This window comes from Prinia subflava, chromosome 4, assembly GCF_021018805.1.
Source record: "Prinia subflava isolate CZ2003 ecotype Zambia chromosome 4, Cam_Psub_1.2, whole genome shotgun sequence".
NCBI classification, from domain to species: domain Eukaryota; kingdom Metazoa; phylum Chordata; class Aves; order Passeriformes; family Cisticolidae; genus Prinia; species Prinia subflava.
Genome location: NC_086250.1, coordinates 4,721,079 through 4,853,744, shown reverse-complemented (window position 1 = coordinate 4,853,744; position 132,666 = coordinate 4,721,079). Strand labels below are relative to the sequence as shown.

The window sequence follows — 132,666 nt, the reverse complement described above, 5'->3', positions numbered from 1 at the left end:
TGTGATAAATATAATAATGGTGTGAAATAGCTACATTGATTCAATGTATTTGTGGACTGTCTTACCTGAATGATAACTGACAAGAACCAAGATACCATAAGAAAAACTTACTACTGACTCTCCAGTTATCAGGAAGTGTCAAAACAACAAAATGGAGCCTTGAGAAGAAATAAAATATATTGATTTAACTACAGGGTGGCGTGCAGACAAGTCAAAGGTTAAAACCAAGCAAAAGAATTCCCAGAACATGTGGAACCACAGGAACACTTGAATATGTATTTAACCAATGTAATGAGAATTATATAATGCAACTGTTTTAAGCTAACAGTGTGCTTTTGGCAGATTGCCAAGCACCCCATTGCCAAGCTGGATATTGTCCCTTTTATCTCATATTAAACTTTTAAAAATTTTAAAGAGTGAGCCTTGTTTCTCCCAATTAATTGGGAGTTAACTGCACATTGATAAAATACGCATTACAGAAACAGACATGAAAAAAGAAACCTGCTAGGAGGAAACAGCAGTCAGAGCTCACAACACATAAATATTCCTATTGGCAGCCCCATGTTCTGCTCCAGGATCAGCTCTGCAGTCTGAGCCATGGGTGGAGCTGGCACAGCGCAGCACCTGGCCTTGAGTGGGTGATGCCCGTGAGAGGAAAGCGAATATCTTTACAAACAATTCGATGGGTGAATTGCCTTTGACAATGGCTGTTGACACCTTTGAAATGGGTATTAATGCCTCTGCTGCAGCAGGTTTGTTGCAGAGCTCAGACAGCTCGGCTCCCGAAACGGACAAGGGTGTGCACAAGCCTGAAGTCCTGAAATTTGGGGTAAAATGCCAGGTTCAAGGGGGGATATGTGGTAGGGGGTTTGGGCAGGCTGTATCTTCCTAATAGCTCAGACAATGAGGAAAGGACGGGGACAACATGCAGCCGGGAGTTTAGGATAAACAGAGGCTGCACCCTCCGAAACCTTGCCCCAGTGCCCTCTCTTATTTGAATAAAGTTGCAGAACTCCTCTGTCTCCTTTTTGGACGTAAATCTCTGGCGTTTGTGGTTTTTTTCCTGACACCCTGAAGGAATATGTTCCCTGTTAAGCACTAAACCTGTATGATCGTCACCCACAATAAATTGGGCAGCCTTTAGGCTGCGAGAAACTTCTTAATCCATTTTTTCTGCTCCTCCAGTCCCCCCCATCCCCGCCCCTCTCCCATTCCTCCCAGTAGGCTAACATTCATCACTTTATTCTTGGCGCAGTGGCCACGTATTTCCATCGCTCAGGGTCTGGATACCCTCAGCAGATGAGCTGCAGAAGAGCCACAACCCATTTCTGCCGATGTGCCAGCCCCCAGCCATCCCGGGAAGGGACTGCCCTCATCCCGTTTCTGCCGCGGCGCAGCCGGGAGAGGCGGGGAGGCTAAAGAGACACCTCCGCACATCCCAGACCACCCCCTTTCCCCTTCTCAAGCCGAGCAGCCCTGAAGGACCGACCGCCGAGTCTTTCCCGGCCCCGGCCCGTGCCCGCAGCAGCGCCTCCGCAAGCGGCCCCGGGGCGGGGACCGCGTCCCGGCCGCTCCTCGCCGGCAGCGCCCCCGAGGGAGCCCCCGCCGTGCCGGGAGCCTCCCGAGCCCGGGGACGCGGCTGCCGGCCGGGGCTGCTGGAGCCGGGCCGTGTCCGGGTCAGCGCCGCTCGGTCCCGGCCAGGGCCGGGCTGAGCCGGGCTCTGTGGGGCTGCAATCTCACTGTGCCCACGGGGACAGCCCGGGGACAGCGCAGCAGCGCAGCCCCTGCGACAAAACCCCGGCCCGCCCGGCGCCCCGTGCCCGCTCCGGAGCGGCGATCCCGGGGATCCCTCCCGGTGCCCTATGCCCTCTCCCGAGTCCTGTATCCAGCGGATCCCTCCCGGTTTCCCGTGCTCTCTCCGGAGCCCTGTTTCCAGCGGATCCCTCCCGGTGCCCTCCGTTCTCTCCCGAGCGCTGTTTCCAGCGGATCCCTCCCGGTTCCCCGCGCTCTCTCCCGAGCCCTGTTTCCAGCGGATCCCTCCCGGTTCCCCGCGCTCTCTCCCGAGCCCTGTTTCCAGCGGATCCCTCCCGGTTCCCCGCGCTCTCTCCCGAGCGCTGTTTCCAGCGGATCCCTCCCGGTTCCCCGCACTCTCTCCCGAGCGCTGTTTCCAGCGGATCCCTCCCGGTTCCCCGCACTCTCTCCCGAGCGCTGTTTCCAGCGGATCCCTCCCGGTTCCCCGCGCTCTCTCCCGAGCGCTGTTTCCAGGGATCCCTCCCGGTTCCCCGCACTCTCTCCCGAGCGCTGTTTCCAGCGGATCCCTCCCGGTTCCCCGCGCTCTCTCCGGAGCCATGTTTCCAGCGGATCCCTCCCGGTTCCCCGCGCTCTCTCCCGAGCGCTGTTTCCAGCGGATCCCGCCTGCAGGCCGGGAGCGGTGCCTGGTGCTACGGCCCCCGCACGGGCTGGAATATCGAATAAGGTCCCCTGGCCGGAGCTAAGAGGGGAGAGCTGCGGATAATCTTACGGCTCTCCCGGAGCTGGGAACGCCGGGCGGTGCGGGGCCGGTCGGCGGTGCCGTCGAGTCGGGCGCCGGGCGCTGCCTTGGTCTCGTCGGTGGAAGGGTTCCCCGGCCCCGGGGTCTTTTGGGCTCTTATAGGTTTCTCCTACCTGAGAACATTTCTATAAATCATTTCTACTGTCAAACAAAAAGTTTTTCTCGTGAGAACTCGCAGCACTCCCAGATAAGGGCAAGGCCATGCAGTTGGTGTAATCGGTGTGCTGAGTGGGAGCTGGCAGCAGACTCCTCACACATTTCTCTGGACAGATTCACCCCGAGGCCCGGGGATGTGTGCGGGATGAAGCAGCCCAGGCTGGCCCTGCAGCACACACCTGAACCTGCCGAGCCGGGACAGCTGCTCTGTGCAGTGCTAACTCCCATATGTTCAGTGGCCTTCACCACTAGGCTGCTTGGAAATGCTTCTGTAATATTCCTATGCATTCTAGTGTCATTTCAGTGCATTCAAAAACAGAGTTCAGCTGCTTTTGATGTATTCTTCAACAGGATATCCAGAGATTAGTGCGTTTTCTTTATTTCTGCAATGATTACCACTAGGATTTCTTCTCTAGAAACATTTGTGTGCCAAGCGTTGTAATTTTGACGCATTGGACTTGAAAATAAATTAATGCTTAGTTAAATACCAGATAAATGAATGTTTTGTGCTGTCATAATATTTTTATTAGTTGAAACTACAGCAGTTAGCAAAAACATTTAGGAGCTTGCCAGTGAAAATATGTTGACTGGGTTCTGCTTTCATTTCTGTGAGTGTGAGTAAACATTATTACCATGGATCTGTGAGAAGTTTATTTTGCTGTGGCTCTCACTGGAACATTAATCTTTAAGCTTGCCTTTGTTAGGGGAAAGCAGAACAGATGTGAGCCTTTAAAGAGCACTTAATTCATGAACACTTTTCATGAGTGTTCATGTGTCTGAGATGACCTGTGATTCTGATGGTCTCTTTAGTTAATTCACAGTCAGAAAGGGCTTCAATTAAAATAAGAGAAATCAGTATTGTCCTATATTCACCTAAGCATGCCATATGAAGCCCTTATAATTGTTTTTTGTCAGGCACCTATATGTGAGTAGCTGGCTGGGAGAAACACCATGCAAATTCTCACACCGTTTTGCAGGCCTTTTTTCTTGGAAGCAGGCAATGTACTTATTTTTTAACCTCCTGGTGTGAAGGGGCTGCTAATCTGCATGAAGAATATTTTACTTTGTGAATAGTATGATTTATCCTGGGATTTGTGTATTTGCCAAATAAAATATTAATGTAACACCCTATGTGTGGCTTGTGTTAGTGCTTGCTTTTAAAAATGAAATCTGGATAGCTCCCCATTTCTTTAAGATTGTGTGGACAAAAGCAAACACCTAAGCAAACTCAGAATTTAGAAACAGGAAAAGAGACATATGAAAAGTATACCTGGGCCAGCTGACTGCTGAGGGAAGCCAATACAGTTTCCCCAGAAATGGGGAATCCCATGAGTAACATTTAAGGATTACCTGAGCCTTGTAGCCACTCTGTAACCCACCCATTGTGAATCAACCATGTGGAGACCAAAATAATAATTGGAATGGATATGTTCTTAGATATGCAGCAAGGCCTATTTGCTCAGGCTGTATCCAGCCAGGGAAAAGAGTACAGAGATTTTCAGTGTGCACAATGAGGGGGTACATAGCAAGAATGCAAATGTGTGCAATATAACACTAACCTAATTTTTTTTATTCTTGGTGTAATACCTTTTCATTCCTCTTCTCTAATTTGTGTGGTTAAAGCTTGCTGCTCATCTGGAACATCCTGAAACAGAGATGGCATCATTTATCATTGCCCTGGGAAGCATAGTGACAGTTTTATTCTGCTGCCTCATTTTCAGACCACACTTGTGTCACTTCCCATTAATTGTCACTGCCCGTGGCAGCCTGGATTAGTTCTGCCAGGGAAATTTGCAGTATTAGGGGTGGTGACACTGCTCCCTTTCCAGGACCCTCTTTCCTTGTCACCTGCACTGCCCCTGGAGGGATGATCATCAGTGAAGAGAAGCCTGGCTCCAGCTAGGTCAAGCACAGAGCCAGCTCAGCCTCTGGCTCACAACCAGCTTTGAGAAGTGAAAAGCTTTCAGGATAGAAAATTTATTTTTCCCCATACATCTTTATATTTATGTGTGTATTTTTCCCTCCCTCCCCTCCTTTTTAGCACTGTTGCAATGGTCAGCATCACTTCACCTACTCATTTCCTGCTGTCCTGAACAATTACAGACGCTGTCCCCAGAACAATACTTTCTCTGAACTACTAAAAAAGAGTCTAGATTTTCTAAAGTGATAGCAATAGGGTTATTTTGGCAGAGCAGGAGCATGTGAGGAGAGCAGTCTTGCTTGAAGAGGCCGCAGAAGCAGAGCTGCCCTCAGTGGGGGAACAAGCTGGAGCTGGGGTGACCCTTGTGCCTCTCCTGTGGGTCCTGGATGAGGGGCTTGTCAGCAGCCCCAGGCATGACATGTGGTGAGCCAGGAGCATCCAGGGAATGTCACCAGGAGCAGCCCCAGGCATGACATGTGGTGAGCCAGGAGCATCCAGGGAATGTCACCAGGAGCCCCTGCTCCAGGGAAGGCCACAGACCCACCAGGGACAGCTGATGCCCAGCCAGAGCTCCCACGGGGCTCCCAGGCAGACAGAGTTAGAGGTCCCAGGAGAGGGAGCATCAGGGAATTAAAACCTGTTAGTGCCTGACAGAAATGTCTCCACCTGCATGTTTTTGTACATCTCCAGTTTTTTTCACCTCTTATCCATGTTCTGGTGCTCTGGTCATCCTCATTAGTGGGAGATTGCCTGTGGGCTGCCTCCTGGGTTTGGGCAACAAGTTCCAGCTGGGGCAGTGCTGGGTGGGTTTTGATGCAGGGGCTGCTGACAAAACTTGTGAGGAGCCACCCTCCAAATGGTTTTGCTGCCTCTCCCAGCAAAGTTTCCACACACCATTGATGCAGGAGGGAACTGGTAGTTTAGCTATGGTCAGATGCCCCTTGTCCCTCTGCCTGTGAGCCAAGATTTTAATCATCTACACTCTGGAAGAAATAGCATGTAAGGTAAAATTGTAGATAATTCTAAAGCAGGTGCTTCAAACACCTTGTGTGTGCAGATCATTTTTGGGTATCCATTCTAGCCAAGCAATGTCCCTGTGTTGATGTGGCAGACAGCCCAGGATATCCACAAATTACATATATATATATATATAATGTTCACTGATGACTTTGTTATGTACATGTAATTCTCCCCAGGGTGACTTTCATCTAAGATAAAGATTTAACCTTTAATTTTTTTTTAGGTTTTGTGCTGTTTCCTGGCTTGCTGTGGTAGCCTTAGGTAAGGGAAAAAGCTTTTCTCCATGCAGAGTTTTAACTGTGCTTTAAGAGAATTGTCTAAACCAACCAGCTTTTGTGTCTCTCTTTCCAAGCCTGTATGTTGGCAGTGGTTCTGACACTAATGGTTTTTGATAGGTAAAACAAATAACATTTGGGCACATTTAGCTTAATAGTTCCCTCAATGTAGTCTTGTCACGGAGCTAAACTTGTTTGTTGATAAATGAAACTATCAGAACTGAGACAGAGGCTTCTTCTGTGAGCTGCTTTATTTTTCTGTCATTTCTTCAGGGGCTTATGATGAACAACTGTAGTGCTTATTACACATTAAGTTATTTCCTGCTTGTCTGTCACTGGTGCCTTGCCACTGAGAATTTCATTCAGTACATGATTTCCATGTAGTGTTTTAAAACTCTAAAATTTTGTTATTTTGCATGGCTTCTTACAGCAGCAGAGAATGTCATGCTCTCTGGTGGTGTTATCTGTGATGTGACATCATGGGATATACACAGATAATTCTATTATAGATACTTATAAAACTCTGTAGTATTTCCATAAGGAAAAAATTGCATTCTAAATCAAGGGATTTAGTAGCATCATGACTATAAACTAGATTTACTTTAAATACATTTGCTTAACCAATTTATTTTTCTCTCTTTTTTTTTTTTTTTTTTTTTTTTTTTCCTTGTGTCATTCATTTTTATGGTGTGCTTAGACCACTTTCAACTCAGGATCTCAAAATGCTTCACATGTTTCAGAGGTAAGCAAGTGATGGCAAAAAGTCATGCTATGATTTGTAGTTCTGGAAATGGACCTGGATCATCCTTGATCATTCCCAGTAAGGAATAGAACCATGACAAACTTTTCTTTTTCTGTGTGACTTTATTTTGACTGTTACAGAAGTGATTAGCCTACCCAAAGTTACTCTAACTGAGGACTTAATGAAATTATTGCAAAAGCTACTGGCTGTTTGCAGAGATCATAAGAATATTCTGTAGTGACTGTAGTTTTCTTGCAGGATCTTTGTAGGCCACACTCTTCTTTCCTTTTGATAAATTCATTTTTTGTCAAATTTATTCTCTCCTTTGTGGGGTCACCTCTTGCACTCCACAAAAACAAAATTATTTTCCTGGAATGTTGTCAAGTTTTGCAGGGTTTGATGGCTCTGCTTGTTTTCCCATCAAACATATCTGTTTGCCAACATGTATCTCTGGATAAATATAATGCTTGCACCTGAAAAAGCAGCACTGGCTGATGTGGAATTCAGAACAAACTGAGAAAAGGCTGCTAGGAAGGGGAAAGTGCTGCTATATTTCTAAGTGGATGCATAGAAGTATATTTTAAAATCCAAATCTTGAGTTATTTGTTGTTCTTACCTGGAAGTTGATCCTTCTCCTCAACCAGTTAAAATGCTACATAATGGAGAAATATAATGGAAAATGAGACTTCTGCATGTGCCATGTGCAACTCCAATCTCGTTCTTGCAGAATAGAATAGCCCCAGAAGTAATCCCTTGTGGAAAACAAATTGAGTAAGAGGTTTAATTACTGGTGTTTTTTAACACAGGGTTTACTCAGTAGGATGCTGATCAAGAGAGATTTGCAGCTAGAGATGAATTCAGGTATAACCATTCAGAACAATGGGCTTAGAAAAAGCTAATGGTTTAATTATCGTTAATTGGAAATACCTGGTGGCTTACTTACATGGGCTGTAAATCACTTATGGCGTCTTTGTCTTTAGCATACACATCCCATTAGAAAAATGGTGTACTCCCACACAGAAAGAAACAGACAAGAAAACCCTGCAACATTTTAAGGCTCTTATTTAAAAAAAATATATTTCCATGTCTGACAAATCATAATTCCAACAGCATAAGACAGGCTGAAAGGAAAATTGCACGTAGTAACTTCAGAAAAATATTTAGAATGTTAGAATAGTTTGGGTTAGAAGGGACCTTAGAGTTCATCTCATTCCAACCCCCTGCCATGGGCAGGGACACCTTTTTGCTAGACCAAACATCTCAGAGCCCTGTCCAACCTGGCCTTGGACACTTCCAGGGATGGGGCAGCCACAGCTTCTCTGGGCACCCTGTGCCAGGGCCTCACCCCTTCACAGAGAAGAGTTTCCTCCTTATATCTAATCTAAACCTACTCCTGTAGGAGTGCCTCAGCAATTCCCATGGGAATAACAGCAGAGGAACAGGGAGTGTAATTCTGACATGCTGAAGACTGAGTATTGTCTGTCTTTAGCCTCAGTCTGATGTTTCTCTGCCCTTTGTAGGAAACACATTTTGAGGTGTGGCATGTTGAGTTCTGCTTAGGCTGATCGGTAAATAGTATTGCAGTAGAAGAAAGAATGTTGCAAATTTAATGAATGTATCATAAACATCTGCAGTAATCAACAAAGTAGACAAATTTTCCTTTTCTGAGCAAATGTGGCCAGCATACATCTGCCCATCAAAACACTGCACGTAAAGAAAAGCAAAGGTCTTCTGGCCTCCTGCTTTCTGACTGCATAACTTTGCAATCTCTCTCTCCTCTTCCTCTCTCTCTCTCCTCTTCCTCTCTCTCTCTCCTCTTCCTCTCTCTCTCTCCTCTTCCTCTCTCTCTCTCCTCTTCCTCTCTCTCTCTCCTCTTCCTCTCTCTCTCTCCTCTTCCTCTCTCTCTCTCCTCTTCCTCTCTCTCTCTCCTCTTCCTCTCTCTCTCTCCTTTTCCTCTCTCTCTCTCTCTCTCCTTTTCCTCTCTCTCTCTCTCCTCTTCCTCTCTCTCTCCTCTTCCTCTCTCTCTCTCTCTCCTCTTCCTCTCTCTCTCTCTCTCTCCTCTTCCTCTCTCTCTCTCTCCTCTTCCTCTCTCTCTCCTCTTCCTCTCTCTCTCTCTCCTCTTCCTCTCTCTCTCTCTCCTCTTCCTCTCTCTCTCTCTCCTCTTCCTCTCTCTCTCTCTCCTCTTCCTCTCTCTCTCTCTCCTCTTCCTCTCTCTCTCTCTCCTCTTCCTCTCTCTCTCTCCTCTTCCTCTCTCTTCTTCCTCTCTTCTCTTCCTCCCTCATCATTTGCAGAGGGAGAAACTCTTCTGCAATGTTTTTTTCCACCAGTCCCTTTTGGTGATTCATTTTCACGCAGATGCCATTATTTACCTCTGCTGGTGCATCAGAGGTTGAACTTGCTCAAAGTTTTTGGAACACGGATTTTTTTTGCTGGTAACACGGTGCTGCCAGGATCACTTTCTCCTTTCTCATATAATTTCTCTGAAAAGGTCAACATGACCCTATCTTCTGGGCAGAATTCATACAATTATAAATATGTTCATGTAGTTTTAAAATCAAGATCTTGTTTGACAGAAAAATCATGACCTTAACAATCACCTGGTTGGGATCTGAAAATGGGGGCTTATGTAAGAATGAATAATATGGACATAAACTTTGAAAAATCCATATTTAGAAAACCTCTTTGAACTTATAGACAACTTTTGCATTTGTTTTTTATCATTTTTGGAAAGTATTCTTCAGTAAATACAGAATGCCTGTGAATTTACTGGTGGCAAAGTGAAGGACTCAGTCAGGAATGTAAGTCAGCACGATTCTTCTGGCTGCAGGCCACCTTAGTTTACAAAGTCAAGGAACAGAATTCTGCTTTTAAATGATCTGTGATTTTCTGTTCTTTTCAATACATGATTTTTTAAAAAAAAATATACATAGGTATTAAATAGCACATCTTTTGCAACCTGATTCTGAGAGTGCTTACCTTATTTAGGTATTACCCTTTGAAATTACCACAAAAAAGCAGTGAAAAACTGGAAACTGTCCCTTGGTCTTTTCACATCCACAAACAAGCCTTTCTCCTCAAAAGTATTCTGACAAATAAATATGCTATTTCATATACTCCTCTATTTCCTTTTGGACATTTGTTATGTTGACACAGCAAACAGTGTTCTTTTCAGTGTAGAGAATAATAAGAGATTTGTGTGGCTTAAAGGAAAAGCAAAACACTAGTTGACTTTGTTGGGCACCCTAAGGCCCTTGCTTAATAATCACATTTTTCAGAGGAAGAAGTATTCACATTTTATAAAAGTTTCATCACAGGTTAGATACAGGTCAATTTAGAAATGTGATTTACCACAACATATATTCACAGAAATATTTTTGAAATAGTTTGTGTTAGAAATTAAGCTGTATAGCCAGACAGCTGATACTATCTCTGAAGGTTTGAAAAGTACTATAAAACCTATATAAACCTAATGATTGTTTATTGTTGACTGTATGGATTGGAGGGTTACAATTCTGGGTGTATCTGTGGTGGAAAAAGGCTACTCAAAGCTAACTGAAGATCAAACATCATAATAAATAATAAATGATAACATCATTATAATAATACATTCAGTGATGAAAATTTCCTGACTCTCCTGCAGCCCACTTGGCTGCCTGAATCCTGCACCAAATTTCAGGGAGGAAAGAGTATGTGTGCCACTATATGACTACTCAGTTCCAGAATTTTGTTGTGACTAGCATTTTCTTGTCTTTTCCAGAAAATTCATTCAAGTAATGAACTATAGAAATAATTTTGGTAGTGTTCTCCACCCTTGCATGTCTATGAGTGTCAAAATGCACATGTGAGTATGGAAGAAGCTGTTTAAAGTCAGAGGTGTCAGCAAAAGCTGTCAAACACACGTTGCTTGAATGAAAGGTATTTTGTGTTTAAAAAAAGGCAAGTCCTGTAATTGATATGAAATGAAAATTACACTGCCAGGTATCATGTATCTCACCTGACATAAGAGTGGTTTGAGTGTTTGGCGTCAATTTTTGGTCTCAATAGCATTTGAGAAGATTTTTGAGTAGTCATTGTCTTCTCTCTTCTGCCATGTGACACAAAAGTTTGTTCAGGGTTGGAGCCATCGTGTGAGCAGCAAGGAAATTCCTGCTTGCTAATAAATTCTAAGCTGGCCTAAAAAATCCTCCTCAATATTTGTAAACCTCTCCCCTTTCTTCTCTTCTGGGGTAGAGAGGAGCCTGGAAGACTTCAGCGTGATGCTGAAGGATTGTGCCATTATTCCTAACTCCCCCTAAAAAGGCTGCAGTCTAGAAAGATAGAAAAGAAGATAAAAGAAGATAAAAAATAAGCAGTTACTCTGTGCACTTTGTCTCCTACCTGGCTAAAAAGGAAAAGATTGAATCATATGGAGAACAGATGCTGTTTCTTTATCTGAGCACTAGGTGTTGGGAGAAAACCCAGCAGATTTTATCACTTTGTAAATGCCTCAGTTTGAAAAAGAGAATTAAGCTCCCAAGGCAATGAATTTAACAGATTCCATCATGAACTAGGAGAGAGGCTGCACCCTTCTAGTTTTGTTTTTTTTCCTGGAAGTTAGTGTTGCTTGTTAAATTTCCAGAGCAAACCAAATGAGTCTCTGAAACAAACATACCCCCAAAAAGTATGGAGTGACTTGTATCAAGAATAATTGACTAAATTTTCACTGAAATGGCTTGGGTGATCAGATAAAAGTGAAGAAACTCTTTGACTTTTATAGAGAGCGAGAGGGAACCTCAGCCCATAGGGAAGGTGTTTCCTCTTTGGCAATGTGTGTGCCCTTAGGCTGGGGTTTCCTTTATTTGTGTTGAAAAAGCACAAAAGAAATGTACCTCAGGACTGTGACAATGGCATCTTGCTGCCCAACTTGTGGAGCTTTTGACTGATGCCTAGGGGAGATATTAATGTGGATATAATTCCTCAGGAGCTCTCTGTGCATTTTGTCTTTCACTGTGTGTGACCACCTCCTCTCAAGGGCAAACAAACTTGGCTGTCTTCCTGACTCACAGCTGCTTTAATTCCTAAGTTTTCTTTGAAAGAGAGATGAGCAGCTGGAACTCTGAGCTTGGACGTGGCTGCTCTGCTGGAGAGAGGGGGCCTGGGTGTGGGAGGAGTGAAGAACCCTCCGGGCAGTGTGGGGCTGCAGCTCTCACTCTGCCAGTCCTGAGCCATCTCTCAGGTGTGCCTGGAGCAAGGGTGAGTGTGGCTGGCCATAGCTTGCCAGGGAGGAACTGGTGATGTGGAGGCAGAAGGGAGGAAGGGGTCAGTTTTGATAATGGGGAGGTGATAAAGGCACTGAGTCCCTTCTGCTTGGCCATCAGAAGTGACTTTTCATGTTTCACAGGCTCAGAGCAGTCATTCCGTGTCCAGTTAAGGCTCAGCCTCGTTTGTGGAAATTGCTGCTGCTCTGTGCTTCACTAGAAAACTGCTATTTTTTTTCTTTCCTCTGGATTATACTTTACCTGTGTATGAACTCAGCTGTGTGATTGTATTCAAGTGTGCAGCCAGTGTGGCCACCTCTGTTTTCTTTTGGTTCCTTGGCAGCAGCAACCGATTGCTGCAGAATCCTGTTCCAGGTGGCAGCGATTTATGTATTTCTAGTCACATATGTGTGCTGAGCTGCAGACACAGCCAGGGTCTCTAGAGCCAGAGAGCAGGTTGAATCAGCAGATAGCTCTCTTACTTCTCTTACTTCTCTTACTTCTACTTACTTCTCTCTCTTACTGTCTCTCTCTTACTTCTCTCTCTTACTTCTCTCTCTCTTACTTCTCTCTCTCTTACTTCTCTCTCTCTTACTTCTCTCTCACTTACTTCTCTCTCACTTACTTCTCTCTCACTTACTTCTCTCTCACTTACTTCTCTCTCTCTTACTTCTCTCTCTCTTACTTCTCTCTCTCTTACTTCTCTCTCACTTACTTCTCTCTCACTTACTTCTCTCTCACTTACTTCTCTCTCACTTACTTCTCTCTCACTTACTTCTCTCTCACTTACTTCTCTCTCACTTACTTCTCTCTCACTTACTTCTCTCTCACTTACTTCTCTCTCACTTACTTCTCTCTCACTTACTTCTCTCTCACTTACTTCTCTCTCACTTACTTCTCTCTCACTTACTTCTCTCTCACTTACTTCTCTCTCACTTACTTCTCTCTCACTTCTCTCTCACTTACTTCTCTCTCACTTACTTCTCTCTCACTTACTTCTCTCTCACTTACTTCTCTCTCACTTCTCTCTCACTTCTCTCTCACTTCTCTCTCACTTCTCTCTCACTTACTTCTCTCTCACTTACTTCTCTCTCACTTACTTCTCTCTCACTTACTTCTCTCTCACTTACTTCTCTCTCACTTACTTCTCTCTCACTTACTTCTCTCTCACTTACTTCTCTCTCTTACTCCTCCTACTCCAATATTTGTTGCACATTGGGCATAGATGAGTGCAATGAGAGTGTTCTGTGGCTGCAGCAGCAGCCTTTAATGCACTGAAAAGTAAAAGCATTCTATAGAAAGTGGGGGAAAACAACAAAGGCTTAGAGTGTACAAGTGACTGACACAAGTAGATGCAACAAAAGAGAGAATGATAATGAGTGATATATCCTTAGACAATATATTTCTGCTTTATCTTATGCTTGGGCACTTGGGCTTTTTTGGGATTGGCTTTGCATTTAAACATTGCCTGATATGTGGTGTGTGTGACTTTGTTACTCAGTTTTGCTTTGGAAAGTCTGAAGGCTTATGCAGATTTCACAATCAAACTTGCTGTTTTGCAAAGAAGAATTCCACAGTACTCTGACAATCGAAGCTGGTAGTGATAGCAAAACATGCTGCCCAAAGAAAATGGCTTTATGAGCATATTCACACCACCATTGTCATTTTATTGTCAACATCCTTGCCTGCTTACAGCCACTGTGAAATAGCTAGCAGTGTTTATTTATGAGCAATGTTTAATAGGTTTGAGAGTGAAACACCAGGGAAAAGGATGAGGCAGGTGCACAATTTCTTTAGGTCTTGTCTCCAGCTTATCTTTTTCAGGTTGAAACAGCGGGCATTTTTCAAACAGATATTTCAGAGAGATTGTGAGGCACAGAGTGGCACCCAGCATATAAAACAAGTTCACAGTGGCAACTCATTTGATGGATATTTTGATTCTAGTGGTCAGATATTATGCAAACTTTGGGGGGGAAAAGAGATTTTATGGGATATGGAAGACACAAGAAAAGCTGATCCACAGAGATTTATGCTGGTTCTCTGGCTCTTTAACTCTGTAGAAATACAACCCAACAAACCCAAGAGTCTTACTTGGTGGGTGAATATGCATTGGATGCAGATATCTGGATTAAAAAAATGTTCAGATCAGCTTTCATTACAACTGCACTTCATGTTATTAGAATGTGATGGATGTATTTGTATGAGGAGGAAGCTCACAGCTATGTTTAGTTTTCTCCTCTCAGCAATTTATGACCTAAGCATTAGTCACCTACCCAATCTCCAGTCCCTTTCAGGATATATAAATAAATATAGTGTAGTACACAAGCAGTAAAATTTATGATTGTTGATTGATGCCACTCGTGTCTCGTTCTTGTGAAGCTGAACAGAGGGTAAAGAAAACAATTTCCTAAAACATGGACAATCCTAATTCTCTCTGTAAGTATGTAGCAGCAGTAGGCTAAATCCTGCAGCCTTTACTCAGACTTGTTACCTAATGTGATGGTTAAATGAAGAAAGTGAGATTTTCACCTCTAGAATGAAACCAGTTCCTGTGTAGAAAACCTGTCTGAAACATACAATCTTCTTTGAGTCCTGAGAGTCAGATAAAAGTGTTATTTTTTGTGCTGGTGAGTCTCTGAGATGTATTTTGATCTCAAAAATGCAAAAGTTATCTCTACCACATATGGACATCCCTTTACCTTAGCTGTTCTCTATTTTCACTGACATCTCTGGCATATTTTCCAGGCTGTTAATTAGGTGCCTCCTTAGTTGCATCATGCTATCTTCTCTTTTTTCCTGCTTTACCTGCAAGGCCAATGATCATAATATGAATAAATTATGCTTCTTACCTCACTCTTCCCCATCTCCCAAAGCAGGTAATAACATATGTGCTGATTTAAAACTCTTTTGATATTCTTAACTTTTTGGCACTAACCATAGAGAATTTTGACAAAAAAAGAACTTTTCAAAAAGATAAAAATAAATTTTAATATTAGTTCTGGCAGGACTATAATAAATAATAAAATGTTGGGTTAGCCAGCTGAGGCCCAGCAGAAACTGGGAACTTCAGTGTGTTTTCCCACAAGTGAAATGCAAGGAGGAAATTCTTATTTATCTGAAGCTGCAGAATTTTGTCCTGTGCTGTGTTTGCTCATGTGCATGCCCACAGATATATATTCACACAGTGTGAATGAGAGAGCTGAAGGCCAAGGCTGTTTTGCTGCTGCTGTGCTGCAGAGCTCTCCCAAATGTCAGGTGTGCTCTTGTGAGTGATGCAAATGATCTGAAATAAATCTGTCTTGGGGTTTTAAACTGACCCAGAAATTATTTCCTGGTTTACAAGTGTTTCTTATTCTAGCCAGGTTTTGCAGAAATAAACATTTCAAAAATGCTCTTGGGCACACAGTGGGATTTTTGGAGCTGTCCTGTGCAGGTCCAGAAGTTGGATTTCAGTGATCCTTGTGGGCCCCTCCAACTCAGGATACCCCATGATTCTGTGATATTCTGTCATCTGATGATGATATCCATGACTTGATAGTGATCTTAACATGATTGTTACTTTTCTGGAAAACCACATCAGAAATATGTGCCCTCTAGTTTGTTAAATGAATTATGAAATACTAACCTGAACATGTGGTAGAATGCTTTTGAAGTACGGATTTGTTAAGATTGAAAACTTTGATACAATCTGAAAGTCTCTGTCACTTTTGGCCATTTTTTTTTTTAAGCAACAAAAATGTATTCCCCCTTTTATTCAAAATTTTGGTTTTGACCTCAGTGTTGGGAAACATTTGTGCCATGTTGCCCTGTGTGGTCACTAGATGAATCCATGCTGTTTCTGCATTGCTGCTTGAGTTGTAGGTTCAAGTCAGGCTGTTTTTGTGACTGTGTGAAGCTCTGTGTGTGCAGATTTAGAAAACATTCTGTTATCTTTTCCCCAGCTGCTCTTCCTCTCTGTGCTGTTTTCAAGGCAATGTTTAGTTCACTGATTCTTTCCTCCCTTCAAGCTTTCCCAAAACAAGAAGGGGAGAGGAAAAAAAAGGGAGAAAAAGCCAGGCTGGAAATTATTGGTGCCTTAGAAAGGACAAGATTTACCTGTCATAGGACCACCAGTCCAAGCAGCACTTCCTAGGGGCAGCTGTGTGGAGGAAGGCACTTGAAGTTTTGGTTCTCTTTTGCTGCACTCTGCAGTGAGAGGGGGAATATTCCTCCTTTTTTTTCTGGAAAAGCTATTGGGAAGTTCCACAGCACAGTCCCCAGTCAGGGAGATCTGTGGGTGCATCTTTGCTGAGGATTCTGGGGTGCAAAATACTGATGAAATTAGGGAAGTGCCAGGAGAGGACAGGTGGGCCCCTGTGCCGAGGTCAGCATCACATAAGGAACAGAAAAGTCCAGTAAAATCACAATGTCTGCTGGACTGAGGCCTGAACTCATGGGTCCCCTTGTGGGGACACAGTGATGTCTTTTTTGCAGCATATTGTTCTGGAAAAAATCCTGTCTTAACTATATTCCTGAGTGCAGCTTCCTTTCAGGCACTAAGGCTGATCCAGCTGAAGGTGGCACACAGGGAGCAGTGGGTTAGGCTGGATTTTAAGATGAGGCTCTTCACCCAGAGGGTGTGGGGCACTGCCCAGGCTCCCCAGGGAAATGGTCACAGCCCCAAGGCTGCCAGAGCTCCAGGAGCATTTGGACAATGCTTTCAAGCACATGGTGGGGTTCTTGGAGCTGTCCTCTGCACAGCCAGGAGCAGGACTTGGATGATTCTTGTGGGTCCCTGCCAGCTCAGGATATTCTGTGATTCTTTGATGCTTTGATTCTATGATGCTTTGATGCTTAGTTGATAGAAATCATTCTGCAGAGTCATTCATTCGTCTCCAGTGCTAATTGTTCAATGTAAAAAAAAAGTGGAAAAAGTTAGGGTTTAAATTAAATTTTGCTCACAGCTGTGAGGGGTGCTTCACAGAGTTCTATTTGCTGAGATGTGGAATGAAGAGGAATAATGCCAGGATGAAGCAGAGGCTCATTCTGCAGTTGCTCAGCTCCAGATGACACAGTTTAGTAGCTCTGTGCTATGTTAGGGTGGCTCAGGGTGTTTGTGTTTACAGAACTGGTACTGAAGTGTCTAAACCACGTGTGGATTGTGACATTTAGGGACTTGCTGGGTTAACAGTTGATGGTCTCAGTCCTTTCCAGCCTAAATGTTTCTAATATCACTGAGTGGTCATTCTGAAAGCAGAAGCACTGCTTGGAGCCAGTGAGGTAAACTCTCCTCTGAAGGTGATTGAACATCTCCTGCTTTCTCAGGCTGCTTCAGATTTTTATTTTCTCTGAAATAAAGAATACTCTGCCCCACAATCTTAGCTCTTCCTCTCTCCTTCCTGTACCACAGCACAGCAGACAATTTAGGAATAAAAAAACAGCTGCCAGTTCCTTACTGATCATGGAAAACGAGTTTATGTATTTTGCAACCTTAATATTTTTTATCCCCTCCTCCAGTTTTAGGAACCCTTTCTTTCTTCCTTCTGTAAACTAAACAAATAAATTACAAAAAATCCTTTTCTCTGCTACATGGCTAGTTTGACATGGTAGTGAGTTTATTCAAGAATGATATTTAGTGATCTTATTCAAGAATGATATTTAAAAATGCCCCATATTCTGAGAGCTAAACAGCTCAGCTTCCTCAGTGCTGGACTGGCACAGGCTGCTTAAATTTTAATACAATTCCCCTAGTGGAAGCAAGTCCCACTTTGACTCTTTCCAAAGGGACTGCTTAATGAATAATCACTGATTCTGTTTGAAAAAAAAAGTGGTCTGCCTGTATTGAGAGTGTAAATAATAATAATAAGCACATTCTGGGTTTAATGCTATTTTAATCCTATTGAGTAGCACTTCATTTAAAATTGATTCCAACTTTTTAAATTCAGGTGTGTAATGATTTGTTTATTACAACTCCGATTATTTTGATGCATCCCAGTATATTAATCCCTTTTGAAAAGCAAAATAAAAAATGTCCCCAGCTGTTCTGCAGCAGATCTCAGGTCACCTGTGCTATAATTATTTATATTAAGGACATTGTAAAAGAGCCTATAAGAAACAGGTTCATTGTCTAATGCAGGAGCAAAAAGAGTCTTTTAAGGTGGAGAGAAAAAGTTGTTATAGTAGGGGCAGACCTAAGATTCTTAATTTGAATCATTACACCTATTTTGTATTTTTTAAAAGCATTTCTAGGAACAGTGACTTTATGGCATGATTGTTACTCAAGTCAGCCCTATTGTTAGGATTAAAGTGCATTTGAATTTGTTCCTTTTATCCAGATGTTTTAGCATTGAAGGAGACAATTTCTTGCACAATGAACAGCAATTTTAACTATTGTTTTATCATCTTTGTCTTGTTCTTTAGTGAGCTTCTGATGACATGACTTTTACCATTTGTGGCACGTATGATTCTGAGTTTGAGACTTTTTTGTTAACATTTTGATTTTAAAGTAGGTTTCAGTTAGAGAAATAATTCTTAACTGAATCTAATAAAGGATTAATAGTTTTCATAGCAATAGTAGCTGGAAACCAATTTGTCCAAAGTTATCAGGAAAACTAGAGAATCCAGATTTTTCTTCTTAAACTGAAGCTTACTTTAAATGGTGGATTTCAGGTCTGAGTTTGAGTCTGGTTCTGGAGCCTTACACAGCTCCACAAAAATATTTTGGTTTTCAGTGTGGGATTTTTTTCTGAGTGTGGAAAAACAGAGATAACAGCAGGATTGGAACAGAAGCTGTTATGTCCCATAGAAAGATTCTGTTTCATGTGACTTCCAGCATTATTCTGTGCAGAGCAAGGAGATGTGTCATTCCTGACCACAGCTTTTTGCAATGCAGAGCTGTCCCTTTTCTATGTGATAACAAACTTAGACAACAAAATCACTTAACCTTGTAACTCAGAACAAAAGGTCTACCATACCTGTCAAACTATATTTGTAAATGAGTTTGTTGACTCAAACCCAGCATAAATCTAGAGCCTGAAGATGGCAGCTACTGCAGGTATTCAGTAGTGAATTACAGGAAAAGGATTTTATTCAGGGTATCAATACCTTCCAAATAGTGAAAAGCCATTCAGTAAAATCCAGACTTATTAATAATTAATGCCATTGAAGGTAAATGGAAGCTTTGTCAGCCTAGTGTTTAAAACTCTAATCAAGAGGCTTATTTGAAAAATAGCTAGTTTATTAGAAATTGAAACTATTGATTCCAAATTTACTAATCAGTAAAATTCATTTTATGTTTCGTGGATATTGTGTGCTTTCTTAGTTTTAGCCCGAGATTTTACAAGTGAAATCAATTTCTTTCCTCAACTCTATTCATCATGAGAAAATATAAATCCTGTCTTTTATGAAGCTGTCATAGTTCCTAAGAAATATTAGACCCTAGGGCCCACTGCTCCATTTAAAACATTCTTCATGTTCCTACAGTTTTTTCTTTTAACAATCCTTTTGCTTGTTTGATGACTTCTACTCTTCCCCTCCTCATTTGGTGAAATTCAATATTATGTCCTTATTCTGTTTTTTAAAAACACAACTTAATAGAGAATACTAAAAAGCAGAGGTTTAGTATTTTTATTTTTAAAGGGAATACAGCCACATTTATCACATTGTCTGTGAGGAAAATTTTTAATTTCCCTCTTTTGTATTATTTGTTTGCTTGCATATTCTCTGAAAGATGTGACAATCCAGATGAATTGAAATAGAACCCAAGCTATGCATGGCTCAATTCTCAAATAATATTTACATCCCTGAAGAATCTGAGAAATATATACTGGGATTTAAAAAAATGCACAGAGACACTTATTTTTTACTTACACATTCTGAAAATTCTGATTATACTCTTTGCAGAGCTGATGAAGTAATGCTTAAATGCTTATTACTAATTAATTACTTATTAAATAATTGTTTTTCCTTTTTAGTCTTTTTTTTTCCTGGTTCATTGGCTCAGGATTGTGCTTGTATCCAGGCTTACTATGGCTAAATCCTTCTTCTCTGAGAGGCCCCAGTGCAGCAAGAGCAGGAGGAAGGGGAGCAGAGCTGTGTCTTCAAGGGAATATGGGAGGGGGAAAAGTCTCACTGAAGGAAGTTTCTCAAGATGCTCTGGTTGATGAATTAACTAACCTAACTCAGAATAAAAGCTGATCTGGAGTCTGAGGTGGTGGTGGTTCTTTCACCAAATTTTTTCTCTTTGATTCTAGTTTGAGCATTTCATACCAAATGCCAATGAGATTCTTGTCACCTAACCCTAGTTATCTTAAAAAACTAGTTATCTTAAAGCTAAGTGCTCATTTTCAGCTAATTGTCTAGACACTATCATCAACGAAGAAATAGAGGCACTTCAGGAGTGATTAATCCCATCCTAAAATAGGTGTCTAAGCTGGGATGAATTGGAAGTAGCTGTCTTCCTCCACCAACAGGAGAGCACTGACAACTGGTTAGACAAGGATTCTTCTCTTTTTTCTCTTCATTAGGGCACAACTTTTGCCAGCATTCTGATATTTGTTGTTCTTTAATTAAGGTGATTTCTTTCTCTTACCAAACTGTGACTATAAACACATACACATGGTGGGTTATCTTTTTCATCCTTTTAATAACAATAATAATGATTAAAAAAACCTTGTTGCAATTACTTTTCCATTTATTATCGCGATGGATTTTTACAGATTTGACAAGCAGGTTTCTGGAGCTCTTAATGGAGTTGAAAGGGGAGCCTGTGCATGTCACTGTCCATGCACAGTGGAGTGATGAACATAAATCACACACCCACACACACGCACAGGGAAAACAAGGCACTGCTAAGACTGTACAAGTAATAAACCACCGAGGGGTTGTCGACACATTAAAAATCAAACTCCTGGTGCCAGCAGCCATCCCAACACCCTAAGGCTGTGCGTGGCTTGGGGGTTCTCTGCTCAGCAGCCCCTCTGTGTCCCTCTTTCCGTAGGTGTTGGAGCCCACGTTGGTGGGTGGGTAGACGGCGCCCATGCTGCCGCTGGAGCGCACCAGGAAGTCGGCCAAGCGCTGCGTCACGCACGTGGCCGTGTTGCATTTCCTCTTCTCCAGCTGGTGGCTGCCAAGGTGGGACAAAGGGAGCCAGGGTTAAGCCAAACGATGAGCAATGATGCCCCTTCTCACAGTCATCTGAGCCCCTGCTAACGTGGGAGTTCTTTTAATGCGTGCACAAATACAGGAGCGTTAGAATCTTCCCACCGCCTACTTTGTGCCTGAAAAAAATTCCTTGTGCTGGGTGCTATTATCAGTGTTAATGAGGGGGGTTATTCAAATGCAGAGACCTGAACAGTCATATGTCGTTTTTATTGATATCCTGCACAGCAGTTTATGACACCTAAAAAAGCTGTAATGATAGTATAGGTAAGACACTAAGTGAAAACAATGACTAAATGTTTAACTTTCAGCAGAACTTCTAAATCTATTTAGAGCTCTTGCTGATATCATGAGGATTACTAACAGGATGATGATCACTAACACGTATTTAGTTCTTGTGTTCCCACAGAATCACATCCTGCTCTCACTGAAGTGAGTGGTAATATTCCAGTCCACACCAAGTGGGTTAATCCCCCAGACTCTTTCTCCCATCTGCACCACAAACCATGAGAGGTGCCAGATTCAGCAGCACTTAGGATGGTCTTTAGCTCTGTCTCTCTACCAGTTAGCTCTGACTAAACACAGGTTTCCTCTACTGAAAAGCTGCCACATCTTTTTTTTAAACACCACCAACTTGAAATTTCGTTGTGGTGAGAGAGGATCCTTTGCTGAATGATACTTTAAAGAGTGTCCAAGGAAGAATCCATATCTAAAAAAACCCCATTTTATGATCTGAACCAACAGACCATTTACAGAACTCCATGTAAAACTTACGTAGCATGAGGAGGTTTTTGTAAATCACAATTAAATATTTAGCTTGAGAGAGCTTGGGTTTTAAAATTGGTTTCTTAGACTGCTGTGTTGTTCCTTCAGACAGAAATACTTGCTTGCTGAGATTGCCTACTGAGTTATTTCTTATTTTCTTGGACTTCTTCATGCTGATATAGCACGAGTTAGACACCAGTTTGTGGCTAAAATTTACTGTGAAGAGCAAAATTAGCCCAGTTTCAAGCTCTCAGCAGTTACCAATATTTTCCTTTGCTTACTGATTATTAAATCCATCATCTAAAACATCATATAACCTTTTGAAATCATTTGTATTGATCTAGGAATCGAAGTGGAATAGCAGCTGTGAAAGAAATGTCTGTATTTTACTGGCTCCTCATTAATGTCTGTATTTTAATATCTGTGTTTTAATGGTTCCTCACTGGTAGATATGCAGCAATATTTAAGCAATTAATATTTTAAATGTGTAATTGCATTGAAAGAAAATTGTTGGCTAGGGCTTTATATAACCTCTCATTGACTTTGATGGGTATTTCTGCTGGTTTTAATCCAGTCCTTAACACAGGAGGTTCAGACAGCAACTGGTTCTCACAGAGATCCTGCTTTGTTTGTGGAGACATGGTTCTAGGAGCCAGAAAAGCAGACAGGGCACACCACACTCAGAAAGGTGATGCCCTGTGTTAGAATATTAGTTATTTTTGGGGGGTTGTATTTTTTTTTTAAGTGATAGCTGTAAAAAGGTGGGAACTTTGTTATAAAAATACTTTGAAAGGTACAAAAATTGTCATATAATAGCATTTTTAAAATAGATATTCAAAGAGAGAGGAACGGGCAACTATATATATGTATTTACTGAATTAATCTGTAACAGAATTGACATTGAAAGAAATTCACTCAAAAGCCTGACAAAATTAGGTGAGCTTGAAGGTCTCTTCCAACACTGATCATTCTGTGAAAAATAGAACAGTTCAGTGCTGCTTATCTTTTAGTACAAATTGCAAAAAAAATCTTGAAGTGTTTTTCACTCGTTAAAATGTTGCCTGAAATTGAATTTATGAATTTATAAATGAGAATGTATTTCAGACAAGTGAAATTCTATCAGAACCAATTTCTTCTTTTCCTTCTTCTTGTGATTAAATTAATATTTAATTCTGTGTTTTAAAAGTTTGCTTAATTACTGAAAGCATTTATACTATAAAATAATTCCATTTAGCAGAGCAGTAGTATTATTAAGGAACGGTTTTCTGGTTTTTTCCCCTTCAGGCTTGGAAACCTGACAAGTTTTTTAAAAAGGAAGGCACGTGCAAAATACCCCTTTCTTCTCAAGGTAATGTAGAATTTGCAGCCTTTGTAATTTATGAAAATGTTGTAATTGTAAAATGATTAAATGATTTGCAACTTTGTCCCTGGATTTCACTTTCTACCCTGAATGCTTTGATCTTTATGTTACACAAAAGCTGATCTTTATGCTTACAAGAAAGCTGTTTAGTAGGAGGATATTTTAATCTATTTTTTGAGAAAAACCAGCAGAAGTGAAGTCTCTCAAGTGGCAGGATATCACTGGAGCAAAGTTTGCTTTGTGATTCAGTCTGCTATGGCTGGAAGGAACAAGGAGAATCGATACCTTTTTGTCTTTGCTGCTGGTTGTTCTGGCATTTCCTCACTGAGTCCTGAAAGTGTGCTCTGTGACATTACAGGCAACATCCATCCTTGTCTCTTGGAGGGGCCATCAGATAGATCATCAGCCACAGACAATAATCTTTGAACAACAATAAAATAGAGAGCTTGAATAACTCTATTTTTGTATTATTTGAGACATGAAAGCAAAAGCAACTCATGCAATAATCTGAGCACCTTTTTACCCTAAAAAGAAAGAAACATGATCATTTGTTACTCACCTCTCAATAGGTGTAGCTTCCAAACAGCTCAGAGTGACAGAAAGTGCAATGAAGAAAACTGACAGCTTTAGGTTGCACATCTTTCCTTCCAAACTTTCTGAAAAGAACAATGATTCAAAACTGAAGGCTAACCCAAAGGCTCTTCAGCATATCCCATCACTGATGCCCATTCTGTCCTAAATCCAGAGCAGCTGGTCTTTTCCACAGGCTAGAGTGAGAAAAATGATCCCCTCAAGTTCAGTGACACAATTCAGTTTCAGAAATAGAGCTCTCAGCAGTAAATGCTCATTTTCCATCCAGGAGTTTCAATCCTACCCCTTATCTCTGGTTTGCCTTTCCTGACACATCCCAGTCTCAAATTCTGGTCCCTAGTGCAGTTTGCTTTAAAGTTGTCTCAGCCTTTTCCTGAAAAATGCTCTTGATTAATAATAGGGGATATTGTGCTTTTCTGAAGCACATCTGTTGCACTGCAGGCAAAGTAAGAAAAAAGGGAAATATTTACCTTTTTGTGGTCACAGCTCTCACTGGAGAAGCCAGCAGCCCTCTTGGTTAGCAAGAAGCGTGCACGCAACAATCCCACCCTTGCATCCAGCTCCGGAGTATCCTTTTCCCTCTTCCTTTCTGGCAAGCACTACGGCTCTTATATATCCTTGACACCTTTCTCAGCTCTGACATCAGGCAGCAGAGCAGAGATTGTTGTTAATTCCAATCTCCCCAGACAGAAAGTGCCCCGGAGAGGAGCAGAGGGAGGTGGGTCATGGTTGCTCTAGCACATGGGTAAATATTCACCCTGAGCCGTGAAGGGGCTGCAGCAGCACCCTGCACATCAGAAATGCAGCCTCAATTTTTGCAGCTCTGATCAGCTGCTGAGGTAATATTCCCCGTGGGTGTTTTCGGGGGCTAAATAAGGTAACAAAAGTTCCAAGGAAAGCCAGGGCAGGTGAAACACCAGGCCACTGGTAATTGAAATACAAGAAAACACATCTCGGTAAAGATGGAAAAGTTAAGGTTGTGGAGGTTTGCTGTGGAATATAAATCAGAAAGAAAAGGTGTCTGAAGGGATGAAAGCTGTATGACGAATAAGAAAAGAGTGGAAGTTATTCAAATTGACAGATAGAGTTCTCATTCAGGGTGGCACGGTAGAAATCATGTACATTTTTCAGTCAAGTCTAAACGTGAATGAAAATTCTGTCACTGTCGTATTTTACTAACACAGGTGGATTTGTCATGTGTGAAAATGGAGTCAATTAATACATTTCAGAAGGCAAAGACTAGGATTAAAAATCCAGGAAGTGTCAGAATAAAACTACCTGTGCAAATTTATTTCTCTAGTATGCATTGAGTATGGTTTAGGGAAAAATATACAGCTTTTAATAGACTAAATCCAGTGAAATACCAAACTGCAGATTTCCAAGGATACAGATTAGAACCATTTACCTCTGATTTCAGTGGAAATTGGGCAAATAATCTTTTTCCCCTCCTTGTCTCCTTAGTTTCTGCAAGGTACCCCACTTCCTTTGGAAAGCAGGTCTTTTAATTATTTATAAAGGTCAAGGTTCTGGCACAAAAGCAGAGCACAAGTTCCCTGTGATAAGAAGTTACCATGTGCATCTTTTCTATGCCCAAGAGCAGGAGTTAGCTCAGAACTGCCCCAGTGCCAAGTCTTAAGTGGAAACCCCCTTCTTTGTTGATTTGGTCTGTAGTACCAGATTCCCATTGCAATGGCTCGAGTTCCAGCGTTGGCTCCCTTCAGGCATCCCTGCTACTCGAGGTGAATACAGAAGGGATATTTAGCTGGGATAGTGGCTTCTTAACTTGATTACAACTGCCTGCAAATGAGACTCTAGAAAGTGACAACGTGTTTTGTTGATTGTTGTAGATGCTACTCTGGGGTTTTTTTGTGTGTGTTGTGGTTATTTTTTTTTTTTTTTTTTAAAGGGGTGCTACTGCTGGATATTTTTCTCTCTGTTTTTAATATGATCATGTATTTCTTTTCACCAGGTTCCTGTTATTCCCTCTCTGGATGGACAGTCCCAGTGCAAGAGAAGTAAGTACAGAATTTTATCTTCACCATGACAGTAAGTTCTGTGCAACATCTGAAACAACTTTATCTCTCCAAAGACTCACTGTAGGATTTGACTGTGATGAAATAACATTCTGGTGTTACTTTCATTGTGGCAATTTTACTCCTCTGAAATGAGGGCATGATTAAACCCATTTTACAGAGATAGTATTGTGCTGAAAAATAATTATACAGATACTTTGGCTGGGGATTGAAATCAGCCAATCTTCACTGCTTGGATATTGAACTTGAAAATGCCTTGGGGTGCTTTTTCCTGGGTGGAAAGAGATCCCTGTGCCACTGACACTCAGCAGTGGGCTTTATGCTTAGCCCATGTGAGAGATATTGTTTCAAATCCTGAAAAGCAATGGATAGATCAGTTTGTGCTTAAGATTTTAAAAGACTGAACTTAATACTCAGAATCTCTTCTGTTTTAAGGCATCTGAGTGAGTGATTTTCTGTATCAAACTTGAATCAAGCTATGGGTTGAGAGAAATAAAATGAAATACCAATTTTCAAAGAAATATCGATCCCAAATTCTAATTGCAGATGTCCTGCAAGTAGACTGGGGGGGAGCCACGAATGCTTTGAGAGAAGAAGAGAAAGGTTTCTTCTTGTGTGCATTGTAGAAATGAAATCAGGCTCATGATGTCCCAGGAGCACTGCCAGCCTCCCGGGCTGCACAGCATCTTGGCAGGGTCAGAAAGAAGTCTATCCAGCAATTAGTCACATGTAAAGTTAACAAAATTGAGGTTTTGCAGCTCCTGTTGCAAGCTCTCTTAAGCAGGAGTAGTGTTTTCCTACACAAACAGGAATGGAATATTAAATTGTGGAATCTCTTTGACAGCAGAATAATTCGTAACTCAAATTTCAAGATGCTGGCATGAAATACTTTGCAGCTCGTGCCCTTCAGTGGTGGTTGGAACACTATTTTTACCACTGACAAAGTTTCTTAACCTTGATCTTGGAGAAAACCCTTTATTCCTGTGCATGACAACTGTTATCAGGTGAAGGAAAAAGAAAAGCAAATGTTCTCATTAAAGAAATCTGTGATCAATTCTATCCTGAGTAGTTACATGGTAGTTTTAGATATTTATACTGGTGTTTAAGTCTTCATGCAAAGATTTGGCTAAAGAATTGTGCCTATAAGAGGGTCAGGTGACACCAGAGCTGAGGTTTAAAAACAATCCAGAATGTTTTCCCAATTGCTGGATTCCTTCTGGAAGCTGCCCACACCACGTGTGGAACTGGAAAATGCTGGCCATGCTCTGCACTGGCAGCAGAGGAGCAGGAACCAGCCTTGTCCCCAGGGTCTGCTGCCTTCATGGCCTGGGGAGTGGCTTTTGTATCACAAATGTGGGATGAATAGAGACCATCCTAGTGCCTGTTCAAAGTCTAAACCAGCTGAGACGACCTGTGCCTGTTTCTCCTCTTTCCCTGCAAAAGCAGCCTGGGGTGACTTGCTCAGGTGCAGATGTTTGCACTGTGGGTGTCTAAATGCAAATTAACTTAATTCCATGGAGTGCTTCAACTCTCTCACGTGCTCAGTGCCTGAGAGTAAAGGCTGTCTCCTCTCTTCCTCACATTTACCTTTTTCTTAGGCTATTCTTGGCGCCTTCTGGGCAGCAGGTTCCCCTTCTAATGGCTACTTTTCAACATCTGAGTTCTACATTTGCTTAATGACGTTAATAAGACTCATTAGGACTCTTGGAAATGGATGTGTCTCTCCCATTTGTGAGTGTCAGGGCCACATTACCTGGTGCAGGCACTTCCCCAGCTGCTGTGCAGCTGGCTGAGGCAGATGTCTCCAGAAAATTACGCTGTTGCTCAGTTACCAGCAACTAGAAGTGTGTGAATAACTCGTGGATTAGTTGGCCTGTTGTGTCAGAACGGAAAAAAGGGAAGGTTTAGTCATTAACTTGCACTGGGCTTATTTCAGTTTTTTGAATAAACCAGCAATCAGGAGAGCAGCAGCATTTACATTCATCAATGTAAACATTCCCAGTAATGACAGAATGGTGCATGTGTCACAGCTTGTAGCTGCTACCTGAGTTGAGCATGTTTAATTCAACTGTTTTGTGTTTAATGAGACTGTTTTGTGTTTAATGCAATTCTTCTGTGTTTGTAGCAATTTTAGCAGCCCTTTGTTCCTTTTAAATTAAGCTGCAAACCAAAAGTAAAACACAAAAATGAGATTTCATTGATAGTATCAGCACATCTGAAAAAGTCCAAGTACCCTATGTGGCCAAATCTGAAATTAGAAGAGTAACTCAGGTTTTCTGCTGTCATTTCATATGTCCTAAAATATTCTAGATTGACATTGATGAACCTAGCTATCAGGACTCTATTGCAGCAACTAAAAACTATGTGGAACATCAGAGGGAGCATAAAATCAGTCTAGACAATGATTAGGAACCTTGATTGTTCCCTAAATTTTTACATTTGGATGGCAAAGTCTGAAAATTTTGGCTATAATGCTTTCTTCCCAGTGTTTCTTGCTTGGTGCTGTGTTGTTACCACAATATTTGGACTTTCTGGTGTGTGTGGAGTTGTAATTTTCTACTGTTAGCACTTAAGCTCTGTGTAATTGCTTTGCTCAAACAGTGTTTTATCAAAGCTGCTTTTGCTAACACAGCTTTCTTTGTTGCCCCTTTTGCATGTGGGCCATTTCAGTGCTGATAAAAATATAAAAAGCTGTTCCTGTTGATCCCAAAACTGATGTTATACCTGAGGAAGAAATATGTAAGAAGCAGCTGAGAGGTAAGAGGTGGAACGTTAATAATTTCCCCCAGCAGTGGAAAAAAAGATGATTCAGAAATAAACTGTATCCATCCATGGGATTGATGAGCAAATGAAAAGAAGTAATTTGGGTAGGCAACAGTATTTTAAACCAAGTTTTATGATGTACTTGGTTACTCAGCTCAGCCACTGACAGAACAATGATGTAGCCTGACAGGACTGTGGCTAATGATTGCTCTGAGAATGAGCTCAGCAGTTTGAGCTGAATCAGTGCCTATAGCTGGGAATCCCTCAAGAAGGAGAAATAAACTCCATTTTTTGATCAAAAGAGCCAAAACTGAGAGCCCAGTGGTTGGTGAGTTGTAGTTCCTACTCCCATTCTTACTTACAGTTTATAGAGTTTTAATTGCATCCAACAATTTACCTTTGAATACGACAGAAGGTTTAACTTTTTGATTTTCTTTTCCCCTGTCTCTCCTGCAACCTGTTTCCAGAAGTTAAAAGCAAAAGCAGGACTCCCTTTTGCTTACCAAGGGCTCTAAACAGTCCTAATGTAAATATGAATATGGAATAGAAATACTGTTCTTTCTTCCTGGTAAATTAAGTCATCCATTGCTTCCTGCTATGCTAAATCTCTTCATTCACTTTCTGTAGCAATTAATGACAGAATGAAGTCTCCCTAAATGCTCCTGCTGGGGAAAAAAGAGAGGAATTAAGCATGTATGGGAGGGCTGTTCTGATTTAGTGAGTGTGACTGTGAGAACTCTCCACCCTTTTTTCCCCACCCCAGCATCTTATATAAAGAGCACAGACACCTGTGGAAGATGCAGTGAACCACCCTGTCACCTCTTGGATACACTGCTGATTTTCAATTCTACACAGATTCCTGTCAGCCCTTCATAGCTGATGCAGTGCATAAGTTTTAACTAAGTTTTCTCTTAAACTATCCCATTTTTTAAAAAATCAGATTTTTTTTTCCCTCTGCGAACTGCTGCAATAGAATGACAATCTGGCTTTGTCTTGAAACACTCTGAGTCTTTTAGATGATGCTGTCTTGACAGCTCTGCTATTAATAGTGGCATTTTCCCTGCTGTTTAAAAAGGAGGCTTGTGCTGCACTGAGAATCAGTCATGTTCTTAATAATTTTTCACTGAGGGTAGACGCAGTCTGTGAGCTTACGTAGGAGAATTTACGTTGACAATACCATGAAACATTAACTAACTTTATTTGTGGTGTGTCATCACACGTAGCTGCAAAACAACTTCTTCAAAAAGAAGTGCACTGGGGCTGAATTTACAGTATGCTTGATAAATTGTATGTGTGAGTGCAAGACCTGACCTTTTCACTCTAGCTGGAGATGAGAAAACACTTTGATAAGCACAAGGAACATGAATAAGTACATGAAGCTCTCTTTCTACTACAAGAAGTCATTAAAAATTCATTAGAAGTTCAGCATGTGCATCTTGACGACATTTAGGGGATTTTTGGTCTGTTTTGGTAGTGTCCTTTACACCAAATATTGCTGTTTGCTTCCATTTAGCAGCAAATCCACTTTTGGCTGAGCTCGTCCTTGATAACAGAATTCAGGAACAGAGTGAAAAAGTCAGTACTTAAATGTGAACTCTCACTAATAATTTAGGAGCTATAAGTGGCATGGCTAGTCCAAAAAATGTGGTGTTTTTTACAATAAATAGTTATTGAGCCAAACACCCTGTGGAAAACTGAAAGCAGGGCATTATTGCAAGGGGGGAAAATGAGGTTCTGGAACCTTTCAGTCATTAACATATTGAAATAATTTCATATTAACATATATTGTGCCAGTGAATGATAAAATTTCAATGGGAAAAAGTTGAAAAGTCACCTTGTGAAAGTATTTGATTCAGAAAAGAGCCTTGTGCAGAGCAGCAGAGAGGCACAGGCTTCAGGACAAGTATCTTCAAAATCTGTAGGTGTTGAATACCTACTGTATATTTAGAATGGGTATCTTGAATTCTGCTTTTCATTTTGGAGTATTTTCTGTTGCATAAATAACTGTCTGCATTGGTAGTCTATTTTATTATTATTATTTTTCTTGGTTCTTGCAGGGTTCCTATGCATTTCCACATTTCTGGCTAGTGACCATGATTCTAGTGACTGTGGGCTTGATTTTGTTAGTTTTCACAGAGCTCCCATGGGCTGCAAAGGGCTCTTTTCATTTTTGAGAGCTCACATTCCCACATGTCTATTGGAATTGTGTTCATGCTTAGTGGTATTGTGTTTAAAAATCAGCAATGTTGACAATGTCATATATAATTTCATGTTAACAGAACATTTCATACCACTTCATGTAAACGAGGTGGTAGTTTTAATCTATTTGATCTGCTTAATCTATTTTTTTGGATGTTTTTGTAAGCAGGCATAATCTTCATGGTGTTATGGATCACCACAGCCCACTGCTTTAAGTCATATGTTATCCTGCTGCCCTTTATAACACTCATAACAATTTGTAGAAGTTAAAAAAGAACCATAGCAGTTGTCACCATAGAGGTGAGGTATTTTTTATTAGAAACTCTTTAAAGCTACACTGTTATTTGAAGTCAATACTTTATTTTTCACTGCCAAAAGAGGATATATACTTCATGCAATTTCAGCCTTTCTGAGGGAGAGTACCTATTTCAAGGGATCCTATGAAAATTTCCCATGTTTTAAAAATGAGATGTTTGTAGCATGCTCACAGGTGAATGCCTAGCTGTGTGCCCAAATTCCCAATTCCCAAAACATCCTGGATTTTCCACTCAGATATTTCAGGCCTTTTAGGACTGAGCTGAGTAAAGAAAATGCCAGGAGTATCACCTCTGACTATGTAGCCTGATGATATCTCTGCACACAAAGCATATTATCACACACCAAAAACCTTGTGGACTTGATGGATAGCGAAAGTGAGACGCTATCAGGTTACATAAACCACTGATTGATGAATCACAGGTAATGTCATTTTTTCAGAGGAAAAGGCTCCAGAGAGACTTTGAAGCTTTGAACTGCCAGTCAACCTGCAGTACATTTGTTCCTTTAACTTTTCTCAAAGTATGTTCCTGAGACAATTTGCCTCGTTAGTGGAAAGCTGACGACCTGATCACACAACAAATCCCTTTGCACTTTAATTAGGAAGTACTGCCCAAAAGTATTTAATTAGCTTTTCAGCATTCTAAAGAGCTGTTTTGGCAATTGAGACATTTATGTTTTCTAACATTTGAAAACAGAAGTTTGTACAACAGAGTGTCTTCCAGACCTGCAGCAAATTTTATGGAGAATAAAGAATTTTATGTCTTCATAAATTTCATAAATTCTATCAAGGCTAGAAGACATGAATATGCTTTGCCAAAACAAAAGCAAAGCCCCCAAATCCACACAAGCGCAAATCAATGTGCTAAACTGCATTCTTGAGGTAGAAACTGTTATGGCAGTATCACTGCTTTAAATAAATAACTAGTTACGAAACCAGGAATAACGTTTTGCCCCTATTATCTCCAAGGTATAAGTCTGAATGCTTTCTGGAAAAGTCTGTTTATTATTTTTGTGTTACACAGGAAAAAATTGAGGCAATTGTGAGTTGAAAGGGGTGAGTAGAGTCTCTAGCAGAGTTGAGGACAGAAGATGGATCTGAATTTTTATTTACTCTGTAGCTGACATGAACTCTGTTGAGGTGAAAGGAAATCTTACTGGATGGTCAAAGTAAATCTGAATTCAGGCTCAAAATGGGCAGAAAGTTTTGTGCCTGTGTTTCTGCACATACAGGGGTAAACATCACCCTACTTTTTTATTAAGTGCAGATGGATGCTTTTCTACCTGGTTTGAGTAGATCAAGGTCTCACCTCTGAGTCTCTTCACTGGTAACTACAATGAGACCTTGTGGCTCCTCTTGATTACCTTAGTTTGGTATAAACACTGCTTATATGAATGCATTTTTGATTAATGGATAGTCAGTTAAATTATTATATCTTTATTTATTTTGCATCCTTCTTCTTCTTCTTTTGAAAATGTAGGTTCCCAAAATATCTTGAGCAGGGTTGGTTTTTTTCGTGTTTTTTTTTTTTTTTTTTTCATTTATGCAGATGCTGGAACCCCTACAAGCAGGTGAAAGGAGTGAAAATGTTGTGAAAGTGTCTTTGTTGTGGGGTTTCTATGGTCATTTCTGAAGACTTGAAGGTGTACCTGCTGATTTTCAGATGTGATGTCTAATGGACTTAATTAAAGTCAAATTATTTCTTCCTGTCATGTGAACTAGAACCATTTATGCTTGGTCAGATTACTTCTGATTTTGTAACATCAGTAATCAGTAACATAACCTCCTTCCCTCTTCCCTTCTGACCCTGTGTCACCCTTTCCTAGAACTCCACCCAGCCTGTAAATTTACACATTTACCTGCACCCCTAAAGTTCCTTTCTCTTTTTTGGGTGCTCTCTGAATGTCTTCAGTGGACAGGAGTGTCAGCACTTCATGCTCAAAGATCTGGCACAGATTTTTTTAACAGGGAAGAGAAAGAGATGGGCTTAATTTTCCTTCTAGGAACTCAGTCCACGTCTGTCACATCTGATCATGTTAAAATGCACAGCAGAAACAATTTGGCAGGAACACAAGTTTGGCCCCATACTTGGTTAATTTTCAACAATATAGATTTAAACTCAAAGTTCAAGTGTGCCATATCAGTGGTTTCTTCCAGAAACCTTCTCAAAACTGTAAGTACCTGATTGTTTTGCCCTGAGAATATTTTCCGTTGTCTCAGTCTAACATTAGTGTAATTGCATTTGAGTAACAGTTTGAACTGTTCCTACTAAAAAAAGACTTCAAAAAGCTTTTTGCAACCAGAAAAATAAATTAGTTAATCCTTACACCATAATTGCTTTCTGAATCGTTATGTTTTGTGATTTTTAACCCTGTAAACAAAATAAAGATGTGGCAGTTTATCTGTATGACTAAGCTGAGCTAAATGGAAGATGAATTTTACACTGAAAGCAGCACGTCCTCTTGGGACTTGGGCAAGGCAACTTGCAAAACACTGCAAGCTTTAAATCTAGATATTTGGGTGCTTTTTTTTTTCCTTTTTATTATTTAACTAGGGTGAAATGTGATTTAAATCTATAAAGTGTGTTGCTGGGTTTGTGTGGGAGAAATGGCTCCAAAGGGATGTCTCAGTGCTCGCCTGCCTGCTGCTGCCAGTGTTGGTCCACACAGGAAGGCTCTGCTTTGGTTTTAAGCCAAAAGCTTGGTTTTAAGCCAAAAGCTTGGTTTTAAGCCCTGCTCAGGCCAGGTTCCATGGGATGCTGTGTGTCCCACAGCTGCTTTGAGCTGCCCACCCTGGGAGGAATCTTTGTGCCCTCTGCAAAGGGGGCGTCCTCTGATGGCTCCTCTGGATTTCTGGCTAAATCCCGTGGGGATTTATTCAGACAGTGGGGATGACTGGAAGAGGCACTTGTGGCACATAAATCTGCCACCAACTCAGTGCAGAAGTGGAGGGAGGAATTTTACTGCCCTCTTCCCTGAAATTCCAGTGAACATTGCAGATTTATGAGTGGGATTCAGGTGTTTACATGACAGCTGGTAGATCAGTAACAACCTGAGGGCAAAATTTTGCATCACTATTTTAATATAACTGTATTTTAATATAACTGTATTTTAATATAGCTATATTTTGGCCTGTTTAATGAGCTAAAGAGATTTGCAGATGAGTCTGAAGAGCCCAAGAGTGTAAACAAGGTACACAAGAGGAATGTACAATGGAGAGCAATAGATGGGAGAAGGGAGTGGGAGCACATTTATGTCATCTTTAGGCACAGAAATGGTAATTTAAATTCTAATCTGGACTTAAAGTGTGGTGTGACTGTACCTGAGCTGAGTGAGTTATGCACCTGTGTCTTTCTGGTAATTTAGGCTGTTATTCTATGTTGGCTTCTGTAATATTTGATGAAGTGTGACCAAAAAATACAAAGCTGGAGAAAGTAATTTCAGAAATAGAGCTGGAAATAATAATTCTGTCTATTTTGTTATTCAATTAATAATCTTAATAATCTTCCCAGTAAAAAATCAATTGAAATGCTTTTTTTTTCTGGATCATAATTTATGCTCTGAGGGAAGGAATGAATAATTAAAGGCCAACAATGCTGGTTTGTCTCCTGTAATTGCATGAGGAGCGGTGTGATGTGTCTGATTCCCCAGGTCAAATGGTAACAGGTTGCTGTCTGGTGTCTTGTAGCACCAGAAGAGAAAACCTGCAATTAGCCAGATGATGTTCCCTGGGTGTGATAGTGAAATGCAGGGACTGCTGCAGTAAAGAAAATAATCCCTTTGCCAGCTCCTAGAAAAGGACAGAAATAGGGCACTGCTGTTATGTTTTGGTATTGCTGGTGGGCTTCAGACAAAAGCACTATTTAGATAAGGCATAAACAATTCCCTGGGATATAAATTTTATTTCAAATTTCAAAAAAAAAGCTGTATGAACACAGTTTAGTCCTGTGGTTGAACACAGCTTGTGGAAGTATCTGTGAGAAAAGCAGAAATAAAAACTCTGTGTCTATCATAGCTAATTGTCTGAGTGCTGAGCACCTACAATTAATTATAGTGTTTCCAGGAATGCTGTAATAATGCATTATGCTTATAAAAACTGGAAGGGAGAAGGCAACTATAGAAGGAGTTAATGCCTGTGAATTTGCTAGGAATCAAGTTAGTTAGGAAACACATTTGAGAGGATTAACATTGTTGTAGAAATTAATGTTTGAAGAGATTGACCAGGAGGGTGCTGAGTTGAAGAATTTGAAATGCAATTGAGTCCTATTGGTGGGCTTGTCAAGCTTGTTCCCCAGCCCTGCATCCATGAAGGGGAAAACACAGAACAGAGCAGAGGTGCTGCAGGAAAGTGAATCCAAGACAAAAAAAGAGGAAATTACCCTCTGTCCATCCTGCCTATCAGGTAGGGCTCTTACTTGCCCTGGTTTTCTTCAGCTTGCTCCATCAGGCCTCAGGGAAGTGAATTCATAACTTTATTTAGTGGAGCCTTTGGAGGAGTCCTGAGAATGAGACCTGTTTAATTCATTGTGCAAACCCTCAGATGTGTTGGGGCTTTTACAGGTACGCGTATCCAAGACCCTGGAATTGGCTCCTTCTTTGAACACATTTTTGGATTATGTGTAAAATGTTAAAAAAGTAGGCAGCTTAGCACTATGAGAGCTATAATCATCAAGCTGAGATGGAGATAAGGAAAAAAAGCAGATAAATAAAGAGGAATACTTCTGAAAATTTTGGGAGGGGAGGGAGAACAGCGTCTGTTTTGTGTCCATTTTGAACTTGAGTTAGTCTGGTGGTTTTGATTTTATTTTGTTTTCCTCCAATTTTAATGCCAAGAGATTCATGTCTCTATTCTAATCAAGTTACTTCATTTAGGATAAAATCCATCGGCTTGTAGGTATGCTGCAATCCAGTTTGCAGTTATCTAAGAAAAACGCTAAAATATCAAATCTCTTAGAGGGAATATAATATTTTTGCAAACATGGGACCAAAACTTTTGTTCTTTTCTATCATCTTTTTTCAACACTGTGATGGGATGGCTGACAGACTCAGAAACAGACATCAGTGAAAATTAAAAAAGGCAACATGAAGGAGCCTGAGAAGCCACGTGCAGAGGACAAATTCTGCTGCATTTCCAAGCTGAAGGTACAGCAATATTTTAGTGATTTTGAAGGAACACCCAACTGTAATTACTTGCATTTAGAGTGTTTTGGTTGAAGTTACAGCTTAGACTAAATGAATGGATAAGCTGTTCTTTTTTACCCTTAAAGCCCTAACCAAGGTCAAAAAAGTTTGTAAACAGCTGAGCTGGTTTTTGGTCTCCCTGAACTTTACACTCTGTTTTGTGTTGGAGGTACTCATTGATTGCTGCTTTCAAGCTCCACCACTGACTTTGTGTGATCCTCCCAGTCTCTCATGTTTACCTTTTCCTCTTAAGCTGTAAAATGAGCTTTACTGACTGAGATGTGGCAGGAAAAATTGGCTGTTGAAAAAAATCTTGAATAATAATTCAAGTTGTCAAGAAATGCTAGAAAATCTTATGCAATAGCCTTTTAAAAATAGTAATAAAAACCCCAAATACATTTCTTTTGCTTTTTACTTTTGCAGCAGATGCATTTAAAAATAATATTGATTTCATTTCATAAATGCTGTTTATAAAGAAGCCTGAAGTTAAAAGGATTTGAATACTACTGCACTCATTAATTTTAACTTTTTAACTGTCAGTTGTTACTAATTGTCTTGTAAAAAGGACCTGTTATTTACTCCTTTTGGTTGAAATTACTTGCTCTGGCCTCATGACCTCTGCTGAGATGGGAGAGCAGATCCTGGATCGAGTAATTTAGCCGAAGGGAAGGATTTTAGCTCTGCAAGCACTTTGTTATTCAGATGAACAGAGGGAGGGAAGGCCCTGCAGGTGGCAACCTTGCAGCAGGCACACGGCTGCCTTGGCTGGGGAAATGGGACTTGGGGTTTCTCAAGACAGTCTTGGTCAATTAGAGAAGGTGAAGAACAAAGTTAGTGGGTTTTTTTGTTTGTTTGCTTGGTTTGTTGGTTTTTTTGTGTTGTTTTTTTTTTTTTTTAATTTTTTTAGAGATGTCATAACTCTAGAAAAGAACAGATGATGAGATTTACACACATCAGTGGAACAGAACTGCTCACTTTTTTAACTGGTAGCACACCTTCACTGGAGGAAATAACCACGGAATATTCAAAATATGTAATTTTGAATTGTTTGTGCATTCTTATCTTCCCTTCCTAGGTATTTCTGCTGGCACTGTCACTTGCATTCCTTGGGAAAACCATGTCTGGTGCTTACATGAACAGCATGTACACACAGATAGAGAAACAATTCAATATCCCAGCTTCTTTAGTGGGCATCATTAATGGGAGCTTTGAAATTGGTAATCTCTCATTTTAATATTTCTAATTCTTTGAAAGTGTAATATGTGGTCTGAGCATGTATTAGAGACTCTCCTCTGCTCTCAGTTACTGTATGGGACAATAGTGGCCAACTCTGTCATTCTTTTGAGCTGTTTTTAACCATTTCATGTCTTGGAAATGAATTGCACCACTTGAATGGGCATATTCAAGTTTTAAAACTGGTTCAGCTAATTTCTGCACTAGCATAAGATATGACAGAGCAACTAACAAAAAAGAACTAGTTTATGAGATGTGTATTGAATCTTTCTGAAGAAAAAAACACCCAACTATATAAACTTTGTTTGAATTTAAGGTCATATTTAGCATTTTGCAGTTCCTTTAATTAAACCTGGTTGGAGTGTGAATCTTTACCTAAACTCAATAATATTTTAAGGTTTCATACCTGTACAACTGTACCTGCAGAGAAAGTTTCCAGTTCTACTTTAGTGCCCCTTACCTTGCCTGTCAGTAAGTTTTATTGTCCAGTGATAAATTTAAATGTACATCTTTAAGTGTCATTCAAGCACTGGTTCAATACAGCCTGTGTGGAAATTATACAGAAAAAAGGCATTATTTCCTTTCAGAGCATGATGCTCGTCACTCAGAGACAGGATTTTGTTCTTCTGACAAAAAAGATCACAAAATTAGTAGGTGTGCAATTACTAAATTGCTATTTTTATAGGGCCTGATTCATAACATGAAGCTTGATTCTTTTCTTAGTTGCATAGCAATAAATGGAGAAATTCAACTGATTCTAAGTGAAAGTGGAGGAGAGGAAAATGAAGCTTATTAGTACATGTTTGTTTTTAAATGGTACTAGGTATAAAAACCTCTATTTTTTATTCTTAAACAATTACTGAAATTAATACTAAATTATTATTCCTTTTTTTAATGACTGTCCTCTTGTGTTTATTATTTTCACTACAGAAACAGTATGATAGACACTTCTGTATTTCCCTACACACTACAAAATAAAGAATCCTAGGGAAATAACTTCCTAAAAAGCTATTATTCTGCAATCCCTGGGCCTGATCTCTGTGGGAAATTTCCTCTCTATGAAGGTGCACTCAAAAATTTCTCACTGTGATCTCTTTTCCATTCTGCCTTTTATTCTTTTGTTCTTTTCATGTGATGTAACTCTTCCAAAAAAAGATTGGAAGGGAATTACTGCACCAAGTAGGCAGTTCCCTGTCTAGTGACACTTTTTACATGACCAGAAAAGAAACAGAAGCTGAGCTTACGAGATATACTCAAATCTGTGTTGCAGTTTCAAAGATGATGGGATGCCTTGGTGTGTAAGTTGTGAACCAGGTTCTCTTTGCAGGTAACCTGCTGCTGATAGCATTTGTGAGTTACTTCGGAGCAAAGCTTCACAGACCCAGAATAATTGCTTTGGGCTGCACAATTCTGTCATTTGGATGTCTTTTGATATCACTCCCTCATTTTCTGTTTGGAAGGTGAGTGTTTTGCTTAACTCACAGCAGCTTCTGTGATCCTGATTTGCATTAATCCTCACATCCTTCCACTGGGTGTGCTGCTCATGGGGAGGACATTGCTGAGCATGGATTCAACATGATCATTGCAGAGCAGTTTCTTTGGTTTTGCTGCTGAGATGGCTTCAAAAGTCATTCATCACCTCCTGAGGAGAGTCACCCCTCCGGTGGGCACCTTCCCTTGCCTGTGCCTTCATCCTTTTGCTCCCCCAGTAGCAGTGGGCTGTGATGCTGTCACTTTACACTGCCAGTGATTCTCAAAGATCTCTTGGTCTGGAACCTGGATGAGAGATCCCACCTGTGTTGCCAAGGCCTGTACTGACCATAATCTTTCTTCAACTCCTTTAAAATGATCTTTTTCTTGGCTTAAAAAAGTAATAATGTAGGCTTGTGTAGGTTTTAATCAGCAAGGTATTTTTTGATCCTTCAATCTTTATGTGTCCAGTGTGGAATGGCTCTGACAGCCTTGGCAGCACTCTCTGTTCATTTAACTTTTGCCATAGATTCCCTTCTTCTCCAGTACAGACAAATGAGATGGTTCTCATGAATATCTTCTTGCCCTGTACCTGCTTTCCTTTGATTCCAACAGGTATCATATTGAAAGCAGCATTTCACAACGGGAAAATTTTTCAGTGATGCCTCTGTGCCTTGTTAATCAAAACTTGTCCTCTTTGCCTGCAGAGGAACCATCAGCAGGTAGGACTTTTGCCGTGTCTCTGAATATTTTTTTCTGTGTCTAAAATGTCTAAATAAATAGGTTTTTATTTTTATTAGCAATCATTTCAGGGTTCTGCTTTTGATCAGTACTTTTAGAAAGAAAAGTACCTCTAGAAACTAGAGGTCAGGAAATTTCCTGGCCTTTGTGTTTCTTTGGTCTGTGACTCCTGAGCTTAAACATTTCTTTCATGCAGTTTTCACATTATCCAAGCAATTCAATTAACATCCCTGACAGTCCACTTTGGGCTAGCATAACACCAGGTTGTTCCCACAAATGTTCCTCTTTTTAACTTGAAATCCTATGATACCACGAGGAGGTGGGAAGAATATTTCAGCAACGGGTAAGAGGCATAAGGATGTTTTTTCATTGTACAATGTAGAAAATAAAAAGAGAAAGGAGAGGAAATAAAAAGAATGAGAAATAGAGCTAGAAGCAAAATATAGATCTCAGAAAAAATAGTTTAAACTAGGCCAAAACTTATCTGTGAGACTGAAACATGTATGTGCACCAGCAATGTGCATGTAAAGGAACTACTGGGAAGTCCAAGAGGAAACCATTTAATGATCACACACAAAATTCTCATGCTGAGGGTGAGATTAATCTCCTGGGTCTTTAGCTACCTCCAAGGGGAGCATTCAGTCTGAACCACCCTCAGACTCCCTGGATAGCCGGGCAGAGGAGACCATAGAGCTCTTGCAGAAGGGGACCCTTGCTGTGAGGGACAAGAGGACAGACAGTGGGGATGCCAGCACCATAAAATCACCCCAGGACAGACATTCATGCACTGCAGGGTGGATCAGATTCTCTCTTGGGTGTGCCTTCTGACTGCTGGATTGGTGGATGGTAAAATTTAGGTGACCTGAGCCCCACAGTCTGCTGTTAAACTTTGTGATGGGGTTCCATGGGGGTGTGCTAAAGCTGAATCACACTTCTGGAACACTGCCTGCACACAGTGGCATCAAACCACAGCATTGTGCTGTGGTTTTCTGTGCCTCCATTGGATGGATGCAGCTTCCAAGCTTTCCAAGACTGAATGTCAGCTAAGATATTAATTTTTTGCATCTTCGCCAGAAGAATTTGTGAAATGTGTGCACCTAACAGCACTTGGAGTTAACCTTTCACTTGAAGATTTCAGATGGTCTATTTTCCCATCTTATAAATGCAAAAATAAAGGCACAGAAAGGTAAATAATTTTCATTGAAATGATGTATAGCCACTCAATATGCACATTAGAACCCACAGATCTTTAAGCCTTCAATACTTGGGTAAGGTGATTGTTTCCCTGTTAGTCTATGGACAAGCAAGACAGTGATATTTATATATATGAGTCCATATATGTGTGAAGCGAAAACTGGACCGAATTTGACCACATCTTCACCTGTGTTTGCTGACAGCAATCTGACATAGAAACAGGAGATCCAGGTTTCATCTGTGGTCAGTAATGTTTTCACTCAGAAAGGCAGCAGTTGTAGCTAACAAAGCTGTTTTTTATTTGTTAATGAATTCCCACTGAGAAATCTCAGCATGACAACGTGGGACACAGGATCTGAATCCACAGGAATCTGAAGTGGACTATGGGATGAAGAAATCTCAGTTCAAGGAGAGAAAAGGAGTAAAAAAAGGATTGTGACCAGTTATTTACCTTTTTTTTTTTAATAGGACAGGCTTACCCACCAAAGCTTAAGCTATTGCTCAGCTCTTTGTCTCTAGATTCTCATTAATAGTTGGGACTAAAAAAATTCATTCTGACTTTTTATTTTATCCACAGAATGTGAGAAAGAGCCTGGGTCCTTGCTGTGGGTATTTGTGATGGTTGGGAACATCGTGCGAGGAATGGGGGAAACCCCCATCATGCCTCTAGGCATTTCCTACCTGGAGGATTTTGCCAAAGCAGAGAATTCACCTTTCTACCTGGGTAAATCTGCCCTGTTGTGGTAACTCCCCTCCTCCAAACACACACAGACATAAACAAAACCAAAGAATTATTATGATGCCCTTCAGTCCAATCAAGGAACACAGACAACAGTAATTATTGCCTTATCAAAAGAATAATATTGTAGAATTTGTGATTTAACCAGAGAGAAACTTGCTGGAATGAGGCATTTTTAGGTGCCAATGCTTTTCCAGTAGAGCTGGCCTAACCATATGTAACAATTCCAAGAAGACAATTATGTCTGGGTTCTAATTTATAATGTTTTCTCTTTTTTTTTACTCTAGCATGTCTACATACAGCAACTGTAGTCGGCCCCTTCCTTGGTTTATTGTTGGCTTCATTCTGTGCAGAGCTCTTTGTTGACATTGGATCAGTAGGTGCAGGTAATGGGTGAACATATAAAACCTTATTTTTAAGTCTATAGTTGGTGTATTTTTCAGAACTAAAAGATGTTTCCTTGCCAATATTCCTTAATCCTACCTGAGTTTGTTGGTGTTTCTTTCAGAATGGAAGACATGCATATAATATTCAATTCATATATACACAAATCAATCTGCTTATAAATTATTTGATGAAGTAATCTGGCTTATCAGAGGAAAGGACTAGAATTAATTTAATACAAGCCACTGAAATTTGCCAGAAAATCAGCAGTTTTAGAAAAGAAGACCATGAATATTCTCCTTCATGAGCCTCATTTTAAAAATAATTAAAATGCATGTGAGAGATGACTAGGAAAGCACAAAATGACAGCAAGGGATGTTTCTGGAGTGATCCAGGATGCCTGTTTTTGTGGTTTTTTACAGATGAGGTGACTATCACAGCCACTGATGCCCGCTGGGTTGGAGCATGGTGGCTGGGCATTTTGATTTGTGCACTGCTCAATCTTCTTGTGGGAATTCCATTCTGGTTTTTGCCCAAGTCACTTGTGAAGGAGGGTGAAACCCATGAACCTGAGGAGGCAGGTGAAAAAAGTGTGGCACCATTGCAAGAAAATGATAAAAATGAAACCAAGCAGACCATGTATGAAATTGCTAAAGGCAAGTTTTATTTTATTTCTTTCTTACTTTACTCCTAGGGTGAGAACTCTGTGTAATTAAAGATGGGTCCAAGATATGCAATGCCTGCTGGGTTTTGATGTCTCTGTAGGTCAAAGAATATGTGCAGGAATTTAGAATGGCTCCTTGCAGAGGAAGAAAGCTGATTTCGTGTATCTAGGGTTTGGATTCCTTCCTATTCCCCTCCTGCATTTCAGGTGTAGGTGGATATTTTCTTGCCATGAGAGGGTTAAAGCAATGAAATCTGGTTAGGAATATTACAACTCAGATATTGGTTGCCTGTACCCCACATTCACTGTGCAGAAAAGCAGAAACCCAGCATAAACCTTGTGCATTTCTTGAGTCCAACTGAGAGCCCTAAAAGGGAATTGACAGATGCTTAAGTGCTTAAGTGTCTCATAAACATTTAATTACTGTGGAACAAAGATGTATTTGACTCACATTATTTGTGTTATCACTGGCAGCTGTCACATCCGTGGTTTTTCAAATCTATGTATCTGCAGGAGGTCATTTTTTTCCTTCTTTCCCTGAGTATCCTGAATGCAGAACCTTTTAATTTCAGGATAGTTGTGGTTGCAAGGGACTTCTGGAGGTCCCCTGGTCTAACCCCTGTTCAACCACTTGCAGCTTATTGACCAGGACATATTCAGACAACTTTTTAAACTCAAAACTTGATGTTTTTATAGTTAAAAATAACATAAAATAAAATTAATTCAAAACCAATAAAATTGCCTTAAGAAGCTCTGATTAAAAATGTCACTGCATCTGTAAATGCTAACCCTGGGCTAAGCAAAACACAGGACATATTCAGACAACTTTTTAATCACCAGGGACCTCAACTTGAAACTTGAAAAGTTTTTATAGTTAAAAATAACCTAAAACAAAATTAATTCAATAACAATAAAATTACCTTAAGAAGCTCTAATCAATAATGTCACTGCATCTGTAAATAATGCAGCCCATTTGTAGTGTTTCTAATACTTGACTAATTTTTGAAGGATTTTCATACAGATATTTTAATAAGGTACTTGCTTACCTCTGAAAGATAAACACCCACCCTAAGTGGTGCCCACCTTCAGTCATTATTTTGTAGATGCCAATATTTATCTGCAGAGTTTCTTGACAATAGCTCAGCACATTGATTAACAGAGAACATTGGACAAAGGGGAATTGTGGGGCTCTTTTTTTATGGTTCAAATCCTGACTTAATGGGCATTGCCCAGAGAAAAGACCTGTGTAAATTAATTTCTCAGATGCTTATTTGGCTGGAAACTTGGCTGATACAGATTTTGAGAGGATGGTGGGAATAACTGTGGTCACAGCTCTCTTCAGGCCTCTTCTGCTCCAAAATCATCTTTCAGGTCTCTGGGGGCACTCTAAATGCACTCTAAATGTCCATTTGCATTTGCATTTGCAGCCAGGTATGAGATAAATAGATAATAGATAAATAGAACATTTGTATGCCAGGTGCAGGACAGAGGTTCTGATGAATGCTCTGGGGGCAGGAGATGAGAGAAAAGGGAGGGAAGACACAGCAGTAGTTGCTGCTGCTGTGATTTATTATTTTTTTATAAGTGACAGCTGCACTGGGGTGCGTGTGTGAGAGAGAATCTTCGGGTAGGGGAGAAATGTTAGAGTACCCTGGGCTAAGCAAAGCACGAGATTTAGCCTGATCCAGTTCAGGACCATTTCTGTTCCCCCCTTTCCCGCACAGAAATGCTGTTTTCATAAAACATCCCACTAACTCATGGCATTATTTCCTTCCAGATTTCATCCCCTTCCTCAAGGCTCTGTTTCACAACCCCGTGTACATGTTATTTATATGCATAACTGTGTTACAGTTCAGTGCCTTTGATGGCATGATATCCTTCATGCCCAAATATCTGGAGCAACAGTTTGGAAAATCTGCCTCAGATGCCATCTTTTTAATTGGTATGTTTGCATTTTGCTTTGCTCTGTTCTATCAATTAGTGATGTGTCTATTCAAATTATCTCTATTTTTACATATATACCTATGTTTATGTGTATTTACATATACATACTAAGGTTAAATGCTTCTACAGGTGAGGGATATCACATTACAAAGCCTTTCCAAATGTTAATACATTTTCTGCTAAACATCTAAATTTTTTGTGCAGAATTTTATAATCTAATTCCCATCCTTTGAATCGGCTCAGAAAATTCAGCTGACGTGAACCTAAGCCATGTGATGTTTGTGTAAAACCACTTCCAACATGTCTTTCAGTCAGAATTTGCTTCTTTCAAGTATCAATCAGCAAAGAAGTGTGAGAGCACATTCAGTAATCTCATCTCAAAACTGAAAGTCGCTTCCTCCTTTCTGTCATGCTCAGAGTGCATTAAGATGTGTCATAATTAAGATGTGCACCAGCTTATCTTTCTGTTGAGTTTCTCAGTCAGTTGGAGAGGCTGGATTGAAACCATATAATTTTTTTTCCCTTTTTTTTTTTTTTTTGAGTTGGACCTAGAGAGCAACTCTAGATTGTGGTTTTCCAATTAATAATTTCAGTCCTACCCTGTAGCTCACTCCCCAGGCAGTTCTCACCTGCTGTTGACTTTGGCAGAGGTTTTGGGTGTGAAAGGAAATCAGCAGAGACCCATTTCTGATTGTAGTTAAATTATTCAGTCACAGGCACTCTGAGTCTTTGCCAAACCTTTCCTTACAGCAGCTGTAGTAGCTCCCTCTCTAGCTGCCTTATAGTAGAGTAGCTTTGATGGTCTCCTTTATTTTAACATGGAAGTTTCACTTGTTTAAATAGGTATTTACAACTTACCAGTTCTATGCGTTGGGTATTTTTCTGGCGGCTTGTTCATGAAGAAATTCAAGATAAATATCTATCAGGCTGCGAACATAGCATTTTGGGTATCTTTACTGGAATACCTTCTCTACTTTGCTGCCTATTGGACTGTCTGTGATACCTCACCAGTTGCTGGTCTAACAGTTTCCTATCAAGGGTACGTTCTTTGGGACTCGAGAGGACTTCAGTCTTAAGACACCAGGATGATTTTTCTTGTCAAGGATCACCCAGGAGCTCCATTTCAGTTCCCTATTCTAAATTCTCAAGGTTTTTTGCTTGCATTAGACAGTAGGTCTGTTATCCCTGTTTCAAGCAACAACAAAAAAAAAAAAAGAAAAATATATAAGTAATAAAGTATAAAAGATAAGTATTATAAAAGATATCCATGCCAAGACTCATGCAATTGTATGTCCACATTAACTCTTTTACTAGTACAATTAGTAAAGTCATGTAAATGCAGGTGAAAATAAAAATTGTTGGTCAAATTAGGCATACATGAGTGCAATTTCAGAATACAAGAGAGAAAAAACCCCTTTCTTGATCTTACACTGGTTTACTTGAATTTGATTACTATCAAGTTATCAGAGGCTATTTTATCTGTGTTTTCTTGATTTGAAACCTGCCATTGATCATTAGGAATCATAGAATGGTTTGGGTTGGAAGGGATCTTAAAGAACCTTTATTTCCAACCTCCCTGCCATGGGCAGGGGCACCTTGCACTAGACCAGGCTGTGTTGTGTGTCTGTAAAATGGACATGGAGGTGTAGATGCAACACTTAAAGAATCAAGAACATACATGCCACAGATAGGAAAAATGCTGTAGGGTATGCATACATATAATTTTAAGGTAATAATAAATGATAATTTATAATTTTAATGTAATACAGTACAATTTAGTGTCCTATAGAAAGATAGAAAGGCATGACTTCAGGGTAGGTGTAGGACTGGGTCCTGATTCAACACTTGAGCTAGAATAGAAACTTAAGCATTGCAAAGGGTTACTGTGGGTATCTCATTATTGAAATATTTATTCATCTTCTAAATGTGTTTCAGAATAGAGCAAGTTTCCTATGCAGAAAATACTCTACTGGCTGGCTGCAACATGGATTGTGACTGCCCACTTAAAACATGGGACCCTGTTTGTGGGACCAATGGAATCACTTATGTGTCACCTTGTCTTGCTGGGTGTAAATCCTCAAGAGGAACTGGAAGAAGTGTGGTAAAGCATTAATTTTATTGTTCTGTAACTATGAAATGCAGTAGGTGGCAAATACTTATACCAATATAGGCAAGGAGTATCCATGCATGTACATTTAATTCAATATATGAAGTGAAAGAGTTGAACAAATTCATTGAGCAGCCCCAGAAATTCCAAGCTGCATGTGAAAATTATTTTAAGTTTAAATTAAAATGAAAAAGAATCCTTCTCTACTAAGAACTAAAGGAGTCTCAAATGCTTAACATTATCCTGAAGGCATTGCCAGTTGGAAACCTGAATGCCCAAGAACATTTCAGCCAAAATGAAAGTCTATAGCATGGACTTAATAATCTCTTTTACCCTGTAGATTTAAGCAAGTAACCAGCTATTATAGAACTTTTATCCCCAAATACAAGGGGATGGCTGGACCTGTGCCTGGCAGAGTGGGAGAGAGGCCACAGGCACTGCTGCTCTTGAGTAACAGGAGACAACAAGATGAGTGCCAACAGTGTGGGTTTGACACTCAGTGTGTGAGTCTGGACAATCTGTGTGATTAAAATACTCTTTTGACAGGTATTTGAAAACTGCACCTGTGTTGCAGCCTCAGGGTTTTCATCTCAAAACATCTCTGCAACTCTGGGCCAGTGTGATGGACATGAAAACTGCGACAAGATGCTCCATTATTTTTTAATATTGTCATTAGTCTGTAGCTTCATTTTTTCCTTAGCAGCCATGCCTGGATACATGGTCTTAATAAGGTACAGCAAAATTTCCTTGTCTTAAGAAATCTATTGTATTTTTTTATTCTGAGGTTTTAGTAATGTTGATTAAGGCACAAACACCCTGCACTTTGTATTGGCCAAGGTACAAGCAGATGATACCTTGCCAGTAGCTTTTCCTTTTGTGATTTGACAAGCAACTTTTCTGCAAACATCACCTAATGAGCATAATGAACTCTTTCAACCAGTGCTCTTATTAGAATGGTTTGGGCTTAATGTGATGAAGAACTTGATTTAAAAAAAAAAAAGGGTTTAAATATCTCTTATTAATGTCACCTCTGTGAATAAGTGTACCATGCAATTATCTACAGGTCTCTAAAGCCTGAAGAGAAGTCATTTGGAGTGGGTATCCATGGGCTGGCTTCAAGAGTATTTGGTAAGAAAATATCTAACACACTTCAGAAGAACAGTCAGGGCTGACCTAGAGTTAGAGAAGGATCACATCAGGGCTGTGGGCATGGCACAGGACTCATTGCTTCTGTGGAGTGCCCTTGGAAAGGAAGAATTTAGGATTTTTTTACAGCTCTCAGCAGCATGGCAAAGTAGAACTGCTTGCAGTTTGCATTTTTTTTATACTGGGTAATAGGCTTGGTTTAACCCCAGTCAAGATCTAACTACTATGCATCCACTTACTCTCCTCCCACATGGAATAGGGAGAAGAGCTGGAAAAAAAGCTAGAATACACAGGTTAAGCATAGTTTAGTAATGGAAATAAAGTAAAATGTAATAATAATATTAGGAAAAATAGAGAGGGGAATAAAACAAAAGAAAGAAAAGTGACACAGAACAAAATTGTTCGAGATCTGTTGACCAATACTCATCCCATCCCCGAGCAGCAGTCGATCCCTCCCTGCCACTTCTCTCCACTCTGTACAGAGCACAACATCCCAGGTTATGGAATTTCCCTTTGGCAGTTTGGGTCAGCTGTCCTGGCCATGCCCCCCCTGGATTCCTGTGCAGCTCCTCACTAACAGAGCACGAGACACATCAAGGAAAACTCCTTGATGTCAGCACTGAAACATAGGTGTGTTATTAACATTATTCTCATGTTAAATCCAAAACACAGCACTGCACCAGCTGCTAAGAGGAAAATTAACTGTATTCCAGCAGCAACCAGGACATGGGACTGACTGCATGTGCTGCTCATTGGAAAGCCATTGGGCATTTCTTCACTCTTGCTTATTGTTTATATTTATTGAAGGCAGCACTGCCTCTCATTGATGAGAGAAAATGTTGAGTTCTGAGTAGGAAACAGAGTCCTGTAGCCTGTGGATATTGTTTTACAGGCAGCAGGGAAGAAAATCTTTGGTTGAGGGTAGCTGGATAAGGAAGAAGAGGGTGCAGAAGATACAGAGAAGGAGGCTTGTGCTGCAAGGGGACAGTTCAGATGGGCAGGTGACAAACAGCATAGGCTCTGGGGTGTACCTGATAAACACAAGAAAATTGCTGTTCACAAAAATGTTGCTACTATTCTTTTCAGCTGGAATTCCATCTCCCATTTATTTTGGAGCTTTGATAGATACCACTTGCCTGAAGTGGGGTACTATGACTTGTGGTGGAGAAGGAGCATGTAGGATGTATGATATTGTCACATACAGGTATATTTTCTACTTTATTTTAATTTCTCCTTCTTACTCTACTGTTGCATGCATAGAGATGTGATTTTTATCCACTTCATGTCTTCTTATAGACAAACTGCTCCAGTGTTAGAGATGTGACAAAATTTCTTTGGCATTGTCTTTATTTGTCAAGTGCAACCACTGACACAGACATTGGAAAAATCTTTGAACAGAAGTGTTCTGGTGCCATAATGTTCACTAACCTTTCATGAGAACAAGCCTTAAAAACACTGAATTATGATGAAAATACTGAAAAGCTGTTAGCTCACGTGGGAAGAGGGTTTAGTGGGTGACTGCAATATCTTTGAACAAAAAATGGTTGAAGCAGAACTCGAATTTAAAAAGAAAAGAATTTTATAGGGAAGATACAGTTACTGAAGGTGGAAACTGGCCCAGAATACTGCATGTCAGGTTTTTGTAGCCCTTCAAGGATGGTTATAGGGTTTTTAAAGAAAAATCTTGCTGAACTTGTGGCCTCATACTAATTCCTTGTAATGCTCTGTTGAGTTTGATTTGGAAGAATATTCTTATGAATACTTAGAAACTTTAACCAGGTAGTCTGAGCCCTTCCAGGACTCTCTCTTTTCCCTGTGGATAAAGCCATAAGTGTACCAGGTGCCTGACTTCACTGCCTAAATCATTTGCCTGAAATTGGGAGATGTCAAAGGCCATTTTGCTGACTCACATATTCTCTGTTCTCACATTCTCATCCTCTGTGAGATCCAAAAGCATCAGGGCATGAGTTTTAGAGTAGCTGTCCAATCTTCACAAAACAATGTTTGCTGAACAGTTTTGCCCTTTTTTTACAAATGCATGTATTTAATGAAACTCCTTATTTATTTCAGGTGGCTCTATCTTGGCCTGCCAGCAGTGTTACGTGGAGTTTCCTATATCCCAAGTACACTAGTTCTCCTCATTTTAAAGAAGAAAGTGAAATCTGAAAAGCCAATCTTAACAAATGCCCCAATAGAAATGCAGGATAAAGAGCAAGAAGCAGTGAAATAGCATTTCACAGAAGGACATGCTGGGAAAAAAACATTGCAGTGTAAATATTGGATATATCCTTGTGAAAAGTTTTGTACTTAACTAATGAACACTTGGACAGAGATGAATAGAATTACACATAGTTGCAGCCTACTTACATTATAAAAGTATCAGTTTGTAAATACAAGGCATGGGAAAAATATGTTTGGTGCAACAGAACAAGGACTAGAAACAAGAAAACTTATGAAATGCCAGGTTTGAGTTGTCTGAGCAAAGGGCTATGAAGCAGAAACATTTGTGTTCAGTGCTGTTTCACTGAAAATAGAGAGAAATTTGCATTTGACTCCAAGTGATGCTGGATTTCATTGTGGAATTCTCACAGAGTTTCTGTCTCTCTCTCATTGACTGTAGACAGCATTTGTGGCTTCTTTGGGCCCCAGTTTTTCATAAATTTATTTAATGATCTTATTAGTCCTTTCAGGCAGGGATTGTTATTCTGCACAGTATAGGTGGTCAATACATTGGAAACCTGGTTTATGACATGGTCTGGGTGTTGTGGTAATAATAATAAATTTAAAAATGACATTTTTAAAAAATGCTGTGTTATGGTGATGTTTTAAGATTTGCATGGATCATTGACAAGGAAAGGTCATCAGGATTCATTACTTCAGTTACCTGCTGCCCTGGGATGTTTTAAATATGTAAAGAAAAAACCTCCTAAATGTCTCAGGTGAAAAAAAGAAAAAAGAAAACCCTGTAGCTATAAGTCATACAAGGTGTCTGTGCTTTAATGCATCCATGTTTAGTATTTTTTTGGCACTGCCTCATGTTTGGCCCCAGTGCAGAAGATCCTTGGGCATTTTGTCTGCCAGTGTCCATGCAATAACTTCTTAAGGGTTTTTTTTTTTTTTATATTCCAGGTCCTGGTTATTATTCCCTACTGCATAAGGCATGGAGGGAGTTTGTGGAACTACCACAAACCAATGCTCCAACACCTGCAAATATTTTCCAAGTATTTCCTACTTATTTATTCTGTAGAGCACAGACCTGCTCCCATTTAAACCACCTGGGACCTTCTGCAGCCACCAGAAAGTGGGAAGGGTATTTTGCCACATTAGTTCAGTCACAATCTGATTTCTTCAAGGTGTCTTATTGGCATCATAGGTGTGTGTGCCTGGAATTGCTTCCTGCCTCTGTGGAATCGGTGAGGAAAGATCCATTTCTTCCCACAGAGCAGGAAATCAGCTACGGAATTTTAACTTTATTCAAATACAGGTGATTCTTAAAACAAATTCTTTTGGAAAGATCTGTCGTAGGCTCTGTCTCCATTTGTATTGGGTGATAGAGCTGATCAGGTATAACATGAGGAAGGGGAATGGAAGAAAAGCAAACATGATGGAGCCAGGAATAGAGAATGCAGCTCCCCATAACACCACAGATATCCCAGAAGCTTTGTGGACGTTTGAAGCTGATTTTGAGCATCGCTCTTGCTAGCACAGGGCATTCACTGAAAGCCATCATTCTTCTTTGTAGTTATATTCCTCCAAAGCTGGAGTTAAAAATCCTTTGCAGACATTTAGTCACAGCTTGGTGCCAAGGTAACCTGGGAAACATGAAGTTACAGAGCACCAGAATTTCACAGCTGTAGGAAACAAAAGGGCTTTGTTAAAATAGGCAAATCTGTGCCAGTTAAATGGAGCACTGCCAAAGGGTCAGACCTAGTTAACTCTCACTGTGTTTTGAAGTGGAAGGAAGCAGATAGGAATGTTTCCAAGTTTTAAAATTAGCATTTCAGCAGGACTGTTTCCAAGTCTTAAATTTAGCATTTCAGGAGATGCATTAAGGTTGTGTTTAATTGCTCCAGTTCCTCTATCTGACAATGTTGTGGTGGAAGAGGCCACGTTCCCCAGGGGCTCTTCATAAATGTAATTAATGATATTATTAATATCATTAATTAAATTATATTCGTCCATCCAGGAAGGCAGAGCAGGATGGGTGATGCCTCCTTGGAGAAGTTTCTGGGCTGTGGTGGGAACATCTCTTCTCCAGAGCAAAACCAGGACACAGAGAGTGTGGGGTGTGCCAGGGTGATCCTCATAAATCCTGTATGATATGCCATGCCTGGTGCCACAGACACTCCTAGGACTGGGCTGGAGGGTTAGAAAATTGCTCTTAAAGCCAGTCCTTCAAATGTAAAGCTGAGCTTTGGACTGGATTCCTTCAAGTTGTACCACGCTGACCTCAATTCAGCAAACCATTTAAACCTGTGCTGAAAAGTGAGTGGTCTCATTGATGTTTATTGCTTAAATAGGTGACACTGGGCATTTCAAGAGTGAACCCCAAACTGACACTGTTGTGATTCCCATTTGACCAGAGGTGGGCTACAAAAAGCCCTAAGAGGGCTTTCATTGTGCTTGAATGTTTGATTTAGTCCTGGTCTGATGTTCCAAGCCCCAAGATCTGTGCCAGCACTGTGGGTAGCACAAGCCACAAATGGGAATCATGGCAGCAGAAGTAACAGCAGTGTAAAGTTTATAAAGAGTAGCATACAAATGTCTGAGCTGATAAAGCCCAATATTAAATTACAGAAATGGGTGGTGGGTTTATTTTCTGAGTGCCTGAGAGCCCAGCAGATGGCTTTGACAGTACAATCAACCACTTGTCTCTCTCACTGAAGATTCAACCCCGTAAAGAGTTCCCAAGAGCTGAATTTTGATCCTTAAGCCTGCCAAGGGGAAGGCTGGGTGTTGGTGCTTGGATGTGGATTCTATCAAACACTGAGAAACAAACATTTCAAGTTTTTCAGGCAATGTGATTATTTGGAGGTATTTTGAAGGCAATGATACATGAACTGTGCACACAAGTGTTTATCTGGCATTTTGGACATGTATTTATCTAGCATTTTGTACTCAAGGTCCTTTATAATGATCTTTGATGTTCCATTGGGTTTTTTTGACTGTGATCAGCTGTTGAGCTGTTATTTTCAAAGGAATAACAAATCTTCAGTCTCACTGAAAAATGTCAACACTTTGCAAAATGCACATCTCTCTGCATGAGTAGGCTGTGTGGGTTTGTGGGGGTTTTTTTGTTTGTTTTCACTATTTTCTCTGTATTTTAATTTCATCAGCTGCTTAATTGCCAAGTCTCTATTGTTTTACAGTCTTACTTGTATCCTAAAAAATTCTGTGTCTGGTACATAAACTTAATTGTCATCCTGCTGCTTCCAAGTTTTAAGAGTTTAAACCTATTCTTGATGCACATTATAAATATTTCTGATGATGCATATTGCCCAAGCTATGATTTTGTTTTTTTCTTGAGAGAAAATTACTCATTTGGGAGGACAATATGTTACCTTACAAGCTGATTTTAATTAGTGGACAGAAGGGAGGTGTGATGACCAAAGCTTCTTCCTAACACTATAATTTGGTTGAGGTCATGGTTGATTGTGATATGATACTGGCTTGGTGTTTGTGATACCAACATATTTTATTGACATGTGTAGCCTCTGAACACGTGAGCACATCACAATTTTGGGTAAATATTACTGGCAGCTTAAGTTTACTTTTTTTTTCTGTAATTTCATCTGTGGTCTACATTGGGCTGCTTTTGTAACCTTTCTATCTCAAGTGGAGATTTAGCAGCTAACTTCTCCCTTCACATTTTTTTCATCCAAGCAAACCATGGTACCAGAAGCTAATTCAACCTGTAGCTGTGGAGTGGAACACCCTGAGAATCCCAGGGATGGGATTTGGCATGCAAAGAAGCCAAATCACTTTTTGGTTTATGTAAGTCTGGTCATGTGATAAAAACTGGATATATCCAGCAGCAACTTCTTGGCAACTGCTGCCTTTTTTTTTTTTTCCTACACAGAATTGTTGTTAGTCTTTTCCTTTCTTAACAAGGCATGAAGTGTTCCCAGTTACGATGCTTGTGATTTTGAACTTTCTTTGTTTAGGACTTTCTCTGAGAATGTAGAAAATTACTTGGTAATTGCCCCTCTCTTGCTTTGTGCAGGGAATCAAGGGCATACATTCCTTAAATCACAGCAGACTAAAATCACAGGACAAAACACAGGGGAAGGTGGATTCTCAGGTGTTGCAATGCCTGACTTCCCTTCTAGAAGAGACCATTCTGTAGCTCCAGGCCAGAAGTGTGACATGTGCCTATAAATTTCCAGGAGAGGTGCTCAGGGTGCTCTCGTGTGTGACCATGGGTGGCAGCTTGCTGGATCTTGCAGCCTGGGCAGAGCAAGAGGATGGCCCTTACCTGGAGGGCAGAAAGCCCCATTACAGGTGGGAAATCCTGGTTTAAAATAAGCAGTTCATTACAGAGGTTTTGCATTTTAAAAGGCCTTGACCCCCCTGTGTTGGTGGAAAAGCTGCCTGGCTTTGTGAGGTTATCATTTAAATGGTTCCAAAACCAGCTTTGAGAAAACAAACTTCTCATTTGAGGTTAATGAGACACAGAGTGGGCCAGTTCATGCTGTACCTTTGCTGTTACTATTGTTTCAAGGCAGCTGCACGCTGGCTGGTACACCATGGCTTTTCCTTCTTCTCAAGAAAACTTTCTGATAAAAAGGCACAGTCATATGTAAAACAAGCTTAAGTTTCTACAGAAATTTTCAGAGTTTAAAAAAATTCCCAAGAGGGCATAAGACTTGTGGGGTTCTTTTTGTTATTCTTTTTGTTTGATTTTTTTGTTTTGTTTTGCTTTTGGTGGTGGTGATGTATTTTTTTACCTCCCATTTTAACTCTGAATGTTCTTCCTGGTGAGTCTGTGTAATAAGATTATACATTTGCAATGTTGCTGCTGCTACTTTGTGAATTCTGCTATTCTGCTTCCATGACCAGGATCTTGCAGGAATATTCCTTTCAGATATGTGTGTGTATATATATATATACATATACATTTATATATATATATATACATTTATATATATACACACACAGACAACTTATTTCAGACATAGACAACTTTTTTATGCTCTCCATCAATTTTCCAGCATTTCAATTTGGCAGATGGAGTCTACTAAAGGACTTCCCTTATCCTTTGGATTCCTTTTCTATAGAAGCCTGGCATCTGAAATCCCCTCCTGGGTGCTAGAGAAGTTATTTCTAAGTTTAAATATAGGAAAGACAAAGCTATTCATTGTTTCCAGGTTGGTCTGGTAATTTATTTTGTTATGTTTTAGGCCAGAAAGGCTTGAGCAGCAGGGGCTGGATTCAGATGTATGCTGTCCTCACAGAGACCTTAAATCCAGTATAGGATTTTCTTGTGTGAATTAGACAAGCCTATGAAGAGAAGAGCTGATATTTCTCCAGATCTTATTTCTGTATGGACATCATGAACTTGGTATTATCCACTCACAGAGTCAGACAGTTTTCTTGTTAAAAAAAAAGAATTACAACTTCAGTAAACGCCTGGGGACATGAAGAGTGGAAGGTGTGGGAGGGCTGTTTTCCTCCAGTACTGCAGGTTGATAAATCTCACAGAAATCCACATCACACAAACCCTCCTGGTTCTGAGGGTGAGCCACTGCAATCATCCAGTGTAGGTGGTGTGATTGGTACCTCCCCCCCTCACTTTTCTGATATGTGAATTTTTCACAGTGTTTGTACCACCAAGCTGAGAGGAGCCAATACAGGGCTGCAGTTCAGTCTGCCAGGTGCAGAAATCACTGACTGGGAATCACTGTGAAATTCAAAGGCCTGAGTGCCCTAAATGACAGCTGAGCTGTCAGTGCTCATCTGCACGTTTTTATCACAAGCTCACAATAATAGTTTTGAATAAAGAGACAGGGGAAGAGAGAGTACCAAGATTGAGGTTAGCCTGAATCTGCCTTTAGTGCAAAAGAAGTTAACAGGTAGGAGAAGAGGTACCAAGAGGATCAAGAGCTTGTGTTTGCATGGAAAGGGATCTGGAAAACTCCCTGAATGCACAGTGAAGAAAAACTGCTCCCCCAGAGTTTTGGGCTGGCAGGAAATTCTCTGAAATAAAAGATGTTGCCTGTGGTCCCTGGGAAGGGAGGGCAATAAGCAGAGGGTGCTGTGGCTGACATCCCTGGCACTGACACTGCAGCAGGAGAAAAAACTTCTGGTGCATCTGCCTCGGGTATAAAAATTGCACTGCAAGCTGAAATTGGGAGCTCCAGGACTGTCAAAGGGGATTTAAACTCCTGTCCCTTTATAAAGTGCTCTTGCTGGAGAATGCAGGCAGGGATGGTAATGAACAGATGGGAATAATTCAGTGTCCCAGGCCTCTAATTCTAGTCCTGGCCGAGTTGGTTTAACACTTTTGACTTTATAAATTGAGTACAGTAAATAAATGACAGACCTTACCATCAGTAAAAGGTTACTTCTTGGCGCATATTTATTGACGTTTGCCAAGTCAAATGTTAAAATATAGGTGGCATGACTTCTGTTACTTCTCTGGAGATTGTTTTATACTTTGTAAATGTCTGCTCTCTTGGAACCTTTCCCAGTGTGTCAGGCACCCTGTTGTGTTCATTTTTAAATTTTTAACACAGAGTTTCTCATTCGATTTAACATTAATTTTTTTCCCTTTGATATTTTTACATTCTTCAGGTATTTAGTGGTGTCAATCTCCCTGAAGTAAGGCTGTACCTTTCCCATGTGTATATGTACATCATGATTTATCTCAAGAATGCATGAAATCTGTGCCACACTTAAAATCCTATTGCTCTGAGAACTGCTTCTTGGTGGCATTTTGTTCTGCTTCCTTGAAAAGTGCCTTACTGTATATTGCTTTAACATGTTGGTGCTGTGTGAATTTTTTACCTTCGAGAATTTTTCAATAATTTGGGACATTAACAAAACAAAAAGCAAAGAACTGGATTTTTTGCAAATTGAGTTGTCCTTGGTCCTGTGTAGCTGTGTCAGAAATTTGTCTCAGGGATTCCTGCTTTTGCTTTACAGAACTTCTGTAACAAAGAAATGTGGATGAAAAGAACCATGCTGCTTCCTGGAGTGGAACACCAAAACAGTGATTAGAGCTGTGTCAATGATACCTCTGACTTTTCTTCCAGATCATAGAGGGTGATACGTTTACATTCCTCAGCAGAAGAAAGAAATTCTCATGGGATGTTTGCCTAAGTTTGTGCTGCACAACCACGTTAATGATAGTTCACAATATGTTTGCTTTAGATAGCTCTCATGTAAAAACCCAGCTTGCTCAAAACCAGTTACTGAAACTAATGCTTAAAAAATTCTTAATGCATAGTTTTATCAAAAACCAAAACTGTACTCTTTTTTTTTTTTTTTTTTTTTTTTTTTTAGCAGCCTTTTTTGGAACTGCAAAGGGAAGTACTGATCTGAAGATAATTTAGGAAGTGTTTTCCTTGAAGCTTCCCACATCCATCTCTTTTTAAATGAAAGCACAAAGTTTTAAGTTTTCTTTAATGACTGTTGAAACACCGTTTAGTAGAAAAACAGCTCTAGGTTGCATAAGAAATAATAATCTTGCATACAAAAGTACTTTAAGATTTTTTCATATTTCAAAAAAAAGTGAAGGTAAGTTTATAATATCCAAATGTACAAACAAATTGATATTGGGATGTTCCTTTTATGTTTCCCACCTAGGACATAATGAAAACTTTTTGAGAATTATTTAATAAGGTGTTATTATTGTACTTTTGAATAGAAGAGCTGGCTAGCACTTAAACATCTACCATTTCATAAGCCATAGCTGTTTAGGCCCATCATAATGCTCACAAGAGTTCTTCCTGTGACTTTAGTCAAATTTATTTCCTTTGGGTTGTCTTCCACTATAGACTTGTTTACTTTCTTTTGATACAAACCTTCTGTGGCAAAAAAAGGGCTGTGATTTTTAGAAGTTAAATTTCCCCATCAGTTCATTAGGTTTGTGCTTAATTCAGCCTGCACATAAGGCACTTGCAAAAGGTGATTTCCAATGGCATGCACTGAAGTGGGCATCCCTTTTCCAAAGGTTGTCAGAGGCAGTTAAACCTTTTCTTTTCAGCTTTGAAAGCATCCCCACTTTGGGATGTTCAAATCTTGTGATGTTTTGTTTGTAAGATTAGGGTGCATCTAAACAATAATTCCTTTATTCAGGTTAAAGCATTGTTCCACCATGTGCTAGAGATTCAGGTGGGAAGTCTTGCATTAATTCTGACAAAAAAATTTCAGATATCCTTTTCTTTTTCAGAAGCCTAATTAATTCAAGCACAAATTATATCTAAATGCAAAGACACAGTATGATAAGAAGTATTATGTGTTGGAATAAATTTTAATGTCTATTTCTCCAAGGTTAAATAGCATTGTTTCCATATAAGCATATAATACCTGTCTTACAGTTTGAAAAGATCATAACACTTCTCATCTACTGCTATTATTATTTGAGGTTTTTACACAAGAGTGCTCTATAGGGTCCCATCCTTGGGGAGGAAATTCCCTTACTGCAGAGTTAGATGGCATCAATTTTGCATGATGCCCGTGAAGATTAAATTAAGTTTTACAGCAGAAAATTCTCATGGAAGAGCACTTTGAAATTATTTTTGCCATTTGTATCTTTGTCTTTTGTGAGTTTTCTGTGGGATTTAAAGAGGCTGGAGTTAATAAAATAAGATCAAATGATTGCTTGGCTTAGCAACCCCAAATCCTCTGTGCACTTTTCCAGAGGTGAAAAATTGGTGTCAAGAAACAGACTGAACAACTTATGTACAAATCTAAGAACTCTTTTCATATTGAAGCAGAGGATTAAGTGGTTCTTATCTCCTCCTTTTGCACGTGCTGTCCTTCAGAGTTTCAGCAGGAGTCGGGTACAATCTGTCAGAATTCACGCTCCTCCTCCCTCTGCCACAGAGGAAACTCCTGATGTGACTTGCAGACTGAGCTGCCTGGGCCATGCCCCTGCAGCCCCCTCAGCCCATCCCGGGGCTGCCAGCCTGGCCCTTGGGGCTGTGCTGCTCCAGGCTGGGGCTGTGTTTGGCAGGAAAGCTCAACCAGTGCAGCTGAGCGTCACTAAAGCGGTGACAAGCGCGTCCCCCTCGCGCGGAGCTTTCTCCACCGATGAACTCCATCCTCTCTCCAGAGTGGGAGCTGCATCTGCTTCACCTCAGCGTGGCAGGAGGCCAGGGCTGAAGGTTCTGCAGTTTCTGAAGTGACTGGCACAGAGAATAACCTCTTGGAGGAAGGGGATGGCTGAGCTCTCCCCGGGTGTCCTTGCATGTCCCCAGAGCATCCTGCAGCCTTTTCGCTGCGGTTCGTCGCACACGGGTGCTGCTGTGCAGCCAGGCAGGCACATCCCACCAGGGACACCACGTCCTGCTTTGGGAATGAGGAAAGTGGTGCTGCACAGCCAGGCTTGGGAGGAGGCAGCTCCTGGGGCTGTTTGCAGGGGGCTCTTGCACCCACCTGGGCACTGCCAGCCCTGCTCACACAGGAGCAGCAACAACAAATGCAATGTACAACAAATGTCACTTCCTCGTGGCTGACCTGCTCTCCTGTTTTTGAGTTTCTGTGCTACCATGGGCCTTGCAGAACAGGTTCCCAGTGCAGCAAGTTGTCAGGCTGGTGGCTGACACAACAGCCCACGGTGTGGCTTGTGGGGAGGCTCTGGTGTGTGCTCTGTGCCAGTGGATCTGGCAGATGTGCCTGTCCTCTCCAGGACTGCCCTTCCATTGCAGAGCCCTTCTCCTCACCTGCCAGCAGCTGCTGTATCACAGCTGACTTGGCATGATGGCAAACGCTGTCACAGGCACTGTTGCTCAGGTTGGAAAAGCTGCAGAAGACTGGTTTTTATGGGAGTGCTGAAGTCTTTTACAGTGGGATTCATCTGACTTTTTTTTTTTGTCAAAACCTTGGCTGTCTAGCCTTCCACAGCTGGAGTTCATTCCATTTCCTACCTAAAGTAAGTATCTAGAATAGATCAAAGAACACATGTCTTGGGAAATGCTTCTTTTTCCTCCTCTGACTATAAGGCAAACCTGATTGAGTGGCTCATCTGGACGTGCCTGCCCTGGATCCATGTGGTGCTGCCTTGTGAGTGGATATTTCCATCTGTATTCAAGGATCACCAGAAGTGTCATGTCCTCTGTAGATAAACTTCTGTGTATTTAACTTTAAAATACATTTCTTGTGGGTGTCTCATCTTGGGAACAGGGTTTAAGAGCCTGCTCTCCTGACAGACAATGGGCTTGCTGGGGCCTTTCCAACAGACTTAACTTTTTCCACCTCATTGCAGACTGTCAGCAAGAATAAATAGGGAACCCATTGCTAATATTCATAATTTTTTTTCCTGCTAACTTTGCAATTTTGTAACAGTTAAAAGCAGTCCAAATACAGGTTTCAGGATGTGTAAATTTGACATTGCCAGATGATGCAAAATCTGCTTCATTCTAATGACATTCTGGTTAATTAATCTAAGCTTTTAAAAGATTTTTAAAAATTCAAGTAATTAAGGCATTAAGAACTAGGTCAAGATAACTGTTCTTCACCTGAGTAAAAGTATGCAAATGAGAATAAATTTATCTGAAGAATAGATTTGATGGATTTCCCATATTCTGAACTCTTTTAAGGGAAAGTGAGTTTCAACATTGTTCCCTTGCTTTAAAACTAAATTAATTAAACAAGAGCTCAGCATTTAAATAACAATGCAGGAACATTGCATTAAAATGATCATAGAAAATAACGCTTTGTTCTGTTGCAAATATTCTTATGAAATGATAGAAATAGGCTGTGTTTTGATTTGTTCACTGAGAGCAAATATAGGGCATATAGTCTATGGTTAAACAGAATATAGTGTATGCTGGTAAAACAGAAAAACTGAAACTTTAAATTAAGACCCATAACTAATCAATAAATATATAATGATCACAGTAAAATGTGTAAAATTCTATCAAGCAAAATCCAATAACAAGTGAAAACGTGGCAGATAAAATGATTGCTAACCTGCAAGTTTCAGGTGAGAATGAGAGCTTGCATATTTATGTACTTAGCAAGTTTATGATTTCTTTTAGCTTTCATAATGTTTTTTTAGTTCTGACTAAATGTTATCATTCCATATATTTAATTAATTTAGTCTTTTAGCAAACCCCTTAATGCATTTTTATACAAAAGAAGATAATCAAGGCTTTCCATGCATTGGGGCTGTGACACAGAGGGCTCGTACCAAAACTGGCAGCTCTCCATGAGCCACTCATGCCCTTTCAGGAGCTCGGGCATCCCTTGGTATCTCTGCTGAGCCTCCTCCAAGGCACCAAAAAGTGAAAGCTGGACCTACAGCAGGAGGCTGTAGGTGCTTGGAAAAGCTGAGCCTGCACTCTCAGGGCTCTTGTTCCTGAGCTGAGCCCACTCCATGGTGGTTGGGTGGATGGTAGGGAGTCCTAGATGTGCTTAATGCAGCTCCAATGTTTAGACATTGGGGGGAAAAAAAAAGGAGAGGAAAAAAAAAAAAAAAGAAAAAAAAAGAGGGGGAAAAAAAAAAAAAAGAAAAGAAAGAGTGAAGGAAACAAGTTGTTCCACCCAGGAGAGGCTGGCACCACTGGCAGGTAGGCTGCCAAAGCAGTGACAGCAGCACGGACCTGCCTTCCTCTGCACGGCTTTTGTATCGGCGGTTGTGGGAAAGTTTTGCAATCACCATAAGAAGGAAATCCAAGGTTTAAAAAAACATGTGGTGAGGTGCTCCACTTTTTGGAGCAGGCAGTGCTTTGGCTGTGACGTTGCACTGGCTCCAAGCCTGGGAGCCCTTGGGCACGGGAAGGAAACAGCCTGACACTGCTGTGACACAAAGTAAGTGCTCTCTCTGCCTCTCGCTGTCTCTCCACACCCTCCCTCCCTGCTTCTTGCCATTTGTTAATTGGTTTGTTTAGTTGTGAGCTGCCAGTGCAGCCTCTCTGCACATCCCATTTTCACTAAACTTGAAAGACTTTGTGTAAAGCACAAAGTTCAGTTCTGCAAATTTAATTTTTTTTTTTTTCAAAGGATGAGCACTGTCGGGAGCAGGGTATTTTATCCCTCCATAGAAAAACTCTCCATTATTCCTAATTAATAAATCTTTTTTTTCTTTTTTTCTTGCTTCATTTAATTTTCAATACCACTGTTGTCAATGATTCACTGGTTTGCCAAAGTTCAGATTCTCATAGAGTGGTTATGGAAAATGTGATTGCTTGATTAGGTATAAGAGAAATATTTCTACAGTGTAACATTTTCTGTGAGTTTCAGGCAGACTATTAGTCTGGCGCCATAAATAAAATTCTATATTTAAAATTAAATATATTGAAGAGAAAACCATGACACTGATTTAGATACTGTTTATTTAACAGAGTCAGATGTTTCACAAAGTTAATAATCAGCAAAATACAAATCAGTAAAGAATGTATTTTCTTTAGAGAACTCTGTCTTCCAGTTCCTCTCCTGTAAAGATTGGGGTAAATCTGACTCACTATATCTTAATTACCTATAGATTACTTTTAATTTGTTTTTAGGAGCTGCTGAAGATGGTCTAAGGAAGGTTAGATCCCTTTACAAATTTCATATATGCCTTAGTCTGAAATATACATTTTCTTTTCATAGTCCCTCCTACTGGAGTAGGATTTGGAACTAAAATCTACCAAATTCAAGTTAGAGTGCTTATGAGGCTTTATATCTCTTTATGAGACATTAGTGCCTGTTTTTAGTGCCTGTTTTCAGTCATGAGGAGTAACCTTTAGGGGATTGTTGGGTTTCTAAGGGTGTTGTCCTTTCTGACAGAGGTGGGCATTTCTCAGGGAATCCAGGTAATCCTGGGCCCAGAGTCTTGGGGAGAAAATGTTACAGGCCAATTTCTTGGCACATATTCCTCTATACTCCTTTAATTTATGTGCAAATGTATATTGGAGCTAACTAGTACATTTTGGTACCAGTTTTCTAACAGACAAATTTGGCAATAGTATTTTTTTTTTTTTTACTTATTATCTTGGTATCAGCTGCTTTCCTCTGATCAGCCTAATATATACCAGCCAACATATTTAAGATGACTCCTTAAATCACCTTTTAAACTAAAATGTTTATCAATCTTGTTAAAATATCTACATTTATCATCTGTCCTGCAGGGAGCTTGTGAAGGCTTGGGAACTTACAGATAGTCACTATTTGTTTCTTTCAATCAGTGCTCTCTTTCCCCTTTTCCCCATCTTTACCTACCATACTGCTTATGGTATTTTCTATATTTCTCCCTATTTTCTCCTCTGTCATCATTTGTGGTCTGATTCTACAAACATTTATCCAATAAATAATGTTACTTATTCAAATGCTGACAGAATGGTAGTGTTCACTGAGAAAATCCTCAGAAATACAATAGCAGAATCTTACTGGACCACCCCAAAGGTCCATTTATTCTGCAACAGTAATCAAAAATGGATATCTCAGAAAGAATTGGCTCAAGTGGAATGAAGATGTTTTTCTGACAAAGTGTCCTAACCTCCAGCTGCCTGGGGACTTTCCTTTTCCACAAAGATTTCTAAAAATCTTCATTGAGTTACCATCTATCTTTTCCATCTATCCAAGAAAGTCCTGGAGCCCTTTAGAAATCAAGATGTCAAAAATCAGGTGCAGTAGTCCTTAATTAGTTACAGCAGTTTGAATATTCTTTAATGTCCTTCCTGAGAAAGGATGTCAATGTGCAGATATCTCCAGCAGTGTCTCACCACTGAGTATGTCTGAAAAACATTGGAACATGCAATTCTTATGCCAAAAATTGTCAAAGACAGCAATATTTTTCAAACAGGAAGACCTGCATATCAGACCTGGAGAAGGAAAACCATGGACAGACCAATCACTACGGGCCAGCTCAAAGAAAAATCACTGTTCCAGGACAGTGATGGCAGTGCAGTTCCTGCCAAGACTGTGTGCCACAATTGTTCAAAGCTAAAGGTAGGGAAGAGCCCTCCCCACACATTTTCTCTGGAACACTGAATTGCCATTTGAAGTCCTATCAAAACTCAGTTAGTTTTGTATGGCACTGTTTGATATTATATGCATTGGGAAAAATGATTTGGGCTGCATCCACAGGGGGATGGAAGGGATTTGGGAGCAGGGGAGGGAGGGGGTTCTGCCTTTCTGCCCTGCTCTGCTGAGACTCCACCTGCAGAGCTGCCTCCAGCCCTGGGATCCCAGCACAGGAAGGACAGGGAGCTGCTGGAGCCAGTCCAGAGCAGGGACACCAAGGGGATCAGAGGGATGGAGCAGCTCTGCTGGGAAGAATGGCTGAAGGAATTGGGACTGGAGAAGAGAAGGCTCAGGGGTGACCTCATTGTGGCCTCCAAGTACCTGAAGGAGCCAACAAGAAAGAGGAAGAGAGAATATTGACAAGGGCCTGGAGTGACAGGACAAGGGGGAATGGCTTCAAACTGACAGAGAGTAGGTTTAGTTGGATATTAGGAAGAAATTCTTTGTTATGAGGGTGGTGAGGCCCTGGCATGGGTTGTCCAGAGGAGCTGTGGCTGCCCCATCCCTGGAAGTGTCCAAGCTCAGCTTGGATGGGGCTCTGAGCTACCATTGCTGTAGTGGAAGGTGTCCCTGCCCATGGCAGGGGAAGGGACAAGATGATCTTTTTGGTCTCTTCCAACCCAAACCATTCTGATTCTATGGTTGTAATTCCAAGCACACAGAAGTCAATAAATGTGCCCAGAAGTTAAAAAAATGGGGTCATATTTTACTAACAATTCCTTTAGAGATGTGCTATAGTCACTGTGGTAGTTGCAGATATAGCTTTTTATTAGTGGTTTTTAGAACAGGAGGAGAAGTATTAAGATTTACTGTGATATAAATACCAGAAATTATGCTTCAAGTTTTTCCTAAGGAAAGAAACAGCTGAACCAATATGTACTAGAAAGTCAGAAGGTGCATACCATCAATGTCAACTTTCTTTTTCTTTGAAGTAGCAGAGTTTTTGGAGGCCACCCTGAAAAAGAAAATAAATTTTTTTTAAGGATAACAATAGGAAGATTCTCCTCACAGGGAATTACAATATGATTTTTGTGTTTCCTGAGTGAGTTGCTGAGGCATCCAGCCGTAGAGCAAAAATTGTTACTTTGCAAACTCAATTATCTTCTCTTTTCAGATATTTCTTGGAGCTCTAGCTTTTTCCTTTTTTGCCAAAGGATTTTCTGGGAGCTACATGAAGAGCATGTCCAGTCAAATCGAAAGGAGATTTGAAATCTCATCATCCATTGTTGGCATTATCGATGGCAGCTTTGAGATAGGTACATGTCCTTCCTTTGAAAGTGGCTAAGTGCTTCTTGGCACGCTTTGACTGCCAAAATAAATCTATATTTTTTGTGCTGGCTCTCTGTCCTGTTGATGCAGGCAACTTAATGGTGATGGTGTTGGTGAGCTACCTCGGACCAAGAGTTCATCGGCCAAAAATAATTGGTGTTGGGTGTCTCATCATGTCCGTGGGAGCTTTTTTGTCAGGGATGCCTCAGTTCCTCATGGGACGGTAAATATGGAGAGTTTTCACATTATGCACCAATTGATCATATGAAGTGTTTTTTAAAGCATGCACCTGAGCCAAAAGTTTGAGGTGGTAGTTTCTTCCAGCTGTTCCAACAGGAAAATGGGTGGATTTTTTAATATTGACTTTCTGGTTTCCTCTCTGAAAGTTTACCTCTAGCTACAAGTAAGCAGGAGAGAAACCTCAGACTTCTACAAAAGTTACATAACTAAGGATAAAGTGGGTTGAATTTTTCACTTGAGATGGACACACACACACACACACACACATATTTAAACTGTGTTCCCTTTTTTATATTTAACTGAACTTTAATTATTACTTGATGGAAAAGGTTTCTTTCTCCATGGTGGCTACTCATGACAAGCTCTTTAAAATGCTGAATTTTAATCTAAACTTGGGGAGAATTAAATATCTAAATACCCTACTCACAATTAAGCTATCACACATAATTGTCAGACACAGGTCATACCTTTCCAATCCTTTGGCATCCTTGCATCTGCCATAAAGGTAGAGAAAGGAGTGCCATCATGGAAAAACATCAGCCCTGTTGTATGTAGACAGATGTGGATGAACTCTTCCCCTGTCCTGCAGTGTAAAGAACGATCTCTGGAGGCAGATTTGTTGCTCTTTAGCTCAGGAAAATACTGGGGCTAGAATCATCAGAGCATTTGAAAATGGTATGAAGGTACCTATTTTTTTTTAAGCCAAGCACTGGAAATGGGCCTCCCCTCCACTTTGTGTGTGTGAAGCAGGAATGAACACATGTGAACACAAGGCTCAGACACCCTTCCTGCAGAGGCCTTCATGTGTCAGTTGTATTTCACACAGTTGTTTTCCAGTTACAATTATGAGAGGATAACTGTTAGTGTGGACAACTCCTCCACGAGTGTGTCAGCTTGCTCCCCAGCGAAGTCTGAGAGCTCTCCAGTCACAGATGCTACAGAAACACCCAGCACAGTGATAAATGCTGGTAAGACAAAGCCCTGGTGCTGCATTCCCTTCTTCTGCTTGTCCTCTTTTTTTAAGAGAAAGCAGTAAAACCCCTGCTAGAAACCATGATATTTATAAACCCACCCTAAAACGATTATTAAACCCCATATTTTATGTTATTTTACTGTTGCTGTAAAGCAATATCAGAATTGTTCACATAAATATAAATGTTTATGGCCTGCAGGATGTGAGAAAACAACAAATTCCTATCTGTGGCTCTTTGTGTTGGTGGGGAACCTTCTACGTGGAATTGGGGAAGCACCAATTATGCCACTGGGAGTTTCATATATTGATGACTTCTCTAAAGAAGAAAACTCAGCATTTTACATAGGTAATGTACAAATGAGCAATTTTTATGCTAGACATTTTGTGCTTCAATTTTCTACAATCAAGCAAGTACTCAACAAAAAAAATTATCTTGATAGTTTTGAGTTGTACAGAGACCAAAACACCCCAAACAGTGCAAAAGAGGTCTCATATCTATTTTCTAGGGATAACTCCAGGATGGTCTTTTTGCTTTCCCCAAGGACCTTCTGTGATGAAGAGAAGCATAATCAAATACTTGTTTCCCCAAAGTACAAAATCATATCTGGCATATCATCTTCAGTGAACCAAATTTTTCCTAATCACTATTTCACATATAAGGGAATGATCCTTAATGTGAGGATCTGTAATGTAGTCACAATTAATTACAGTAATGTGAACTTGTTTCAGGAGCTCTTACCTGACTTTTTGAATTTCACATGCAGCACGCTTCTACTTGAAAGCTTTTTAGTCTCTGCTGAAGGAAAAAACAACTTGCCAGGGTGTTGTAAAAAATCCTTTCTAATTGGGGTTTTGATCTTGTTTTGATGGCACATAACCTATTGCCCAAGACAGAGAGACTTACACCCAAGCTAATTAATTGGTTGGCAAACTAATTTAATAGCATGGGGTGTTTGTGTGGCTGAGGGAGTTCAAGAACTGTGGCCTGAAGTCAGTTTGGTGAAAATGAGCTGGTCAGAAAGATGGGAAGACAGTTTCAGGAAGAGCTCAGTATGTAATGTTACAGGGTAAGGCCATAGCCAATGTCCTTACTTGGGAATGAGGAAATCTATAGGTTGAATAAAATAGAAATATTGTGGAGTTAGCTGTCAAAAACAAGTATTCAACTCAGCAGCTATCCAAAATATTTGTAATCACCTCTGAGCTTCTGATTAAAGGTTTGGTTTTTTTTTTTTTAAGTTTAGCTGATTTTTTTTTCCTGTCAGAATCTAATCTAGGAGAGATTGAGACAGGTTGGGGACTACAGGGGAAGTAAGATCAAAAATATAAAGTAAACACAGAGAATAGCATGGATTCAGCCAGAATGAAAATTGATTCATGCAAAAGAAATAAAGTATTTAGTTTACAGCTTATTAAAATGTTACATTTTTACATTCAGAATAGCCATTTTCAGTCACTTATTCCAGTTTGGTGGACTGAACCACTTTGCAAAAAAAGTGAAAGTTGAAACAGTCTTTTCCTTAGAACAGAAATTTCTTGTCTTGGCTAACTTTAATTATTTTCTGTATCTTATCTGATCTACACCAGAGCTATGGTTAGGGCAGCTTTCACCTTCCCTTCCCCATTCCCTTCCCCATTCCCTTCCCCATTCCCTTCCCCCTTCCCTTCCCCCTTCCCTTCCCCCTTCCCTTCCCCCTTCCCCTTCCCCCTTCCCTTCCCCCTTCCCCTTCCCCCTTCCCCTTCCCCCTTCCCTTCCTTTCCCCCTTCCCTTCCTTTCCCCCTTCCCTTCCTTTCCCCCTTCCCTTCCTTTCCCCCTTCCCTTCCCTTCCCCATTCCCTTCCCCTCCAGAGAGGAAGGCTCTCCTGCCCATGCAGTGTTTCTTTGCTCAGTCTCCCCTCTCTCCCAGGCCTGGTGAGATCCTCGGGGATGTTTGGGCCCACGCTGGGTTTCCTGCTTGGCTCCTTCTGTGCCAGTCTCTGGGTTGACATCGGCGTCGTGGACATCGGTGAGGGGCCCTGGGGTGGCACCAGACGGTGCCGCGGTGTCGCGGTCTGCTCTGGCGGTGACGGTGCCATGGCCTTCCTGGCCAGGAGTGTCTTTAAAAGGACACCCCGTGTGACAGGGGCACAGGCATTGGGTGACAGCTCTTTTGTGAGGCTGCCCCAGCTGCAGAGCCACGCTCGCCCCCTCGGGTGACGCAGGAACAAAGCAGCGAGACGGGGTCTTCTCTTCTTCAAAAATCTCCTTTATTCCAGGAGACCCAAAGGGGAAGAACCAGAGAACTCAGGGGAGCAGGGATGGTGTAAAAACATCCATGGGGTGGGGTGTTACAGCTTGGCCAATGAGGAAAGGGATTGGGAAAGGACCAATCAGAGAGAGGATCCACAAAGAACCAATCAAAATCCAGGAACTGGGGAATTAACCAATAGCAAGCAGCTAATTAACATAACGTCGCAAAGGCTCATGGTTTTGACGCATTTGGGTCGCCATGGGCTTAGAGAAGTCTCTTGAGGAGACTTCCCAGGGGGGGATCAAACATCCTGAATCAGCCTAAAGGCTGCACGCTTTCCATGGGAGAGTGATGTCCTTTGTGGATGGTGTAAGGGCCACCACATCTCTGGGTAGGAATCTCCATGCCAAAAGCACCTTCCCAGTTCACTGCCCCAAAAAAGAGTTCTCTGGAGAGCTTTTCCTGCTCAGAAGCTGCTCAAAAATTGACATTTTAATGTGTTGTAGTGTGGTTGGAATAGCCCTTGAAAAAGACCCCAGCCCCCACTGCATCTCTTTTTATGCTTGCACACACACTTTGTTAGGCCCTTGCTGTGCAGCTGAGAACAAATGATTCAATAAAAGGCCATCCATGCTGAGGGAACAGTGAAAGGCTCATGGACGCTTTGAGCACTTAGCAAAAAGTACGTTCTCTTAAAAAGGATGCAGCAGAGATTGCATCAAAGCTCATTTTATTGTTCAAATCACTTAAAAATCTCTAATCCCAGGGAAAATTTGAGGAAGTTTGGGGAAAACTATAGAGTTTGGGGATGGAGAAGGAGGGGAGTCTGGGAAATTGAGAAAGGGAAGGGTTTTTTTGGGGGTAAAGGATCCTTTTGCTCATTCTTCCAGAGACTATTGGAGGATTCTGGCAAGGAAATCCCACCATGGGCCTAAATGGACACATGTATTTTTGACTGCATGGGGCTGATTCAATTCCAGGAGTGGGTGATTCACAACTTACCCAGAGGAGTGGGGCTGCCCCATCCCTGGAAGTGTCCAAGCCAGGTTGGATGGGGCTCTGAGCAGCCTGGGACAGTGGAAGGTGTCCCTGCCCATGGCAGGGGGGTTGGAGTGGGGTGATCCTAAAGGTCCCTTCCAACATAAACTATTCTATGATTCTATGATTTGCAACAAGCTGCATTTCAATTCTTCATAGAGAACATGGATCACCTCTCCTCTGTTTTTTAATGATATATGTGAGGATATACAGAAATGTATAATAATCTTTAATTATTGTTTTAACCTATTTTCCTGTCTTTCTGTATTTTATAGATGCCATCAGCATAAGTCCTAAGGACACCCGTTGGGTTGGTGCCTGGTGGCTTGGATTGCTTATCTGTGGAGCAGTCAACTTCATTGCTTCATTGCCTTTCTGGTTTTTGCCCTATTCCTTACCAAAAGAAGGAGACAATGAAAATCTGAAGATTAGTCACTTGCCTGTTCAAGGAGGTCACTGTAAAATAGAACCCCCAGCTCAGCCACAGTTAAAGTTCTCAGAGGCAGTAAAAGGTGAAAGATTATTGCCCAAATATTTGCATATGAATTCTGTCTCATGGATTCACTGTGAGCTGAGCATGGACTCGCACAACCTTCAGCAAAATGCACATTTCTGCAGTGCAAATTATAGACAAAATTGTCTTTATATTTGACAAAAAAAAATGTGCCATTATAATTAAATGCTAAGGGCGAGTTTCAGTCCTCTCCTGATGCCAGACAGCCAGAAAAAAATCTTGTGCTGTTTCTCTGAGCACCAGAGATGCTCAGTTTATAGTTGTGAGATGATGTATTACAGCTACAATCCTATGATTGTGAAAAGAGAGTGGGGAAAACATCTCATCCCTCAATAATGACCAATCCATGGAGGGCAGGCTGCTGTGTCACTGAGGCAAATGTTTGGGAAGGAACCTGGAGCTCATTATGACTCATTGGATGTTGGAGGGACTCCATGGATTTGTAACTCCTGTGTATGAACTCAGGGATGCTGAATGAATCTCATGCAGGCAATACCAGATCCACCCAGCCATTGCTTTCCTTTTGATACTTTTATTATTACACCCAAGGTTTTATTTGTGTATATGTTCACAGCTACAGCAGATGTGTTTTGTAACTCTCACCTTTTAGGTAGCTGTGCCAAGGGCCAGACTGCAGTCTAAATGCAGGTTCATTTTATTTTAAGGGATTTTAATATTCTAATCAAAGGTCCCAGAAATTATTCCAGCCTTTTTGGGGGCTTCTGTTCTCTAAACATCACCCTCATGTGACGTTCTCGTGTGGTTGGTGAGGGCTCCTGCTTTAGGAACCAAATTTTACACTTGGTACAGGGTCTTAACGCTCTGTACAGACATTGAGAAGTGTGTTGTGAGCCTGAGCACCCCCAGAGAGGAGCCCTGTGCCACACTCAAGGTCATCCAGGATCCCTGATCCCCAGCTCAGCACCCACTGTGCTGTTTGGCCCTGCTCCTCCTGTAGGGCACATGTTGGCAACGAGGAGAACTCTCACTTGAGCAAGCTTGTGTTGTGTTAGGCACGGAATTACAGCCTGCAACCCAGCCAGTAATTAAATCAAAGCTGATTTTACTCTCTAAAGGATGCCAAAACAACTCTTCTCTGTGTTTAGCAGGATGTACAGCATGTACCTCTCCATTGCAGATTTCTTGCCAGCACTCAGGAAGCTGTTTGGAAATCCAATTTTTGTGGTGTTCATCTTCCTCACTATTCTGCAGTACAATTCCCTAGTTGGGATAATAACCTATGAGACAAAGTTTATGGAGCAGCAATTTAATGTATCAGTGGCCAAAGCCATCTTTCTAATTGGTAGGTATATGAATTCTTTTCAAATTCCAGCCTCAAAAAGGAAGCTTTTATTAGTTATTTTGCCTTCTGTTTTAGCAGGAGCTTATGTGAACTTTTTTTTGTTGAAAAGAAAGCATGTAGTAGCATGTAATTTTCTTACTGTATTTTGAAAATGGAGGTTAATTTTAGTGTTAATTTTCCTTCTGCTCCTAATTCAGTGAGCTAGAGGATTATTAAAAGTGGAAAAGATTTTTTCATGGTGAGATTTGGGTTATGTGTCTGTTTTCATGACTAAAAACCACACATCAGCTGCAACTAAGTAAAAACTAACAGGAAAAAATTAAAATGTTTAATGAAATGTATGATTTTTTTCTTTTCAGAGTAATATATTGGTATAAATGTTCTTTCATTTTGATTATAAATCTAAATTTTATAAGCAACAAGAAACCAAATTATAAAAGTTTGAGTCACTTCATTAATTTCAAACTCTTTTTCTATCTACCAGTTCCTTCAAAAATAAGCACTTTCTGGTGTTCTACAAAAAAAGAATGCTGAAATTATATTAATTTTACAGTGATTGATATGGTCTCATAATCTGGAAGGAAAACCAGGCTATGTGAGGTCATTGCAGAGCTGATATTGCATTACTTTAATCTGGAGACATGAGGCCTTAGTCAGCTACAAGTGTGGGAAGAACTTTCTTTTTCCTGTCTTTTTTTTCTGAATGCTGAGAAAATTTTACACAAATTACCAAGAGAAGCCACCACCCATAAAACCAGAGAAAGGCAAACCCCTCCCAATAACACCTTGTAAATCCTCTCTGTTCTGCAATATATGTAAGAGCTGGTGTTTGTGAAATACTGAACAGATTAAATCTAATTGCAAATCATCTCATTATCCACTCTCAGATCAAAATGGAATCCAGTGCAGAGCCAGATGCAATTTCCTTTTATATTCTGTTTTGGGGACTTTTTTGTATCTTTCATAAAATTTTATGTTTTATTTTGTATGAAGTGCATATGAGCTAAGACATTATAATTCATTCCAGTTTCTAACAAGCACCTGTATAGGTTTTAATATATCTACATACAAACAATAATATAGTAAAAATGCAGCGAATATTGAGCAATTGAGCTTTCTAAAGTCATAATATGATTTGAAAAACAAAGTGGGGATGTGAAATTACTAGAAGGTAATATAAATCTTAGAACCTCAAAGAATCAGCCCAAAATAGCTATCTGATATTTTGAAAAGACTAGAACCGGATATTTATTCTGAAAGAGCAATCAGCATTTTTTTCTTCATCCTCCATTTGCAGGTGTGGTACTTTTACCCGTCACCATCCTGGGGATGTTCCTGGGAGGCTTCCTGATCAAGAAATTCAAGCTCCACATCACTGAAATGGCCAAGTTTGCCTGCCTCACCTTCACGGGGGCGTATTTGCTGAACCTGCTGTACTTCACGTGCAGCTGCGAGGTGCTGCAGGTGGCCGGGCTGACAGCGCCCTACTCTGGGTCTGTACCTGAGCTCTGGGGTGCTGGAATCACCTGTCTGTTAGAAATGAGACACTTGATATATTAATCAGCAATTTAATTTAATAATTAATTAATTAGCATGGCAGCGCGCTGGGTACAGTGGAAGGATTTTCCCTTCCGACTGCACACCCATTGCTGGAGTTGCTGGGATTTTATTTGCTATATTAATACATATTCATAAGCTTTCTCAGCTGTTTCCATTTCTAGTTTTAACGTCACAATTCAATACTTAACAGTCATAAATTCATAGTTTGCCCTGTATAATTCTATAGGCTATTGTGATCTATTTCAATATTTCAATATTCCAGGATGTACATCCAGTATATGTTTTTCCAGATGGTGGGGTCCAGCTTCCAGATGTGGGGGATCCCATTTCTATTTTCCAGGTCGATAAATATTCGATAATGATTTTAGTTTTCCTCTTCAGGAGCCACAAATCAGTGAGCTGAAGTCTTGTTTTCGTGTCCAGGATGTTTTCCCACCTTCTGTGAAAGGCTTGAGCCCCCTTCTTATTTCCTTCTTTTGTCTAAAAGCTTTTTTACAATCTAAAACTACAGTTAAAAATTCTTTAATACAAAGCAAGCTTCTAAAGTTTTAATTAAAAGACACTTATTACAGAATAGCTTGAGACTTATAATAGGTAATTTCAAGCAAAAGATTTATTCAAAAACTTCCTTCCATGCTTTCCTCAGTTGTTTATTAGAACTCATCTTTATAACTGTCCCATGGCCATGTTCTACAACTACAATTACACAGATTTTCTTCATTTCCCTGACACGAAACATAACTTTGTATTTCACATGTCCCAGCTGCTTCTTTGGGAGTGATGCATGGAAGAAAATCCTAGGTTTTGAGACAGAATTGTCAGTCTGAAGTCATGCCTAAAGCTGGGGAAAGGAAAAATATATACTAATTTTATTTTCCGAACTTTGTTTAAACTGGACATTCCTTTTTTCCTAAATACTCTATTTCTTTTTCCTAAATTCTCAGTTACTGACAATATACTTGTATATCTTGGCAAATTGCTAAAAAGATGGCATTTATTACAGGCAAATTAAATTTCTACGTTCTCTTTCAAAGCCTTAATTTAAAGCCAGCCTTTTTCTGTTTATGTAGGGAGTAGGATCTAAAAGAAGTGTTGGAAATGTCTTCCCCATTGGCACTCCAGAAGGGACCATCACTAGATCAGCAGTTTTGAGCCCACAGGGGGCATTGCCAGCCCCCTGTGGTTCCTGGAGTTGCCTCTGACCCATTTCTCATTTCTCTGGAGGGTGGAAAGTGGTCCTGGACTGGGTGCTGCAGACAGAGGCTCCCCATCCCTCACCAGGGCCATGGGTCCTGCTTCCTTGAGAGCCCTTTCCAGACTCTAGCAGTCTGCCACAATCGTCTGCTGTGTAAATTTAGCTTGCTCTGGTCCAAGTTTCAAGGGATTTTAAAGGATTAAACTGAATCCAGCAGGACTTGCTGCATTTTTAGACAGAAATTCAGCCCTGTGTTTTTTGAAACCGAGCTGATGCTCAGGGAAATGTTTAAGTTATCTTGGCAAACCTGATGTCCAGTTTAACTTTGAGCTTATTTTTTGTCATGAAAATATTCCAGGGGTTTGTGCAGTGGAGATACCCTGGCTGAGTACAACATCTGATACCTCAGAGTGAATTAAAAATAAGCATAAACAGCAAGAGAACATACATTGAAAGAGCATTTACAGCTTCTTCAGGAGAACTGAGTCTGGAGAATTTAGCTTGTTTTAGGGTTGTTCCTGGTTAAGTGACTCATTTAGTGTTTTACCTATTTAACAATTTATATTTTGAAGATAAGCAGCAGTCTAATGAGGGCTAAATCTCTCAGTTATCTTCCCTTTTAAGAGATTTGGGGGCAATGTAGCCCACTTAATGTGTGCTTTTGGCTGAGGGAAGGAAGAGGGCGGAAGAAAAGGCATTTTTTTTTTTAACATTTTTACCTTTGTGATTGACTTGACCTGTGCTCAGAGTGCCCTGAAACAGTGACCTGGATCCAGTGACAAAAATGTCAAGTTTTTGATCATCTTGCTGTTTTGGTTTTATGTGGTTTTACATCCCTACCTCTCTCACCTGGATGTGGTATGGAATCCTACTGCTGAGGAAAAATATGGGCTTCTCTTGGGCCAAGTCTCTGTGATAAGAGACTCTAGGTATGGTTTTCTTTTTCTTGGGGTGAGCTTTCAAATGCAAAAGTAAGACCAGATATTCCCACCCAGCCTTTTCATTTCCATTCCTTTTCAGTGACAATCCATAGAAATGCTAACACTTGATGAAAAATCCCAAGAGAACTTTGTTTTAGCTGAAATCACCTTAATGTCCATATGACAACTTCACAGTGCATTGGGTGGTAGCAGATATCTGTCCATTTTAATTACTGCACTTTCTCCATGTTTTTCCTGCCTACTCCCTAATATTTTTTTAAATTATTATAAAATTCCACTAAATAATTCCTTAATTCCTTTCTGTTGTTCTCCAGAATGAAGCCCCTTTCCTCCAGCAAGCACATCTACGTGGCCAGCTGCAATGCTGAGTGCAGCTGCAAGGTGGACCAGTGGGACCCTGTCTGTGGGGAAAATGGGATCACGTACATGACAGCCTGCTTTGCAGGGTGTAAATCATCCTCTGGCACAGGAAGGAATATGGTAAATATCCAGGCAGTAGATGACTCTGCAATAAGGCCAGGAGCAATGGTTTTAAGTTAAAAGAGGGTAGCTTTAGACTAGATATAGGGAATATCTATGTAGGGATATTTTTATCAGCAGCAAAGCCATTTCCTCAATTTCAAATAATCCTACCTGAGCACAGCTATTAAAAATACTGTGTTTGCAGAAGAGTGTGCAAATGCTTGTGTCTCCTGGCAGAAGCAGAATTGTCTTCATTGACAATACTGAAAAAAACAAGCAGAATTACCAGGCTTGTATTTATAACATCCCATCGATATTGTCTGGCTTCACTTCAGGAAAATTTGCCTTCAAACCCAAGTCTCCTGCTAACTTCAAAGCCCACTACCAATCCAGCCCCAGATGCTGTTTAAGCATATAATTATATCTGCATGATTGCATATTTGCAATCTTTTCTTGTTGTTGTTACTCACCTTCATGGGATATCTGAGCAGAATGGCTGGGTAGCAGTTCACATCTGATTTTGTTAGCTTTGACCCATTTTAAACACACACAGAGCACCTTCTGTTCTAGCAGAGGTATGGCTGAAACCAGAATTGCTTTGTGTCTCTGGAGCAGCCCAGAGAGGTTGGAGCATATCAATGACCTGGCCATCAGTTTGCAGAGTTGATTACAGAGTTCTTTTCAGCATCAACAACAGCCTGGCTGGTATGGGAGGGAAAAATCTAGCTGCTGAAATGTTTGGGGTTTTTTTTGGTTTTTTTTTTTTTTTGCTGCTGAATTATGAATCAATAAATTCTTCTTCTCATCTTATCTTTTCAGGTGTTTCACAATTGCAGCTGTGTGGAAGGACAAGGACTGGGGCTTGGCAATGCCTCTGCAGTTTTGGGACAATGCCAAAGAGAAAGCTGCACCAAAGCCTTTCCCTATTTTTTAGCATTACAGACTGCATGTGCCTTTATTTTAGCCTTAGGAGGCACTCCTACATACATGATTATGTTTAGGTGAAATACTTTACCTTACCTTGACTGTAAAGCTTGGGGAAAGAGAAACAGAAAATGATATCTGCTATTTTATTCCTGCTGTGAGTTATGGCACGTGGGTCAAATTGTGCCCCTGAGGATTTGCCTGTACTCTGAAATCCAGCTCTTTTCAGGGACAGAGCAAAATATCTGTCCAGAAATTTAATTCTAATTTAATGCTGAGTAGGTACTTTGGTGATGAAAGGGGGGACATTATGCTGATCCTGAATGCTGGCTTTCAATTCTAGTGATAGGGATGTTTTTACCAGAGCACTGGACTTGAAATAAGATGAAATACCAAGCCATAGCCAATGCTGTTCACATTATTCAGAGAAAAACAGGTACCTTTGTTAAGCCTTGTGGCCTCACAATGTCTCCTGTGTTGGGAGAAGTCTGATAGTCCCATATTTTTGGTCAGCTGAGAGGAACAGAATTATAGTGGGAATATTTTTTAAAAATTTTCATTCCTTCAGTTGGAAAGCAGCACCACCATTTTACATTCAGAAGAAAAGACAATGTTCTGTGCGTGCCATGTGGAAGTGTCCATATTTTCCTGCTGATGTGTGTGAATCACAATCACAGTGGTCAGTGCATGTGACTAAATAATTTGGCTAAGCTGCTGATTTCCTGCAGCATTTCTAAGCATAGTGCACACCTGGGTTAGGGACAGGGCTCACTTTGCTGGCCAGCTTTCAGAATATATGTATAATGAGAAGCCTTTGATGTTGATGCTGAAGAGACAACATCCTGGTGTATAAACTCCAGGCTGGGCTTCCTCCTGCCCCTGTGCCAGCTCAATCCTCCCCTCTGGCTTTTGTCAATCCTTCCAGCTCACCTGATGGACACAGGCTGCTTTCCACTGGTAGGAATGAGGTGTTTTCATAGCCAGGTCACTCACATTCACTGCCTCTCTGTAAAATGCTAAAGGCAGGGGTGGGTTCAATCTAACAAGGACTTCACAGCCTTGTTCTCCCTGGTCATCACTGCACAGTGCAGCCCCTCAAACAGCCAGGCATCTGCTTGGAGCTTAATTTATGGGCATGAACTGCCTTGTTTTGGTCGGTTCACTTTAATGTCCCTGTGCATTGTCTCCCAAAAGCATTTACAACCTGTTTTCCTTTGGTTCAAGAGGAGTTTCTGTAGATTCTTCCATTTATTGCAATGAGTATTCTTCTGCAGAAGGAGACTCTACATGTGAACTTTATCTTTGCTTTTGTTTTCCTTCCAGATCTGTTTCACCAGACCTGAAATCCTTCGCTGTTGGGATAGAAACTTTGGGTGGTAGAGTACTAGGTAAGATTTGATTTCTTTGTGGTTTTCAAGTGGGTAGCCAAAGAAGCCAAAAGAGGTAGACCAAAGTTACCATTACAATGCCCCTGCTCCAGAGAAAACAAAAGTTTTCCAAAATCTTTCTTTGTAAGGAGACTATATTTCAAAAGGTTTGGAGGAGCTTGCTACCTGTTTCCTGGTATGTATTTACATATTATGATTATCTCTTAATATTTTTCCTCTACACTGAAAATAAATTAGGCAAAGGAAGGAAATTTCATTTTATTTTTGAGTTTCTTTTATTTTTTAAATTGTGGACAACTGCCTGAGCTTGATCAGTCTGCATATCTTGAACAGCCATCCTCCCTTTTGCTGACCATTATTCACTTAAAGCTCACATGTACTTTGCCTATTATTTTGTTTCTTGAGTTTATCTGCATTAAACAATTATTTAAGTATTCAGACACATAGTCTGCCCTGCCCCAAGCAAACCTTGCCTCATCTTCCCTTGTTTGCTGATTTTGATATCTCTGCCTTGCAGACAAGCCCAAGCAGTCATTTGGATCTGTCTCCAAATATCCATATTTTAGCTGGACACTGCAGAGAATCAGTCTTCTACTTCTATAGGACAGTTAACTTCACAAAATTGCACACTTTTCCTCAAACAGCTTACTGATGATATTAAAATATTATTATCTGTCTAAAAGAAATTCTTTCAGTGCTACATAAATAGTACATCTATTACCCAGTTTCTGTGGAGGAAGTGCTTAATTTCATCCCTTTGCATTTCACTAAACACCCTTTAATGGCAAACTGTTGTGTAAGACCTCAATAGACACATCAATATACATAAATATTAATGTCATATAATGGCATGTAATTCCACACCAGGGATTGCAAAAAAAATGTTGGTTATATTATTTCTTTAAACAACAGAAGTTAAACTTCTAATAAAAATACCATTAAAGGGAATTGCTAACATTTCCCTTGCTGGATATTATTAAGATATAGTTGTCCATCGTTTTAACTCCCTTTAAGTACTTGCATAAATATTTTCACAAATCTTGTCCTCTCAAAGCTGGAACTGGATGTTTAATCCCATTCCATTCAGGCATAATTTAAAACCTGGAGATTCACTTCCTCATTTCTTTACATGACACTAAATGATGAGATCTCCATGTCTGAGACCATGAAATGAGAATTTTCTTTGCAGGAGGACTCCCAGCCCCTATTTATTTTGGTGCCTTGATAGACGAGACGTGCTTGAAATGGGGGACAAAAAGCTGTGGGGGGTCTGGATCCTGCCGAGTGTACGACACCAAAGAGTTCAGGTAATCCTCATTAGGGTTTGGGAATTGGGGCAGCAAGGACCAAGGGGGACTTTCCTCATGCCACCTGTCCATAGACTGATTGGGGTCTAAGAGCACCACAGCTCCTTGCTTTGGCTGGACCTTAATAGATAAACAAGTAAAATAATTTTTATTCAATCTGACATCTAAAATTGCAGGGCACTGCCTTAAATCATGAGTTCTTTTGTTGTAGCCTGCACTGAATAATTGAATGAGTGCACTGAGTAACTCTGTGACACTTGGGCTTCGTGGGATGCTGAAAAATTGTGGAGTACGTGGAGCTCTGCAGATTCTCTCCCTCATCCCTCATTTATTTGCTTCCCATCGTATGAGACATCTCACAAAATCCACTTGGACTTTGTAGGACACAAATGACTGGAGAACTGTGGCCAGGAGCACTGAGTGTGCCAGTGAGGAGCTGGGGAAGGACAGGGACAATAGGCAAAAAGCCCCAGCTGGTGCAGAGCCTCTTTTGTCAGCCCTAACACAGAGTCTGCTGAGTGGCAGCACTCTCCAGACATTCCTGCTGTAAGTCTAAGACCTGATCAGAGCCTGTCTGGGGCTAAATATCATGAGGTCATTTGCTTTCTGCCTTTTATTTCTTATTTTAAAACGTGAAGCAATACCTGGCTGAGAACAGATGGTTTCATCAAACTGCTCTTTATATCTTACTCGTTTCCATACGGAATTGGAAAGTTTTGTTAATATAAATGCATTTCCCCCCCCTTTTTTTTTTCCCCAGGAATGTCTATCTTGGCCTCATTGCAGGACTACGGGCAGGATGCTGTCTCTTGTACATAGTGCTCTCTGTTTTAATTATGAAACGCTTCAAACCAGATGGAAAAGAGAAGACAGATATTAAAAATGCAGAAAGATCAGCCAGCAAAGAACCAGATGCTGTCAACAAAAGAGACATTCTTCCTGGTTCAAGAACCTCAGAGGAGAGTGAGGAAACTTATATGTAAAAAAGAAACAAGGTCTTTTGTAACTTTGCTTATGCTTCAGTTTTTCTGAGCCCAAAAGGAGTCTAATTACTGGCTTCAACCACTGGTTTACATTTTGGGAGTTCAAAAAGTATCTTTGAACATTGGCTTTTTGTTTGCTTTACCCTATCTTCCTCCTTTTCTCATCTGAAACAACAATAAGTGGAAAAGGTATTCAAAATTTTGGGGAACTGTCCCTTCCTCTTGCTCTCAGCCCCTTTCTAGATCAAAAGTAGGACAAGCCAAAATTTTGCAAGTGTCATAAATTTGATTATGATTGAAAGATCAAGAGGAAGAGATCCACAATACATTTGACATTTTTTCACTGAGTTCATTTCAAGTCCTCTTGCTCTGTGTTTAGTCCTACAGCTCCACATGGCCAATCAGTTTCACTTGGGCTTCTCTGATGGCCTTTGCTGTGGGGTTTGTGACCTGAGCTCGTTTTTCCAGGCTTGGTCCCATGTGCCATGGCCAGGTGAGACCCCTGGGGCTGTCAGTGAGCACCCTCAGAACCCAAACTGCACTACAGCTCTGGGGTTTGGCTTGAAAGTGTTGAACAGTCAAAGTGGAAAGCAAATTAAGACAGCGGTGTATTATTTTGCAGCATTTTTCAGTAGTAGGTCTGAGAAATATTACTCTGAACTGATGCAATAAAGTGATAGGTGTTTAAGCTGCTTTGATTTTTTTTTTTTTTTAATTTTTTTTGTGTGTGTTTGTGTGGATGGAAGGGAGGGCATTTTTATCCTAAGGACCACTGTATTTGTACCACAGATATATATAAATTTCCTTCCTTGTTTAAGTAGGCGAAGTTTTTCCTTTAGTAAACCTTGAAATACAGGACTGAATACTTGAAAATCCACAGCTTTTTACAGGCAATCTTGTCCAGAGAAAAGCTTTATTAAAGGAAGCTTGCAACAGTTATTAAAAGGGGAAAGAAATCTCTAAAATATTATTAGTGTGATTTTTTGTTGACAGCTCTCAGGATGTACCTTTGCAATAGTACAAAACTTACTTATCAAGATCACTGTAGATTTTGTCTCCATTACCACAGGCATTTTGCTTTACTTTGCTTTATTTTCTCTTCTCCTTGCAGTTCTGTACAGAAACCTAAAACTAGGAAACAAAGTTTCTTTCCTAATTTTAAATTGCCTTAGGAAACAAAGTTTCTTTCCTAATTTTAAATTGCCTTAGGATATGGAATAGTGATAATAGACACAAAGAAAATCTATCACACTTTATCTGAGAAAGTAGATCAGATGGCTAAAGAGAGGGATTAAATGATTAAATGATTTTCTGACCTTTCTTCCAGCATCTGCCCCATGTATGTGCAAGAACAGGGATGGGAGTTGGTGTGGTACTCACTGAAAGGAAGTTCCTCATATCCTGGCTTTTGGGGGTGGAGTTATTTGCATTTTATTGCTTAAAGACCATGACCAGCACATTTAGACCCTGTTTTTTACATTCAGAGCTCTGATTATGAACTTCCAGCAGGTATGGGCAAGGTGTGTCTATTATAAGAGATTAAATGAAGGGCACTCTGGTAGAAGATATAAATAGTGCATCTAGGTCTGGAAATTCTTAAAGAAAAATCCAAGTTCCAGAAGCCTCAGGAACTGTACACAATCATGGTGTGTTGTTCTCCTTCTGTAAGCAGCATTTTAACATTGAATAAATGCCTTGGCAGTTCTAGAAACACTCCTGATCTGTGCCAGACATAGAGTCAGTCAGGTGACTCATACTAACACAATTTCCCTTTTACTTCTGTTGTTTGGGTGTTTATTTCTGTGCTCTGGTTTTTGGGTTTTTTTTATATTATAGAGTTTTTTTGATGGAAGCATCTTGATTTTCCCAGGAGGTAACATTTTATCAAAGGTGCGTTGATAATTGATGTCAGACTGGAAATGAGATTCTGGTCAGATCTGATGATTCATGCCCAGATATTTACCCCAGATGAAACTTGGTAAAGCAAGGTTTTTCAAACAAATAAGAATTAACATCATTCTTCATAACAGCCCTCAATGGATAATAGCACAAGCCCTGCCACAGGTAGTGTTAAATGAGCCTCTCACCTATTCTGACAACTCTGTCTCCTTTCTCTGTGTTCCCAACATGTTACTGGTTTTTGAGTGCAAATTTTCTTTTGCTGTGAAGAGAACGTAGAAGTTTCTTCAAGGGAACAGCTTGTACTTCAACAACCAAGTAGTACAGAATGTGCAAAAAACTAAACAGTTGGTCAACCAAGTGGCATTCTCCAAAATCTTTTTATCTCCTTGCTTCTCACAACAGAGAAGAAGTGAAGACATTCTCCCTCCTGATTCCTCCTGCTCCAAAGGTAAGGCTTCAGCAGCCTGAGAGGCAGAGGGGGCCCTGGGACTCTGGTTTGACTGCAAAATCACATTACTGACCCCAGGATCAAAACTGGTACCTTTGTCCTGTGTGAGAGCTGTGACATCTCTGAGCTCCATCGCTGGGAAAATCCTCCAGGAATGAAGAAAAACCTGTTGTCTTCCAAGTTCATAAGAGAAATTGTTAACCAAAAAAGCCATTTTGGAGTCAAACTTGCAACTCTACCAGGCCAGGCGTGCTTTCAACTACTGACTGCAAACCATTTGGTTTAGGGATCATTACAGAGAGAGCTTGATGGGCCATAAATCACTGTAAGTTCACTAAAATCGATGGAGAAATGAAAAAGGCAGTGAGTTTTCATCAGACTGCAGGAGATTTAAGGGCATGAGCCTTGTGTTTACCCAACTCTTCCTTGAGGATATCAAAAAGCTCTTTAGTGGCATTTTCAAAGTTTTTCTGTCAGAATAACCACACAAGACAGAAGACAGCTCAGTTACCTGGCATTTCTTTGCTTTTAGATATACAACTGAGCAGACATAATGACCTATGACTACCTGGTTTTATGATGTTTTCTGGTTGTTTAGCAAAGAAACAGAAAGAAATCCAGCATCTCTAAACCCTCAGTTTTCTGTATGCATTAGGATCATGTACCCTACAAAAACCAAGCCCTCCTATGGCTTTTGTGTTCCCATTATCAACAACTCCTGTCTATCCTGGCACAAAAACAAGTTAGGAATGAAGAATAGTTGTTGCAGAATAAACAGAAAATACCTCAGGCTGTCAACTTAAATTTAAAGCATTCAAAATATTTTTATAACGTAAGAGAGAGGTAACATTAGATTTAGTCTGCCAGTTTTCATTGTGGAGTACAGTCATTTTGCCTTCCTCAAGTTTGAAATATGGTCAAAGTTTTTTCTAGCTGAAACTGTTAATATAGATCTGAATCACATTTGTTTTTTACTCCAGTGTTACTTTCTATTTAATTCATGTGTTTATTCTGAACTACATAAACATAATTAAATCACAGCTCAAGTTGGGGATTGTTTTCCAACAGGACTAAGTGCTGTGTTTTAGTTAGGTGTTCTAAACATGCTGTATGTAATGTGATTGCCACTTTTAGTGAAGAGTGAATTAAGTCTTGAGTGATTAAGAATATCAGAAAGCAACAGCTCATCAGATTCCTGTAGATGAGTTTAATGAACTTAAACGAGGGGCAATGAAGTAATTGTTACAAGAGAAATACAGGTTGTGACAAAACATTTTGATGGAATCCTTGAGATTTGGTCAGAAAAAAAAAATACATTTTGCAGGGAAAAAAAACCCTGGGAAGTATTACTAAAAATCTTATAACACATCTGCATCTTAAACCAGAGACATTCTGAGTCACTGATTGTCAAACCTAAATAATTCATCTCCTCAGCTGTGTTGCAATATAATTAATTTATATAAAATGCAATATTTTCTTCTCTAAAGTCACCAGGTAGGAAATCATCAAAAGAGTTCCATGTTTCTCAGAAGGAGATATTGCAGCATAAATGAACGAGTGCTCTTGTTATCTGCAAAAACCATAAATGACTTAATCTCCTTTGAATGCATATTTATTTTAATAACATCTTATCAATGGAACACTGATGTTACATATTATTACCTCTAAAATTAGCATTACATTAGGTCACATAATCACAGATTTTGTGCTGAGTCCTGGCTCAACTGATGAGATCAAAGAGACCTGAAATACAACTTCCGTGCTAGTAACAGGTTATAGTAATAATAATTATTAATATTATTGTTGTAGTTATTAAATCTGAAATATCTGAGAGGTCCTGCCAGGTTTTCTGTATTGATTGCTTCAACTTTTTTTATTAAGGTGCAGGTGCACACGTCAGAAAACCATCTCCTAAACATAACAGATAGATTTCTATATAGAATTTTATTCTTCACAGCCAGTAGAAGGTATGAATCACACGAGATTACAATGGCCATATATAATATTGTATCAGTTGGAGAATGGCTCATCAGGATACCTGGTTTGCAGGGTGGAACACTGAGCACATGAATGAAATTGCAAATGAGAAGAATTTGCTTTAGGAGACTCTGAAAATGTTTCCCATCAATGCTTGTAAGTATGGATCTGCATCTTAAAAAGATGATAATGAGTTTAGAGGAAGAATTTCATTTTTGGGTGTCCTATTTTGGGTAATTTGGGTAACAATTTTGAGTTTAAAATCATTAGTTCTCAGAAGTCTGAAAAAATCCAGTACCAGGCTCACTGAACAAAGCATCTATTAAAAAAATAAAAAATCAGGACACCTCAAAAACATTTAAACTTTTTTTTACAGCTTTTTTATAAGTGTCATTTCAGAGCAAGCACACAAACAAGTTCAACCCTTCTGAAGATAATGAATGTTTGCCAATCCCCAATTGTTCCAATCTCGTATTTGCTTTATATGAGATTTGCAAATACCTGACCTTCTTTTGATTGGAAAAATGGCTAGATCATAAAGTTATGAATCAATATACAAAACAAGAGGAAATTTACTTTGCAGTCAAAGGTGTGATCAGAGCTGAGCGAGCTGAAACTGCTGAATCTGGCTGACACCTGTTCAAGTGATGAAAAAGGCACCTGCCACAGATCCTGGGAAGGTGTTTGGACAGAAAGACAAAACCCTGTGCTGGAAACTGAAAGGCAAAGGCATATTCAGAACTGTTATCGCCAGGCAAAAATTACCCTTCAGTCAAGAAATGAAGGGGTGGGAACTTCAGATAAAATAATGTTTCCAAAATACTTATAAGCTATATACAATATAATTTTTCAGACATGCAAAGCTCACTCAGAATGAGGGAACATTTTGGTAACTGGTTATAAATAATATAACATCCCAATTTTTGAAGCTGTATTTCTTTAGAGTAGGAAATATATCCTAAAACACTTCCTTTTCTTGTATGTTTACTGTCATCTAACTCATACAAATGGAAGCTTTCAAAGCCCTTACACGGTCATGTTTCATTACTGAATGTGAGTTAAACATTTTGGAACCTGCATCCATTGGGATGCCATTATAAAGTAAACCTGAAATACAAATTTTTAATTAGGAGTTTGACTTACAAATCTAGTTTATAAATGCTCTAGAAAATGTTGTTTTATCTAACTTGCATTTCTTGACTGAAGAAATAAGACTGTAACAGAGTAAGGAGGTGAATGCAAACATCCCAAATTCCAAGGTAATCTGTTCAACTTCAGTGTGTCAAAAAATGCCTGCCTTGAGGGTAACAGATCCTCCAAGCAAAGTTTTGGAAGATAAAGAACACTTCTCATGTCAGATCATTCAAATGTTTATGTGTAATATATAATTGTTATTCCCAGTTTTCCTCTCTTCTCTGACTTCACAGTGTTGATGGAGACTGACCTAAGAGCTGAAGATAGAAATGGAAATACCATGATTTCCCCTTTTTACTGTAGATCCCAGAGGACACCTTCTGAGAGAAAAACTGAAGAGCAGAAAGGAACAAAAATAGTTCATGCTGATCACTGAGCTGTCACTGCAAGAGGGTAAGTTGCAGCAACGTAGAAAGAAGTGATTACAAGCAGGGCAGTAATTCCTTAACAGGATTTTTCTCTTTCAATCTGGGCAGTGCAGGAACCCACTCCAGCATCAGCACAAACAATCCTAGCCCTGCATGCAGTCCCTACCCAGAGGTCCCCTTTTTTTGAATCAACTGGGCTGGATTATTTGCAGATTTTCATTGTTAATACCAAATATTGGTTGGACCGGTTTATTCTTGTTACTGTAATCAATTCTGTTCCTTGTATTTCCAGTCCTTTTCTTTGCTCTCTTAATTGGGCTTTCAAAACGACATCTAAGGGCTGATGTCTTGTAGAGACTGCCCACGTGCTCTCTGCACTGGGTTTTGATAACTGTTTTCAGCATTTCATCTGTTTTCAGAGGCAGAATAATTTAGGTAATACATCGATTTGACACATTTTTATTTTGATTTTGGCCCATCCATACTTCCTTAAGTACGTGCTGCCACGTGAGTTTTGTTTTCTGCAGTTCTACATTTATTGAAATGCCCAGTCCTCCTGAGCTTTTTAAGGATCAATGGGACCATATTTGTTCAGTAAATTGCCTGCTGTCCATGTCAATATTGACATTTTTTTTGCCAGTTCGAACTGACTGAAAAGTGCATCCCTTCTCCATTAGTGTCATCAATATAGAGATAATCACAACTAACCCAAAGATGGGTCTTCCAGACCTACTAATTATTGGATGACCTTAAGAAGTAGCTGTTGAATTTCCTATATCCCTGGAGGATTTGTCAAACAGGGCTGGAATAAGGGCATTTGTCAGACCTGGATGGCAAAAGCATTTCTTACTCTCCATAGTGCTTCTTTTTAACTAACTCAATACATTCCTGAAGTCAAGGAAAACAACAAACAACTTTAAATCCTGTGTATTAAAATGAGGATTAAAAAAAGACTAGTGGGCTGAAATTAATGATGATTCAAAAATGAGTCAGCTATTGAATTCTCCTTCAAAATCTGTTTTCAAGAAGGGGAGAAAAAAAAAAGAATAGTATGAATAACTGGAAACTAAGGAGCTTTTGCAAGTAAATACTTGCAGCTACTTAGTGTAAGTAAGGAATTCCAGAAAACATGCACAAGTAGGAGCATTAAGAAAACCAACTAGTGCTATTACTGCAGACATCTTGTAAAAATAATTGATAACTGCTAGGATTTCAGGTGAATGCAGCAAACAATTTGACATTTTGAAAGATCTGACTGCATATAAGGCACTTATCCTTGGAGTCAGTTGAACACAACATCCATCCCTGGTCATGGTGTGACCCTGATCCCACAGGGCACTCAGGGTGGGCTTGCACAGAGCTCTGGGCTGTCCCTTATGTTTTCAGATTTCACACTGATGCATTCAGTGGATGTTATCTTTTAAATTCCAAGAGTTTTGTTAGAAAGGAAAATGCATGTGTTGGTTTGAAACCAAAGTCAGTTCTGTCATTCTGCTGCACTGGATATAATGCTTGACAGATGGGCATTTTGCCAAAAAAAATCCATTTGATAAATTCTGAAATTTAAAAAAAAAGAATAGTGATAAAATTTAACACTGATTTAGATGACAACTCATGAGTTCACCTGCCAGTTTGGACAAAGTCAAATTATTGAAAATATCCACCTGGTGGATTTGTATCATTAGAGGCCTTGTCACTGAAAAAAACTGACAGATTCTTTTGTCTTTTTGTCATATGTCTGTGATGTATTTTATTGCCTGTAGATTCTTCTCCAGAATAAACCTATGGCAACATCCATGGGGTGGTATGCACCACATTAGAAAAAAAAAAAATGAGCCTTTCTCATGTTTTGCATTGGTTCAGACATAAAGCTCATGGCACTGCACACAGACTTGGAAAACCACTTTTTTTTTTCTTTTTTCTTTTTTTTTAATGTGTTCCAGCTTTGTCTTGAAGAGGAGATACTCAGAAAAAGGGAAGCACCTTAAGCAAAGCATGCTTAGCTAAAAATTATTTTTGTATTGATTTTTTGGACATCGAGTACTTCTCAAAAATTGGGAAAGATTCTGTACAGTTATTTTCCTGAGCACTAATAGAAAAGACAAAAACAATTCCCTTGCCTGCTTTAGGCACAGAAAGTAGCAAGGTAGGAAAAGACTTTCCTTTTTTTTCTATGTTTTTCTCTTGCCCATTGTGCAAGCACTGAACAATGTAAATTTATTTTGCAGTTTACAGCGTGTCACCTTTGGTGTGTTTCTTCTAGGGGTGGTGATTCCACCACTTCTCTGGCAGCCTGTTCCAAGCATTTCTGTCAAGAAAATATTCCTGAAGTCCAAGCTGAACCTCCCCTGGCATGGTTTGAGGCCGTTTCCCCTTGTCCTCTTGTTATTTACCTGGGAGAAGAGCCTGACCCCTCCTGTCAAGGAACTGTAGAGAGCCACAGGGTTCCCCTGAGCCTCATTTTCTCCAGGCTAAAGAAAAATAAAGAACTCCTCTAATTTTGATGGATGGAGAATATCTCCCTTCAGCAAATATGACTTCATTTGGGAAAAAAAAATCCCATTTTTCTCCCTTCAGCTGCTGCAGTCACTGCTAAGTGACTCATGACAGACAACACACCTAAGAACAATTCCTCATTTTGCTCAACATATGTAGTTTTGGTTACTAGGCATGTCTAGTAACTATATCCCACTGAGCCTTGAGCATCTATTTTAAAGTATCAACTGTGAAGTGGTTCTCAAGTGCTCACCTTTTTATTTTAAGTAATAACAAGTTGTCAAGCTCCAAGAGACACGAGTACAGCGAAAGCAAACCAACAAATACACAAAGGCAGCTTTGAGGAGATGAGCTAAAATATACTAGCCGGGGGAATTTTAAGGTGTGTTTTTCCTGGTGACGATGAATTTCTCTCGGAATAACCAAAACTGAGCGTGAATAACACATCGATATTTGCGATGGTCACTGGGAGAAACGCTGTCATTTGAGTGCCCTCTGCAGGACACTGCGTGGCGTCTCAACACCAGTATTCCTTGTGTTTCAGCATCTCTTAAGTAAGAGGGAAAAAAGGAGAGTATTTTTAATTAAAATTCCACCACTCAAGGACTTTAAAATAAGCCAAACCCACTGCATTTATGGAAAAATGTGTGTAATTTTAAGCAGGTGTAAAAAACCCGAACCCCTTGTCTTTATGAAAACGTGTAGCTTTACGCAGGCATAACTTCTTTCAGCTGAGGTAAGACAAAATGCTTCCTGGAGAAATACTGCTATTGCAAATTTTCGAAGTGAAAAACAGGTGCAGTGACGCAATTAGGTGAGGTGTTTGGCTTAAATGCTTTGGATTACTGTGAATTTTGATTGCATTTGATGGAATCAGAAAGCTCGTCCTAGCCTTGAGCTCATTGTCTCTCCTGTGTCAGTCTCCTGCATGGATCTACATACAGGATCACTGTATGCACTTTTTGTGGGCCTTTGGCATGTGGATGTTCTGCCAGCATCTTTGATCCCACTTAAAAAAAAGCAGACTGGCTCTGTCAGAACTGCCAAGGAGGTTTTTTTTTCATCTGTTGAGAATTTGGTTCCATTTGTGTAACTCGTTCTGTTACTGGTAATCAGGTACACATAAGGCACTCTCATACTGGTTTGTTAGTGTTTATTGCTGTTGTTTGCAGTTTTGCTATTAGCTATGCTCTCTGTACAGTGTTATTATTTATCATTTAATTACTCACAGCATTTTGAATGGTGTTTCTAAAGGAAGCTGACCTGATTCACATGCCACTGGTCTAAGTTGCTTTCTAAATAGAGGATTCGTTCTCTGCATCAGAAGAACCTGGCAAACGTTCCTTGATCTTGCAGTTTTCTTCTTTATTTTCAGCAGCATCTTCTTGTCCATTCTCTAGAGGCCCAGAGTTCTGTTTTTTAAAGTGTTTCTTTATCAATATATAAAAAATTATTCCAATCAAGTAGGAAGGACCTCTTAAAATTGCTCCTAAGCCAAGGAAGACATTCCTGTGGGACAGAGCATAGAAGATTGGGCCAGGCATTGAATTTTACAAAAACACTGAAGAAAATCACTTCAATAGCTTTAAAGAAGCTTAGGGGAAGACATTAAAACTCATTGTTTGTAAATGATACCAAAACCTTGACATTTTTACTTGCAAAAACTTCTCCCAAAGAACTGATAATATTCTTTTCACTTGTGAAGACAACTGCAAAATGAAACTTGCTTTTTTTTTTTTTTTTTTTTTTTTTTTTTTTTTTTTTTTTTAAGATTTTTGGATCACTTTAAGACTTTAGACTCTTCAGGGCTAGAAATATATTGGGGTCACCAGAGTGACCTATTTGTATGTAAAAATAAAAAACACATCAGAAGTGGCCAAGACCTGAGTGAAACTGAGAAAAATCTATGGAGCAATCCCCCAGGAGACTGACAATGTTTGGGTTTCACCAACACCTACAGCTACTCAGTACAATATTCTTTCATGGACTTTTTTGTCAAAAGTGGCCAATGCACAGAGTTAACATTCTTGCCAGTGTGAAAAACTACCTGCAAATAAGGTAAATTTGGGTAACTTTCCTCTTTATGGTAAGCCCTAAATTCGGAGGTATTTTAATTGGCTCTAAGTATATTAAAAATACACAACTCATTCCAGAAATCTCTGGCATGGACATTAAATTTCATTTGCACAGCATAAAAACTGACTAAAAATTGAGAGCTTAACACTTGATCTTGAGATTTTTCAATTTCAGGAGTTCTGGACTGACTTAAAGCTGCGCCCAGAGTTAGTATCTGACTGTGATTTTGGATCACACACTCCAGTGTAAGAGAACCAAGCATATTTCCCCACAGAGAGGGCTTTTGTTCCCTAATTTGCTTTACCTGTTTGCATTGGAGTCATAGAACCTGCACGCCCCTCTCTTCCCACAGCTGGTGCTGCCCCATTTCAAGCACGTGGTGTCGATGGCTGCACCGAAATAAACTGGTGCTGGGATCCCAGCTGCAAGGAGACAAGCAAAAATGGGACAGGATTCCACAGGAAAGGACATCTTCCCCAGAAATCAGCTTTGTATTTCCTTAGTGGTGATTACACCGGGTGGATTGGAGTCAGCAATGATTTCTCTTACCCAGCATTCTTATAGAGAGTGTGAATAGACCAAGTGCAAGAGCTTTGAGCTCTGGCTGAACACATCTGAAAAAGAGAGGGACAAGTAAGAAGAGTTGCCTTATTTAGTGCTTAGACATGCCTATTAAACTGCTGTTAAATAACCTGAATTTATTAATAACCTGAAATTATTATTCTTGTTGACAGAAAGCCAAAATACAGAAGAAGAGTGCTTCCTTCATCTGCTGAAGTGTGTTAAATGGTATGAAAAAGGTGAATTAATCTACTGAATTCTATCAAATAGCTCCTGGCAAACCCATTCTCTATGCATGATTAAGGAATTGAAGTTTTAAAGTCATAATCAGAGTCTATCCAACCCTATGGAAATTGGCTCTCCAGCTGCCTTCACTCTTGGGCAAACATTTCCCACACTTGATGGAATATTTAATGGGAAATATCCTATTGCCCTAAGACAAAAGAGTTGCAGGTGGCATGGATAGTGCAGCATCTTTCTGTGCTTGAACAGAATTCCTCTGTACAAGGACACATCTTGGGCAGCACAAAGCCTCCTGGCATTACACTCATCTATTTCATGGGGAACAGCATTCCAGGCATCAGAAATGGGCACTGATTTGAAATCCTTATATCTCCAGCCTCTGCCATCTCCTTGCACAGAAATCCTGGCAAATGCATGGCACTTTCCAAATCCAAGCAGAAAAAAGGACATGTTCTGGAAAACCTGATTACAGAGCCATAGAATCACAAAATGGTTTGGTTTGGAAAGAACGTTAAAGATTATCTTATTCCAAAACCATGCAATGAGCAGGGACACCTTCCACTATCCCAGGTTGCTCAGAGCCCCATCCAGCCTGGCCTTGGACACTTCCAGGGATGGGGCAGCCACAGCTTCTCTGGGCAGCTGTGCCAGGGCCTCACCTCCCTCATAGGGAGGAATTTCTTCCAACCTAAACTTTCCCTCTTTCAGTTTGAACCCATTACTCCTTGTCCTTGCTCCTGATGAGCAAGAAAGTCCCTTTTTTTTTCCTAAAGAAACACACATGACTCTGAAAGCCTCACTAGAAAGCCTTTGGTAAACAGCCAGCTGTACTCACCTAAACATAATCACGTACGAAGGAGTGGCTCCCAGGGCATAGCAAAAGCCAGCTATGACTTGTATTACTGTGTAATAAATGAACTTCCTCGAACAATCATCACTTTTTGGACATTGCCCCAAGGTTGCAGTATTGTTTCCTGTCCATGAACTGTTGATTTCAAGGCATCTGCAGTTATGGAAGACCTGGAAGACACAAGATGGATTTGGTAGGACACTGCTCATGAAATGGGGATTCTGTTGGGGAGAAAAACAGAGTAAAGAGATGGCTCTAGGCCGTTTATGTTCTGGAGTGATCACCTGGCATCAGGAAACATGCAAATGGCACAGCCCGATAAAGGGTTTTGTCTCTGGGACTCTGGGAATTATCTCCAGCACTCCATACGTAGCAAAAATCAGTCACCCAGAGAAACAAGCAGTTTCCTGACTTCCCAAAGTCTCACATGGAGGAAACAAAGTGCCTTTCCCTAACCCATTTTTCTTACTTAAACATTAATGATCAGTAAGTGGGGAAGATGCTCTGCTATCTCAGTGTACTTCAACTGTTAGGTAAAGCCTCAGGGCAGCCAAAATGAGATTTATGGAAGGCAAAGCCAATGGACAACCTTCAGGCAACATGAAACCAATTTGATTTGTGAGTTTCCCCCTCTTATGCTCAACCTACAGAAGTCAAAAGTGAATATCTAGAACAAGGAGCTAGAGCTTTCTTCTTAATGTGCAGTAACTCAGAGAAATCTCCCTTCTCTGTGCTGTTTGTAGCCAGAAATCAAAAACACTTTACTGACTAATCCCCAGCAGCTTTGGTTCTCCTGCAATGCATTATCCTACTAAATTTTCCGCGTTGTGTGGAAAATAACCTGGTAGGAAACCTCGGTCACCAAAGCAGGGTCTTACTGTGTTCTTTCCATGTCCCACGGAAGCCTCGCAGCCAGCCAGACATGCTGAGACATAGGTGATCCCATTGGCTCCACACACAGGATCCCACGCGTTGGAGGCACACTTGCAGTGAGAGTTGCACTCCGAAAATAAGGAATTGTTGTGGTACAGAACGGGGTTGCTTGGAAGTTAAGTTCAGACAAGTGTAAGAAATTTTAAATTCAGTGCTGAAGTCAGTGAAGTCCCTTCTGTGTGACACTGTTGCTGTTCTGAAACCCACCTCATATGCTCAGGATATGTTTTCACAGCAGAGTTTCTACATCTCTATTGGTCTGTTTGAGATTCCATCCTACTTGCACTGATATTAAAGCGATTACAAGATTATAGAGAATTTCAAAACAGATTAAAACATTGCTACTGATTTTACAGGTACAGACAGAAAAGAGAAAGGAGGAAGAGGTCATTAGGCCTCCCCCCTAACTGAAGTTAGACCTAGCAAAGGTTATCTCAGTCTTATCAAGTGTATCTTTATCAGCTGGTAAAAATGCACCCATGACAGAAACCAGATCCCCTGGTCTCTGTAGCTAAAAAATATTCTCTTAAAGCCTAGCCTAACTTTTCGTCAAAGATATGAAGAATGCAGTATTATCTTTTGCTTTCAGACATTCTTTGTGTATTGAGCAGAAAGATATGTCTTCACTCATCTTCTCCTTTCTAGGTAAATGAAACCCATGTGCTTGCCAGTTTTCTATCCCCGTGCTTCTTAAGTGTATTCCCTGGTCCACTATTTACATTCCTAATGAAAACATTGCACAGCAATCCTCCCACCCTCCCCCAGCAAAACAACCTGCATTGCTAATGGTGCAATTCCCAATTAATCTTTAACCAGCACTGGGCTCTGTCAGGCTGACAATCTGCTCACCAACAAAAACTACCCCAACGACGTGTGGTAGTGTTCACTTTCTCACTGGCATTGCAAAAGCATGTTTCTCTTTTAGCTTTGATGTCACAGTACATTTTTTGAGAAGTATGAGGAAAAACACAATCTTTTCTGTTTGATACTCACCCTTCATAGGACACTGTCATTCCTGCCACCATATTGTTATCACAGCCAACAAAAAAGTGTAGCAAACTGATGGCATAGGACAAAAATGACATGGTAAATGAAAACTTTGTCGCTGCAACGATGCTCATTTTACGCTTTTTCATTATAAGCCCACCTAGGAAAATTCCAAGACCTACAGGAGGTAAGGATGTCACTCCTGAAAGAGATTATAGAAGGGGAATGTTAGAATTAAAGAATTATTATAGTCTTAAGAGCCAAAGTCTGTCCTTAGTTTTTTGTTCCTGGCAGCTTTATGGTCTGTTATGACTTTAGGAAGGTTTGTGTTCAGTCCAGCCCCTGGGTTGTACATGCTGTTTGTGAAGTGCCTAACCCTCCAAACCCAGCTTTATTGCAAGGAACTTCCCAGATGCTTCAGCAACTAAAACTTCCACACCACACTCATTGCATATTTTGGGCGCCCTTGCTATAAATGTAATATAAATGCAATGCAATGTAATGTAATACAACTTTAAAAATTGTTATGGCCCCACAGGCAAAAACCCTGTATGTTTTATAATTCAGGTTCAGGTTAGACCACCTCAACCTATTCTGCATGGAATTCAGCCCCAGATAAAGCACACCAGAACTTCTCCCCATGCACTGCTTACAGCACAAGCAGTCCTTGCAGGGTGGAACTCACCTATTAAAAAGTTGGATTTGGATGTAGATTGTCCATACTGCTGTTCCATGTACTTTGGTTTGTAAGTAATGAAACCAATAAAACCATTGATATAAAACAGTGTGCAACACAAAAATGTAAAGTACATTCGATTACCCAATACTTTTTTCAGGGAGTTACAGAAATCTGAAAGAAAGGGACATATGAGTTGGCACTGAAAGATGCATGGCATAATTACTGGTGAGTAACCTGCAAAACTTAAGGCAAGGTCCTGTCCTCAGCTGTCCAACTGCAAGTTGTACTGATCTTCGTTTGCATGAGGGTATCTGAAAGCAAAATCAGGTTCTTGAAAAACACCAGAGGTTGAGATACAGGAAGGGAATCCTAAAAGAAGACAGAAATATGGGTTAAAGCCTGGCTGCTCTGTTGAGAGATTCACATGAAGACTAAGAGGCTCCACACAGTACAGACTTTGTACAGCTTGAATGAATTTTATCAGAGACTCAAGGCCTTGAGAGCTGCCTTGGTGGAGATGTCCAGTGTCTTCCACTGGGATCTGAACAAAACATTTGACAAATGAAGCAAAAGACATTTCTTCCCATCACTTTTCCACCACATTTTTTTGCCCCAAGGACTGCACAACCAGATCTATTCAAGCCTGATGTATTTTCATCAGGCACCAATGTACTTCAGAGGAGTCTCCATGAACTCTCTCAAAAGAATAATTTGTCTTTCCATATTGCAAAAGGAGCTTTTGAATATTTTAATTAGTCTCAGATACAGGAACACTTTTCTACTGTTCAAATTTCTTCCAGCACAAAATTTAGAGGTAGGTGCCACTGGGGTGATGATTTATTTCAGGTGATGCATGCAGCACCTCAGAGTCCTGAACAAGCTCTTTCACTTCTAATAACTTTTGGTGGACCTTTCCTTTCCTGGGGGATAGCTGCCTGCTTTAGAGGGAAGTGCAGGGCAGGCAAAATATTTTGCAGAACTGTTACATTTCCTATGTGTGTTGTGCCTATTGCTTTTCACATTTATACAACTTGAGAAACACTTGCCTTTCAGCATTACTGACCACTTCCTTGGCTTCGTTTTCTCAGGAGAAAGTTTATTCCTCACGACACCCGTGCTTTCCAAGAGACCACGTGAAGTTTTGTCCTTATTGGCTTCCCCTGGCTTTTTCAGACTCTTTGGCAGGAAGCAAAATGGGATAGCAGACAGGAAACTGGCTGCTCCAGCAATTAGGAAGCCAAGCCACCAGGCCCCCACCCAGCGGGAATCCTGTGGGGTGATAGTGATGCTCCCTGGAAGTGAGGGAAACAGGCACGAGTTACCCCAGTGAAGAAGCTGAACCTTCCCAACCCTTTTCTGCTATGACAGCTGCATTTTATAGTGTCTGACTTTGAAAAATAAGCATCTAATGAGGGATGATCCCTGCAGTGAAGGCATCATACCCTGAATGGTGTTATAGAATCATGGATTGGTTTGGATTCGAAGCTGTCCCACAGGCAGGGACTCCTTCCAGTTGACCAGGATGGTCTGAGACCCATCCAACCTGGCCTTGAACACTTCCAGGGATGGGGCATCCACAGCTTCTCTGGACAACAGGCTCCCATGCCCTACCATCCTTACAGGGAAGAATTTCTTCCTAACATCTATCTAAACTTACTCTCTTTTGTTTTGAAGCCATTCCTGTTTGTCCAGGGTTATTTTATCTGCCATTCTACACCTTTCACTGCCTGATGTTTTGTGGCATACATAGCAACACCAAGGTCCTTACCCAGCACATGGGAAACCAAAAAGGATGGCAGACAGGCCTCAAGCATAGTGCCTTTTTTGGCTCCTGAGACCATCCTCTGCCTTCCTGAATTGTGTAGATTGCTATTAGGCACTGTAGTGTCAGTGAAATTACTCATGGCTTTAAAGGTATTGCAAGGAAGCTGAGAGTAGATGGCTGTATCTTCATGATTTTTAATTCTGGCCTGTTCAGTGCAGGACTAAAATTATAAGAATTTTCACTGCATGACTGGAATTGGCTCACTGTCTTTACTCTTGAATAAAATCAAACACTGGCAAACACAAAATAGTTCACCTATCTAACTATGGGATTCTGGAGATCTGGAAATTTCTCTTTCCTGCAAGAAAAACAAGATCACTGAAAAGGAACAGGATGAAGGACCACCACTTACAGGGATTGCTGTGTCCCCTCTGGCATTGTGCAGATGTGAATGCATGCATGTGTTTTCATTTCATCTGAACAAGCAGGGGCTGAGAAAAAGCGTATATTGTGCTGCAAAAATCATGTGAAATGTAAATAATGGAAAATACTCAGTGGAAAGGGTGAGAAATTCACCCAGACTGTTAAGCTGCTGTACTAGCAGAATCTTTTTGTTAAAATTCCCATTCAGAAAAAAGTCTTGGTTTTGTGAGAGTTCTTGGTACTAATTCTTAGAGTGAAGTGTGTATTACAATCCTTTAATCTTAAAGCACAGCTCTAAAATATGCTCCCAGTCTAATTCTGCCTTTACTATAAAAGCTTTCAGTAATATAGTAAAATTATAATAAATTATGCAACAAAAATAATTAAATAAATACAATTAAAACATAAAATCTATTAATATAATTAATATAATGAAAAGACACACAACTGTTTATTGTAAATTCTTATGAGCAAGTTTTAGCTTACTTTCACCTTTCCTCTGTGTTGCTTACCTGGATCCACAAATCCAACGTCCACGTAGAGCCTTGCGCACAGAGATCCCAACAGGAACCCAAACATGGGGCCCAGCATGGCTATTGTGTGCAAACAGGCTGAAAATACAATGAAACAGATGCTAGTACCCTTTAATTGCTGAATGTTGTCTTCTGCAGGGGCTGATCTGATGCCTTGAGTTTCAGCTTTCGTGTTTTTCAGACCCTGTGCTGCCCAGGGGTGCAGTTCTGAGCTCACATTAAGTGTCAGTCAGCTCTCTTCACAGATTAGGGAGACAAAACAAATCCTTTTCCTGCTCAAGACCAAGGACAATGAGTACAACTTTCAGGCCCAAAAGCACAAACAACGGGGGACAGAAGAGAGAAACAAGGATGGGATCTCACAACCTGAAGCTGTAATTGGACAATTAAACCCCAATATGCAAATGGACCAAAACTTATAAAAATGTAAGACTTTGTGACCAATGATCCATTTTGTGACCATTCTTGGTCCACCTTGGATGTAGCCCTGGCCAGGCCCTGTCCTGCCCAAGCTGTATCCTAGAGACCTTTCAATAAATATCTACTTTATTTTCTAGCTCTGTCCAGTCTCTGTTTCAGGTCAGTCTTCCCAAGGCATCAGATCAACCTCTTATACTACGAATCTCTTGGTTTACCTCATGTTGAGATTACCTACATACACAGGAACATTCTCTTCTTTAGCAAAATCATCAAGGTAGGAGATGCCCAGGGGTGTTATTGGTGTCTCACCAATCCCACGTAACACGTTTCCCAGTAAGATACATATCCACATATATGATGATGGTTCCTTCTCACAGCCTGCAGATGAGAGTTTACACCTTTGTAATAAAATACTTGAATGATAAGGAGGGAAAAAAATCACATGAAATGTAGCACATGTAGTGATTATGGATTAGAAATCAAGGTATTAAGAACATTTCCTTACAGGAGGTAAACGAAATGCTGTCAACCCCATTATAACTTTTCATGATCTTTTAATAACACATTCTTCCACCTCCATTGCATTTGATTTCTAAAAGCACAGTTAAGTATCACCCATGAGAAAAAAAGTTCATTAAAAAAATAACTTATTGATACTTTCATGAATATATTACCTGGAATATATCATGTATCTTTAATGTGAGAAGTTTGAGATGGTTTCTGGTGGAGAAACCTTGGCTCATTCTCTACCCTGTTTCCCATACAAGCAATGCATAAAACAGCTGTATTCCACATTGTAAGGAGGATAATAGGAATCTCCATTATTTTTTTCTGTTAAACTCTATGTAGTTTCATGTCCTATCACACTAGTTCTTCCACTCCCTAACTCCAGGCCCTGGGTAACTGAGTCCTTGCAACCCAGGGTAAAACAAGCTCCCGTATTTGTACTTTGATTTACAGTTCCTTACCTGACCTTGAGACTTCCAGGACAGTGTCATTCACACCTTGATGTAGGGAACAGGGATTTGTGCTGGAAGTTAAGTTGGCTGAGGCAGCTGCATGTGATGTTGTCTCATACTTATAGCTGCAAACACACAACAGAAGGTTTAGAGGCAGTGCTCACTAGGGAAACACCAGTGTGGTAGGGCTGGAACCACTTGGCTTCTGTTTCCCTAAAGAGAAAGGTATCTTTGATGAAATACCAATTCAAAGGGCTACTGAAGGAGCAAATAAGATTATTTGAGAACATTTTAGAAAACCAAAATACTAAAATTAAGAACAGATAAGACTTAGAGTTCTCTGTCTGGATGGCATAGTTTTAAGCTGGAAAATTCAAAAGGGGTTGTGAAAGTATTTCAGACAGGATTCAATTTTTGATGCCTAAATTTAGGGTCAGGTCCAATTGAGCTCTCTGTGTTGACCCCACAGCCAAGGAGAAAAAGAAGAATGTCTTGAGTTTGAGCAAAGGTCCCTTTCCATCTTATATGTGTTTGGTCTGCTCAGCTGCTTTAACATGATCCCTTCCCCAGAAATGAGAGCTGCTGAGGGGCAAAGTACAATTAGCTTTTGCAGAACAGCATGGTAAAGCACACATTCTGCTTCAAGGAATTGCCCTGGCTCTGTTAGACCAGGCAGGCTTATTTTTCAGGTTGAAACAAAGAGCAGTCATCAGGAGACACAGTGCAGAGTAGTTGCCCTACATTTGTTCAGGCTCAGGTTCATGGGTTGCCCAGTGTACACAAATATGATACATGGTCTTAGAGTGAAAAACTGATGAAAAGTCTTGTTCTAGTGCAAGATCCACTAACATGAAAGGAAGAATTCCTCAGTTTTCTATTTGCAGTAGCATACCCAAAATTATTCTAATATATATAAGAAATCAAGAGAAATATGTCTTACTTCATTTGTCATCCCTGTGCCCAAGCTATGGCTAGGAGCATTATCACATATAAGCATAATGCAGTAATTCCCTGAGTCTGATGAAGGTAATAAATATTAACCAGATATGGAAAATCAGTTTAACCAGGCATGTGCATTTGGAATAGTTATGAGTTCTACCAGCACTCATCCATCTGCAGGCTCTAGCATCATTTCACTCTTTTCCTCCTTTCTGAACAAGCCTGAGTGGAGACAAAAGCATTTTGATTTTCTCATTTTTTCAGGGAGTTGAACTTTCACTTCAGAAGAGCTGTATTTTTTAAATGAGCATCCACCATCACCACAGTGGCGTGTGTGGCACATGGGGTGCATTGCACTTGGAAGTGAGATTCTACAGGCCTTTGGAAATCCAAGGCTAAATATACAAGGAGTTTCATTTAAAAACCAGAAAGCACAATGCAATTGTTAGGTTACCCAAATTAACCATGATTAGTACTTACTATCCCATGAAGAAATGAGGCATGGCTGATAAAAAGCTTCCCAAAGCCATAGTAAAGCATCCCACAGCTATTACTTTGGGCCTATGAAGTTTAGCTCCAAAATAGCTCACAAATGCAATCACCATCAAGTTGCCTGCAAGGCAATGAACCAGAGTTAGTGCCAGGTGCTGTCTCATGTTTCTCTGAGCAGCTTTTTGCATGCTGGGGAATATCCATTACCCATCTCAAAGCTGCCATCGACGAGACCCGCGGTGGACGAGGTCAGGTCAAACCTTCTCTCAATCTGAGTGATGGAGCTCTTCATGATCGTGCCAGACAAGGCTTTGCTGAAGTAGCTGAATGACAGAGCAGCCAGAAAGACCTGAGGAAAGATTCAGACAGGAAATAGGAGGGAGGGGCAGGAAAACGGGTCACAGAGGGATCAAATATATTTAAAACTGTGTGGAATAATCACTGTTGTGACATATATTTGTTACTCAAATAGGAGTGGCAAAGTTAAACCAAATTGCCTTTTGCTTGGGTCACATGTTCCTCATTTTAGGCCAATTCATAACTGATTCTTTCTTTCAATCAGTGTGACATCAAAATAAAGGCTTTATGCAGGTTTTTATGATACACCAGTATGAGGAATATGTAGTGACTGATAGAGTTCATCTCTGTGTCATACAATATATTTTGAAATGTCTTTTGCCTGTATACCATATATCTCACAAGGAAAAGCCAATGCTCTTAGTACTTTGACTGTTGCTTCCACCAACACACATTGTGGCTTTTGCAAAGAAAGATTGATTTGGTAAAATGTTTACGTTTGTTTAAATATTATCCAGCTATTTCCACATAGTCTAAAAACCAAATAGACTTACTGCTCGCTGGGCAAGAGTTCCAATACAACAGAAACTTGGGTAAATAAACAAAGTAAATAAAGGTTTGGACATTGCAATACTGTCTACGGTAAGAAATGAAACCAAATCTGGGAAGTATGAGCTTGAAAATTTGTATATTTACTCTCTTTTTGTCAGGAATGAAGAGAAAAATCTCCCAGATGTAGGGTTTGTCGTGACATGTTCTATATTTCCTGAGCTTGACTGGCAAAAATTCTGAGAATCACCCTTTGAGCCTTATGCCAGCAGTGCTCTCAGAGGGTTTGGCTGAAATCACAAACTGCTGATAAGCATGAAAACACAAGCAAAATTTTCTGGGGTCAATTGAGTTTTAAAATGCAATCCCCAGGTCAACCACAAAACATTTGATGAAATATGGTTCACCTCACCTTATTTTGACCCTATAATACTGGTGGTGAGAGCAACCTCCAGACAAGTGCATTGTAGGCACCTAATTGAGGCTGGTTCAAGTCTTGCACTTGAAGTTGCTGTCTCTCTCTAATGACCAAGAAGGGGATCCACCTACAGGTAACTTGTGAGTAAATAGGGTAGATCATGAATTTTTATTTTCTTTAGAAAAAAAATAAGATATGATTATCCCCTGGACCTCTAATGCATATCCAGTTCCACAAAAGATAGGGGGAACAGAAACAAAGGAATGTGGCAGGTCACATCTTGAACAACCTTTCTTGACAGGTAACAATGGTAATTTGTGGTGATATTGCTAAGGCACCAAACCTTCAATCCAGTGCAAGAGGAAGCCTTTTTGACTGGTGGATTTTTGCTTCCTTCATCATCCAAAAGCTGGTCAGGTTCTGCTTCCTGATTTGTGTCATTGACGTTGCTGGGTTTGGTTTCCACGGTCATGACTGATTTCTTTACTGGGTGATCTGAACTCAAGAGAAAACAGTGATAAATACACAAGCACATATGCCAAAACAGAGTTGCTTAAGAACATCTCTGGTGAATCTGGTGAAACTAATTACAGGAAAATGCTGAGATGTTGAAACGGAACCTTTCTACTTAAATTATTTGGCTCAACTACTTGCATGTTTCAAAGTGTGTACTTGTTTAAATTCTGAGTATCTAGTTTTGACATATTTTTTTAAGAGACATGAGCACTCCCCTTTCTACTTTGTCCTGTCTTTTAATGCTAAAAGAGGCAGTTTTGACAGAAGAGTAAAAGACAAAGTCCCTGCCCAAAAATAAACTACAAGAGTCAACAAAGCAGCAGTGCTGAAGCACAGGGAGTCCTAGGAAGCTCTAAATTTGCAGGCCATGTGGCTTAGAACTCAATCATTGATATGGTAAAATCTGTAGCAACAGTGTGCCATCCAATTTATTCCTTTACATGGGCTTGTTGGAAACAATTCTTAGTGCCAAAAGAATTTATTATTTCACATAACTGACCTCCTGTAAGGATATCACATGGTTTTTCGTCTTGCAGTAATATGCAGGGTATCCCTGATCTCTTTCTGTTTGCAGAGAGCTGTCTATAAGCCCAGATGCTTGAAATGATCTGCAGCTCAGCAGTTCAGCAGAACTGCTCCAGTTCCCTCAGGAACTTCCTGCAGCCACAGACAATGACACATCCTTTGACCCATCACAATGTTTCAGTGTTGAAAGCCTTGTTTTGTTATTAAGTTGTATTTTGGTTTATTGCAATGAATAGTTCAGTACTTCATTCAATACTTCATCTTCTTTTTCTTTTTTTTTTTTTCAGCTTTTTAAAACTCTGTGTCTGAGAGACAAATAACAACTAAAAAGGATACTTCAGAGAAAAGCTGTAAAGAAGGTCTATATATCTGTTTGCAAAGTTTATTTAAAGAATGAAAACACTTGCCTGTTGGTGCAACTCCCACTACAATCAGAACAGATTTCTCAAGGACGATCCAGAAGCCACTGCAGAGCCCCTCAGAAAAAATTGGGTCACTTGAAACAAGCCATCTTCAGATCTGCAGATAGGAATATTGCATATTTTATTAGAGTACTGAAATTCAAGTCAAACTCAGAAATCACAGCTCACATGATCTGATTTGTTTCACCTTTCACAATACTCTCCTCATTTGAGAAAAGGGCGAAAAAGAGAGAGAAGGGGGACAAATCACACAAAGAGAGGTTTTATATGCTTGAATGCAGCTGAAAAAAAGTTGGATGAACTTTTCCAATGCTGGAAAAGGTCCATCTGCTTTCCCACTGCTAATATCTACTTCCCAAACTCTTTTGTGGCTATGCTGTCAGTCTGGGTCAGCACATGTATCAGGACAAAAAATATTAGCTTCTCCTTCCTACTCCGACAGATAGGAACAAGAAGTAGAGAAAGGATTTCTCCAAGGCTGCACAGCTATGAACAAAAAAATGTTATGAAATAAAATTCCTGGTGCTCAGGAAAAGTTAGTACACAAATACTTTTGAAATTCACCTGTCTTTGTGTAACCTGAAGATACAAACTTCTCCTCGTAGTTATGATACATTGATGACCACAATGATATGCTGGGGGAGCATATCATTGCAGGTCACAGGATAGGAGAAGTGGCTTATTTTTTTGAGAGTTTAAAAGTATAACATGACTTAGAATCTGCTGGCAGAATCTACTCCCACCCTCAGATGACCCTGACCTACACAGATATCAACTGGAGATGGAAGAGATGAGGGCTGGGGAAATTCCAGGCCACCAGAGCATTAGAAAAAAAAGAGAAAAGGTCAATTCACAATTGATGACAACGTACAGTAGCTGCTGAGCCTGATAAATTTAAATATTGATAAAGTTATTTCAGATTTTTTTCATCAGCATTTTTCCCATGTTTCATAAATCAAGGGTCTGGTTAAAAATATGAAGTATGAAAGCAAAAGTATGAACCAAACGTGCCTTTTCACTAATATGAGTTCTCTAAAACTACCATTTTTTGCCTGCACAAGCCCCTCTTCTGTAATAGTTATCTGAGAAAGATTAGGCAAGGTATTGGTATTGTTTAGGTAGTCAATCAACCTAAACAAAAATTAACCCATTTTTCTTCCTAGGGGAAAAAACTCCAAACCTCTTCCCAAAAAAACAAGCAAAAAGAAAAAAAATCCACTAAAAAACTCTAAGCGGTACAGCCAGATGAAATTTAACACTCAGTGCACTTTTTGGAATATTTGACAAATTCCCTTGATTTTATGCTCGGTACAATCTCTTCTGAGAAACACTTTGAGTGGGGGCAAATCAAGGCTCTTAACTAATATCAATGTGCATAGTTTGTGCTGCTGGGAGCTGACAGCTTCCTCGACATCATGGGAAATCCTGCAGCAACTTGCAATTCAATTGCAGAGTGAAAGCAGCCAGCCTTGCAAAGGACAGATTTCCTCAGTGCTTCAGGGGACATGATATTATAGGAGTCTATTCCTTAGATCTAGATCTGTTCCTTATTGGATATTAAAAAAAAAAAATCAGGTTTGTTTTATACCCCCTAATTATATGCAGATTATAATGAATAAGAACATCAACTAAAAAAAACCTCCACATGAGTAACAGGTAATAAATTTACAAAGGTTATGGCAACAGTTTGCTGCAGGCTTTGTAGAGTCTCATAAAAGAAAAATATAGTGATGTTTGAGGACTCTTAAGAATCCAGCAAAGACACTCTAAGACTTTGGGCTGATTGTCACCACAGCTGCCCTCTCAGGAACTGTGACATCACCCAGCAGAAGAGCAAATCACAGACCAAGAGCCACATTTCCTCCAGTAATTTATGGAACTGTGGTGATTTACACTAACTGCAGTGCTGCTAATCTGAGTATCTTACTGATTTTTAAGTACAAACATAGCAAGACCTTTTAAGTTCACCTTATATGAAAAAAATGAGTGCTGAAAGAGACACTCATGCAATGCACAGTGCCATCACTAAAGCACTGACACTTTCACCAGGACTTACTGGTGCTACCAATTATTACAGCAAAAGCAACTGGGAACTACACAGGTCGTGTTTGATAGTTGCAAACACTAATGGTAACATTTTAAAGTTAAGACAAACAGGAAGAACACTAAAGAGGTTCCTACCTGGGTTCTGCATCCACAACAACAGGTGGTTACTACCACATAAATGCCCAAAAGTCAGAGAATTCTCTCCTTAAGCAAAGCTCTGCTGGTACATGGTAGAAGAATCATTAACTTCCAGCTCAAAGCAATGTTTTTATCTTGTCTCCTCCCAGTTCTGCCCTCTGTTAAAGGTCCCAAAATCCATGTTTATCCACGGTCAAAAGTTAATTGGGAAGAAGACATGCAAGTGTGTTCCTTTTGTACATTCTTGTGAAGCATCCCTTTTTTCCCCCATGAAATTGTCTAGATTATAATAAACCACTTTCTTGAGGTTTAAATATATGGTTTCCCAACTTTAGAAATATTCCTGTTTCCAATGCATTTTGTTATGAAGTTTTATCTTCATAGTCAATGGCTAAAGTTCATTCACTTCAGACCTGCTAGAGCCAGCCAAGAACTTGCAGGAAGAGAAAATGTAGTGCTTTGGATATATGGAACAAAGGGGATGTTCAAGAATCATTAATGCTTAGAAGACTGTTCAGATCTATAGTTTATTGCTATTAACAGCAAAGGCAGGTGAAATATGAAAGTGTATTAGGGCTATGTGTACTTTGGAGCAGCCCTTTATCACTTACAACCCCAGTTCAAGGAAACTGGAACAGGTTTGTTTGATTGTGCCCCTGCTGTGCATTCTGCCCGATTCCTGAGAGTAATTGTACTTAAAAGACAAGTTATTCTTGAGGCAGGTGGGATATGACTGCTGTCTGGCTAGATGTTAAACCAAAATATTCCTTTCCATGACTAAATGATCAATAACGTGATCAAGGGGGACTTCATTCATCATTGCAGAGAAAATCTATGGTCTTAGATTATGATTGCATCCATTATATTTAAGTCTGAATGAAAAAGAAAACCCAAAACAACCAACATTGCCATCACTTCTAAAGGAGTTGTCCTCACAGTCAGAGCATTACTGAGCATTAAACACATGCAAGAGATGGAAACTCATGGTCCTGTAACAGATGTGGGCCTCTTTTTTTCAGAGTTAATGATCCTTCATGTCTTATTGTGGCATAAAACATCAACTACCCACTTCCAGAAGGTTTCTTAAACCATGATTGACATTTTCTAGCCACAACAGCAGCATCTTGGCCCCTGTTCATTGCTCTTTACTGCAGGCTGCCATCCCATACTGCTACCCTGTGTTCCACCAAGGGCACAGGCACACAGACACCTGTGTCCTCATCCTTCTTCAAAGGCCTGTCACAAGCTCCACTCTTAAGCTCTGACTGTGCCCAGAAAAGTATTCCCTGTTGTTTTACCAAGTTTTATGGTGGAGCTTTGCATTCCCAAGGTTTCATTTTCGGGTTGTCTTCAGATGTATCAGCAGACCAAGCCAAGTGGGCTTTTGGCCCTTTGAATCCTAAACAGCTGGAAAGGGATGGAGCTAAAATTACTCTGTTACTTCGGAGTAGTAGAACCTGTGGAAAAAGGTGCAACTTTCTTTTCCATGTAAGGGAAACAACATTTCTTTGTTTTCATCATTCAGACAAGTGAATACAAATCAGCTCCTCCCTATTTTTCCTAGTCCTGTATATACCAATAATTTATAACTTTCCAGGATTAAAATATCTTTCGTACTTTGCTTTCAGGATGGCTGAGAAGAATTTTTCTATCTTCAGACTGCTGCTGTCCAAACTGTCTGTGGAAGCATTCACAATCCAAGCTGAATTCTTGAACCAAGAACTGTTGATTAAAACTACCAGAATGGGAAACTACTGACGTCAAATTGAAGATTTAAAAAAACACACTTTAAAAAAAGAGACTCATCTCTTTTTACATCCAAGACCTCCCTCCATATTACTCATACTTGAAGGGAGAAAAAAAGAAATAAAAAGGATTATGATAGTAAAAATGCCCGTAATAAGAACCCTGAGATATCAGTAATTTCTGGTTCCTGCTGAGATTAAAAGCAGTCCTTACAAAAGCCACAGTTAAGTCACCTTTAGCTCAGGAGCTGGTTCAGACTCCTCCAGGCAGAGGGTGGCAGCAGATCCCACCAGAAGAAGAGGCTGCCAAGGCACAAATTGCAGGGGGCAGGCAGCAGTAGCAGGGAGCTGCTGGCCAGGCAGAGGCCAACTGGAATAGGCAGCTTTGATTGGAGCCCTTCTTATTCTCAGGACACTAATCCCTGCATGCAGAAAATCAATGTATTTTAAAATTTAACTCTTTGTTAACAAACTAAATAAAAGGCATACTGTACAGCAAGTGTAAGCAAATACTCCTGTAGTTAAGGTACTACGGGAACCCTGAGAGGGTGAAAATAGCCTTTTCCACACAAGAGCAGGGTTCTTTGGTGCTCCTGTCCCAGAGTGTCTGGTTTCTGTTTGGAGAGAGTAAAGCATGCTGAGAGGCTGATCTGTTCTCTCCACCTTAGCCAGTGTCTGGGAATTTATCCTTCCTCTGCTCAGTGGAGCATTTCCCTTTCAAAAGAACTTGATGATTTTGTCATTGATTTGCATCATGCATCCATCTGGGGAAAAGCAGACCATGAGGTGCTGTTTTAATTTTTTTTTTTTCTCTTTTTCTGCTTAAAATACAAAAGGTAGATATTAACGTTGGTTGTACAGCTTCTCTTTGCATTCAGTCCTAATCAGCAGCTTGGGCTGGAGTTGTTATTACAGACACAGCATTGAAGTTTAGGGCAGTGGCAGGTGAGAGTGCTTAGTCCTTTTTAGTAGCCAACCCAAATGTGTGCTGCATCCCAGAAACAAAACCCATGCTGACTTCAGGTGAAATCCCAGGGTCTGGGATATAAACAGAGGGAACAGGACTGAATAAAATTAATATGGCTCACATAACTGAATACCTGGTATTATATACAAAACCACTTCAATAAACTGTTCATCTGTCTTGTTACACTAGAACAGATCTTTTACAAGAATGGGTGAGTTGATTTTTTTCCTGACAGAAAAATCAATCAAACTTCAGAAACATACCAAAGACTGTTGTTCTAGTGGGAAAAAAAAAGAAAAAGAAAAAAAAAGAAAAAAGTATTTTATTTCTATTATACTTTTATCCTGTTTGATTTCCAGACACTGGAAAGCAGTCTGTCTGCACAGTTAAATAAACATATTTTTGCTTATCACAGGTTGGTTTTTACTTAAACAAGTTTCTGTTTAAGTAAAATTAAGTTTGTGTTTTTCCACATCTTATTTTAACAGTGCCAACATCACAGGATCACCAAGAGGGTTCTGGTTGTGTACAACAACCTTCCAAACTTACCCTGCTCAACAGCCACGAGGGAGAGCTTCCTGGCCTGGTCACCATTCAGCTGTGAGAATGTGCTCCACGTGCTCTCCACTAAATCCTTTCCTTATTTACTCTCTTCAAAATTCAATCAACTGTATTAATCTGGGATGAGCTGTTGGTTAACTAACCTCCTGATATTGGCCACATGTTGCCTAAGTAAGGTCCTTTTAATGAGCACTTGAAATCACCATTTAAATTTAAATGGCCCCACATTTAAATTGCCCTCATCATTTTTACAGCAATCATGGACTTTTTGTCTTCTTGAGGCTGATTAGCATTGGGTGAAAAACCAGGGCACAAAAAAAGACAACCAGACTGGGTCAGTTCTATGATCCCTCTAGGCAACAGCCTTTGGGCTAGATTATTAATAATTATTAATAATACTTGGGCTATATTATTAATAATTATTAATAATGTTTATCTCTGTGTAAATGCTTTTAAAATACCCCTGGAACATTGCTAGTTTCAAGTCTATGCACTTCATAGCTTCTAAAAGTGAGTTTTAGAATCTTTTCTTTTAATATTAAGCAGAATTAAGCTGAATGTTGTGTCATCATCAGTCAAACCAGCCAAAGTGGTGCTGTCAGTGTTTTCTCTCAGATTACACCAATTGTGCTGTTATTTCAAAATATTGCAATACTGGTTTCATACATTAATCTTACTCATTATTTTGAGCATTCCAAGGAGGCAATCTATAGTTATTCAGCCTGTTTATTCTTTTTGAGATCTCCACACCCCTTGCTTCTCTGTTTTTTGGGAATTCCCTCAGATGCTGGGATGGCATGAGCTCCATAGCTATATATATATATTATATTATATATAAATGCATTGTTCACTCAGACTTCTAATCTCACCATTTTCCCTCTTTTATTTGTCAGAAGGTCTTGAAAATTCCCTCCTGATGTGATTAAAAATGATGTGCCTATAACTAAGACATACAATTTCATTTGAGAGTTGCATTTTTTGCTGGGAGATAAGAGGAAATTTAGTTTATGTGCCCCAGACCTGGCTGCAAATCCCATTATTTACCTCAATCTCATCCTGCATGTGCCAGCTGGGGCCCTTGCTATAAAATCCGACCTTTTACATGGCACACAGTGGGTGCTTCCTAACAAGGGTGTGAGTCCCACTCTGGCCTCTGAGGGTAGTGGCAAAGGTTGGGAAATGACCTCAGCTGATTCTTTTAACCATCTCACCTTTGGAAATGAAAGGCGTTTGCTTCTCTGCAGTCTCTTGGCTGTGGTTTAGTATCTCTAACTCTAAAAAGAAAAGAAAAGATCCAGATTTGGTGACCTTTGTGAGACAGCACCTGTTGCAGATTTAATTTAAGATGAAGAATTCTGGCAGGAAGATGCTGGCAGGTCCAAATGCCCTAGTGCTGAGGTAATTTTTTTCAAGTATTATAACAAGTCCAGAACATGTATCTGTAGTCAGACACTCATCCATGCATCCGTGTTACTACTTAAAGTACTAAAATAAAGTAGCAGACTCGAGTGGGAATGGTTTATGTCTGCTTGCTAACTTACAGGATTATTATTGCTGAAGGATGGGAAGAGAAAAATGGGCATTTTCAAAACATAATGCAAATAAGAGTTACTGAAACAAATTCTTTTCTCAAATTCCTATGTGTAAAGAAAATGGGTTATGGAAGGAAAGCCCACATTTTAAAGTTATTATTTACAAAGTACAGACTTTATATATAACTGTAGGAGATAGACCATGAAGCTGACTTTTCCTGTCCTTGTTTCTTTCTGAACTGCAGTAGGGTATGTTTATCTCTCTTAATTTCTTTATTTGTCTGTTGTGACTTAACCCCAGCCAAGAATTAAATACCATGCAGCTGCTCGCTCAGCCTGCCCCCACAGAGGGATGGGGAGGAGAATTGAAAAAAAAGAAAGGTAAACCCCATAGATTAAGAATAGTTTAATAATTAGAATAAAATAAAATAGAATAATAATAGAATAACAATAATAATTGCAACGAAAAGGGAGGGGGGAAAAAAAAAGAAAGAGAGAAACAAAACCTAAGAATGACAATTTTTGATGCACAATATGGTTGCTGACCAATATCCAGTTTGTTCCTTAACAATCATTGGTTCCTCCTGGTCACTTCCCTCCAGTTTATATTCTGGAAATGGCATTCCAGGGTAGGGAATATCCCTTTGGCTAGTTTAGGTCAGCTGTCCTGGCCATGCTCCTTCCCAGCTTCTTGTGCAGCTTCTCACTGGCAGCACATGGGAAGCTGAAAAGTCCTTGACTTGGGGTAAACACAACTCAGCAACAATTGAAACATCAGTGTGTTATTGACATCATTCTCCTCCTGAATCCGTAACACAGCACTCTTGCAGCTGCTGAGAAGAAATTTTTCTCTCTCCCAGGTGAAATCAGTGAATTTTCCAACCCTCTTGCTGCCAGGCATGAGCAGAACTTCCACTGTGACAGATTCATAATTAGTGAGTAGCAGTGTCCTTTTCACAAAGTGGGAATCATCCCCATTGCTTTGACACACATACAACATCAAGCACTGAGTGAAATGCAGAAATCTCTCCTTTTTTATCCCAGTGTGCCCTTAAGTTGGGCTCCTCCTTCCTCTCGTGGGGTCTGACAGCTCATTTCTGTGGGAAGTGCTCTCCCCAGGAGGCTGTGGCAGGCTCCAAGCATTGTTCTCCCTCCTGGATGTTGGTGCAGTTTGACATTTTTTGCTATTTTTATGATGATGTAATATGAATGAGACCTGAGACGGGAATGCCAATCTTTGTGATTCACCCCAACCACAACTCTTGACCTAGTCCCATATTCGTAAACCTTCAGATTATTTTAATTATGTTTGTTTGGTTCAATATCCATTTCACAAGGCCTGGTGAACAGCCCCAGCTGTCCAGGACCTCCCTGCCCATAGCCTTTGACAATCACTTGGGAGGACAAAGATCTGGGGCAGGAGAATGGGTCCCTCATGTTCCAGGTCTAAACACTCACCCACGTGGCAAATCTGGGGGACATTGGTTCTTCCTCTGACAATGTGTTGTCCTTAGTAATGGGTTCAAAGCCTTACCTTCTGCAGATATTTGGTGCTTAAGCACAATCCTTCTTGGTGTTGCTATTGAGTGGGTTAGGTAGGTCCCTAATGGCACAGGACAAACATTGATCATTGATCACTGATCACTGATCATTGACATTGATCATTGATCAAGCCCAGTGAATCCCACTCTTACTCATGTGCCCCTCCTCATGCACCCCACAGGAGAGGCAGCAGGGTACCTACAGTCACTGCTGGGACACAAATGATGTGATATGGGTTTGTTTTGCCAAAATCGTGGTGAAGGATGAGGCCTACCTTTCAGCATGTGCTCAAAAATTCTAGCTGCTTTAAAGGATATCCCTGTGGTGCTGCCATTATCTTTCCCAGTGCAACCTTTTTTGAGATTTTTTTCATATATTTCATATATTTCATTCATAGGTGCTCTCCTTTACACTCCCCACCCCAAATATAATTAATATCAAATATTGATAAAACCCAAAAATGTCTTAGTTGTAGCTAGAAAATACAGTAAATTAAAAGGAAAAAGCCCCAAGTCGCCTGGTCTTTTAATTAATTTTATTTTCCCAAGCTGTCTTGCCATAGCTTTTTTAAATATAAATCATATATATCTTGTATAATCTTGTTATTACATCATAAAGTGCATGGAATTATTTAGTACACTGAGTACTAGCAAGTAGCATCTAAAAAAGCTCTATGTTCATTCCAGTTTCCTTTGGATGGTACTCTTGTGGTAGTATTGATTGTTGTACTATAACAAAACGGATGCTACTTGGAAAAAAGATTCCTAACCACAACACTCAATATCCTAAGTGTTGTAGATTGAACTCCTGGGGTGCCCAGAGCCTGTGGCTGATTTTTCCTCCCAGCAAACCTCCTTCCTCCTACCCCGTGCCTTGCTGTTGGCAAGGATGGGCCACGTGCTGGAGATCCCTCCAGGATCCTTCCAGGCTGCCAGGTCAGGTTTTGTGCCCCAGTTCCTCTTGGCTGGTCCCGTGGCAGAGCAAGTGATGCCTCAAGTTTTGGCTTTCATGTTTTTTCAGATCCTGTGCTGCCCAGGGGTGCAGATCTGAGCCTCATATTAAGTGTTGGTAAGCTCTTTTCAGAGAGTGGGGACACAAAACAAATCCTTTCCTGCTGCACACCAAGGAGAACTTTCAGGCCCAAAAGCACAGACAAGGGTGGGATGGAGGGAGGAACAAGAAGGATGGGACCTCACAACCTGAACCTGTAATTGGACACTTAAACCCCAATACAAAAATGGACCAAAACTTATAAAAATGTAAGGCTTCATGACCAATGATCCATTTTGTGACCATTTTGGGTCCACATTGGGTGTAGCTCTGGCCTGGCTCTTGTCCTGCCCAAGGTGTATCTCCGAGGTCTTTCAATAAATCCCTGCTTTATTCTCTATCTCTGTCCAGTCTCCGTTCCAGGCCAGCCCTCCCAAGGCATCAGTAGCTGCCTGCAGCCTCCCCCCTACCCCTCACACCCAGGAAGAGACCGAGGGGCAGCAGCAGCTCTTGCAGCTTCATCGGGAGGGAGGGAGCTGAGGGGCAGCCTCAAAAACTCTGTCTCGGTGAGGGCACAACTGCACCTCCCCACCACAGGAAATCCCCTCACTCTGCAGAAAAAAAATGGTGAGTAGTGTTTTCAGAGCTGTTCACATGCTAAAAATCAGTGGTCTTCACTTTGGGGGTTTACAGTGAGAATTGGAAGAAGGTGAACATTTTCAGGGTGGCTACTAAGATGCTGCTTCACTGACGATGGATTTTTGCCCGCAACACCGCTCACTGGGTAAAATCACGGTGGAGATCTCAGTTTTCCTAAAGCCTGGTCTCCTTTTCTGGCCAGTAAGTTGACTGAATTAACTGGTCACTATTGATAAAATTATCTTTTCTGCTCTTTGTCCCACAGGCGCCTCTCTCCCCGTTGGCTGAGAGGGTCTCATCTTGTGGAGAAGACCTTTTTCGGAGAACCCAAAGGACAGCAACACTGAAGAAAATGGACACCGTGCCCAAGACCAGAGTCAGCCCCAGGTACACATACCTGAGAGAGAAATGATTGATCAGAGCCTATGTCAAAGGCAACAAATGACTACAAGGCATCAAGGACACATTCATATTTTCACCAGGTAAGGCTGGGTAAGGACATTTCAATCAAGGGGAAGACTCTGGAGAAGGGAGTTTGTCCCAGGTCAGGTACAGAGGTGTCTGTGTTCAAGAAAGCATCTCAGGTATTGCCTGACCTCCACCCCAACCTGCTTCAGTAAGAAGAGCACTGATATTTTTAGGGCAGTTACTCTATTTCTTGGTTGTCTCATAAACAGTACCAGTGACATCAAGACCATTTGATGGCATTTTTGCTTTGCAGGCATAATGACAGCAACAACAGCAGCAACAATAACATCATAAGGTTTTATTAGCAAAGAGAGGCCCAGCTGAGATTTTGCTCTTTCCTTCAAGTTTTCAAAGCAAGATGTACCCTCCTCTCATGTTTATTTCCCTTGTGGTGGGAGAAGGGACAACCTGTTCTCCCATTTTCCTCTTACTTCATTCTTCATTTCTGGTGAAAATGCAGTTCAGACAATTACTGTCCTCTAGCAATAAATTGATAGAGACAACCCTGCACTTAAGCCTCTAGGTAAGCCAAGCAGGTTTTGTGGCACCTTTGCATTCCATTTTTTGATCCAGCTCCAACATGGAGAGAAATGAGGTTTGATAACTTAATTACACACATACACTATGACAGCAGAGATATTGAAAGCTGATGGAGGCTTTAACATAAAATTGAGGTTTCAATACAATATTTTTTTTGTGAATTATTGGGTGACAACTATTTCCAGCTGATACTGACACAAGATGATGCACCCCTCCTCCCCAGAAAAGAGATTGAATCAAAAGAGAATGGTGAAATGTGAGCATCACTGTTAATATTGTTAGTCAGAGCCTTGCATGTACTTTAGGAACAAAAGTTAAAGAATGAATGGAGGAGAGCTGTTACCTGAGTGCACTGGAGTCATAGAGTCTGCAAGCTCCTCTTCCCCCACATCTTTTGCTTCCCCATTTCAGGCAAGTGGTATCTATGGCTACTCCAAAATACACTGGGGCTGGAATCCCCGCTGGGAGTATTTAACAAACAAATAGAGGTGAAAAAAATTACTTTCCAGGGTGATCAGTTCTGATCTAGAGGCACTGTCATGCAGAACACGAAATAACACATTCTAACAGCAGTGACACTTGCACACTGTTTGCTGGTTCAGAAAGACGTGCCTTGTGCTGCCCAGGCACACACCACCCTTTCCTCCCCGTGGGGAGCCAGGAAAACAGGACAAAACATCAAAAAGCCTGGGGAAGTCCATGGAAGGAGTGCTGGCCACTCCTCCTGGTTTGGTTTCCTCACCCTGCAGGACATCTCTGGGGAAAAAAAATTTAGGAGACACTTCTTCTTTCTTGAGAGCAATGGAGTCTGTTCATTGGGGGTTCCTGTGTGTTTGGGGGTGGATGGTGAGAAGGGACAGAGACAGTGGAGTTGGGAGCCTGCAGGAATCCTCCAAGTATCTTGAGATCCTACTGTGGCAGGGGAAAACCTGCTGCAGTTCTTGGGGGTGATGGAAAGGAAAAGCCTTTTTTCATATGCTGAGGGGGACATCCTGGGCTCCGTGTCACCTGGGGAGCCACCCATGCTTTCTGGAGGAGAAAGTGAGCCTGGAGAGAAAATTCTGCCCTGCAAAGGTGTAAGGAAGAGCCAGCAGCTTGCTTTGATGTTATTTCATCCAGTAATTTCAACACTCTTTCTTCTTGCTATTTTTTATTTCATGAAGACCTAGGGGATTTTAGAATTTCCAGTTCACTGGCATCTCACGTTACCCTTGATTTCAGGTGGCTCTACACAAGTCTGTAGAGAACCCTGTCCCCAGGCACGCCTGTAGTCAGAATAATTCCCTTAGAAACTAGTGAATCTATGCCTGAAAAGCAATCACAGATTCTCAGCCATAGCTGTTCTGTTATGCTCGTTGCTGAGTAAGGGGACAAGATGTAATTTTGATGTTAGCTTCATAGTCTACAGGATCACATCTCTATAAATATTGGCTTTGTGTATTTTAATTATACTAAGACATAATTATGTGATTTATGAATTTCCTTTTTCCAACTTTTTTTTTCTTTTATTCATATGATATTTATTTGCAGATAGACATTGTTCTTTCCAGCAATCAAAGCTTAATTCTAAGATAAATGATTAGTGAGGAGTGTATTAAAACAAACTCAGGAGTACAAATGGACTTACCAAGTACTCTTATTGCCAGAGTATAGATACCAAGTGCAAATGATTTCAAGTGGGGCTTGATGCATCTAAAAATAAGAATAATAAAAGAGGTGTTAACTAGAAATAAAGCATCAGGTGTATATAATTAGAACACAAATATAAAGGAAGAGAAAGGAAAAAGTGTGACCTCTTCCTCCTTAATATCACAGACTTTAACCAAATTGCAGAAATATGTAAAAAATGTGATAAAACCAGATTGGCCTCTAGGAATTCTGAACATCTACACTCAACATCACATTTTAAGATGGATTTTCAGATGATATCAGCACTTAGGTGTTACTAATGCAGGACAAGAAAAATGATAGTGAAATCATGCATCCATTGGAAGATTTTACTCAGACACTCACTGAAATTGAGGATCAAGTCCCAGGCTAGTACAAGGTATTTAGGAACTCACTTTTCACTCACTCTATCCAGGATCAGGATCACACCTCCTGTAAAGGTAAATCCCCCAAACCATTCTCTGACAGAACAGACCACTTGCATTTGGACTCTGAAGATTGCAGAGTGAGCCAACACACACATCCAGCTCTTCTGGCTCCAGATGAGCCCTGCTCCAGCCTTGGATCCTCACCCTGGCTCCCTGGGAGAGGGAGAGGTGGTGGGCAGGAGAAGAGCTGCCTTTCCCAGCCCTGCCATCAGCAGGGTGTGTATGGAGCTTCTCAGACTGCTCCCCCACCCCAGCTGCTCAAAGGTTCTCTCAGCACATACCAGACTGACTATTACAATCCCTAATCCAGCACAAATCTGGGTATGTGTTTGATTTTGGCAAGGGAGCAGTACCAGCCACATGACTGAACAAGGACATTTTCGGTATGTGGAGTAACATGTGCATCAATGTGGTAATTAATAAAACTTATGTCACAGTCATTCTATTCAGTATAAATCAGGAAAAATGGAATGGGCTGAAATTGAATTTGTCACTATGGATGAACACAGCTCTCTGGAGGTACAGTCTGTGTGGCCTGAACTAGGGAGGCCTCTGCAAAAATTAATGTAAATGGGAATATGTTAAAAAAAAATAAAGACTTTCAGAACTAACTCTATTGTTCCCCACCAGGGGTAATTTTCAACACTTTATTCTCTAATGCCCATCATTAGAGATAATTCTCTAATTATCATCACACAATCTGTTGATTGTGGCTTATACAAGCACTGCCATCTACAAGGGCATGACTGTAAAATGATTTTAAGTTGGAACAGGGTCTTGCTGTCCTACTAGATCCGTGCTACACAAACACTCCTAAGCCTAGAGTCCTCCTAAAATATCTGAGGGCATAGAAAGCAAGAAGTGGAAAATAAAACAAATAACTGGATATTTGATATGTGTTTCACAAGATTTATATCCTGCAAAAAATAATTTATATCCTGCAAAAAATATTCTCTTTCAGATGAAAAAACATTGTTTTATTCTCTGCACGGAAACAGGAGTCCTTTGTGATCCTGAGTGATAGCCAGGCCTCTTAGGGAGATCTGAGACTTCCTTTTCACTGCCTAATCACCTGCTATTAATAGCTGGTTCTTGAACAACAGCTATCTGAACTCCAGGGCTTTTTTCCCAAAAACTTCAGGGCTTTCCCCAGTCCCTTGGCTACTGTAATTAGGCTAATACCACCAAATGACATTTCAGCAAATGACTTGGTCACCAGCTGTAAGCACATTTCAATGACTTCAGTGTGCAAACCATCAAAGTAAAAGTCACTAAATCTTAAAGGCTTTTAGGGATTTAGCTGTATTTGTCCTCCATGGCAGGTGCAACTGAAAAAATCAGCTTGTTTAAGTGCTGGAATCTTAACAGAGGTGACTGAATACTGAATAATTTTTAAAAGAGATCATTGGAAAAAATACCTAATCAAGTCTGCAACTTGACCTTGGGATTATTTTTGTTCAAGGAAAATTTATTTTCCTTCTGGTAACAGAAGTAAAATTCCAGTTCAGCCAGATTTTTGGAGAAAGTCAGTCAGTGATGGATTTCAAAAAAGACAAAAGTAAGCATGAGCCTAAAGCAGAATTGTGCCCACAGGTCATTTGCAGTGCAGAAAAAAAAATATTAAAAAGGACTGAACTTACTGCAACACGTTTTATTTAGCTGAACATCAAAGGGGGATGCCTTCAATCCAACAGGAAAACACACAACTTCTCAGTTTCACTTAATGTCTCTCAAAGTAAAATGATTCTCAACAGCAATAAAAGCATTGGAGAAGAACCAATAAAACTGTTTTGCTGATTTCATATAACAAAGTGGTTTAATATTGTAATTGAAAACCTTTCTAAGCTTTTCTAACTAAATTGATTGAGCAATAAGACCTCCAAAAGCAAATTCTTGGGGCTGAGAAGGGCAGGCAACTCTGAGTAATTTAAGCTTGTACCTGTTCAGTTATGAACATCCCCCAATTTTTTAATTTTTTAATGCAGTGGACACAAGAAGAAAGCAGGAGGTTGAGCATGGCTACCACAATTTTGAGGTTCTGTGTGGTACCAGATTTGTACATTCTCCATCAAAAGTCTCAAGGCTAGAAGGAAGACATCATGTAGAGGGAAAGGGGAAGGGAACTGCATCCCTGCATAGCTCTATGCCCATATTTATCCAACGTGTCAGAAGCAACCACAGAGAGCAATCTGGAGTAAATCCTGAAGGCTTTACTGCGAGCTCTCCACTCATGAATCATCCTCCTCTTGGCACATGGACAGTTCAGTTGTGCAGAAACTTCAGTAAAAGTGGTCTAAAATGGATTATGGTATGATTGTTCCTGGAGTGAGCCCTTGGGGAGAGAGGGATGCTGTGTGGTTTTTCCAGCACTCAGTGGTAACCCTGCAAGGGGTGTGAGGGACTGAGGTGTGAGCTGTGCAGCTCGTGTACACCTCACTGGCAATGTTCATGCAGGGCAGTGGAGAAGGATGCTCACCTCAGCCTTTCTGAAAGTCTCTGTGTGAATATTTATTCTGGTTCAATGATTGTGATGGAACCATAGCTGAAGCCACATTTCTTTATTTAGGTTTTTCCATGCGGCCTCTGTTCAGCCAGTTCTAACACTGGCATTGTCCATGTGGTATAAAGATACCAGCAATGAGACAGAGCCTGGGCCAGAAATTTAATTCAAAAACAAAGAGAATTTGGGAGCAGGAAAACATAATTATAATACTAAAGATTAGTTGGACTGGATTTACTGTTGTTTTGCTTGAGAAGGAAAATGTGCCCATCTGGAAATAATTGGGGAAAAGGAACTGAGAAAGAAAGGTTTCCAAAACAGAGTAGAGCAGGACTTGGAATCCAAAAATTGCAAGTAGCTGACAAAAATCCAGATTAAGCACTTGTAGTATTAAATGCCTTTTGCACTTGCTAAAATTAGCTTCAAAGCTTACAGTGATGGACAAATAGTTCCAGCAGTTAAATATGCACTGGGACAAGCATTCAATAAATCCATGATTATCACAATAGAAAAAGAAATCTCAAGCTGAAACGATCATTAAAACAAGGAGAAAAATCTGGGAGAGAACAATTATATGGATTATGCCACCTTGCACAGCTGCAAAATATTTCCCAATTGTAGGAATACCAGGAGTGGAGGGAGTGCCAGTCACGTGTCAAAACACTTTGAAAACACTTGGCAATGCTAGCAGAAATTGTTTCTTACCTTAGAAGCAGTATGTATCCGGGTGTGCCACCTACTGACAAAGTGTATGAAGTGATAACTGATATTACTAGAAAATACAGAAACATTTTGGGACACTCATTTCCTTTTTGACATGGTCCCATCACAGCTGAGGAGCTTTGTGAAGAATCAAAGGTTCCCACGCAGCTGCAGTTAAAAAACACCTGGAAGAGAGCAGGCAAAAGTGTATGATAACCTAAATGAGGGAGAAGTGGATGTTTAGGAATTGCACATCATGTTTCTCTGGATGGCTGAAAGTTCAAGTCCAAAGTGGGAAATGTTTTATAAAATGAAAAGCTTATTTAATGAAGGAGAAAATTACTAAGTATTTACTGTTGATGAATCTAGTTATTAGGTTTTTTCCAACAGTCTTGGTAGTCAACAGCTCAAAAAACCCAAAAAAAAGCCTCCAACATTCTCTGCTTGTGATTTCAGCTGGCAACAGCAAGGGAGAAAATTTTAAATCTTGGTGGCCTATGAGAAATCAAGGCACAGAAAATTCTCAAGATCTTGTGCATGCAGGCCCAAACAAAGTAATGAATACAAGGTTCAATCTGAGACCTTGGAAAAGACTTCCAAATTTAGAGACCATAAGCTAAAATGTGGGTTTGTAGTTTAAGCAGAGAAATATTAAGCTAGGTAGTGGAAAGTTCTAAAGCTTTAAAGTGTAGGTATAGAAGAAGTTACAGAAATAGTAAAAAAGTTTTAAGGTGCAGCAAATAAGTTTGTGTTCCACTTTATGATTGGCTCAGAATGCCTGCATTGTGGCAGGACGTGTGATACAGTTTGATTAACTACTGGTGTGAAAGCAAAAATAATATGTGTGGCAGTAGATTATTGGCTAATAAACCTTTAAAAACCCCTGTAACCTGTGGTCTTGTGACTACTAACACTTGACCTCTAACTTAAGCAGTGAAGACATTCTCACCCTTCATGAGACTGAGGCAATAAATAACGCTTTAAACATCTCTTGGTGCTCCCGTCTGTGGCAGATTGCTAAAAAAACCCTGAGCATTTCAGGGCTGAAGAGGATGTGCCATGCTCAGTTTAAATCCACTTACTCTGACAGACCTGGTTGTATCAGAAAAGAAATTCTGACATCTGATATGGAAATGCAAGGTTGCCTTACGGTGTTTTTCCCGCTGCCGTTGGACGCCCGGCAGCCGGCGAGGCAGGCGGACACGTAGGTGACTCCATTCTCCCCACAGATGGGGTCCCAGTTGTCCTGGGAACACGAACAGCCCGAGTTGCACTCTGAAAACAGGGCCTCCTCATAATCAGTCACCGGTTTAGTTCTGTGGAAATAAAAGGGAAGTTGCAAAGGTATTGATGTGGAGGAGATCGCGATCACCTCCTGGGTTATGCTCTCTGCAGGCGCACCTGGCCAGATCTTCCCCCTGTAGCCCATTAAAAGTTGGGCTCACAACCACACAGCAGTGTAAATCCTTATTTCTCTGTTATCCAAAGGTTTTCACACTATCACAGCACCTACTGTGAGATGGTATTTATTTTATTAAGGGGGACAACTAACAATTTGTAATATTCACTCATTTTCTCAGATTTCCTAAGGTTTTAGTTATGCAGTTTTAACACAAGTGGCAAAGAAGGGATTGAGTTACTCACGGGAAATAGTCTCTGTAGAAGTTAGCAAGGAATTTATCAGAATAGGATTCATCCAAACTCAGTGTCTGATACCTCTCACGACAGCTCTCTGCCAAACTCAGCCATCAGACACCAGTGGAGCAGCTACCAGAGCTGCTCTGAGTCAGTGCTGGAAACTCCTCCCAAAAAGTTAGTTTAACAGAGTAATAGGCAAAAATATTAGCTTTAGGTGTACCTCGTGGTTAACATCATGGTTAATCCATGAATCCTTAAGTTTTTAGTTCAAAGGCTATTAAATGCCATTCATTGTTCAGTGGCACACAAAGGCAAGAAACAATTGAATCTCTTCCCCCCTGCTGAGCTGCTCACATTTCCAGGAATCACTGGGCTCAAAGGATGGGTCCCATGGCAATAATAATTAAAAAGTAATCAGAAAATTAATCTGCACTTGTGGCATAAACCCCACTGGTTTATGCCATAATCACAATAGGGTCATGACACAACACCCGCTGGAATGGACCGGTTTCCACTGATTTGAGTCAAATTTCTGGGAAGCATATTCAGGTCAGCCACTCTCTTTTCAACAATATATACTTTGTGAAATAAAATGAGGAAGGAGTTTGGTTTGCAGCACCCTTTCTGCTGAGGCATTGCCTCCCCTGCGTACCCGTGGTACGGCACGGTCAGCCCGGCCACGTCCGAGTTCTCACAGCCCATCGCAAACAACGAGAGGAGCAAAAGGTAACCAAAGAAAGATGATCCCAAGGAAAGCTTTGCAGCCCCCAAAACACCGATCCCGAATTTTTTCATGATCAGTCCTCCAGAGAATATGCCAAAGGCCACAGCAGGAATGTTAATAAGACCTGAAATCAAACAGAAAAAAGCTGTGTTAATGAAAGCGCCAGCTCAATGGACTAAACCTTGTCAGCCACAAAAACAGCTGCAGCAGCCTGATGAAGGAACAAAACATAAAAGATCTTCAGGCAGGGCATTTTATTTTGTGCAGACTTAGACTGATGCTTGGAGTGTTACAAAGGTGCTGGAACAGCTTTGAAAAACTTACTCCCAAGGACATGCTTCTTTACTGGTCATTTTCAGGGATTATGGACAAAATTTAGATAATGCTCTTTCAATTTCTTAAGCTAGGTGGTTTTTTTCCCACAATTTGTCAGTAGAGTCACCTGCTGATTCCTGGAGGACAAATTATTTGTATCTAATGTTATGAAAGCCTGAGCAAGACCTGCCTTTTAAAATTTTTTTTAGTGCTTCAAATTGCTCTGACAATTTTGATGTTTATCAGAGATTGTGATAGAAACTGTTTTTTTAAAAAAGAAGACGAGAGAGTAAAAGAGGTTGTGAAAGAGAAATAAACACTGTGAGTTTGAGTCAGCCCTCAGGTTTCTTAGGAAGGGTGGATTTGGAGAGAAAGGAAAAGGAAAAGAAAAACCACCTTATTGCAGGGATAGCCGCTCTGCAGGATCCTTCCCTAAGCAAGCCATCACACACTCTCTGTTGGATATAGTCCCTGTGCTCAGAGAAATCAAATGGCTCCTAATCCTCACTCAGTTTGCACATACCTGAAAGCTTAGCTCCAGAAAAATCTCTAAATACAATGAGAAGTACTCTACTGAATGTAGGGATTGTTTTCTGGACTTTCTTTGGCCATCAACTACACTTGAAGATTTCTCCTTGCTTGGAGGAGTTTTGTGCCAGGAAATTCCAGCTTCTATCTTTAACGGAATTAACATAGCACAATGGATCACTACAGCTTTTCTGCACATATATACCTCTGTTGCTGTGCAACTAATGCTGCTCCGGAACAAGGCAGTTCCCTCTGTGTTGGGTAGATGTAAACCTCTTTGCTGCTTAATGCTATTGAAGCCCTGGACCTCTGGAGCTGAACCCCACATGCAGTCAAGTCCACCCTCCTGAAGTCAGCTACAGAAATGTTCATTTCTGTACCCAAAGGCTGAAGCAGCTTCTTTCTCTTGTGCTGTATGGGACAGATATGACTTCCTTTTATTTAACACCAATCTCTTCAGAGAGTCACGCATGACAGTCACTGAACTGATTGTTGTTTTGTTGAAATAAATGGGAAGCCATCAAAGCAGCAGATCTGATGATAAATTTATGTAAACTATTTAAATATTATTTCTCTTTTATTCTCTTGTGTTGTACATATATTACTTTTCAGATTTCCAGTTAAATGGGAATTAAGACATCAAATCATATAAACTTTTACGGTAACTCTTGCATAGATAAACTCAGAGTTAATTAGTGCTGAAGGAGAAATTAAATAACTCACCTTCTATGAGCTATTACTTAAAGACAGACAAGAAAGGAGAAGAAATGAACATACCCTAAAAAAATACAATTTTCCCTATATGTATATGCCACTGCTAAAATGTCCATTTTAAGGATATCAAGAAGCAGATATAGCATTACCTATAACAAAGTTGGTCTTTGAAGATGTCTGCCCATACTGTTGTTCAATATACTTTGGCTTGTATGTCACCATGCCAATTAAAGAATTGAACTGAATGATACTTGCACACAAATACAGAATGTAAACTGGATTCCCAAAGAGGTTCTTCAGTGATGGGAAGAAGTCTGCAAGACAAAACAGCAGAAATAACAAACAGGCCAGAGAGAGAATGTGAGTAGAGCTTTGTAACACATGTTCAGCTCCAAAAAAAACCCCCCAAATTGCAAAACATTTCAGAGGGAATCTGTGAAGTTCCATGATGCTCCTAACAGCTCCCCCATTTCTGGATGGAGGAACAGTGGAGTAAACACTAAGCATCAATTTCCCAGAAGAGATACCTTGTTTTAAATACCTTCTTTCCATCATAAATTAGGAATGATTTGGTTTCTATGTGTCCTCAACAGCTGTAGCACCGTTTAGCTTAATTTGGGGCAAAGTGTTCAGCACAGCTGACAGTAAGCACAGACGTATTGAGGTACAGATTCAAGTTCTGAGGGAAAATGCTTTTGGCAAAGCATGGCCAAGGAAATGCAGTTGTGCAAACCAGCTGCTGTCAAAATCCAGACAGCCATCTCTAATACTGTAGCTAGTCTGTGCCCATCTATATATTCTGATCAGATACAGCACATATTTGCCTAATGCATGAAGTTACAGGAATAAAATAATTAGCAAAAAACAAGGGTTGATTTTTTTTTAAGCACCACTTCTGCAACAGTCGCTATATGCAAATAAAAATTTTTTGCAGAGCTTCATGATATGTGCTGGGCCACTGCTGTAATTTTACAAATCTCAGCCAAAGACATTCTCATGAAATAGCCAGTCCAGGGAACACTGAAGAGAACTTTTTGTGTGTACTGTTGAGCTGGAGAGTGAAACCTGGGGCACAAAGCATAATTCTGAGACCATTAAAATAGGGACTCAGAAAGTGTAAGATTTTTAAGTCTAAAAGCCTTTGAGAGAAAAGCTCAACAACGAGGAAAAAACTCAGGAGCTTTGCCTTTTGCCATCTCTGCAAGCCTCGTTTGCTGCCAATAGGACGTGCGTTGGTCCTTGTTCTCCTCAGCGATGAACTTGGAGTGCTCAGAAGAGGTGCTGGAGTCCTTCCTGCTGTCGGGTTTTGGGAGGTGCTTGGGCAGGAACCAGAAGGGGATGCCAGCCAGGACACTGATCACCCCAGCTATCAGGTAGCCCAGCCACCACGCTCCCACCCACTGCACGTCCTTGGGGCTTATCGCAACGCTGTCTGGAGAAAGTGGAACACAACAAACAGATAAATACATTTTGAGAGTATCTGCTGCTAATAAGGAAGGTGTTTTTGCAGGGATTTTCCATCCCCATCCTGTCAGGTTTAGCTGTGCTCTGTGTCACACTATGGGAGCTTTACAGGAGCAGATTAGGGACGTGCTGAGGACTTGCTGATTGCTGGGGCATAGCAGCAGCCTGGCCCTGACACTGCTGTGCCATTTGCACATCCCCAGAGATGCTGCAAGGACCAGCATGTGGGGCAGTCCAGGTGACCACTCACTTGATCCCAGTCAGCTGCTCTGCAAAAAAGCCCCAGGAAACCTGTTTTCCTCCTGATTTTTTCTTTCTTCCTGTTTTCTCAGAAGGAGGGCAATCAGTGGACTTGGTACCCACTGCCAAACCACTTTTCTAGGCAACAACAGGATATTAAAAAAGCGCAGGCAGGATCCTGAGCCCCAGTCCTGTTTCCTCTTGGCTCCCATTGTCTCCCCAGAGCCTCCTTACCAGAGCAGCTCCTGGAAGCACCTGCTGCAGATCTGCTGGGGCTGAGGAAGAGTCAGACCTCCTTCTTCCTCTACACCCATCCTTCCAGCCAGCCTATTCTGCATGGACCACTACACTGCTGTCACCCTTTTCATTTCAGGAAGAGCCTACTCTGCCCCTGCTAGCCCCTCATGCCTAGAAGATAACCAGAGAGTTCTTGGCCTAAAATAGTCACTTTGGAGCCTGGCTGGATTTTTAAAGCCTGAGTGTTCTGACTTACCCAGATCTACAAAGCCAATGTCAACGTAAAGTTTGGCACACAGGGATCCCAGGAGAAAGCCAAATATTGGCCCTATGATGGCGACTGTCTGTACACAGCCTGGAACAGAAAACAGGGCACTGTTACACTCCTGAGATGAAAAGGGTTCTCCTGCACCTAACAGCAGATTGTGGCATGTGATGGGCAGCAAGAGATACAGTCACACAAACTGAAATATTTTCAAGAAGAAAAAATGTCGTCAATAAAATTTTCCCCACTACTATGACGCTTTTTTGTCGTTATCCAATTAAAGAGTTAAATTCAGCCTGAAGGAAAAATGTCAGGAGACTGAATGGCCTCAACTCAATAGCTGCACCAATCTACTATTGCTAGAAACACTTTAGCCGACAAGATTAAAGTAATTGGAAGGCAAATGTCGTTTTTTAGAGTTAACTGATCATTTTAAGTTGATGAGTAAGATGAGAAATCAATCACTTTGCTTTGGTTTCCACTGTTAAAATGTTTCACTACACCCTCAGCCAAACTTTCTGAATACTTTGAATTTGAAAAAAATTCACCTGGAAATCTGGGAAGACTAAAACTTTTACAGAGAGAATCTGATTTTTTTGCCTTTTGCCTGGCTGGAAACTTGTCAAAAGCAGATGCTGACGAGATTGGACTTTTTAGTAATATTTCAGGTGAATGTGCAGCCATCAGACAACAAACACAAGAATACACTGATCTCAACTTTCTAAGTTTCAGTATTATTGTTTAGAATCCTACATGAATCTGGAGGGAATGTTTTGAGTGCCCACTGAAATTCTATTTTAAGTGCTTAACAGAGTGCCTGTTTTTATCACTTTCCAGAGAACTGAATGTGCACAGAGGCTCAGCAGTCCACATCCAGAAGAATTAGGAAGATTAGGGTAACAGCAGGAACCCAAGGTCAAATTCTTTCACCAAATTAAGATAATGGAACTGTGCTGGTATAATTAAATGGGAACTTGGTCCCTTGGGTGTACATGACTGTTAAATAAATTTTAATATTGGAAATGATGCAAAGAAAACAATCAGAGCAAGTTAATTCAATAACATTCATTCCATTATTCAAAACAACTCGGTTTCCTCTGGGGAAAAATCCATTAGGGAAAAGAAATAATATTTATTTTACCAATATACAAGGCAGCATTCTCTTCAACAGCATAATCATCGATGTATGTAATGCCCAGGGGCTGGATAGGGGTTTCACCTATTCCACGCAAAAGATTTCCGAGTAAAACGTAGATCCACATGGAAGAGCCTGCTTCCTTTTCACACCCTGTGTGCATAACAAGAGACAACAACGATGTGTTTATAGTAACAGCTTCACACTGAAAGCTCAGGGCTTCTGAAATGCTTCTGCTGAGGGAGAAACAGTAGGAAGGCTGTGAAACAGTTTAACGTAGACAAATTTTTAGCATGAGCTGCCTCAAAGACACTACAGTTTTGCTGGTTTTATAAATTTGCCACCACATGCCTTTTTAGGGAACTCTTTTACTTCCTTCTAATCAAAACTGGGATCTCCTGACAGAAGGATTTGGGAAATATCAACAAATAGAGTTAGTGAGTACTAACAGCCCCAAGATTTAACAGACATCGTTCTCACCTGTATTCATTTTTGCTTGAGATTTCTCCAAGGCTGAGAGTGGAGTTTGGCTTTTATCCTGCAGACATGGAGAGAGGCTAACAGTGGCATTGATGGTGGAAGGGAACCTTTCATACCTGTATCTGTTTAGAAAACAAAGTTGTATTTATTCACAAGTACTTATAACGAAAAGCAATCAGATCTGTAACTACCACATAGGCCTATAGCACTTAAATGCAAATTTTATCTGCATCCATATGAATCCATCTGGATCCATTGTAAGTGGCAGTTTACAGGGGATAAACAGAGCTCCATTTATACTGCAGCTGTACATGAAAATGGTCCTGCAACAATGATTCATTTCAGTTTAACAGGCACTTTGCTCTACTGTGACACATGAATTTGGACTGAGATTATCAGACACTGGTGTATCCTCTGGCTTGTGATTGGTACTCAGATTGTCTTCCTGAGTTTCATCATCACTTCTTTACTGACATTTCAACAATTCCTAAACCACATTAAAAGGTGGCCAATCAAGATTGGACACTAATAAAAACATACATTGGTTACAATCGTATACATGTTAAATTATTCTCTCTACAGTAATAAATCTTTACACAAAAAGAAAAAAAAATTAAATTAGGTAACCACATCCTCCTATGCCTATTTCTATCTTCATAATCAGTGCCAAAATGTTTTAGTGAGCTGCCACTCAGTGTGCACAGCCCAGCTGGAGAACAGTGACCACTTTGCACTTACCGTCCCATGAAGAACTGGGGCATTGCGATCAGGAATGTTCCAGCTGACATAATTAAGCAGCCTGCTCCAATTATCCTTGGCCTGTGAAGCTTTGCCCCAAAGTAGCTCACTAGAATTATGATTAGGAGGTTGCCTTTGAGAGCACAAAAGGAAAACGGAGTTTTACTGGTTGTTGATAAGAGATTCCCCTAAAATAACAATTCCTAGTCTGTAGTAGAGGCACTGATTTCAGGGACAGAGGGGTGGTGGTGTTGGTCTTTCTCCTTCCTTCCAGGCATTCTGCAGGAGCCCAATGCCTTCTGTGATAGGAAAACCATAAAGCTGGAAAAGAGGAGAAAGACTGTGCCATCTGAAGACAGCAAATAACCAGAAAAGCAGAAAAAGGGGGAATCAAACAGAGTTTTATACACTTAGGATAAGATTTCATAGTACCACAGTCCACTGAACACCCATGAGATAAATTCAGTAATCTGAAATTGTAAGAGGAAATGCTGGAAACCTTAGTGTGAGAGGGAAGGAGAGGGACTGGACAAGAAATGTAGATTTAAAAAGTCAGAGGTTTGTCCTCCTGCTGCTTAACAAATCACAAAGGACAAACACGTGGGGGAGGTGGATTTCTGCCTGCAGAAATCTGTGCAGGCAAATTCTTATTCAACCCTCAAAATGTCTATTAGTATTAATTAGCTGCATGCTTAGCTTATCAAATTACAATTATTTTTAATGTTTATGCTGAATTGCTTGTATTAGCAACCTTATCCTATTGAACATAATCATACTGATAGTCCCACTTATTTTTACTAGGTGAATCTTGCTCAGTTTTATGGTTCAGGGAGATTCATCCAATCATTCTTCACAAGAAATTGCATCACTGTTTTTTTTTCTGAAAATAAAAATGGGTTTCTACAGCACATACCAATTTCAAAACTTCCATCAATAACACCAACCAAAGAGGAAGGGATGTCAAATCTTCTTTCTATTTGTGTGATAGTACTTTTTAGATAACTTCCTGAGAGTGCTTTAGCAAAATAAACAAAAGACAGTGCACCAAGAAATATCTGTGAAAAAAAAATACGACAGTGATTGACATCAGGCAGTACAGAAGATATATAATTATTTTAAACCAAGTTCTGCATTCCTACCTCTCCTTTTGCCAAATAGCCAAACCAATATTTCTCCTACTTCTTATTAAATGCTAGATTGCCAATTTGTTCATCATTGATAAAACCAGAATTGACTCTCCAACATTGCTAATTTCAGGTAGATGACAAAGACAGAAAAGACAGAAATTTGTTGATTTTCTCAGGAGGGAGTATCTTTCACAGTAACCATATGGGTAAATGCTAAGTGTGGCTTGGTGGGGAGGTGAGTTGTTGAACATTTTAAAATATTTTACATGTTCTGTGAGATGAACAGTGACCTGCCAGGCAATTCCTTTCTAGGTTCATCCTTCCCCTACAAGATCTCTTGCCATCTCTAGTACATCCATTTTCCTCAGAGTGCATCCTGCATTTTGCTGGGGACAACTTCCCATCCTTCTGTTTTGCAGAGACAGTTTTCTCTTTATAGATTGCTCTATCTGTTTCAGCATGTTCTTCTGGGTCAGGAGTGGGCTTTGGAAATTAAACTCCATCTCCCTTCCCAGTGCTTTGTATACACTTCAAAGGTACAGGCTGAGCCCATTTCCCACAAATTTAAACTGCAAGGTGAGGGCTGGTCTGAAATGCACATGGTGGGAGCACAGGGTCCTTAGCATGAACTCTTTGTTCCTGCAGATCTATTTCCTAAAACTGCCCTCACTGAATTCAGCCCAAGTGAGGTTATGTGCTCCACAGATACTCACACACAGTGCAACTGGTCATGGAAACCACAACATGGCTCAGTATGAATATGAATAGAGATGATTTTTGCAAAACCCAATCCCAGAAATTCACACACAGAGACTAAGGCTTTATTTGAATAGAAGTCTAAAACTTTGTGCTGCTGCTTAATCGTCTCTGACAATCACACTCCCAGCAAGCAGGTGCTCTGAGCAATGCAGTCACCTCCAGTGCAAATCTCCTTACAACATCTCATTTGACAAGGCACAGTGGTAATAACATCACTGCTGAATGCAAATTCTTGTGTTAAGGTCCAAATATATCTCAGGTTCAATAAACTTTACCCATTCTGGTTATCCCTCCTTCAGAAAGAGTTTTGGTTAAATAAACATGTAAAACCCCTCTCTGGCTCTTTTTTTCCTACAGCAGCAGCTCTCAAAGAACTCTCTAGTACAAATATTGTCATAATATTTTACATCCTCTGTTTGTTTATGCCCTTGGATTTTAAATAGCAATGTGAAAGCTTTTTTATTTTTTTTTTTAAACAGGAAAATTGTATAGGTAAACTACAACTTGAAATGCTTCTGAATGTCTTTGGCACACATTTTTTTACTGGGTTTGCAACTGTCTCAGGTGTGCCGTGGTGGAAAGACACTCCTGATTTAGGGCTGGGACAGAAAGGTACACATGATTTCACATTCTCCTCTGGTCTGTCAGTCCTGTCAGTAAATATTTCACCACATCTTTCTGGTTAATAAAGGCAATTTTAAGACATGAGCAGGTTGAAAATGAAGGTTGATAATTGGTAGAAATAACCTGTTGTATCTGTATATTGTTTTCTTAACACATTAGGCAAAACCTGAAGCAGACTTCTTCATGACTTAGAGATATCTTAATAATTTCATTCTGACTCAGCAAGACCTAATCAGAACTCAAAAAGGGTTAGTTCACAAAAAAAGGAGAGGTTTTCTAAGTTCCTACAGGAATACATTAGTTATATCAGTTTGGGTTCCCTGAAGACACAACTTCTTTAAAGAGAAAGAAATGAAGATTTAATATTATTGCTTTTCTATTTCTGGAGCTAATAAGCTGATTCCTGACTGGCTAATCTGTGACTGTAGTTTTATTCATCAAGGGGATTGGATTATCATTGTAGCAAATGGAGAAGCAATGATAGAATTATATTGTGGTAGAAAATCTATTTAATACAACTCATCTTCTATTTCAAAACAAAACCATTCAAAATTTACAGACTTCAGGGCAGCTATTGCTGATGTCACTGGCTGTACTGGGGGCTAGGTTAATATCTGAAAGTAGATGTGTGTTTGAGTGAGGGTAAAAAACCAACAGAAATTAAGATTATGCACAATGAAAAGAACAGGGCAAGGCCAAAGACTCATTTTCTGTGTAACCCAAATCATCTCACTGCTGTATGGCAATTTTGAGACCTCAACCAAGAGAGTGTCAGCATTTTGGAAATCAGGCAGAGGCAGCAGGCAAAGCTTTGTGCTCCTCCAAGGTGCAGCTCCCACCAGCTGCTACACTGAGAGGCTCAAAGCAGGGACCTCCCATCACCTCCAGGAAAAACTTCTTGTGGGTGAGAGAGACATGAATAAAGTGGTAACAATCCTGCAGTTTCATTTCAAAAACTCGCGCAGAATTCTCTTCAATGAGGAATATTACAATAATGCTTTAATAATATAGCACTTGAAGCACACACCACAGTAATTCAATATTGCTTTGGGGAGCCTGGGCTACCATGGCTACTGTCTTAAAAAAGCAGTCTCTACTGACAGCTGCCTGTGGTATCTGGAGCAATAAGGAAGACAGAGGGACTTTTTAGGATGGGTCTTGAAGATCTCATAATATGCAATCCTCAGCCAACAAATTATATTTGGTGACTGCCAAACGCTAAGAAAATACAGATCTGAAGGAGATTTTTTTTGTGACTTAGGAATATATCTAATAATTTCAAACTGACTCAGCATGACATAATAAGAACTTAAAAAGGGATCATTCATCCAAAAAGAAAAAAAAAAAAGGAGAGATTTTCTAAGTCCCTACTGGAATATTCAAAAACTCTTACTCTACCTTTATACCTCCACAACACGACTGCTTTTCCTTGGACGCGGATGATTCGGATTTGAATGAAGATCGGTCCACAGGCACGACTGTGTTGTTAGAGAAAAAGTGAGTGTGTTCTTTTGATGAAATCTCCATGATGGTATCCTCTGCCTCTAAAGCAGAAAACATGGAGAACACTTTAAAAGGGCATCCTATTAGCTCAGCCTCAAAAGCTCATCATGTGACAGCAACACCCCGCTGGACTGTTTTCCCAACAACAGCAATTACCAAACTTTACAACAGAATCTGACCAGTGCACTGGATGTTTAATTATGGAAATTTGCAATCCACTTGCCTATAATAATGGAGATTAAATCATACTCAGCAAACAGCCATCATCTTCATTCTCCAGCTATCATCAATGTGATTTCATTAAACATTTGGCCAAGCATTGCCAGCAGACTGAACAAGGCTCATTATAATTTTTAACAGCATTTCTG

The 132,666-nt window shown here is 40.3% G+C and overlaps 5 protein-coding genes and 1 long non-coding RNA gene across 7 annotated transcripts; 3 read left to right on the top strand and 3 right to left on the bottom strand.

Annotated features, from left to right (window-relative positions):
• Positions 1-20,815: 20,815 nt before the first annotated feature.
• On the bottom strand, positions 20,816-23,804 carry IAPP (islet amyloid polypeptide). Its single transcript, XM_063394823.1, has 3 exons — positions 23,725-23,804; positions 23,451-23,585; positions 20,816-21,005 (listed from the first exon to the last, which is right to left on the bottom strand). Exons 1-3 carry the CDS (start codon positions 23,802-23,804, stop codon positions 20,816-20,818), a joined length of 405 nt encoding a protein of 134 aa, XP_063250893.1.
• An 11,901-nt stretch (positions 23,805-35,705) lies between these two features.
• LOC134549563 (solute carrier organic anion transporter family member 1A2-like) lies at positions 35,706-51,167 on the top strand. Its single transcript, XM_063395221.1, has 14 exons — positions 35,706-36,208; positions 37,323-37,464; positions 38,808-38,940; positions 39,566-39,672; positions 41,463-41,609; positions 41,912-42,010; positions 42,431-42,664; positions 44,450-44,614; positions 45,460-45,655; positions 46,552-46,717; positions 47,270-47,454; positions 47,787-47,851; positions 48,956-49,073; positions 49,940-51,167. The coding sequence occupies exons 1-14, from the start codon at positions 36,149-36,151 to the stop codon at positions 50,097-50,099; spliced, it is 1,977 nt and encodes a 658-aa protein (XP_063251291.1). The 5' UTR covers positions 35,706-36,148; the 3' UTR covers positions 50,100-51,167.
• Positions 51,168-59,678: 8,511 nt separating this feature from the next.
• Positions 59,679-81,062, top strand: LOC134549559 (solute carrier organic anion transporter family member 1C1-like). 2 transcript variants are annotated; one of them, XM_063395217.1, is made up of 15 exons: positions 59,679-59,966; positions 63,822-63,967; positions 65,157-65,298; positions 65,402-65,534; positions 66,389-66,519; positions 66,724-66,870; positions 68,431-68,529; positions 70,068-70,304; positions 71,445-71,609; positions 72,907-73,102; positions 75,620-75,785; positions 76,587-76,768; positions 78,015-78,079; positions 79,269-79,386; positions 80,147-81,062. In XM_063395217.1, the coding sequence occupies exons 2-15, from the start codon at positions 63,857-63,859 to the stop codon at positions 80,367-80,369; spliced, it is 2,115 nt and encodes a 704-aa protein (XP_063251287.1). In that variant the 5' UTR covers positions 59,679-59,966; positions 63,822-63,856; the 3' UTR covers positions 80,370-81,062. The 2 variants fall into 2 exon arrangements, with proteins under 2 accessions (XP_063251287.1, XP_063251286.1); XM_063395216.1 differs by lacking the exon at positions 59,679-59,966 and adding an exon at positions 61,567-61,846.
• A 6,665-nt stretch (positions 81,063-87,727) lies between these two features.
• LOC134549562 (uncharacterized) lies at positions 87,728-89,890 on the top strand. The gene is made up of 2 exons (XR_010080136.1): positions 87,728-88,404; positions 88,522-89,890. It is a non-coding gene; the product is annotated as an uncharacterized LOC134549562 (long non-coding RNA).
• Positions 89,891-90,036: 146 nt separating this feature from the next.
• Positions 90,037-102,467, bottom strand: LOC134549561 (solute carrier organic anion transporter family member 1C1-like). Its single transcript, XM_063395220.1, has 14 exons — positions 102,222-102,467; positions 100,822-100,963; positions 100,603-100,735; positions 99,193-99,308; positions 98,456-98,602; positions 97,784-97,882; positions 96,130-96,375; positions 95,090-95,254; positions 94,411-94,606; positions 93,363-93,525; positions 92,470-92,654; positions 91,380-91,444; positions 91,135-91,252; positions 90,037-90,263 (listed from the first exon to the last, which is right to left on the bottom strand). Exons 1-14 carry the CDS (start codon positions 102,411-102,413, stop codon positions 90,050-90,052), a joined length of 2,181 nt encoding a protein of 726 aa, XP_063251290.1. The 5' UTR covers positions 102,414-102,467; the 3' UTR covers positions 90,037-90,049.
• A 9,953-nt stretch (positions 102,468-112,420) lies between these two features.
• On the bottom strand, positions 112,421-132,339 carry SLCO1C1 (solute carrier organic anion transporter family member 1C1). The gene is made up of 14 exons (XM_063395218.1): positions 132,194-132,339; positions 129,199-129,340; positions 128,286-128,418; positions 127,548-127,669; positions 127,074-127,220; positions 125,924-126,022; positions 124,913-125,158; positions 123,876-124,040; positions 122,098-122,293; positions 120,958-121,123; positions 119,811-119,992; positions 116,137-116,201; positions 114,853-114,970; positions 112,421-113,898 (listed from the first exon to the last, which is right to left on the bottom strand). The coding sequence occupies exons 1-14, from the start codon at positions 132,320-132,322 to the stop codon at positions 113,676-113,678; spliced, it is 2,133 nt and encodes a 710-aa protein (XP_063251288.1). The 5' UTR covers positions 132,323-132,339; the 3' UTR covers positions 112,421-113,675.
• Between the last annotated feature and the right edge of the window lie 327 nt (positions 132,340-132,666).

Bases quoted from the DNA above. Each gene is read 5' to 3' on its own strand.
- IAPP (XM_063394823.1), bottom strand. From the start codon at position 23,804: ATGTGCAACCTAAAGCTGTCAGTTTTCTTCATTGCACTTTCTGTCACT. The intron at 23,586-23,724 runs GTGAGTAACAAA...TGTTGTTCAAAG, and splicing joins GAAGCTACACCTATTGAGAG to ATTATTGTCTGTGGCTGATG. The intron at 21,006-23,450 runs GTATCGATTCTC...CCACCTTGGCAG, and splicing joins CCAGCAGCAAAGACAAAAAG to CCACCAGCTGGAGAAGAGGA.
- LOC134549563 (XM_063395221.1), top strand. From the start codon at position 36,149: ATGAAGGAGCCTGAGAAGCCACGTGCAGAGGACAAATTCTGCTGCATT. The intron at 47,455-47,786 runs GTACAGCAAAAT...AATTATCTACAG, and splicing joins GGATACATGGTCTTAATAAG to GTCTCTAAAGCCTGAAGAGA. The intron at 49,074-49,939 runs GTATATTTTCTA...TATTTATTTCAG, and splicing joins TATGATATTGTCACATACAG to GTGGCTCTATCTTGGCCTGC.
- LOC134549559 (XM_063395217.1), top strand. From the start codon at position 63,857: ATGGACAGACCAATCACTACGGGCCAGCTCAAAGAAAAATCACTGTTC. The intron at 78,080-79,268 runs GTAAGATTTGAT...TTTTCTTTGCAG, and splicing joins TTTGGGTGGTAGAGTACTAG to GAGGACTCCCAGCCCCTATT. The intron at 79,387-80,146 runs GTAATCCTCATT...TTTTTTCCCCAG, and splicing joins TACGACACCAAAGAGTTCAG to GAATGTCTATCTTGGCCTCA.
- SLCO1C1 (XM_063395218.1), bottom strand. From the start codon at position 132,322: ATGGAGATTTCATCAAAAGAACACACTCACTTTTTCTCTAACAACACA. The intron at 129,341-132,193 runs GTAGAGTAAGAG...TTTTTTTCACAG, and splicing joins CGTGTTGTGGAGGTATAAAG to ATATTTCTTGGTGCACTGTC. The intron at 127,221-127,547 runs GTGAGAACGATG...TTATGCACACAG, and splicing joins TCAAGCAAAAATGAATACAG to GGTGTGAAAAGGAAGCAGGC.
- LOC134549561 (XM_063395220.1), bottom strand. From the start codon at position 102,413: ATGTGCTTGTGTATTTATCACTGTTTTCTCTTGAGTTCAGATCACCCA. The intron at 93,526-94,410 runs GTGAGTATCAAA...TTAACTTCCAAG, and splicing joins ATGACAGTGTCCTATGAAGG to CAACCCCGTTCTGTACCACA. The intron at 92,655-93,362 runs GTAAGACCCTGC...TGTGTCTTCCAG, and splicing joins TGGGACATGGAAAGAACACA to GTCTTCCATAACTGCAGATG.